Source organism: Triturus cristatus, chromosome 8 (genome assembly GCF_964204655.1).
Source record: "Triturus cristatus chromosome 8, aTriCri1.1, whole genome shotgun sequence".
Taxonomy (NCBI): domain Eukaryota; kingdom Metazoa; phylum Chordata; class Amphibia; order Caudata; family Salamandridae; genus Triturus; species Triturus cristatus.
Window position 1 is genome coordinate 1369545615 of NC_140591.1, and position 144179 is coordinate 1369689793.

Consider the following 144179-nt stretch of genomic DNA (forward strand, 5'->3'; position numbering starts at 1 on the left):
CAGAGGATAGGTCAAGCAGAATGAGGGCAGCTGTTTCTCCTCGGTCAGAGATGGTCCTGACATCGTTGGTGGCTGCAATGAGCGCGGTTTCTGTGTTGTGGTTCTCAATCCTGATTTTTTTTTGTCCAGTAGATGGTGGAGCTCGAGTTGTCCTTTGAGTTGTGTTTTGATTGCCTTTTCGATTACTTTCACTGGTTAGGGAAGCAGGCAGATAGGCCAGACGGTGGCCAGTAGGCTTGGGTCAGCCGAAGGTTTCTTAAGGAGGGCGTTGACTGCTGTCTGTTTATAGGCTTTCATGAAGGTGGTGGTGGGAAGGGAGGTGCTCATTATGTGGATGAGTGCTGTGCTGATTGGAGATGCATCAAGGTTATAGATGTTGTGATGACACAGGCCCAGTGGGAACCCAGAGTGCATGTTCTGCATGATTGAGGCTGTTATTTTGATGCTGAAGGTCTTCCATCTGATCAATGATTGGCAAGTTGGTGATGAGTTCAAAGGGATCTGATTGATGCACAAAGTTGCTGTAGATATTTGTGATTTTGCTGTGGAAGAAGTTGACTAGGTCATCGCAAGGTTCTTGAAAGAGGGTGATTCTATTGACAGAGGCCATGGGTGAGGTGAAATCTTTGATTGATCGAGAAGATTTCTTTGCAGCTGCTGGATCTCTCTTTGATGCGTTCAGCTAGTGCTCTTTTCTTGGTTTCTCTTAGTTGCTGGTGGAATGATCTCAGTGCAGCTTTAAATTGAGCTATGTTTTTTTTTTATAAATCTTATTATTTAAACATACATCGGTTCAATTTAGACATTACAGAGGAATCCACACATCTGTGCACAGCCAAAACATAGGGTAGGAATTGGTACATCATTACATGGAAAAGGAATGCTATGGGGAAAGGGGGTCGTCATGTTCAATACAACGAGGCGGTGAACATATTTCTCCACGGTAGGTGTTCCAAGGTCCCCATATGTGAGACCACCTTTTGGGGCAGCCCCTGGCCAAGTAAACCGTCTTCTCCCTATACATACATGAGTCAAGGTCTTTCTCCCATGCATCTATTGTGGGTGGGTGAGAGGCACCCCATAGCTGTGCAATGTTCCTTTTCGCGATCATGAGCCCTAATTTGGTCCATTGTGTCTGGTGAGTGTTGAGGTCAGTAGACTCCCAGATGTTTAGGAAACACCTTTGCGCCTCTGGTTGGAGATTGACTGTAAGTACTATGTTGATAATGTCGTGGACCTTGCGCCAGAATGAGCTTATAGCAGCACACTCCCAGATTATGTGAATAAATGTACCCATGTGTCCACATCTACTCCTGCAGTCCCCTCCATCAGCTCTCCCAATAGACATCAGACGGGGCCCCGTAATGTATACCCTGTGGAGAATTTTGAGCTGTACTAATCTAAGTCGTGCTGGAATGGCGACTACTCTGGGAGAGGACACCGCTTCCCGCCAGTCCTCATCATCCAGTTCCACTCCGTCCCCCACCCATTTCACCCGCAATTTCTGGAGGGGGTCTTCCACGTTATTTATAAGTTTCTTATATATTAGGGAAATATTTTTTTCTGGAAGGTGACCGTTCAATATTCTATCTTCCAGCGGTGAAGAGTCAGGAGGAGTAGTGCCCCGCAGTATATGAGATTGAAGGGAATGTCGCACCTGTGCATACCGGAAATACTCTGAGTCTGCCAACTCATATTCCCTTTGGAGCTCGGCAAAGGACTTAACCCCACCCTCTCTCCAAATATCTTTGATACGGGAAATCCCGATGAGGTTCCATCTGTCAAACCCTTTTGATCTCGACAAATTGCCTAGCTTCTCGGAGCACCAAAGAGGAGTCGCTAGTGTCAATCTCTGACCCCACCCAAGCGAATTAGTAGCGTCATGCTAAATTTGAACAGTGTGTCTGGTGGGGCCTGTTGGTGTGTATCGGTTAAGCCGTGAGTATAACACCCTGTCATAATTCCCTCCAGGGAGGAGACATTTATCCATGGCGTAGCCAGGATCATCAGGGCGACCATAGGTGCCATGATTGACAGCTGCTAGATGAGAAGCCCAGTAATATTTTTTGATATCAGGGAGACTAATGCCTCCATCATTCCAGTTTAACGTTAATTTATTAAGGGCAATGCGTGGTCTTCCTTCCCATAGCAGGTCTCTCTGGAGGCTCTCAACTTCCTCAAAGTATTGCACCGGGACAAGATCTAGAGTGATCTGAAGAGCAAATAGGAATCTAGGAAGGGACATCATTTTAAACAGGGTGGCCCTACCCAATAGTGAAAGGGGGAGTATTTTCCAGCTGGTAATGTCCCTTTTCAGCCTATGCAAAGGCGGAAGAAGATTTTGGGCATACCGGAGTAAGGGGTCGAGGGAGATAAGGATCCCTAAACGCTTGAATCCCACACTTTTGATCTGTATTGGGCGGTTCTTTGGGGGGGATGGGAGGGTCCCCACAGAGGACATACAAAAGGGACTTACCTAAGTTGACGGTAAAGCCAAAAATCCTACCAAATATAGCCAGGATATCTAGAACTACAATCAGGGATTTCCTGGGGAAGGCCAGATACAGTAGTATATTGTCCGCATAGAGTGAGATACGGCCTTCCCACTTGGGGGACTATCTCAGCCCCTGCATCAGTGGGTCTCTACGGATCCAGGCCGCTAGAGGTTCAAGGGCAAGGGCAAAAAGTAATGGCGAGAGTGGGCACCCCTGACTTGTTCCACGACATAGTAGGAACGTGGCGGATAGCTTATTGTTAACCACCACCTGAGCAAAAGGCTCACTGTACAAGAGACGGACTCACTGGATGTATTTGGGGCCAAAGCCCATCTTAGCCAACACAGCCCAAAGGTAGGGCCACTTGATAGTATCGAACGCCATGGTCGCATCCACGGACACGATTACAGCCGGCTCTTGAATGGTAGATGCTCTACTCACAACTCCGTGAACGCTGCACAAATTTAAGGCCGTGTTTCTGCGAGGCATATAGCCAGATTGGTCCGGATGGACCAGAGTATTGACTATTTTGACCAGGCGAGTAGCCAAGAGTTTGGCCAAGATTTTGGGTTCAGCATTAAGGAGGGAAATGGGTCTGTATGAGGCACCTTACCTTCTTTATGTATAGTGATTATGGTGGCGGTTCTCTGCTCCCTGGGCAGTGTCCCACTCTCCCTAGATTCCTCAAACATGACTTTCAGGTAGGGTGCCAATTTGTCAGGCCGGAGTTTGTACAGTTCGATGGGAAGTCCATTAGGACCAAGGGTCTTCCCAGAGTTTAGGGAGAGGATTGCTTGTGCTATCTCATCTGTCGTCAAATCACTGTCCATATATGTACGGTCAGCTAAGGTGAGCTGGGGGAGCTTGATGTCTCGTAACAACTCCTGAGAGTCCTCTTCGGAGTGTGATGTTACGGTCGTATACACTTTGCCAAAATGGTTAGCGAATCTATCCACTATGTCCTGCGGCTCTGTGAGGGAGATATCTCCATCAACTTTAAGTTCCAGAACTAGCCTACTTGCCCATTCCTTTTTGTCGAGCCACGCTATAAGTTTCCCTGCTTTGTCTCCCAAGTCGTATATACTGCCAAGTCGTATATACTGCCTTATATTCATGCTGCTTCAGCTTCAGCAAATGAAGCTTCTCCGGTGTCACACCCGCTTCAAGGTCGCCCTCTAACCTGAGAATTTCAGCCTCTATATTTAGGACTTCTTTGTGTTTTTCTTTCTTGGCTCCAGAAATCAAAGACAAGGCCTGGCCCCGAATGACAGTCTTAAAGGCTTCCCATAACGACTGGGATGAGCCCACTGACCCCTCATTATCCAGGAAGTAATTATCTATGGCTTTAACAAGGTCTTTACGGATCTTCGGATCCCGAATATACCATGGGTTAATGGGGGCTATTCGTCCCACTGTAATGTGATTGAGGACAACATGTATCCACACCGGTGACTGGTCAGATATTTCCCTAGCCAAGTGTTTGATTTCGTGTATGTGTGTGACTTGCGCTGCGGGAACAAGGCAGTAATCTAAATGGCAGAGGCTGTGGTGAGCTCCAGAATGAAAGGTGTATTGCATCTGATCTGGATGATATGTTCTCCATCCATCTGCTAAACCCATTGTATCGAGAAAGTCAGGTAGCCAGCGAGAAGAGGGACCCACCTCCCTCGCAGGGAATCGATCTAATGTTCCCGAGACCACTGCATTAAAGTCGCCTCCAAGGAGCAGCAGGCCATCTGGAAGGGTGAGTAGGATAGAGCCCAGGTTCGCAAAGGTGGCACCCTGCAGTCCTGGTGGAACGTATATAGACATAAGTGTAATGGAGCGTCCCTCCCACGTACCCGAAACCCCAATGTATCTGCCCCGATCATATATCCACGTGGAGCTCACCGCAAGGGGGAAAGAGTTCTTAGTCATGATACCCACGCCCCACGAACCGGAGGTAAATCCTGCATGTGCCACCACTGTGTACCCACACCTGTGCATCGCCCTACATGAATTGCCAATCAGATGTGTCTCTTGTGGCATCGTTGGCACCGCCTGGGATTGGTTGAAATCCTTTCTGGAAGAGTGCACTCAGCAGGTCTGGATGCCATCTTTTTCATTGGCTGCCAGGAAAATGTCTACCGGAGTCCCACGGTATTCTACCTTGAGCCCTTTGCTCTTTAATATCTATCTGACTCCTTTGATTTTTCTGGCAGAGGAGCTGGGAGCAAAAATAATAGCCTATGCCGATGACACCCAGCTCCTATTTACCTGGAAGGACTCCGAACTGTCGACAGAAACTGCCCAGAAATGTCTCTCGTTTGTGTTTAAGTGGCTTACACATGCCCAACTGAAATGCAACGAGGACAAGTCGGAGGTCCTTCTGTATGGTCAATTTATGCCTGCCTTTAGAGAAACCTTGTGGCCACCAGACTTCCCTCGACCCAACTCAGTGGGCGATCCAGCAAAGAACTTGGGGTCTGGTTTGGAGAAGACCTTCGGTTTTCGGTGCAAATCAAAAAACTCACCAGAGTTTGCTTTGGCACCCTTAAATCATTAAGAAGGTTCTTCCCCATGCTTCCAAGGCCAGCCAAAGAAATGGTTGCCCGTGCACTCATTCTCTCCCGCATTGACTATGTCAATGCTTTGTACATTGGCGTCCCTGGATATCTGTTAAATAAACTGCAGACCATACAGAATGCCACGGCTAGACTTCTGTTTAATGTCTCTGGAAGATCAAGCGTAAGACAGCATTTACGGGATCTGCATTGGCTTCCTGTGGCCCACAGAGTGCAATTTAAACCCTCACTCTGGCTCATAGAGCCCTGCACGGTCTTGGACCAATGTATATCAGGAAGCGTTTTGCTTTCTATGTCCCCAGCAGATCTTTGCGCTCAGCCACCCAACGACGGATGGCGATCCCCGATTCCGCAGGATGCGGCTGGGGGGACAGTCCCTCTCTGTTAAAGCAGCTATGGCATGGAACTCCCTTCCCTTGGAATTACGTTATATCCAGGACTTCAGACTCTTTAAAAAACAACTTAAAACCTTCATTTTTAATCAGTCAATCTAATTCTTCACTCCACTGGGTCACGGTTACTTTGCGCACCAGGACACTCTTGAGTATTTGTGCGCGGTATAAATCCACTATAACATAACATAAGTTAACATAACAACATCTGGGGCCAGCCGCTTAATATATTGGAGCACCACGCTACGTTTAATCTTGTCCCCCAAGCAGTTAACATTCCAACTCAAAATCTTAACATTTTTGTCTCCCTGTGTACCCATTTGTCAAAGCAAAGACTGCAGCATCCCCTTCTTGAAAGTCAAGGTCAATTGCCAATGTGAAAAATCATAAACTCCCATTCCAACAACCCCCCACCCTGCTGCCCTGCACTCCGGGTGTGAAACTGCCCATCACAAACTATGCAGAGTGCCTGTCGCCCTGTTACTGAACTAAAAGTAGAAAATGTAAGGACGTGACCCACCGTGTCCCTGTCCCCCCACCCTCAGAATACTATAAAGTTCCCCAAGAAAGTCCAGCACAGTAGATCTTGGAGGTGGTCCTCAACAGGGGGAAACCCCCAAAAGGGTTGGCCACCATGCTGCCCGTTACCTGTCCCGGCCCGCCACCGGGATGCGCCCCTCCAGTGGAGCCATTTCGTCTATTCGGACTCCTGTGACCGGGAGACAGTGTCCCCTCCAGCAGAGCAATCAGGTGCGACTCGGTCCGCGTGTTGCTCAAGCCAGTCAGCCTCATCCTCAGGCTGCTCGAAAAACCAGGTTCTTCCCTCTGCTTCTACATGAAGACGTGCAGGGAATAACATGGAGTGCTTAAGTCCCTTTTCTCTGAGAGTCTGTTTTACAGCCATGAATGACCGTCTCTGCTTCTGCACTCGTTGTGTGAAGTCCGGAAAAAAGGAGATGTCAGCATTCTCGTAGCGGAGGGCGGCCCCCGTCCTAGCATTCTGGAGGATAACATCCCTATCCCGGAAGTTGAGCACTCTGGCCAGTATCGGGCATGGGGGGCCCCAGCTTGGGGTGACCCCCGGGGACACCATGCGCCCTCTCGATGATGAAGAACTTGCTGAGACCCCTAGGCTGTAAGTGTTTAAGGATAAGGTCCTCCACGAAGAGATCAGGGGACCGCTCCTCCGCCTTCTCCGGTACCCCCAAGATGCGTAGGTTATTACGACACAGGCGCCCTTCATATTCATCTAGTTTGAGTTCGGCAAAGTTACAAAAAGAGCGCATTTCCCCTTAAAGCTGAGCTACATCTCCCACAAGGCTAGACGTGGTAAGTTCCACTTGTTTGACTTTTTCGTTGAGCTTGGTGAGGTCTGCCTGTATCAAGGTGACGTCAATAGCCATTGTGTCTATTTTGTGTTCCAAGGAAGTCTTGAAGCTGGCTATCGCATCCATGACGTCCTTAAGGGACAGCTCCTGATCTTCTCCTCCAAGCTCACTAGTAGACCTACCCCTGGACTGGCGGCTCTGGAGCACGTCTTTTGGGAGGGATAGCGGTCCAGCCTATTAGATTGCACCATCTTGGGTCCCTTCGCTCCTGCTGACTTGCCCTTCTACATTGCTGCCACAAATTGCCTATGGGTCCCACTTATTCACCTTCTGCCAATTCCGGTCCCTGCTACAGTTCACTCCAGCACAGTGTCAGCCCTCAGCACCCATCTGCCAGATAGCAGGGGGATCAAGTCAGGAAGGCGAGGAGAGACAGTGTTACCGCAACGCGGGTTAGTAGCTTGCAACCTTACCCATGGCCTGTGAACCCGGAGTTGAGCGCCAATCAGTTGCCGTCTTATGGAGTTCTGCTCGCCACCCTCTGGTGCACCGCTATTCTGTAGGCTATAAAAGTCTTGAGCCAGCTATACAAGGAGCTCCAGCTCCTCACGAAGCGATTGCATTGGCGAGGCCCCGTGTGCGGCCTCCGCCGCTCGTCACAATGCCCCTGTGCCTCGGACGAGCCCCGTACTGCTGATCTGTCCTTTTAACTTGATGATCTTTTGCTTAGCTATAGAATTGGAGATGCTTGGCAGTAGAGATTGGGATTCTTAGCTGTAGCAACAAGTGTGCATATTATCAACATGAGTGGCTTGCTTGACAGAAGACTTGCATTTCACATGAACTGCTTGAAAATGGAGATCCTGGACCGCGGTCAGCGGCTAACTGTAGATTACACAAGACAGGAGGAAAATGGAGCAATGTGGTGGGCCCTGGGAGGTGGGGAGGGACCCGCAACTCTACCACCACCGTGCTGGCCCCCGGTCACCACACCTCACTCCCGATGTAGATGGTGGTGCTGAGCGTCAGTCACGCCACTCAGGCCGATTGCCGAGTTGCCTGAGGTGTGTGGGCAGCCAACAGCCCACTGCAACTCCAGGCGATCCCTCACAAAGCAAGTGGTTGCATGCTAAACATGTGGCACCGTATGGGGGGCGAGGGGGAGAATTCCGCAGCCCCTCCTCACCTCGCCTCCAATGTGCTGCGTGCAGTAGTGAGAGGCCGCAGCTGGTTGCGCCCCCGACTCCGAGCACCGATCCCAGCTGTGTGCACAGATTACTCCCGGCCTCCCACTTCACTGACGAAGGGCCTCAGGACCCGAAAGGAAATCTGGAGCTCTCCTCCGGGCCGCGATCCAGGCTGCAACAAAGTGCAGGCATGTCCCCGAGCACTTAAGCAGCCGATGCCGTCGCCGAGGGTCCCACATCGGCAGGGTGTCGAACTTGAGTTCCCGGCTTCACAGTGGCCACGGGCCGCAACTCTGCAAAGCTTGCGGGCGACCGTGCCGGACGATTTCAGCTGCAGGTGGCAATGCCAGCCATTGTGCCCGCCTTCCTGGGCGTTTACCCACCTCGGGGAACCGGATTTATGTAACGGATCGACTAGGGACGAACAGAAATTACGGAGCCAGTGGCTTAAGCAACCATCTCGCTCCAGGTCTTAGCCACGCCCCCTAAAGGTAGCTATGTTGGTGTTTTTATGGATGGCTCTTCACTTTCTCTCTAGCTGTTTGCAGTGTCTTTTGGCATTCGGGAGGTCCTTTGTGTACCAACTGGCTTGCTTATTGGATCTTCTCTTTTTGTTGAGTTTGATGGGTGCAAAGGAGTCTGCACAGTTCGTGATCCATTTGTTAAAGTTGCTGATGACTTTTTTGATATTGTCTGCAGGGGGGTAGATTTGTGTGAAGCACGTTTTGGGCATTCTGATTCTGAGATTTTGCTCCAGCTCTGGCTGGGTAGGCTGATGTTGGTAGATGTGTTGGTATGCTGTGTGTTGATTTGGAAGTTGATTATGGAGTGGTTGGTCCATGTGAGGGGTGAGGTTAAGTTGTACTTGATGTTGTTGAAGGTGAAAAAGATGGGGTCCAGTGTGTGTCAGGGGATTTGTGTGGTTTCTGCAATGAGCTGGGTCTGCTTGTTGTTAAGGTTTTCTAGGAGTGCTGTGGAGCAGGGGTCTGTTCTGTCTTCCAGGTGAAAGCTGAGGTCTCCAAGGAATATGAAGAATTTGAAATCAATGGTGAGGGGGCGATGAAGTCTATGATGAGATTGGTGATGGTGGCACATTGTTCCAGCAGTTGGTAGATGAGGGTTCCGTTTGGGGTGAAATTTTTAGAGATTTCAATCTTGCATGTCCTGATGTTCCTTTAATGGAGTGCAATTCTCCATGGGTGTTGAGCAGATTATGGTATCTTTATAGATGATTGCAAGTCCCCCTCTTGACTTTTGAGGGATGTCCATTATGCAATTTTGTAGCCTGCTGGGATTGCAGTTGCATAGTCGAGTGACAATGATGGGTTGATCCAGGTTTCAGTAAGGAAGAGGAGGTCAGGTGCATCGCTGCACAGCAGGTCCCAGATTTCGTTTGCGTGTTTGCTGAGCGAGCAGGTTGAGTAACTTACATGTGAGTGATTTGTGGGATGCTGGTTCGCTGTGATTGCTGTTGCGTTAAGTGCTGTGTGGGAGAGTTGTTGTGGTGGCTTGTGTTTGCATGGGGGATGTGGGTAGGCATTGTTTGGGAAAGCAACAGTGGCTGCAGGTGAAGGCTATCACTGTGGTGTGTGGTGTGGCGTGGCAGAAGTGGGGGAGGGGTGTGCTGGGTCGAGCGATCAGAGGAACATCACTGTGAATTGCTGCAGCTGCTGGACCAGGGTTTGTGGTTCTGGGTGTGGTCCAGGTGCAGATGTTCTCAGATAGGCTTTCCTTGGATGCATCTCGGGTGTTCCAGTAGCGCGGACTCACAATGTCCACCATTAGTTAAGTAGGTCCAGAGAAGGGAAAGGGGTGTGGGGGTGGTGGGCAGAGCTGTGCGGCACAGCGGGAAGAAGATTCAGGAGAGAAGAAACAGGTAAGGAGCAGGGGAGGTCGGAAAAAAGGCACTGGAGGGCACGGGGCCAAGAGCACATAAAGGAGGAGATCTAAAGAGCAAAAAGGGGCAAGAGCAGAAAAGAGCTTAAGAAAAGAGCAAAAATGCAGGAAACTGCGGGAAAGAGCAAAAGAGCAAAATGGCTGAAAAAGGCTAAAGCAAAGAAGCAGAAAATGGGGTAAAACATAGGGGGCTAGGAAAAAGAGGAAATCATTAAAAAAGAGCTAAATCAAAGATGCAGAAAATGGGGTGAAAGCAGAAGAGCTAAAGTAAAAGGGGAAAACGGGCTGGCACTGAGGGAGCTGGGCAAGAGAGCGAAAAATGGCTGTACAGAACTAATGCAAAGGCAGAAACTGGTTAAGAGCCAAAATGAAATGAAGTGAAAAAGCTCAGAATCAGAAAAGAGCTTGAGAAGAGCGAAACAGCATAGCTGACCAAGAGATGAGTGAGAGAGAAAGGCGATGCGAAAGTGAGAGATAATGAGAGAGAGAGAAAGAGAGAGAGAGAGAAAGAGAGAAAGAGAGAGAGAGAGAGAGAGAGAGAGAGACATTAGAGTAGATGTGAACCTCAATTCAGGGAAGATGGTTCCAAAAGGGCATTGGTCTGGTCGGAAGACCGTTCACTGATAAGTGGGGGAGGGGTGCTTGGCTTGGGCACCTGCTCATTGGCATTGTACATCGACTACAGTTAAGTAGGTCCTAGGAGGGGGGAAGGGGTGCAGGGGCGGTGGGCGGTCTGTACGGTAGAGTGGGAAGAAGATACGGGAGAGAAGGAGTAGGTAAGGAGCGGGGAGGCAGGAAAAAGGGGTGAGAGTGTGTGGGGGAATCAAGAGTGCACAGAGGATGAGATCTAAATGGCAAGAAGGAATGAGAGCAGGAAAGATCTAAATAAAAGAGCAAAATGGGCAGGAAACAGGAGGAAAACCAAAACAGCAAAACAGCTGAAAAGAAAGGAGATGACGAGGAAGCCTCGAGGTAGAGAATCCAGGTCAGAAAGGGGCTTGAACTGGTCGGAGGACTCGTCACAGGCAACTGTGGAGGCTGGGTCTAGACTAGAGTGATATAATATATTTAGAGAAAGAGTCAGGAAAGGTATGGTGGTGAAAGAGGCCTGATGCTGAAACAATAGTAGGTAGCCTTGGTAGTCAGCAATCTGAAAAGCATTGGTCTCCTACACTTCTTACAAATTAATCACTGCATATTCTTCGAAAATTTGGCCCTCATGACATCTAAGAAGTAGGCCTTCATTGTCCATAAATTCCAATGAGCCCACGAGCAGGAGTTGCAGGGGCCCACATCAGACTTTCCACACAGTGATATCGGCACCTGAAAATAGCTAAAATGCGCGTTTGAAAGGCTGAAGGAAAACATGCAGAAATTGAGGTGAAAACACAATTTTCTACTTTTTTATTCCCCTAAAACTTGTAATTCTCATTCTTTCTGCACCCTGGAATTATCCTGAGCCCAAGCAACAGTAATTCTGGGTGGGGAAATAATAGGAATTTTTCAGAGGCACTTATACTCGAGGCCTAAGAGTTTTATCTGAGTTGGTTTGCCAGACCTTTCATTGCCATTATTCACATGGTACAGAGCATGTAAAGATTGGGGTGCATTATATGGAATATTTGACTTCCAAATAGGGCTAAAACGTCTTGGGTAGTTTTGCAATGATTCAGGGATACAATTATATCATAATGGGAAAAAAAACCATCTAACCCTTTCATTCGCTAAATGGTCCTGGCAAGGTACATTAAATGCAAAAGACAGATGCTCAATATGTTCTCTAGTTAGCAGATGCCAACAGCACATTAGTCACTCTCAAAGGCTTGACCCTCGTTGACCTGGAACATCTCGGGTCACATGGATGAGGAGACATCCTAAACGTACAACTGACACTTTAAATGTGATCTTTTGGGACTGTGGACAGGAGGAGGGCGAGAGGAGATATATAAAAGGGTTTCAAATGGCCCAGAGCTCCGGGGCACATGGCAATAAAACACAAACCCATACAGCAGGAAAACAAATTAACATTGTCTATTCTCCATAATGTCAGACTGCTTGACCAGAAATCGATAAACTTGAAAATAATAAAAGATAATTATCTGCCGTTTGAAAGCAAGCACATGAATCTGCCTTTTCAGTTGGGATACAGAAAAACCGCCAAAGACCTTTCTCAGATTCGATATCTATCTTTTGGTAGAAGTATAAAGTGACCCGTAGAAACGAAAACTATAGTAATTCAAGTATAAACCTGGGCATCTGATGGACGCTATTATCTGCAGGGGTCAGAACAAAATGCAAGCTTCATTCTTCTACATCTGCATTAGTGAAACCCTGAGATAAACCCATCAGTGCAGTGGTGCACTGTGCAACAGCAGATGCGTGTGCACAGCACGGGGTACAGTGCTGTACGTCACAATAAGGTACACAGAAATATTCCCAGACATAAATATCATGTTCTAATTATCATTTAAAGAAATATTGTTCTATTGGGGTGTGGATTTTCTGTTATTAACTTCAATGAGATTATATTTTTGTAAACAATATCTAGGATATTATATCATCAGACGATAATCTGACAACAGTATGGTGGTACCTTACCACAAAGGTGCCACATGTCATGCTTCTGTCGGCAGTGTGGTGATAGAGATCAGGGTGCATATAATATCCCTACTTCCACAGATAGAGTAATCTCGCAGTTACACGCACATACATTCTTCATACACTAGGGCCCATTTCACTAACATACGCTCAAATACTCTACCAGCAATAACCTGTGGAAACACCCTGCATCTATATCGGGGTCGATAAGATCTGGTTATTGAGACTGCCCTTAAACATAATCTAAACAATCTATACAATAATAATCAAAATAGGATACTCAATAATTGACAAGAAATAATAACCAACACCATATTCAAAATTATATTGCTTTATCTAAAATTAGTCAAAGAAAATCAATCAGAATAAATCATTTTTCTCATAGTTACCTATTCTAGCTAAATGTCAGAACGGGTCAGGACAAGTCTCTCGGTAAAGTCTCTCAAGACGAAGTCCTCTCAGCAACGATCCACACCAACGCAGATTCGGAACGCGGCAAAAGGCAAATGGCAAGTGGCAAAGCCCTCTCTAGGCTAACAATTCTTATAGCAAATCGAACAAAGAAAAACATAATTTGTATTAACTTCTTCCGTCAAACCTCTGAGCAAAGCGAGAAGGAAAGGATGTAGCATCGCTACATTTGAAAATCTCCGCTCAGGAAAAATCACAAAATAAACATAACGGAACAGGAACCAAAAAAATACATTTGTATCTTGTAACTTCCACGTCTCCTCGGCAATGAGATCACAGTTCAGAGTCTTTCTTTAAAGCTCCTTTGTTTCCCAAAGCTGCCAAGGACGCTTCATTTCATTTGGAGATCGCCCAAAACTGCTGCTGTCCTCACGGAAAATTTCAATCAGGCAAAGCAAGGACTGTGGTCAGCTGACTTCAGGACCATATTCAGCAAGGCTCTCTCTCTCGTCACAAATTCTACTCGAGGCCAGGCTTTACGTATCGGCCATCTTTGTTTAGGCCACAATAGGCCACAATAGACCATCTTAATTAAAAGAGACAAAAACAACGTTACCACAGCATAGTGATTGAACAGTGTTAACCCCACTAATACCCTTATGTGTATGCAATTATCTAGCTCTTGCAACATAGAAAAGCATTAATTCGAAAAGCGTTTCGTGCTTAAAAATAAACAGCACTCAGCAACGTTTAAACATGAAAACATGCACATTATTGTTAAATAGCACACTCATGCATTCCCACGTGTAATTCTCTCTTGTTAAAACAAACGAGTTGATTAGTAAGTATAAACACTTACACAAGACAAATTAATAATTAATCATTAGTAAATTAATATAACAAATAGACATGCCAGAGCTTCAAAACCCAGTTATTTTCAAACTAAAAACTCTGCTCTAGCAGTGGCACCCCCTAACTCACGCACCCATGGTGGTTGACATGTAAAGCAAAACACACAAGATGATGGGCGGAATGTTGCACATTGACAAAACATTCACCCCCAGTCACAGATCTGTTTTTAACCCATCGTTATTTTGCTCACCACGCCACCCCAGTTCAGACATGGCCATATGCAAATCAGTCTTGACATGTAAAGACATCAAAACCAACAGCCCTCAACACATGTAAATCTGCACTTGGCTATTTCAGGGTGTAGACTGGCTTTTCGCCTACTTTTTAAGTGGTTTTCATCTCCCATCACATTTGCAGTCTTAGTGGGATCTGAGCAGAGGTTTGAATTAAGTATTCAACTACTGTCCTGAATATCTCTGTGCCTGCTACCCCACTTGTGAATTGCCACTCTTTAGAGGCACGCATCACGGCCAGAACCTATCAACCTGGAGATGATCTAACCAGCACCATTTCCATATGACACATCGTTGTGCCCGCACTATTTAGAAACATCACATGATTGCTTTGCAAATATGCTAGCTGTTAGACATTATTGTTCAACAGCACTGAACATAGAAAACAAGCTGGTTATGTCCAAAGAAGTTCAACCTATCAATATGTCACAGTGACGGGATTACCATTTGCGAAGACCTCTGCTGACAAAAGAAACTTTGAGTACAATAATAATAATATCCACATTTGTAAAGCGCGAACACTCACCCATAAGGGTCTCTAGGCGCTGGGGCCGTCGGGAAGATTAAGCAAGCTATTGCTCAAAGTCACATGGTGCTGGGCTAATCTGCCTACGGCGCCGGGGATCGAACCGTGATCCCCAGATTCCGGAGTCAGTCACCCTGGTCACTGGCGCCACACCTAAAAGACTTGCTCTAACACACCTGACCCTTGTCAACAACACTTTGTGCCAGTAAAACAGTATCATGGGTCTAACCCTAAGCGTCCAACCAGACTAGGGCTTAAACTGGCCATTAAGGAAAGGCTACTTTTTTCAAAAGAGGGTCGTGTTAGTTGCTAATAATTTGGAAACAGTTTAAATTATAAATCCATGTGCTGCTTCCTAATGTGGGTCTCGATGTAGAGATGTTGTGGATGGCCTTTTGCGGAGAGAAGCATGGATGCAACTTTAGAAATGGGCGTTTTTATAGAAAGTATACCGTGAGTAATAAAACTGCCAGGAATATGAGGCTTCGCCTCTAGGGCTTTTGGCCACAATCCACAGATCAGCAGGCAGCCTGTTTTCTCAGACAATATATCCAAATGATTTCTTGAACAAACCAGGGCATTTTCTGTTTCATCTGGATCCGTTCCCATCCAGTTTTGATGCATCCAGTTGCCACATCAGGCAGACATTCAGAAAGTGCATCTACAGCAAAATCCGCATTTCAGAAGAGGGGAAACTGGATTTAAAGGTCATCAGCTCACTATTAAAGTGAGAGAGGAAGCTCACAGCTGCTGGCTGGTCTACCCTTTTAATATATTTTTAAATCTTCTAATCCTCAAATAAGTTTGTACAGACACTGTTACTTGTGGAATTCACATTGTAGAAACAAATATATTTCTTGTGTGTGAGAAAATAGTGTATGGGAAACTATGCAGTGCCACAGAAGAGTAGCTGGAACTTTAAGGTAGTCACATTCCTTCTAAATTTGCAATTTCTGGCTCAAGCTCTAGAAAGCAGCATTTTTCATTCCAAGTCTGCTTAGAAACTGCATGTACATGTAAAATACCTCTTCTCACAGAGGTATTATTAATCTTTACATTAATGCATTCATATTTTCCAATGTTTAAAAACGCATTAAAGAAAAGCCCACTAATGAGTGTCCCTCTTTTCATTATGTGGAAAAACTGGCTTAATATCAATAAAACATATTGTTCCTCACAGAACGTTCAGCAGATTCTTCTTGTATGGAATGTGCAAATATGGTCACGTGGCTGCTTTGGGGGAGCAGGAAAGGCTTTCATTGTCACTGTCACTTTAAATCTCTTGGTGGACAAGAACACTGCTATTGACAGCTACCCTTCTATATTACCATATATCTTATGGATGGCTTGGAAGCCATTAATGTGAAAAACTGGATTAGAATTCTGTTATTCAGTGCTATGAGGTAACAACAGTAGGAAGCACATTATTTCACACATGTGTTATTTCAACAGGGGAAGCTCTTGCTTCACTTGTGCTCCCCATGCTTGTCTATGGAGACCCAAGCGCAGTGGTGGTATTGAGAATGGCAGTCTCACCTGTCTCTTCTGCCTCTCTTGGCTCTCTACATATCAGGGGAGGCAGGAGAACATAGATCTTATTGTGCCTGCACCAACAAGCACATTCCACTGACAGGGCAGGTCTCTGACAGGAGAAAAAAGCTACGCTGATTGTTGTCGGCTCTCAGCTCATGTAATAGTGGAGTACTCTGCTTTGGCAAGGAGGGATAGGGAAGGCACAGAGAGTGATGGGGTGAGTAGGAGGGTGCCAAGTATGTTTTTATGCATGGTAAGGTGCATGGGCAGGTGGAAGTAGGTAGCAGGAGGGCAAGTATTTTTTTGATTTGTATGGGGAGGGTAAATGTAGATGGTGGTGGAGGTGGGTGCAGACAGCAAAGCGTCATAAGGGGAGGTGATGGAGAAGGCACAGAGGTTTGTGGTAGTGGGTGGCAGGAGACCTTTTTAGGTTTTGCCTACTAGACTGCACATGTGCTGCCAGCGGTGAGTCATATTTCTAGCTTACATTGAGCTTAGAGCCTGCCTGTTATTTACCATTGGTTGACTTCATGGTCACTCTCATTTGCTTGCTTCGTATTCATCAGCTACGTGGGGTTTTCTTCCTCTTCTTTTCTTTTTCCCTCTCTTGGAGCATAGACACATTGCTGTATCCCTTTACTGCTTGTTTTTTCAGGTGCTACTTTTTCATTTTGGTAAAGCACTCCATGAGAGTATATGTGTTTTCCGGCTGTCCCTCTCATGTGCTTCTCACCCATCTCCATCACACTCCGTGCTTCTCTCTCTCGCTAGTGTGCTTCTCCCCCATTCCTCCAATGTTCCTTTTTCACCCTAGTGCATTCTCCCTGCCATCTCCACATTACTGTCTTTTGGCCTTTTGTTCACCCCACCAGTGCCCCAGTGTTGTTACTCCCCACCTTTGCCCCCATTTTACTCCCGGCTCCCACTTGCGCCCCCCCAACAGTCCAGATTTTCTCATTCCAGTCCTGGTTTTCCGATTGTCCATTCCCACTTGCAGTGCTGCGCTGACAGAGAGGAAGCCAGGAGACTTCTTCCAGCCCGTTTCAGGCCCCTGCGCTTTATCCCCCGCATCTCTCCATCTCCCAGCGGGGTGGCGGTGAAGCTTGCCGTGAGCGCCGCGGCCCGCGAGTGCCAAGCGCTGTGAGTGCCGCGGGTGGCTTCAAATGGCTCGCAGCAGCCTTGTCCCTCGGTTCGCGGTGAGGCGTGGCGGCGAGGTGGCGCCGTGGGAGGCTTCAACCAACCAGCCTATAGCCCCCGCTTGGCCCCGCTTGGCCCTCTTTAGCCCTCATTGGCCCCCTCTGGCCCCTCCAGCTCGCAGTGTGGCACTCCAAGGGATCTGCGTTGAGCTGTGTCCTTCTTTCTCTCTGACCCGTGGGCCAGACGCTGGACTTCTTGCCTCAGAGTCACAGAGCCTCAGAGCCTCAGAGCCACGTGAGGCACTGTGAGAGCGGTGAGGTTGGAGGAGAGAGGAGCGGTGAGCTGCGGCGGGGGAGGCCCCAAGGAGGTCCCAAGTCTTGAGGAAGGAGCGCCGGTGGAGTCTGAGGGGCTGTTGATGGTACGTGGAGAGAGAGCGTGACAACAGCAGTTCAGTGGTGGCCACTGAGTGAAGTGCCATGTGAGCCCGTGACCTGGTTGGGTGCCCTGCTTCTGTGCCTTCTGTGCCTCTCTCTCCCCTCTGTCCCACCCATTCTGCCCCTGTCCCTGCCCCGATTATCTCATCAAGGCCTGGTAACTGCAGTCACTCCCACCAGTGCAGCCCTCACCAGCCTTACCATTGAAAATCATTACCTGCATCCTATTTGTACCCCATCTGTATCCTATCACACTCTGCCACACACCGCCTGGAGCAGCCTGATGCTGTCATAACATACTTGGACCACGGTGCTAATACAGTCATGAGGTCGGGCCGAGTAAGGAAGACTCCCTTAAGGCCAAAACCCAAACCAAAAAAAGAAAAAGTAAGCACAGAGGCTTCAAGTATCCCTGGATTAGGGCCAGTATCTAATAAAACAATTATAGAAAGCAACCTAGCCATGGGCAACACCAGCATTTGCTCCGGCATAAACTCTTCTACCAATGGCGAAGGTGTCAGTGGAGTGCGAAGAATGGGAAAAATATCTTCTCGTCAAATAGCTGACTTGACGCAGCTACCAGGAACCCAAAGATCTTATAAGTATTGACGGGGCACCCAAAGGAAAAACCCCTGTACTTTCCAATCAAAAATCTACACAAATGTTCTTTCTTGAAAGAACCTGGAACAGTAATTTACTCCAAAAGTGAGAATGTAAAAGGGCTGCAAACGCCTTTGCAGCCAGAGAAGTTCGGATTAACTCATCAGCCTCTTACCGCATCCCCTGAACCCCTATCCCACCACCATGTTAAAAACCATCAAAGGAACACGTTTACGGTGGGTGACCAGGTTCTATTAAAAAAATACCACCGACACCAGGCAGGCAGGCGGAGATTCCGAAGAGACAATAGGGGTAAGAGTCAATAGGGATGACAGTGTGCCAACCCAGGCGGTAGCTACCAATAAGTTAGGCAGTCTTAAAAACTATCTAAGGCCTGGGAAACTCCAACAAGTGGATACAAAAGGTCTACAAAATATAAGCATTCCAGTGGCTTTGGAGAATCCGGAAATTGAAATCGATTTACGAGGGGTTATGAGGGACCCTCAGGTTTACTCCTTGGTCCCAAGCTAGTCGGCAGAACACTTGGGAACGGTCCCCCCTTTGCAGCCAAAAAACAGCTCCCCACTACAGCTGCAAGAATTACAAGCAGGTGCTCCAGCAGATCCGGCAGCTTTCAACAGCCCACTGGACAGCAAGCCATCTGAGCGCTATATGATGTCTCCCTGTGAAGACCCTCACGCAACATATCCGGACATGTCTTTCCTGGCCTCACAGGAATGGGAGGAGCTCATTGCTTCTTATAATTTAAAACCTGTTAAAAATCATATCTCTCCTGAAACAACTAACACACCGTAGTTGGAAACATGCAACCTCAGCAATTCCATGCCCGCAGAATCTATCTGGGTGGCAATTTTAAATACAATGCAATATTCAACTACAGCCCTACAACATCAATCGCATAAAATGGATTTACAGCTCACGGTCCTTCAGACCTTGGCCGACTTTACGTCAGGGGTTGCCAAAAAGTTATCAGAGCTCAATAGCTTAATTAAGCGGGGACAAGAAGCGCTAAACGGAAGCCAAACCGCCCATCTTTAATGCACTTGCGCCCAAATAATTGATAAGCTAATAACATTACCATATATGTTAGGGAATTTCTTATCAGACATAAAAGGCAGCGCTTCAAAGTCCTTCAAATCCATAGATGGACTGCATAAACCAGGGACAGCGCAATCCGAACCCCAAAAAATGGATCCAACTTCAACCAACTTATCCAACACTCCTATAGGTAGTGATGCAACACCAATAATGGCCCCAACACAAACGAGTCCTGCCAAAAAAAAAAACCACACCTCGGAAGACACGTCGCAAACAAAAAAGGAAGCGACGAAATAAGAAGCCACAAGCCTTTGCTCTTAGTGCTTCGAGCAAACCATATGTCACTGTGGTTGCACCAGATTCTGATGTTGAAGAAATTGGGCCCGACCCCTTCTCCACCTTGTCAGGCAGGTTGGATCACTCCATTGCAGGGGCGCCCATAACCACGGCTGCCACTTTGGGGCTACCCTTGAGATCATCAAGACGGAACATCTCAAAAGCGGACAACAGACAGCAGTCAACCCTATCAGTAAAAGAGCCAGTAACTCCAAAGCAAGAACTTCCTTACAACATTAAGGAAGAACAAACCTTAAGGTCGTCCTCCAATGAAGTCCATCTGTCCGAAAATGAAGACCGTGCACAACAGTTGGTGGGGGTCTCCGCAAAACAAAGCTGCTCACCTAGCAAAACCAAGTCTCTATCTGTCCTCCTGCCAATCTCCCGTACTTATGCCAACCAAGGAGCGGGACAGAACAACCTTTTGCAATCAAGGCCTCATCCTCAGGAGGAAACTTCTACTCACTGAACGAAGGAGAGTATTACTGAAGAACCGGTCAGCATCATTTTAATTCCTGAATATGAATCCCGGGGAAGAGTTGACATATTAAACAGAGGGAATGTTCTACGACTTTTAAATTCCATCCTGAGCCTTGGAAACATAAGCTCATCGGACCTACTCTCCATAGAATTCCTTCTAAGTAATAATCGTCTGTGGCCTGAGGCGACCAGGACAAGATGGGGCTCCAGTGGAATTGCGAACAAAATCAAGGAAGAAGAAAGCAAGCATAAGCTCTGGGGTATAAAGCTGGAAGCCGAATTGAAATCCCCCTATCCAACTCCGTTCCTAAATGCTCGGATCAACGCCCCAGATAAAATAACCACCTCAGCATTAAGAGGGGCAAGAAGCAGAACTCCTGGTGAATTAACTGCTTGCATGAAGGTTTACAATCCAAGCACAAGCTTTGGGCCACCAATTCCAATTTTGACACCGGGAACACAGGCTCGGAAGCAAATAACACGCACAATAATAACAGAGCGTCCAAATTTACAAGAGAGCCTTACAGATAGTCCCAGCAGAGCGAGGGAAAATTAAACTGTGTATTTGGAATATCAATGACCTGGCAGGCTAAATTGACGATCATGAGACAGTTAAGTACTTAAAGTCATTTGACATGATACTCCTCCAGGAAACATGGGAAGATAAGGCCTTAGAGCTCCAGGGGTACACCTCCTACTTTGTTCCAGCCACAAAGGGCTCCAATTTTAGTCGCCGTTCGGGGAGGTTAATGATGTTGGTTTCAATAACTACAATAGGCAAAACACAGACCATAGAGGCGAAAATCACACCACCAAATGCAGTTCAAGCAGTAATGATAACGCTCAAGTTCAACAATATACCCCAAGAAGTTATAATAATTAACACCTATGTGCATCCCCAACAAAAACAAAAAGCTGTAAAGGAGCTGACAAAAGGAATAAAAAGGATTATGGACGAGCAAGATACCAAACACATAATTCTTGCTGGTGATTTCAATTTACACCTTTTTGGGTCAGGCCAAGATGACAGCCCTGCACACAAACTCACAGCAATATCGGGGATACCGAATCAGGGCCAAGCAAAAATTAATAAACTGACGAGATGGTCTAAATATCTGCTACAGGAATTAGAACATTTAAATTTGAGAGCACTGAACGGCCGCTTCCTGGAGGATAATCCACCAGCCGCCACATTCCACTTCCACTCTTCAAAAACTTCCTCTTACCTAGATTTTACGTTGACAACATTAGCTATGTTCAACAAAATAGCAACCTTTAGAATAGGTAACAAAGCACACAGCGATCACCTACCACAGGATTGATGTTGAATGCGAGACCGGCTGTTGTACTAGACGCTTGGAATCCCATTGTAACTGAAGAGATCTCTAACGAAAAGCGTATACGGTGCAATCCCAACAATATTGAAGCACTAGGTGCAATCCCAACAATATTGAAGCACTATCAGCCTCTGCCAAAATCCTACACGAGAGAGAAAAAGAATCCGCCGTCCCAACGGTAATAGCATGGGAAAACTTTATTACGATCTTCAGTGGGAAATTTGCGATTAGGATTGGGACAAAACCAAGACAATCGGAAGATGAACTAACAAAAGTGAAATGCAGCCCAGAATCTAAGAGTCTAAAATGCACCATAAATCAAACACTGAGACAACTTCGAAAAACACCAGGGAACTTGGACTTGCAGTCGACCCTTCGGCAAATGAAGACATTACTGAAAAGGAGGAAGTGGAGGAAAATAAGACTAAAGAATGATGATATGTGGGCCAAGTTACTGCATGATGCCAAGCAAAAAAACAGCGCTAAGGTTTGGCAAACAATCCACAAGCTAGAGCGACCGAACTATCCAGGAATAAGTTCCAATGTAACAGAGGCCGCTTGGGAAGATTATCTCTCCGCCTATTTCAACAACAATAGGCAAAAGGGAGGGGAATCGAATAAGGAAACGGGTCTTGCGACATCGGATAGTGAATCCCCCAACAGGGTAGAAGCGACACAAAATCGCACTATCAAAGATCAATCGGCCGATAGTTATAATACCCATAAAAAACAGGGGATCCTCTTGGCCGCCGATTTAGACTCATTAGCCTCCATTAAAGAGGAATGGTATGCACCCACGGAAAAACAGATAAAATGTCCGAGAGCCAGGGGTAGAGCTATGGGTGCCCCTGGCCCCAATGGCATCCCTCCGATGTTGTACAAACATGACGCCGACTTTTGGAGCAATGCTTTATTACCAGTCTTCAAGGGCTTAAACTCTACAGCCACCATCCCGGAATCTTGGAAAGGATCAATTATCAGTCCAATTTTTAAACAAGACAATAGAAATGATCCAAACAACTATCAACTAATCGCACATATCGATGTAGATGCAAAATAATACACAGGAACAATCTTGGGTGAGTTAACTTCTTGGGCCTCAGAAAACTCCATCATTCCCACCAATCAAACCGGGTTTTGCAGTGGCCAAGGAACAACAACTAACATCTTGGCCCTAACATTGTTAATGGATGCAGCCAAGGGCTCAAAAACCCCTCTCTTCCTTTGTTTTATTGACTACCATGTTGACTGTGCCAAACTCTGGGGAAAACTTGAAAGATGGGGTTTACCAAATTCACTCTTGGATTGGCTAAAACAGTTGCACAAGAATACCTGGATCAGGATTAAATTAGGCGCAGGGACACATATCTCAAAACAAATTATGACCTTGAAAGGCCTCAAGCAGGGGTGTGTCCTTGCCCCGCTTCTTTTTAACCACTTTTTAGCTGATCTGCCAGGGGAGCTGGATAGCTGCGTATCCCATGCTCCAAAATTGGAAAACAAGTTATTGTCAAACCTGCTATATGCTGACGACCTAGTTTTGATTAGTCGGACTCCCATTGGTCTTCAGCATCTTTTGAATACGACATGTAGTTTCTCACATCGGAACGCCCTCCAAATAAATCTCAAGAAAACTAAAATGATGACAGTTAACTTTCATAAAAAGAAGAATAACAGCTGGTTCCTAGATGACCATTAGAATTAATGGGGTAACCCAGTAACCCTCAGAACCTGGGTAAGTACATGAAGCAGAAATATTGGTTCTGTTGGGAATAAACTTAGTTTAGACGACACTACATGTGTTCAAAGACTATTGAAAAAAGTGTACTTAATCACAATTATACACACACATATAAACATTAATTTGAAAAACACAAAAAGATGATTTTCTTTTTCGCTGTATTTGAATACACATAGATATTATTACAATACAGGACTGACCAAAAGACCAATAAAATAAATCACAACATATTCAGTGACCAACAGTGCATAATGACATAACAATCAACACAAAATTGACATCAAAAACTACATATATATACATTGGACAAATATATACTTTAAACATGGATGATCCAAAATCAATAGCATATGACACCACAACATATATCCTTCAATATTTCAATGGTGGAATTGCATGGATCAATCAGACAGGTAACATTGACGTTTCGACCCTGAGATAACGTGTAGATTTATACGCATCGATGACGGGTCTTCATCAGGACAATAATATATATGTCAGCCTGCAATTACAAAACGTATAATCAAAAACTATGTGTGTGTATTTATACTTTTGCTAAAGTGAGTGTAGGGCTAATGCTCACCTGAGGACTAGGAAAAGATTATTTATCCTTGTGTCACATACGGTGAAGTCAATCAAGTTCTCACTCCGTCAGTTCAATATATATTCTGTAATAAATAATGGAAATTCACCCTCGTGTATGATCTACAATGTATTCATTGCCAGTATTGTGAATCAACAATATCAATCACATACATTAAGATGTATTTACTCCCTGCACGGGGGACGGTGCCGTCAAGACGATCACAGAAATCTATAAACGGAACAGACCATAAAGGGTCATATTGAATCTCTATATTCATAAATGACCTGACAAGCAAGAAATAACCAACAGTTAAATTGATTAATGTAGGTGTCACTTTCGCGAAGGCTTAACCCAATCTCTGAATAATGTCTTGGGACGGACATCCATACCGAATTCCTGCTTATTTATAGTAAAAATCCCACGGACGGGCTAGTGCAAACGTCTATATAGCCCCTTGTATATCGATATATGTGCCATTGTCATTAATACTGATGGTACTATCAAATTTAAACTTACTGAGCAAATCATAGCAGTGCGGAGAAATTCATACCGCTATTTTATATATAGTAGGCATACAAACAAAGAAACTATTCAAGAACTAATCTGGATTCAATTGCCTCGTGCTTACGAGACCCGAACTACGAGCACATCTGAAGTTATCTAAACAAACAGCTTGAACCACCCCAATTAGTCCGAAGCGTACATTTAAGGCCTACACACAAGTCCACATGGTCCATTACTTACTTGGAGCGCAATGAATGTGCTTCCGATTCCACACAAGCCGGACAAACAATACCCAACCGCGGGAAACGCAATCAGCTGCTTTTATGCACACGCGCGAGAATTAGACGACAGCTACTAAGAAAGTCACCACTCGAATTTTGAGATCCTGCAGTTATGATATCGAATCCAGCTCGGGGTTTACAAGTAGTTCCTGTCGGTTACGTGCGTACTGACTACAATCCATGTCTTGCTTTCTTAGTAGCTGTATATATATGTAGTTTTTGATGTCAATTTTGTGTTGATTGTTATGTCATTATGCACTGTTGGTCACTGAATATGTTGTGATTTAATTTATTGGTCTTTTGGCCAGTCCTGTATTGTAATAATATCTATGTGTATTCAAATACAGCGAAAAAGAAAATCATCTTTTTGTGTTTTTCAAATTAATGTTTATATGTGTGTGTATAATTGTGATTAAGTACACTTTTTTCAATAGTCTTTGAACACATGTAGTGTCGTCTAAACTAAGTTTATTCCCAACAGAACCAATATTTCTGCTTCCGGTTCCTAGATGGCCAACGTCTGGATCAGGTAACGAGTTATAAATATCTGGGAATACTAATGGACCATAAAAGCTCCTTTAAACTTCAGCTAGAGTCCATGCGGAGAAAGAGATTTACAACGTATTTAGCACTGAAGTCACTGAAGAGATGGCTTCCCGACCTTACGCTTGATCCCTTCCTACAGGTCTTGAGGGCCAAACTGTTGCCGACACTAACATACGGGAGTGAGGTTCTAAAAGGCAAAGACGCGGCAGTCCTAGACATAGTAATAGCCAATTCTTATAGAGCAATATTCCATCTTCCAAAATATGTCTCCCAGGCTCAAATACGGCTGGAATTTGGGATCCAAAGACAAACGGTGGAAAAAAGGAGTGCTTATGTAAAAAGTTGGCATAAAATCTGAAGTGCAGAGGCAGGATCTCTAGACTTCCACCTCTGGAACGCCTTACTTCGTCAAGGAAAATGCTCAGCCAGGGATTATTTGTTTGACTCCATTGAGCTACTGGGTCTGACCGAACTCTGGGCCATACCAACAGATAATCTTTTCTTCAAAAAAGCAGTGAAAAAGAGAACGTCCATGTTATCTGTTTTAGAAGACAAAGCAATTCTTACTAAAAAGGCACCCAGCTGGATAGTGCTCGGTGATTACGCAAGGCTCAAACCCCCAGCCTACTTGAGTACAGGAGTCAAAATAAGAACGAAGGAAAATGTTCGAAGGCTGCGGGTAATTGCGATTAAACTCCACCTCCCACCATGGGAAAGGAGAGGAGGTACACCGACTTGCCGTTTATGAGGAAGCGGGAAGGAGGACATTATTCATGCAATCTGTAACTGCCCCAACTTAAAGGACATAAGATGCACCTTATTACGTCACTTCTTCAGGTATTACTGCACCCGGTCCTGTAGGCAGGCAGTGAAGCTTTTCTTCAACCCTGTTGACGTTCAGCTTAACTGTCGGCTAACAAAATTCTTTGAGACGGTAACCAAGAGACTAAAAAATTTGTCGTTATTTGAAGTATGTTAAAAATAAGAGTACAAGGGCATCAGAAGGGAGTCGGCAATAATGAAAAATGAATAATAACATTCTACAGTTGTACCAGTACTTTTATTTATTGCCTAAAGGTTAAGAAAATGCTTTTTATTTGTAAAATGAGCTTAATACCTTCCTTTATCTGCACTAGCATTTTAAATTATTAATGCCCACTAGTTTGAACACTGGACTCAGTTATGCTGTGTCATGCGGCATGTAAATCAATGGTAGTTATTGCCAGCTCAGCACTATTTGAAGTATAAGATTTCATGTGTATTGTCTTTCAGAACAGCCAATTGCACAAACTGGGCATAATTTATTGATGATCCTTTTAATGTTGTTTTTAAGCTTAATAATTTGTGTACAATGGGAATCTTTTTTGTTATGTATTTGCAAAGATTTTAATTAATCAAGCAAAAATAAATATTACCATACCTTACCTTACTTGCGCCCCCCTGTGTTGCTTCCACCCCAAGTTGCTTTCCTGCACCCTTTTTTTTTTTTTAAATGTTGCTTGTTTTTCTCTCTTTTTAGCTATCAATCCTATTTGGAGTAGTAATTATAAAAAAAAAAAAGGTGTCCGTGTCATATGTTGCGGCACACAAATGCTTGTTATTTGAGCCTAGAAAATGATGCAGCTGTCTGGGTGAAATAAAAACTTCAATTCTTTAGCCATCCTGCACAACATCAAGAATACTGTGTTGTATGACTAAAATAATCGAAAACATTCTGTTTAACTGTATCAAACAAGTTAAAAAATCAATATATATATTTTTTTTTAAAATAATAATAATTGAAAACATTCTCAAAGCCAATAGGTCTCAAAGGCAAGACGTGATGGATGGCTTTGTCAATGCTTGATTTTTTTACATTTGGTACAGAGAACAGATGTCATGTTATGCATTGAGTGTTAGTCCACTGCCCCTGTGCAACAGTTGAAAGCAAAAACGGACGATTTTCACTGTTGCCCATCTACAACTCTACATGTTTTCAACTTGCAGTTATATAGCCACGTCCAAAAGAACGTTTCCTCACATCATATCCAGTCGTTTGAAAATACATAAACCCTGTAGAGTTTTACTGGCTTGTAAAATAGTTTTTGGCACGTCTCCTGAAGCAAAAATTGTATGCAGGCATTTCTGTCTTCATGGGTGGCGCGCAACAGCCCAGCTCGTGCGTAGATCCCACCGGTCAAAATTACACTCTAGCCCTACAGCGCCATAAAACGAGAATCCTATATCTAAATAGACTTCCCCGCGGAATTTTATTGTGGTTCTCGGCAGTGAAAGGTCCGATACGGGTGACTCTTTATTTGATGAAAGCATGAATATTAAAGTGTTTTTAGAGCGGGAGGCTGCCGCACCGAACCATTAGGAAAACGCATTAGAAACCAGAGCCATATGGGCAAAAGATTTGTACGGGGGGAAGGCCTTCTTGACATTAAAGCCCTGGGCAACAAATGCAAGAACTGATTAATACGAGGCTGAATGTGACCCTTGCTTCGAACACATGTTGGGTGGGGCCGGAGAGCCAGCAGGGTGGATCTGGCGTGGTCCCACTATTATTTGTCTTTCTTCGAGTCGCAGCAGAGAAATATAAAAAAAGGATAAAGTGTTCCTTCCTTCTGCGAAGAGCTGACGTCTGTTCCGAGAAAGTTTATGCGGATTTCAGGATTAAACGTACTGTAGAGCTGGTCTCAAAGCCATGCCCAGCAAAGACCAGAGCAGATGGTTCAAATGTTAGATAGACGTAATGTGTTTTTCAGGACAGCAGCAGTTAGAACTCTCTCGAATCTGCTTCTTTGGCCGTGATTTTTCTGTGGCTTTTATGAAGCACAAACACGGCTTCGGGGAATTAGAGCTCATTACATGAGCAAAAATATTTTGCACTTTTTTAGGCACAGGGAGATTAAGTGATTTGCCCAGAATCACAGGATGTGGAGGCGAGGACGGGATTCGAACGTGGATCCAAAGTTCCAAAGTTGGCACATCTAGCCGCAAAGCCAGATCGCCTCATTTTTGCCCACAGTTTGTGCGGTCTCCCAGGTGCACATTCCCCAAATAACAGTGGAGCGAATGTGTCTATTTAGCCGGTGTTCGATTTGTGCTCCATTTCACCGTGCAGAACATGGAATAAGTTATATGTAAAAAAATACTAATAGAAAAAACAGTGAACAAGCTTGTTTACAGCCTACCTGATTTTTGGAAGGTTTTATCTGGCAAAAATGAGGCATTCAAAAACCCTAGGTGTGCACAATGTGCTCCCATTTTGTTATACAGAGGTCGATGCAAACAGAAGTTTGCTTACAATTCAGTTTTACTGCACCGATGACAAAAACATCAGGGCTTCAGGGTAACATTGACCTAATAAAAGTGCTCTATTGCATGACTGCACTTACGAAGCATCAGGGTACTTTACAAAGATCGAGGAGGACCGATGTGTTTGTAGAGCATTAATTCATCTTGGGATGGTACCAAGACACTAATAATTGAAAACAGATGTTTATTGTTATCACATTCAAATATGCTCATTTAATTGTCCCCAGAAGGATGAAACCTCAGAGGGCCCACTTGGATTCAGACCTATAATCAACAAAGGCCATAGAGTCAGCAGCAGACTTGTGCAGTGGCCTTGTTAGTCCAGTCGAACACATGACTCAACAATGTGACCATTGAACATTTCCATGTGGCGAGAAGAGAATCCGGTTCAGAAAATCCAAAATTTGAACCCACAGGCACAAACAATAGTGCACACTGGGTTGACCATCAGTCCAGTGCTCGCCCTTTCACATCTACATTCACACATTCTCAATTTTCTGATTAGAAATGTATAGCATGGGTCACTTTGTTTTGCGAACTTAAGTCGCAGGTTATTCAAAAGTTTGACTACAAAGTCACAAAACGTGCAGTGAATGAGAATATTTTAAGTGTAGTTTACAGCAACTTTTGCTGTATCACTAGACTTAGGTAATCAAAAAAATGAACAATAAAAATGCATACATGAACACATACATAGAGGGTAAACCCTCTTTATCCATTGGTCAACTCAACTGTCATTCGTATTTTGCTTCCACCTACCACAGTAAACAGAAAGTGGCAAAGGGTCAGATTACTTCAGCCATTGTAACTCTTGCACTGTGAGTTACTGCATTTTGCCTGATCACGTGCACACGGCAGAGTCAGATTTCATCAACATCGTTTCTTACTCATGACTTTCCTGGCTCCTTTCTCAACAGTAGTGGTAGCTACCGGACCCAGAAGGTGGGGGTCGAAAATTGATTCCAAAAAACACTTTCCTATGACGGCCGGCTGCAGGAAGCAGGAGGAAGCACCCGGGCTCCCAGGCTCCCCTGATCCAATCACAACGCTGCAATGCAGCATTGTGGTTGGTCTGAGCACCGTGGATCGGCGCTCAGACAGGGACAGGGAAGCCTATGCATGTTCCTCACCAGGCTGTGTAATGCATCCTGGTGGGGAAGATGCGAGGTGTGCAGGAATGTTTGGCTGGCCCAAGTAGTCCTGCACACGTAAGGAGTGAAAACCACTCCTCTCGCTGCTCCAGTCAGCCCCGCCCGAGAGTCACTGAAAAGTAAAATGATAATAATGATGGGCTATTATCATTTTAGTTTTCCTTTTGAGTAGTGGGCGATGCTCCTCCGCCTTAGCGGAGGAGCCGTCACTGTTTCTCAATGTCACTGCAACTGAAGAGCAGCAGATGAGAGTCTTGCAGAGCCCAGGGACTTGCAAACCTAAGCAGCCTCAAAGACAAAGAGCTAGGGAGAGGGCACTCCTTTCATTGTGACAAAATGTTGTTTGGCATCAGCAGGAGCAAGAGTTGTGTATGGCTGCCTGCTCTTCCTCTTCATCATGATCTTCAGTATCTCAGTCAACCCCACTCACCCACTCAAAGGACTCAAAACATTCAGTGTTGGAACAGGAATGTCCCCTGCATGACAAACAGGTGTGTACTCTTGCCATGAGTGCCCGACTCCATGTGAAACTAATATACTGACTTTTTATTTGGCGCTGGCATCACTCTAATCTATTGTATGTACAGACGTCTATGCCTGTCCCTAGTACTGAAAGGTATAGAACCTGTTCTGTGACTTGGATGGCCACACAAAGCATACATGTTAGACCTGCGATCTCTGGTTGGCTGAGGTAGGTACCTTACGCCAAATAGGGTCCCCCGTTTCCACGTCAGGGAAAGGAAGGACACCTTCTGAGATAGCCCCTGCTCACCCCCTTGGTAGCCTGGCATGAGCAGCCAGGCCTATCTTCAAGGCAAATGTGTAAAGTATTTGCAAACACGCTCACAGCAACCCAATGATGACACCACCAATGGACTCCACACAAGTTTTATAAAAACGAGTAGAAATGTTATATAAAAAGATATACGACAAGACCACACAATATAAATCAAACTTATGAGTATTTGTAATATTCTTCCTGGCAGATTGTTAGGCCAGCCATCCTTTGAAAGTGCTGGCGATTCCACTGTAGTCCTAATACAATGTTATGCAATTCGTAATGCTAGAATCAGGCACTTTGCAATGGAAAAGTAATGCAATGCGTAACGCAACAATCAGGCGCTGTGCAATGTAAAAATAATGCAATGCGTAACGCAACCATCAGGCACCTTGCAATGTAGAAATAATGCGTAACACAACAACCAGGTACTTCGTTATGCAGAAATAATGCGATGCGTAATACACTAATCAGGTAGTTTGTTATGCAGGAATAATGCAATGTGTAATAAACTAATCAGGTAGTTCGTTATGCAGAAACAATGCAATGAGCCATACGACAATCAGGTAGTTCGTTATGCAGAAATAATGCCATGCGTAGTACACTAATCAGGTAGTGCAGGAATAATGAAATGTGTAATACGACAATCAGGTTCTCCTTTATGCAGAAAAAAGGTAATGCGTAATACACTCCAGCACCGATCACTGTGCCTTAGGTGGTCTCTCTGCCACTCTTGCTGACTCGCAGTCAGCCTCTTTCAACAGTTGCCCCCAACACAGGTATGGTATAGCAAAAAGTGCAGCTCCGCACTCCGGCCCCGGTACTGCCAGTCCCTTGGCCAGTAGGGGCCGTCATACGAGCCGAAGCAGAGGCTTGCGTTGACGGAATGAGAGAGAAGCCGAGAGCGCCTCCCTCCGAGCCCGCACCCCGCCACAGGCGTCGACACACGTTACCTGGGGGGTACGACCTCACTCTCCTCTCCTCTTCCAGCGACTTGGGCCTCCGATGCAATCTTTGTGAATTGGCAACGGCGGGCTCAGGTCGGCGGCTCAGCTCCTCCAGGGCAGCCGGCCTGGGCCGCTACTGCTAAGAAGATCTCAGGCTGCCACAGGGCACACGCACACAGTGTCGCTGAGACTCCCTTGAGCTTCGGGTGCTTGATCACCGGGCACTCCTCACGAAGGTCTCAGGCTGCACCAAGCACACGCACACAGCGTCGCTGAGACTCACTTGGATTCCGGGTGCACGATAACAAGGAAATCCTCACAAAGGTCTCAGGCTGCACAAAGCACACGCACACAGCGTCGCTGAGACTCACTTGGATTCCGGGTGCCTGATAACAAGGCAATCCTCACGAAGGTCTCAGGCTGCACCAAGCACACGCACACAATGTCGCTGAGACTCACTTGGATTCCAGTGCACACGATAACAGGACGATTCTCACGAAGGGCTCAGGCTGCAAAAAGCACACGCGCACAGCGTCGCTGAGACTCGCTTGGACTCCAGGTGCCCACGATCACAGGGCACTCATTACGAGGGTCTCAGGCTGAAAAAAGCACACACACACAGCGTTGCTGAGACTCTCCTGGGAACTTTTGTGTTCCTGAGTTTCCGCAACATGGAGCCAGCTCACCTAGGGCCCTTGGGGATAAGTTACTTCAGGACACAGCACAGCAAAGTCCTTTCAAGCAGGGCGACACAGCACACAGCAAAGTCCCTTTAGCCTTTCCTTGGTTAAAACAGCAAACTGCTGGCCAGCCCCAGAACACACAGCAAGGGTCAGTCATTTCCTTCAGTCTCTTCAGTTGTTTTTTCCTTGGCAAAGGTTCATCTTGACCATGAAGTAGCTCCAGTCTTGTTCAATCTTGATCAAGCCATTCTCCAAAGTTCAGGGGCTTCAGCTCTCATAGTTATACCCCTCAATGGCTTTGAAGTCTTTGTATTCAGGGGGGCACTGGCCCCTGTTCAAACCAGTTTTGCGTGCCTCCATGCCAGTGACACCTTCTTCCTTTGATTAGTGGAGGTCTGGATTCTCAATCACTCAGCAGGAGATTTGACCATTGCTTTATGGCTGCAACCCAGGCCTCTTCACCTCTAAGGGCTACTCCTCTCCCTACACTCCAGATGCAGGTCAGATTGTTGCTGTCTCACCTCCTCCCCTGGGTCAAGGCATTTCACAGATCCTATCACTTTCAAATCCAGACAGTCAATCCACAACCAGGCAGAGACACACAGAAATGTTAGAGCAAAAAAATCCCAGCCACTTTCTAAAAGAGTGGCTTTTAAACACACAATGCAAAAACTACCTTCATAAAAAGATGTGTTATAACATTGTGAGTTCAGGCATACTAAACTTCACCTCTCCATCTTAAGCCTTTGGGAAGATAGGCTGGAAAACATATTACATAGCCTCCCCATTCTGTCCTATGGGCAAGATGGCCTTTCAACAGTGAAAAACTAAATGGAGATTATTTCACTGTCAGGACATGGTACACACCTTAGTACATGTCCTACCTTTCACATGGACTGCACCCTGCCCAGGGGGTACTTTGGACCTACCATAGGGGTGTCTGATGTGCATAGAAAGGGAAGGGTAATGTCTGGCAAGTGGGTAGACTTGTCAGAACAACATGGCAGTTTAACAAACTGCATGCAGCCACTGCAATGGCAGGCCTACGTTCCCTTTTTAAGGCTTCTGGTGTGGGTGGCACAATTAGTGCTGCAGGCCCACTAGTAGCATTTGCATTACCAAACCTGGCACGCATAGTATACTAGGGACTTTACTAGTAAGGCAAACTTACCAATCATGGACTACCAATTACCATTATACTTTATACAGGGAGCACTTGCACTTTGACACTTATCAGCAGTGGCAAAGGGCCCAAAGCATCTAAGTGTGCAACACCATGCCAGAAAAAAGGTCTAGGGGGAAAGCAGAAAGTTTAGGGAACTTTAGCCAAAAAGGGCCAAGTACTACAATACACCATTGCATGGTGGAGTTAAGTCACATAAATGGTGGTTGCAGATAGGTTTTGTGAATCATTAGTGTGACCTGACCTTTTTGTCTTTGTCAAGAAGAGCATGGTTCAGTGGTTCCTAATCTGTGGTCCGTGGACCCCTGGGGCTCTGCGAAGCTTACTTGGGTGGCCCGCGACTGCTTAGAAAAGTCAATATTAACAGATTAATAAAGTGTTTATAAATAAAGATCAAAATGTAAATTGTTAACTTTTCTGCAAATGAATTTGAAATTGGAAGCTAAAAATTAAGTTAGTGCCCTCAGATTGATACATGGGAGCAGTGTAAGTATATCAGACAGAATACAGTATGGATAATCAGTGCCAACCCGCCCATTAAAATTTACATATTGATTTAAAAAAAATATTTGGATGAGAATTCAATAAAATATTTAATAATTTATGTATTTGTTTGATGAATGCTTGTTTCTGTATTGGAGTTCTAACCAATGAAAATGCTTAGGCCGGAGTCCCCAGCTTCCATTAATGACTAAGTGGGGGTCCCTGCATTCCAATAATGATTCATTGGGGGTTCATGGGTTCCAGTAATGATTAAATGGGGTCCACAGAAGTCAAAAGGTTAAGAACAACTGGTTTGGTCTACTGGTCCTTCCTGTCAAAAGTTTTGCTTTTATGTGAGCCCTAGAGCCTTATGCTGACACTCTGTGTGTGTGTTGTGTGCATGTTTGTGCAATGAATGTATGGTGGTAGGACTCTGTGCATGGTGGGAGTCTGAGTACTGAGATCAGCAGGAACCATTTTCAATGGTTCCTGCTTGGTATGGCACAAAATGGAGGGTGGATACAACTTCCTCAGACAGTGAAAGTGTATTAAGCACATCCATGTGGCTGGAGGGTGGATATCTACACATTGAAGTGACGAATATGGAGCTACTCTTTGAAATTCAATGAGGTACTGGTTGGCAGAGGGCTACTAGTTAGCTCTTCCTGAACACTGTCATTTGGAAGATGGTAGGGGTGAGGTGTGAAACCAGTGCTTAATCTGTAAAAGATTGAGTGTCACTGCCAAAAGCTCTGCCCAGAAGCCTGCGGCCAGTACAATTAAATGTCGGCACCTCCAGTAACAAGGCTGTGTAGTTCTGAATCCACCTCATGCCTCTTTAATCTACTACCAGACACATCCCGCCTCTTTATATCACTCCTGCAGATTCTGTTTTTTCTCTTCATGACATTTTTTCTTCCTTTCTCTTCTTCTGTCTTTCCGCTACATTTGTTTTTCATTCTCTTGCACTCGATAAATACCTAATGCTAAAAATTCAGTGTTGTCCCTCAAAAAAGAGTGCTGGTGTCCCCCACTGGCAACCACCAGCTCTCATTAAGCAATGGGTGAAATGTCAACTTCTGTTGAAGAAGGTGAGGATGTTTCTAGTCATAGCCTGCTCTTTTTTCTGTCCCTGATGAACACTTCAAGAAGGATGATGACACCCAAGTGCATCTTTCTAGCCACGGCCTGCCCTATTGTCTGTACCTGATTAACACTTCAAGAAGGCTGATAACACCGAGATCTATTACAGTTCATTGTGCCCCTGCAATGGCTACTCCTGCTTTACTCCAGCATCATTGCTATTTGCTGTGAGAGCTATCACCTTGCACAAAGTCCTTCTGAGAAGCAGTTAGAAAATTAAATTTGAAATAAAAGCACCCCACATTGGTTCTGAAACCTGGGGCTGAGGATTCATATCCCCTGGAAAATGAGTATAAAATTTAAATCCAAACCACCCCACATTGTTCGAGCCTCAAGGAGGTAAAGGGGCATCCTGTGGAGTCTGCCTTTTCTGCTGCAGATACAGAGGGTCTTCTAGAACCTAGAAGTCTGCCTGCCTGGTGGGAAAGGGAAGGAGTGCTTCTGAGCCTGCAGGAGGATTGCCCAGCAGAAGAATACTAGCATGTTCCTGGTGGGAGGGGCAACCCGAGGAAGCAAGCAACCAAAAGAGAGCAAAGCAAGAAGTGAGCCGTGCTGTGAAGGGGTTCCACAGTCAGTCTCCCAGTAGGATTCTAGCTGTAAACTGCATTTAGCCTTTGATGTGCCATTCACATGTGGTATGGCAACCTACCGTGTGCCCAAGAAGCACTGCCTGACTCAGAGGCTCAAACTGCTAAAGACACACACCGCTGACAACTGGCGTGAAGGCTGCACCACTCAGTCTGAATGCCCATCTGGATTCAGCGTGGAGGCTGCTAATGATCAAGATGATTGGCATCATGTAAACCTGCTGCGCTGATTCTGGCCAGTTAGGCTTCAGTAAAGGAGCCACCACTGCAGGAGCAGGAACACTGATCACGGCGGCCCGCATCAACAGAACTGCACCTACAATGACACCGATAACTGTGCTGCTTGATTGTGAGTAGAACGAGAGACTGAGAAGGAAGAAGAACTCTGCCGAACAGACTTAAGACTTTTGCCAGGTAAACTCGAATTGCGCAAAACTATCTGAACTGATTTACACATCTAGACATTGCTGTATTTTTGAGTAAACTTTGCCTGTGGCCCCCACTAGCAAACACCAGCTCAAATTAAGCACTGAAATGTCAGCATCTGTTGTAGAACGTGAGGACGTTTCTAACCATGGTCTGCCCTTTTGTCTGTCCCTGATTAACACTTCAAGAAGGCTGATGACACCCAGGTGCATCACAGTCCAATGTGCCCTTGCTGTGGATATTCCTGCTTGAATCCAGCATTATTACTATTTGCTGTGAGAGCCATCACCTTGCACAAAGTCTGTGTGAGAAGCAGCTAGAAAATTACATATGAAAGAGAACCACCACACACTGGTTCTGAAACCTTGGGCTGAGGATCCATATCCCGTGGGAAATTAGTATAAAAGTGAAATCCAAACCATACCAAATTCATGCCTTTACCTGCGCTATTATACACTGGAGACAATAAGGAATTTCATTAGGTGAAGAGGGATACTGAAGGGGTGTAGCACCTCACTGAAGATCACAAAGAGAATTGCATATATATATACTTAGCTTCCCAACTTTTTGATGGTCAATATTTTCACTACAACATAATTGTAGGACAATATTTGATGTTCTTGCTCAATACCTATGCATATAATCACCAGCAAACATCCCTTTTCAAGCTTCTTCAAGTAAAAGTCCGAAATAATATTGCACCCTATGGTGGATGGAAAGGGGGAAGTAAAGAATGACTTGCCAAACTCCTACATTGCACAGTTCCACCATAGAACCTATTCATCTACCTCAGCAGGGAAGGGCACGTGGCGGTCCTGTTCAGTGTATTTTGTGGTGCTCTCTGTCAAGCCCTATCAGTGAAGCACATTCAGAAGCACTAACGCCCAAGCACCTATAAATAAGACAGCTTATTATGTGTACATTATAATAAGTATTCCCTTGCGTTTGTATTAAATATCCTTTCATGCTCTAGAGTATTGTGACATCTCTGTATGGTACTAATAACATAAAAACCGAGTAAAATTAATCAACCTTTTTTTTCAAAGCAATGCCACCATTTTTTCTCATTAGTGGTGCCTAAGTTTAAGCGTTGCTGGCGCAAATACGTCTATGGCTCAGTGAAAGTTTGTCTTTTTCTGACCTGCAGTAGTTTCTACAACAAGCGCCGGGTTTGAGGATAAATTGAAAAGTTTAAAAATAGATGAAGATTCATTCTTCTGTGAAACTTTTGATTCAAAAATTCCTTAGCACCAAGAACATCCTTGTGGTCTGGGGGGACTTTCTACTGCTCTATAATTTGACATCCGATAAGCTCTCACTAATGAAAGAGAAGTCTTGCATTAGCATCTTTATTTCCATCTGTACTGAAAATCATGTGTTTCTTATGAGCAGGAATTTAAAGATATCTATGCGGTCAATGCTGTCATATAAGGTGCTCTGATTATAAGTATATCAGATGTTATATTGCTGCAGAATGCGGTCTATGGGTTTCTTTGAAACAGTCATAAATGCAGACCAGTGGGTATCGGTCTTGATTCATAATAAGAAATCTGGGAAATTTGTGTTGGAAGAGTACACAGCTACTGAGGCGTGTATGGTTCTGAAGATACAGCGTTCAAAAAGATTCATAGAGAATACACACAGATTTCCTTCTGAGTTTAGCATTGACTCATTCGCAGATAATTATGCATGAATGGCTGGTCTGGGATTGGGACCAAAAATATGCTAGGTCATCCCCAAAAAACGATCCTACATGACCTATGACGTAACATTGCTAGGTTAGTATCAAGGGGGTACACTTTGGGAAAACATTTCATGAATGAAGCATTTGAAATCCAATAGGATCAATAACATTGGTCAAAACAGTGGTTATTAAGTGTTCCCTGCTCCTTCACTCAGGGTAGTAGGCGGTAGACAAAACACAACTTGGGTGCTTAGATGATGGACATGTAGCTGGGCTTCTGTGATTCTGAATTGGTGAGTAGGTGGCGATTGAGGGTGGCCTTGAGGGTGCTGAAGGGTGGATGGACCAATGAAGTGCTAGGCTTTTTGTTCTCTCGAGCAAGATGGGAGTTTGGAAACTTGTTGAGGCCTTTGTGGTGTGAGCTGCAGTCCATTGGACTCTTGTTGTTGGGGCTCACCTGGCCATTCTGCATCTTATAGGTCACAAATGATGGCTGATATGCTGGTAATGTGCGAAGAGTTACTCAAATGGAGAGCTGCTTTTGTGCATCCTGAAATGTATCTTTCCCCACCTCACCTCTCTTGCACTAGTGAATGGGCCTGAGTGTGTGACCATTATGAGTCAGGAAAAATGATGAATGAGTGGATTACTACACATTCATCATTAGCATTACTGGTTTAACATAGAATACTGTCATGGCTATGATTCTATTACATCACAGCCATCCCAAGCCATTCTACACATTTCCACATATCTTCCCCCTTATATGAATAAAAGAAAACATTTGAAAACATTTGAAAAGTGAAGAACAATTAAACACTTGAAGAAAATTTACACAATAACATAACTACAGATTCGTAGATGCGTCATAACATTTTGTAGTTTTTTGTTTTGTTTATTTTTCCCGATATTAAATCACATACTCTCATAACGTCTTATAGATGAGATACCTTACACAGATCTCCAACACTCCACCTCTTACCATCATCCAATAAAGCTACTGTACCATTCACAGATATCACTTTATGTGGTTGAGTGAACTTGCTCTCTCCTTTCTTCACAAATCCAAACCTTCTTATTACAACCCAGTCACCTTCCTGAAATACAATCTCCTTAACAGCTTTCCTTTGATCAAACTCTAACTTACCACGGAACTGACTCTCCTGTACTCTTGACTTCATTCCATCGTCTTTTCTCTATCCACCCAAACTTGATTTTTCTCTCTCAACCACATCGGAGACTCCTTAGTACCTGGCTCCCTTCCTTTCAAAGCAATGAAAGGAGAAATGCCTGTCACCGAATGAGGCGTAATCCTATGACCCCACATCATCCTTCTCAACTCATCCTTCCATGACAATCCATTAGCTAGTGAAAGCTGGATGCTTCCCATCACAATGCGGTTCACCCTCCCCACAAGTCCATTAGCCTGTGGATGTAATAAGGCAACTCTAGTGTGAGATACCCCAAGACTTCTCAAGAAACTGCTCATTTCTGACGATACCAATTGTACACCGTTATCTGTCACAAGAGTCTTAGGCACCCCTTCTTCCATAAAAACTTCTTTCAAAAATGTGATCACATTGGTAGTGGTGACCTCACCCATAGACTTGCACGTGAACCACTTGCTGTGGTAATCCACCAACACCACCAAATAACGATTACTAGTACCTAATTTCTCAATCGGACCTAAAACATCCAACGCTAACTTTTCCCGTGGTCTTTCTGGTAACCCAACACATTTCAAAGGTGCTTTTCTCACAATTCTCGTTTTATCACTATTGCCACACGCATGACATTCTTTCACCAACTCCTCAACATCCTTATCAATCTCCGGCCACCAAAAAGACTCCCGTAATGTCCGTTTAGTCAAACTCCTGCCCAAATGCCCTTCATGCACAATTCTCAACATTCTCGCCCTCAACAGTGTCGGTGGAATAATCTTGTTCCTTCTCAAAACCTTATCCCCTTGTAGACTAAGTTCTTCTTTTACTGACAAATAGTTCTTATGTACTGCTGTCCCCTCAGAATTATCCCAACAATTAACAATGAATTCCTTCAACTGTTTGTATTCAAAATCCGACTCCATCGCCTCCTTCCACTCACTTTTACTAATAGCAAATTCAGCTTCCACTTCTACAACCAAATCATCCAAAACTTCCATGCACAAATCATCTTCAACTGGCATCCTAGAAAGACAGTCAGCAATAACATTTTTGTTCCCACGCACATACTCTACGACAAAATTGTACTCCAAAAAAGATAACAACCATCTTGATATTCGAGGAGTGACACTACCATCTAAACCTCACCCACCTTTGAATATGTGAACCAATGGCTTATGGTCAGTCTTCACAACAAAGGGTATCCCCCACAAATAGAACCTAAAATGCGCTATGCCCCAACAACATGCAAGCGCCTCTTTCTCTATAGTCGAATAAGACTTCTCCGCGCCTTGTAACCTACGAGAAGCAAATCCAATTATTCTTTCATTCCCATCTGACACCTGCAACAAAACAGCTCCAATTCCAACATTGCTTGCATCACTAATTAAAATCGACTTCTTCTTAGGATCAAAATGTCCCAACGATGGTGCACTAGAAAGACGAGTTTTCACACCATCAAACGCCCTTTCACACTCCAAATTCCACTCATATATAACTCCCTTCTTCAACAAAAGCCTCATGGGTTCCACCAAATCTGCGAACTTTGGAATAAATTTCGAGCAATACTCAGCAAGGCCCAGAAAAGATTTCAACTGCTCCTTGTTAGTGGGACACGGAGCTTCCCTCACAGCCTTTACTATACTACTCTTTGGTTTTATTCCCTCAGCAGAAATTTGGTGACCAAGATAATTCACCATTCCCAACCTTATTTGACACTTTTCCCTTTTTATCGTAAGGCCACACTTAGAAATCCTTTGTAAAACTTCTTCCATGATTTCATCATGCTCCTGAAACGACCTCCCAACTATCATTATATCATCTTGGAAGCAAAGTACCCTCTCCATACCTTTGAATATGTTTTGCATTATCCGCTGAAAAACAGCAGAAGCTGATGCCAACCCAAATGGCATCCTACAATATCGAAATGCTCCCAAAGGTGTCACAAATGAAGTTAGTGGACGAGTGTCAGGATGCAGGTTCACCTGATGATATGCTGAAGACATGTCTAACACACTAAAAACATGCCCCCCACCCATCATGCTTAACATCTCCCCAATGTTTGGTAAGGGCTGTCGGTCTACCCAAATGTTCCTGTTAAGGTCCCTCAAGTCAATGCATAGCCCAATTTTGTTACCATCCTTCGGTGCGACAACTATTGGAGACAACCATTCTGATGATTCAATGGGTTCGATCACTTTTGCATCTAACAGCTTCTCTAATTCTTCTTGAAGAGGTTCCTTCATCATGTGAGGTATTGTCCTTACCTTATGCACGATCGGTCTCGCATTACTCTTCAAAATAATACGATGTGTGAACCCTTTCAGCATACCTAAATCATTAGAAAATACATGAGAATACTTTTCCATCAGCATTTTTCCCCATTCGTTACTCGTTTTAACACCAGAAAGTACATTCCCTGCATTAGCCTCAATAACCATTACAGGTTCAACAGCGTTTGGATCCAATTTAATATTTAAGTCTCTTTGATGCCTCCATCCCAACAAATTCGATCCTTCATCAGTAACATAGACTCTCCCATAAACACCATTTTTTTTTAAGACGATACTCATCCACTGCATTCCTAGAATGTTGATCTTTGAACCTCCATAGCCCACAGCCTTTACATCAGAAGGTTGAAGTTCATCCATTTTTCCATTCAACTTCTCTTGAAATGCTTCTTTTGACACCAGAGTGAAAAGACTGCCAGAGTCAGCCAACAATCTTACCGTTCCATTTCCTATAATGATCTCACAATGCGGTTTCTCAATTTTTTCAGTACTTTCCCTCCTCAATTTCATACAGTTATTATCAATGTTCAAGATGACCTCTGAACCAACCTTATTTATTCCTTCTATTTCCTGGTGTTCATCTAATTCTATTCCATCTATAGTAAGAAATATTTCTTCATTCTCATCTTTCCTTTCTCTCTACTTCCTTTACGCTTGTTATTTGTACACCTCCTTTTGATATGCACGCTTTCGCCAAATGACCCCTTTTTCCACAAACTCTGCATGTAGCATTTCTTGCCCCGCATGCAAAGCTGGAGCTTACATGCCCTGGACAACCACACCTGTAACAAATTATGGGCCTTCTTTCTCCTGTTTTAATTGCAACATTTCCATATGTTTTACTTGTCGTTTTTTTGAAATCTTTCTTAGCATCTTTTACCTCTGCAGAAACTTCTTTTTCACTTACCACCGCTGTATTTTCTGCAATACTTTTTCCTTTATCAATTTCTTTCATCCAGTGATCAGTATCCGCCATACTCCTAGCAATTTGGATAGCTTGCTCCAAAGTAGGGTTCTTTGATAATAATTTTTCTTTCACTCTCTTGTTATTTGTACACCTGACTATCTGGTCTCTTATTAATGAATCACAAAGAGCTTGGAACTCACACGTTACAGCTAAGCCACGCAAAGATGCCACATACGATACAATACTTTCATCTGCTTTCTGTACTCTACAAAAAAATTTGTGTCTTTCAAAAACGACGTTAATTTTTGGTGTGAAATGTTTTTCCAACATTTGAAGAGACATCTCATAAATGTTTACAGGTTGACCATCTCCCATGCCCAAGGATATCTCTGGTAAATCATCGTATATTCTTCTACCTTCCACACCCAAATGGTGTAAGAGAATTGCTTGTCTCCTCACAGGACCGTACTTGTCTCCCCCAATTGCCAATAAATATGTGAAAAAAATGTTCTTCCATCTTTTCCACGGTATAGCAGGTTCTCCTGGAACCGGTAAAAATTTTGGAGGCGCTGACATGGAGTCATCTGACATATTGTTATTTATGTGAAGGATTAAATAATATTCTAAAATAACAATGTAACACAACAGACTAAAATAATTAACTAATATAATTAATTAATACAATTAATTAAAATAATCAACTAAAACAATTGACTAAAATAATTCATTTTGCTGTAGTGTAGATTTTCGTTTCTCTTGCCAGATAGTTCTTCCTTTCTTTTCTCTAAGAATTAGGTTAGTCCCTTCTTTGTTTCAGCTTTCCTTTATCCAAAGGTAAGGATAGTCCTTTGTTTGTTTCAGCTGCCTTTTTCATCCAAAGGTTATGGTAGTCCTTTCTTTGTTTCACAGCTTTATTGATCTCTCCAAAACACAACGTCTAGGCAAAGACTGCTACTCAAGGTATGTTCCAGTAATTCAATCTTCTACTTTAAATTCCTTCGTAGTGTTTAGAATAGTTACACAAGCTGTTAAATGTTAACTGCGCGCGTACTCAATTTCAAGTACACGCGTCTATCTCACACGCGAGCATCAAATTTCAACTGCATGTGTCTATTTCACACACGCGCACTTTAAATTCTTTCGTAGTGTTTAGAATAGTTACACAAGCTTGATAAATGTTAACTGCGCGTGTTCTCAATTTCAACTGAATGTGTTTATTTCACACACGCGCATCAGATTCTAGCTGCACGCGTCTATTTCATATGCGCGCATCAACTTTCAAGGACACGCGTCTATTTCACACGCGCACCGTTCCTCGCGCTATGGCCATTCAGCACGAGTGTTTACACGCGCAGCTTGTAGACGTTGAACTTTTAGCCAGCTTGTTTACTTTTAAGAAATGTAACTTGAAGCAGGATATACGCTCTATCCAATTCTATAAGAAAAAGTCACTTTTTGTAAGGTTTCCCAGATCAACTACGCAGCTATTCAATTGTAGCAGGTATTAAATAAACACCAAAACGATCTCTTGGCGAAACTTGTTTACAGCATTAGCATTAGCATTATATAGAAGTACAGTTGAGTTTCAGATATTGCTTTACTTTGATGGTTTCTTAGTCTATTTATCCAAGAGAATTGTTTTAAAGGAATTTTCATAAATAGCAGACTTACAGTTGAATGAAATGAGGATGAAATTAAGGAATCCTTCAATAGCACTAATTTCCAATTAGTGGCGTTCCAGGGGTGAAGGTTTGGCTTCTTGTCCCCTGCACAAGATCGCTCGTCGCCAAATTTGTAGTAATCCACTCACTTCAGCAGGTGTTAAAGTTGATTTATTTAAGAGCAGATAAATACACAGCCACCTTCAGCTTCCATTAGCATTACTGGTTTAACTTAGAATACTGTCATGGCTATGATTCTATTACATCACAGCCATCTCAAGCCATTCTACACATTTCCACAGAATGCCTCACTGGCACCCTCAGCAAACTGTTAAATTATTTTGTAATAGGGCCCAAGCAGCTTCAACTTTCCCAGTGAGACAGTAAGCTCCACAAGCTATTCTAATCACGGCCAACGCCACTCTAACCCCACAATGTTCGAACTTGAATGCCTCACTGGAAGAATTCTCAATGTTCAAGATTTAATAATGGGATAGAAAGGACTATCAGTCCTAAAATGTGAAGGGAAATCCTGAACAGGAGGAGCTACTAACAGTATTTACTGGTGGACCACTTTGTCCTCCACTTCTGTGGCATGGGATTTATTGGCATAGGAAGGGTGCAATGGACTTTGGTGTAGGCAAGACAAAAATGTCCCTCAGCCTCTAATTTTATAGCAACAGACAGCAATTACCATGGTTCAGAGGAGTCCTCAACCCCTGTGCCCCAGTGCTATTGCACCATTGATTGGTATGCACCAGTGTGGGAAATTGTTTTGAGGCAGGGCTCTCAAACTCCCTCTGTCCATATATGAGTCATTCATCAAGACTAGGTTTTTGCTATGCATTACAGAACTTGTAGTCTTGTTTATCCCATTATAAAATCAGGACGATAAATTCCACACACAAAAACATCTTGACTGGATGATCCATTCAGCGCACTGGCTTGGGGCTTCCTGCTGAAGACAATCCTGAGGGGCACTCGGCCGCGGAGTCCATTGTTCCCCTGCTCTTTGCCATTCATATGTTACCATTGGCTGAACAAATACGTCACAACCCACACATTTCACGAATATAATTTGGTAATACCGAACACAAACTAGCTCTGTACGCTGATGATATTATGGTCCTGCTAGCTAATCCATGCACATCTCTTCTTCCACTATTTCACAAACTGAAGGACTTTGGGAGGGTCTCCGGTTTTAGGTTACATATCTCAAAGTTCCAGGCTCTCAGTCTCAACATATCACACATGGAAAGGGAGGACTTGCAAAAGGTATTCCCCTTGAATTGGAACACAAGGCCGATACAGTACTGTGAATTCAAATTGGCCCCACAATTGATCTGAGAACTTTCCACAATGATAATGATCTTCTCAAGAACACCTGTGATGACCTGCAGAGTTGGCAGATGAAGGGACTCTCATGAATGGTTCACAGTGACACCAAGAAAATGACACTATTAACCAAAATACTTTACATAATGCAAACCATACCACTCCAGCCTCCCGTAGGGATAGTTGACAAATTGCAGACGTTGCTGGAGAGGTTTACATGGGGGGAAGTGACTCTGGCTGTTCAAATTACAGGCAAATCATTCTCCAAGAGAGGATGGGCTGGGAATACTGCATTTACTCCAATATTTCACTGCAGCACACCTCTTTTATATTGTAGACTGGCATAGAACCACATCCAAGAATGCTGTGAAGCAGAGCACATTTACTGAACATAAGCGGTTCGGTTCTTGTTAGCAGAAAGCATCTTTTTTCCTAGAGACCGCCTTGTTCTTTTAATAACCTTGCTACCTTGCACAACTTTTTAAAATTGTTTTAAAATTGCATTTCTTACTTGACAACGCTGCACATCGCTCTTTGGGGGAAAGGAGCTGTGTTCAATGCTCCGGGTGGGGGTCTTTTAGCGCCGGCACCGCAAACCCAGATTAGCGGTCTAGCTGCGACGGCTTCCGCGTTCGTCACAGCTCATAAGAGGCGGATGACATGGCCGCGCATTGAAGCAGAGCACATTTACCGAACATAGGCGGTTCGGTTCTTGTTAGCAGAAAGCATCTTTTTTCCTAGAGACCGCCTTATTCTTTTAATAACCTTGCTACTTTGCACAACTTTTTAAAATTGTTTTAAAATTGCATTTCTTACTTGACAATGCTGCACATCGCTGTTTGGGGGGAAGAAGCTGTGTTCAATTCTCCGGGTAGGGGTCTTTTAGCGCCGGCACCACAGACCCAGGTTAGCGGTCTAGCTGCGACTGCTTCCGCGTTCGTCACAGCTCATAAGGGGTGGATGACGCAGCCACGCAGCGGGCACACGTAACAGGCGCACCGCTGGCGCCCCGAAGGCACGCCGCTGGCACCCCTAAGGCACGCCTAAGGCAAACCCGTCTGGCCTGCCTGAGCCCGACCGGGTTCAGGTGCCAGAACCCCTCGATCTCCTTTAAGAGGTAAGCTCTCTTACACTGCAGATCAACTGCATGACCTTAGAGAGATAGCGCGATATAATTGTAGTCATCCAATCGCGCCGACAAACATCAGGAAAAAATGTCCTCAATGCCCTTTTGTATTAGGCCCCTTGACCTCATCCCCAGCTGTTAAGACCCCTACGTTACAAACTGTTTTCAAAATGTGCTTATTGAACTGTCGTTCGTTGCCTAAGAACGCAATTGAACTCCGGATTCTGCTGGAAGAGCATGACCCAGATGCCCTGTTTCTTACCGAAACATGGCTCATCAACACATCACATCCGGTGCTGGTCCAAGCACCCCCACCCCCCGGATATCTGATTCAGAGGCAAGATCGCAAATTAAGTCGAGGAGGGGGTCTGGCTATTATTTTTAAAGACACAATTAATTGCCGTATTGCAGCCTGCTTGATCCCTGACTGTGAAAGTCTTTCCTTTGCACTTGGCCTCTCTCATACTTGTACTTTTTCTGGGGCCCTAATATATCAGCCTCCTGGAGCCATCGGCCATTTTAGCAGAGACTTACCAGAAGTTATAGCAAAATCAGTGAGTTCCCTCCCCAATTTCTCTGTACTAGGCGATCTTAACATCCACTTTGACGATAGGTCCTCACATGCTGCAGTTGAAATAACCGATAGCCTCGGTGCTCTGTCACTTAATTTGAAAGGGACGGACCCCACCCACCAGAAAGGACATCTTCTTGACCCTTTTCTCCAACATTGACAACCTTGCTGTCGGAATACCTATCCCTATACCTTGGTCAGACCATCACCTAATTTCCTTCGCTTGGTCCCCTCCGGTCAGCAGTCAGCCACTGGAAACAGTAAAAAAATGGAGTCGGAACTGGTCCAAACTCCCCACTGAGTCCCTGGGCACTAATTCTTGATAATACCAGACCCGTGTTAGAGGGTGACAGCGAAACCACCGACAAGTTTAATAACTGGCTTGACTCCTCCTTAGATCTGCAGGTCCCCAAAAAATAGATGACCACTAAAAAAGGTCCTGAGAAAATTGCCTGGTATTTTCCCCAGCTCAGAGAGATGAAGCAAAAATGTAAACGCTTAGAGAGAAGCTGGAGGTAAGACTTCTCCTCCTTTAAGAAAACTAAATATAGAGTGGCCTACAAAACAGAAATTAGAAAGGCCCAATTCCTGTACTATGAAAAAAGGATCATGTCAGCATCCAACTCCCCTCGCGAAATTTTCAAGATTGTGAAATCTCTCCTTAATCCCCCCGCTCTCCCCTTGCCCTCTGTTGACACCCTAGGATGGTGTAACAATCTGGCAGAGTACTTCTCCCAAAAAATTGCAGATATTTATGCGACTTTCCCCCCTATCCCAGCACTTTTAAACACCTCCCTTCTGGAGGAGCAAACTCGATCGTCCGATCCCCTTCTTGAAATATTTCCACCCCTGTATATGAAATCCCTAAAAACCTATCTCAACCAACTGAAATCTGGCTCCCCCACTGATGTGGTCTCTCCCTCTATTTTGAGTCAGGTCACTGATTCGGTTGCCACTACCATATTGGACCTTATTAACATTTCACTCTCCTCGGGATCCGTTCCTTCTCTTTGGAAACGGGCCATGGTCAAAGCCCTTCTCAAAAAACCGAGTCTGGACCCAGAAGTATTTGCAAACTACCGGTCAATCTCGCTTCCGCCTGGGATCTCAAAAATTGGTGAAAAGTATATTAACTACGTTCCCTCCGCCTTTCTGGAGAAGAACGAACGCTTTCACCCTTCACAAACCGGTTTTAGACCCCAACAGGGCACGGGAAGCTGCACTGTTGGTTGTTGTTGAAGAAACTAAGAAAATTCTGGATATTGGCGGCTCCGTGGCAATTGTTTTGCTCAACCTCAGTGCTGCTTTCGACACAGTTAACCACCAACTACTGGTCTCGAGACTGAGAGAGGTAGGAGGGAATGGAACTGCACTCAAGTGCCTTGAGTCTTTCTTGGACAACAGATCATTCTAAGTTTATGAGGATAACTCTATTTCCGAAAGTATGCCTCGGAGATGCGGGGTGCCTCAGGGCTCTTCCCTGAGCCACACACTTTTTAATGTATATATGAGCCCCCTCGCCGAGGTTGTTAAGCCCTTCGGCATTCAGAATGTCACATATGCTGACGACACCCAGTTGATTGTGTCTCTTAACCAATCTGATAATGTGCAGACTAATCTGGCCATCTGTTTGGAAAGGGTCTCCGCATGGATGGACGGCTCATTTTTTAAACTTAATGGGGCAAAAACTGAGCTGATGTTCTTGGGCAAAACCTCCTCCCTGGATGCCAGCCGACTCTGGACCAGTTGCTTAGGCGTCATGCCTCCCCCCAAAGATAGCCTTGGTGTTTGGCTGGACCACAACCTAAACTTCAAGGAGCAAGCACGGAGGGTGGCAGCTACCTCTTATGGGATCCTGAAGATGATCAGGAAAATTCTCCCTCTGCTGCCTTTTAATGCACGGAGACTGTTGGTTCAAGCCCTAATCTTTTCTAGACTTGACTATGCCAATGTGCTCTATTTAGGTTCCCCGTGCTCAACCATAAAAAAACTACAAACTGTACAAAATTGTGCAGCACGTCTCCTTATGCGAGTCCATAATCGAGAATCCGCAAGACCGCACATCGCCCCCCTTCACTGGCTTCCAGTTGCGGAACAAATTCTGTTTAAGGCACTGTGCATTGTCCACAGGACTCTTTCGGTTAAGGGTCCACCGATCCTTCGATCTATCATCTCTCCCTATCATCCTAAAAGATCTTTGTGCTCCGAGAATAAACTTCTGGTAGGTGTTTCAAGGATAAACTGATTTCGGACTGGTGGACGTATGTTGGCATATACCGCAGCTAAATGCTGGAACCAGCTCCCTAATAACATTCGTCTGGAGGACAACTATCTGACCTTTCGCAAACTCGTGAAAACGTTTCTGTTTCCATGACACCTGACTGTACTTCGTTGATGACTCTGCTTCTAGCGCTGGGAGGCCTACTGGTAGCCATGTGCTTTAGAAATGCATATTCATTCATTCATTCATTCAAGAATCACTGGTTGCAGGACCAGTTGGTTGCAAGCATACCTGTCTGGACGGTGCCCTGGCTTCATAGGTGTGACAGACCCAGAGGGATTTAGGTATCCTGTTGCTAAGAGCAAAGATGGAGGCATAGGCAGGGTGGCAATCTCAAAAGGCATAACCACTTGGCCAACCACCATGACACCCAGTATGGACAACCCAGACTTCTCACAGGACTAGTGAGTCCAGGTTATATATCTCATGGCAACTCGCAAACTGCAAGCGGCTGGGTGATTTTTATGATTTCAATCCTTTGACCAGCTTAAGTAGGGCTATGGCATTCCCAAAACCAAACCTTGGCACTATCTACAGCTCAGACACTGGTTGACCCAACCATCAATAAGGAGCGACGCCAGTCGGAAGTTGACTTCCATTGAAAAATGGGCCGTAACCAAAGCTGACAAAAAGCATTTGATATCAGACCGGTACAAAATACTGTGTGGACCATCCCCTGCACTCCTCTGCCAGGAGACACTGAGAGGGGGAACTGGACCGACCATTATCGGACAAAGATTGGGTAGAGATATTTAATCACATGTGCAGCTCTGCGATGAGCAGTGCAGAAAGGGTAACTTAAACCAAAATAACACGCTATTGGTATTTCACGCCCATTCAACTGCAGGCCTGGTCCCCAATGAAATCGCCTGACTGTTGGGGAGAGTTGTGGGCAGTGGGGGACCTTGATTCATCTATTATGGTGATACCGAAACCTACAGCAATACTGGGCTATAGTCCTCTCTTGTATATATAAAATTATCCACACAAACATCCTGCAATTTCCTGCCTATATTACACTGGGGCTGCCCAACCCCATCAAATACCCCTTACACATTGCCCGAGGTAGAATAATCACATTGTTGCTCTGCACAGCCAACAAACTATCACTGCTCACTGGGGAACAGATGCAGCACTGACATATCAGGCCTGGCTTACGGGCATTTAGGAACTATTGAGGATGGAAATTGTGTGCATCCCTAGAAGGAAGGGAGGCTCTCTTTAGGAAAAGATGGGCCTTATTTTACACAATTTCCCTCTGAGGAGTTTTGGGAACATACTTTCCTAAAATACCTCCGGGTCCTCTGCTTAATATGACCCACGTAGGCAAACAGGGCACCTTCCGGCAATGCCGTATGGGGGGCCAGGAATAGTTTTGTCCAAACCTGAGCCCATTACTGTTAATCTACCTACCGCAGCCCACTGTCGATGGCTTATACTTATCATCAACATTAGTGCACTGGAGTAGGGTGTGGAGGGGGGTGAATTGAAGTATAAGTGGATATTGTTATTTTCCTTTTTAACTACATGTGATTGACTTATTGCATCCCACTGGCCAGTGGTTGTAGGTGGACTTATGTGTAGTTAACAACATTTTTCAATAACATAGACTTAAAACATAAAAACCTGTAAATATTATCAGGTCCGTATATAGGAAGTTCTTTCAGTTCAGTATTTTTCTTTACATTTTGTGACTTGTAGTTATGGTTAAATAATGTATAATAAGAACTCCATATTCCAGCCTGTAAAGAAAAAATCCTGAAATTGATTTTCTACCCAGGCACCAACATGGAAAACGTGAAACTTCTACATCGGATAAGCTCTCCTGCCACCCCCACTCTGTATGAGTGCAGGGTGTGTGTATGGATCAGGATTATATGCCTGTGAAAATCCTGCTTTATTAATGAACCTGAGTGCAGCATTTCAGTGTGCATTTTGTGGGCAATGTGAGATGATAGTCCCTCTTGTGAGAGCAGGGGAGGTGTGGGTTTGTTTGAGTGTACAGTGAGGTACTCCTGAGTGAATGCAGTGTAAGCTGTGTATCTGTTTGAGTGAGGATATGCAACTTGCATTTCTGAGCGCACATTAAGTAACGTGCACAGTGTTTTTGTGTATATGAGTGCAGGGTTAAATGAAGTGCTAATATAAAAAGGGGCATACTGTTAAGTTCAGATGAAAGAATACAGACTTCGATCCTAGTAAGTCCTGGTACTTTATTAGAACATATCCCAATAACCGACAGGACCAGTCCCTATCTCTCAGGGTCCACTTCGAACTGCACACCTTAGAGTCTTTCCACCCACCTCATTCTCCACCTTAGCGTGCACTTCAAGAAGGTTGGATTACATTACCACTTGGATGATATAGAAGATCACAACACATCCTTCTCTTACTGACCATAACCACAATAGGATAGACATGCATGAAATTACTAAGAAAATTGATCCTCCAAACGTACAATAAATAAGATAATACAAAACAGTGAGTAATAAAAAACAATAAGTTAACAAGGCTATAGTTGATGAAGTTAATTTGCGTTGTTGCGCTCACAAACACACAGAAGGGCAACACAAAATGTACAAGATGTATGTGTTCTGAGTAATACTATGAAAATAACTAGATACCTTCATTCAATATTTCCCAATGTAATAATCCTTCCACCACCCAGATCTGTGTGCAGCTTTAACACCGCATCCACACCCCACTGAAACTCTGTCGTCATTGTACAATAGTGGAATATGGTCAGAGCTTCCGCTGGCCAGTGAAGGATCACCACTGGGATTTTTCCACTTAAGCAATCTGGACATACTTCAAATATGACAATTCTCAAACTCCACCACATTTTTCTACACTCTTCTTTTTTCTTTTCACAACAAATGTTATTGTTGACAGACACAATATGCCCAGGTTGTACCGGGGCAGCATGTGTGTACATCATGGCAATGGTATAAATGTCAACATTTACGATATCCAATTGTCGTGTTCTGAGTAATACTGTGAAAATAACTAGATACCTTCATTCAGTATTTCCCAATGTAATAATCCTTCCACCACCCAGATCTGTGTGCAGCTTTAACACTGCATCCACACCCCACTGAAAGTCTGTCGTCATTGTACAATAGTGGAATATGGTCAGAGCTTCCGCTGGCCAGTGAAGGATCACCACTGGGAATTTTCCTTTTAATCAATCTGGACATACTTCAAATATCACAATTCTCAAACTCCACCACATTTATCTACACTCTTGTTTTTTTTCACAACAACTTTTATTGTTGACAGACACAATATGCCCAGGTGGTACCGGGGCAGCATGTGTGTACATCATGGCAATGGTATAGATGTCAACATTTATGATATACAATTGTCGCAGTACGTAATAGGCTATACATTGAATTAAACGCATATAAACATTATTAACTAGAAACATCAGTGTCACAAAGTCCATATGTAATTTGTCGTACAAAGTCACCAATCGTAGCATGTGCATACAGATATCATTATTCACAAAATAAATACCCAACATTTGATCATTATGGCAGATCTTCATTATGTATCGTAGTTTCTACACTTTTTTGATCACAAAAGGTTCCATGAAATTTGAAATTCCTTTCCTCACAAACTCTGTTTTTTCCACCAAGAGTAACTACCTTTGGTAAAAATAAAAAAACACAGAGTTTGGACCAACAGTCCAAAGGAACCTTTCTCCATATAGGTTTAGGTGAATCTTCCTCCGGACCTTACCTTGTGCTCTGCAACTACTTAAATATGCTTCATCATACAGTTGTTCTTTATCATGAATTCCACAATTCATCCAAGCAGGATTCAACTTAATGTTCCCCACCCCTCACCTCATCCAGAAGAAGGGAGATTTGAAAGTTACTAAATTGGGAGCATTTTGATGAGCCCACCACAACTCATCCAAACCTTTGTATAGACATCCTGCAATCCACTGTCTTTTGCACACTTGTTCTAACCAACTTGTTCATCCATTCTGCTAGGCCATTGGCTTATATTGAATATAATGCCATTTTGAGATGCACAATGAAAAGTCCCTTAAAAAATTATTGCATCTCTTGTGGTGTCATTTGGATCCCATTTTCAGTTACTAAGTAACTGGGTATTCCTTCCCTTGTGAACTCTGCCTTCAAAAACTCTATCAACGCCTAGTATCTAATGCTTTCACATACTTTGTGACCACCCATTTGGACATGTAGACAACCAACAGCATGACATATCGTTCATTCTGCGGTATAATATGAAAAGGACCAGCAAAGTCTAATCCATGTCTTTTCAAGGGTTCATTTGGAACAGCAAATGGGGACAATGGTGCACTAACAACTGCTTACTCTTGTCGTATCATATCGTTTATTGATATTTTGAAATATTGATTCATAATCAAAATAGTATATATCAGTTAAGAACATCTTAAAACAAAAATAAAACACACATTAAAAGAACAATAAATAACATTAAATATCCATAAAATCAATCAAGGGGGTGTAAAATCACAAGGGGCATTTACAACCTGACTTTGTGACACTTTTAACGCTTTACTTCTAATTATCCAAGCTACATACAAGAATTTAGAGACGGCCACCACCACAATCAAGGTCATGTCACTTTTGTATATTCTATATGCCTCTCCTTTCGACAATAAACAGAGGGATCTACACATTTGGGCAATCCATTTGGACCTCGGTTTTGCATAGAGGGGACAAAAAAACAACACATGTTCGTCACTTTCGCGGGGAATTTGGCAGCATGGACAACACTCAGATTTCTGGTTCACCTCCCTCCATTTTGCCGTAAAGCCTGCTACAGGTAAGCACCCATATATAAATTCCAGGAACACCTTGCCCTCACACACCTACTTGTGGCAGAGAAATGCACCTGGCGGACTCCCTAGTGATGCAATGTGATCTCTAAGACTGCTGGCTTTCTCCAGCACCATCATCTTTACTGCAACAACATCCCCTGTGATTCACTCCAGAATTTCCCAAGGTCCACATCCCTCAGGCCCTCCTTTAGGTGACACAGTTCATCAGTACTCCACACTTGAATCCAATACAACAAGGGTTTAAACAGAAGCACTGTCGCTAACTCATGCAATTCCAGGTCTAAACGAAGACACATGAGTCACAATCCTTTACCACCTCCTCGATTTGTCAGACTAAACCTGGCCACCAATATAGTTCCCTTAGCCTGGCGTTGGTGAGAATTCTTTCTAGGCGACTGTCATATGCAAAATTTACAACCTTCTCTCTCAGAGTCCTAGGAGGAATAACCATTTCACCCCAGAAAATCTCATTCCCAGTCCAATTTAATTCCTCTCTGATATTCCAGTAACCCAAAATAATTTCTGGAATTGATCTATATCCAGGCCACCCTCTCACAATGAATCTTGTGAGACAATAGGCTTCTGTGTCTCCTTCTCTTGCCTCACCCCACACCACCTTCTGAATGGCATCTTCACAGACTCAATTCACATGACTCATTTCCAGACAATCCTGAACATCGATCCGACTATCAATGGGAAGTCCGGATAAGCAGTTGGCAATACTGTTTTTTTGCCAGAACTTTGTTCAACATAGACTTTAAAGTCACTCACACCTTCCACCCATACCTTAATCCTATGGATAAATAAATCATCCTTCCTTGTAGCAAACAATTGTGTCAAGGGCCTGTGATCAGTACTAATTATAAAAAGTAGATCCAAAAGATAAAACTTGAAATGTTTTATCGCCCAAGCACATGCCAAAACCTCTCTTTCTACTACATGCAACCACACTCTCTCAACTGCCAATTAACTTGCAACACCACTGCCCTCAAACCTTCGAGGATGGCATCAGTAGTCAACAAGGTTTTCCTCCTTACATCAAAGTGCCCTAAAGTGGGCATTTTACTGATACTTTCTGTGATAACCTTGAAGGCCAACTGGATGTTTTATTTCTTGTTCTTATTGTGCTTTTATGTTCCACCATTCTTATCTTAATCTTCCTTTCCATTTTTCCCCCATATGCCTTGCCACATGGACATTTAATGCAGTATATAAAATTGTTCTTGTTACAGTCAGATATGTGTCTTAATTTTACAATTCCTCTTGTGCTCGGATGAGTTAAAGCCCTCCGGTAATCACATTATTGCAATGTGTGCACTTCAAAAACGCTTTTGTGCTTTCCCATCCAACAACTTGCATTTTCTCAGATGTTGCCAGTGGTTCTCTTAGGTTTTTTTCCCCTTGTGTAAGCATGCAACAATTTCTCCTTGAACAAGTTGTTAAAATCTGGTTCATTTGTGCAGCAGTTCCCACCCGGTATTAATGATTATTTTAATTATTGTCGAACTAGTTGAGTATCTCGAAACAAAATCAATGAGTTGTCTTTGGGTTTGATCTTTTTTATCAACAAATCTGATCTCTCCATCCGGTTCACCTTTTGAATGCACTCTATTAACATATCCTCTGGATAACCCCTTTCAACGTATTTTTGTTTGTGTGCTTAAATGCTCTGTTTCCTTATGGCTTGATCAGACCAAATCCTCTTGATCCTTACAAATTGAGAAAATGGTAAATTGCGAATGAAACTCCTTAGGTGGCAAATTGTGAACAACAATGCATTGTTCCTGTCTGTTGGTTTAGCAACAATCTGAGTATGCAATCCAGAGTCTGTTTTGATAACTAATACAACCAGAAAAGGTATGTTTGTCCGATCAATAGCATGAGTAAACTTGATTCTAGGATTTTGTGTATTTAATGAATTAATCATGATCTCCAATTCACTTGTTGTGTCAGTCCAAATGAGAAATATATCATCAATAAACCTGCAGTACAATGTAATTTTTGTATGCCACTGCTGTGTACGAAAAATGTGCTCATCCTCAAACTTTTCCATAAATATATTTGCATATGCAGGTGCCCCATAAAACCCATTGATGTTCCATTCAGTTGTACAAAGAATTTATCCTGCCATTGGAAATGACTATGGTGTAAACAAAAGTGTAACAGTTCCAGTAAAAAAACCTTGTCTGCAAATTATGTTGGAAGATTGTAACAGCGCCCATTCAACCGCATCCATCCCTTCTGCGTGAGGTATTGAGGTGTAAAGTGCCGAAACGGCTATGGTGCATAATAACCATTGTTCTTGAATGGATGCCTCCACAGTCTGAAGTTTCTATAGAAAATCCGTGGCGTCTTTAATGGAAGAGTGCCATGATTGTACGTACGTCTGCAAAAAATAATCCAGATACTTCCCCAAGGGTTCAAATAGTGATCCACTACCTGAGACGATAGGTCGATACGGCGGTTCCTTCAAGTCTTTATGTATCTTTGAGATCATGTATAGTCTGGGTCTTTGCGTGTTGGTTGTTCTTAGAAATGATGTGATCTTCACATCTATCCAACCCATATCTTCAGCTTTGTCCAGAGTCTAATGTCCCAATCAATTGTGTGGTTGGATCGCAGTCTGAAGGCATGTATGTTGATTCATCTGACACTTGTTGGTTTACTTTAATTTGATAATAAAAAGTGTCCATTACAACCAATGCTTCCCCTTTGTCTGCTGGTTGAAATGTAAGCTTAGGGTCATTTGCTAAAGAGTTAACCTTTGTATGTTAAGTTTTGTCCTCTGTGTTTTTTGAATTTCAATTTCCTGATATCGTTCTTCACCATGATCTAAAAAGTGTCCAACATTTTATGGGAGACGGGAGCTTGAAATTTACTCTTCGATTTAAATTATATCACTTCTCGATCTGGAGTATCTGTTACCATGTTAGTGGCGAAATGTTTTAATCGCAATGTTCGCATGAATTTAAAAACCGCCGTCTAAAGGGGTCATTATGACAGCGGAAGGACCGCCACCACCGACTCGCCATCTGACGCCCATTTCCCCCCGCCACATTAGGATGGCGGGGGGAATCTCTTTGTGACTGCGGCGGTCGCAAAGTCCGCCCTCCACGTTTCCACCACAGGTAATCGTCACGATTGCCTGGCGGAGTGGTCAGCATGGTTAAAATGTCAGCAGTGCCTAGCAGGCACGCCTGCTAGATTACAATGCTGGCGTCAGCCAGCCTTTCAAAGGCTGGCGGGGATTGGGTTTGGGGGTCCGTTGCGGGCCCCCTCTGTGTGGGGGGAGGGGGGTTGTGCACTGGGGGCTGCATTTCCCTGCACATGGCATTTTCGCATTGCCAACGGTGCTGCAGCCAGCAGCTCCATCCGCAATGATCAGGACCCTGGATGTGCCCACCATAGTGGCGGGCACATCCTAATTCACTTAGCGGGACTGCCGCCTTACCGGCGGGCGGTCCCAGCACCGCAACGATGGCGGACGAACTGATGTCCGCCCACCATCGTAATGAGCCCCTTAGTCTCTAATTCATTTGTCTTTAGTAGGTACAAAGGACATACATTTATTCAGAACCTGTACTTGTTAACTTGTCAATTTAATGGATGATATATTGACTATTAAGTTTTGTTTTGACTTCTCAAGCTCTTTCAGCCCTTTTCTTTTTCATCTGCTGGTTTGCGACTGATCCCTGAGTACCTTGTCCTAATTGTAATGGAGGTTGCCCTTGATGCGGTATTTGGGACAAAAAAAGACACTGAAGTAGCTGGATGAACTGTTTCTCCCAATTCTATTGATGGGCCTGATTGAACTGGGTCAGTTGATGCTAACTGAATTGATTCCCTGTTGGCCTATATGTCCTTTTCAGACACTATACTTTCTTCCGATGACATTGTTGTCTTTTTGACATTAAATTGCCTCTGTGCGTAAACCTCTGCCCAGGTATACACCTCATTAGCAGGGCTATGGAATTCATATTTAAGGGAATGGGATATCCGTCAGCGTTGTGACAGAGTAAGCTGTCCACCAAGATCTAAATTAGGCCCCAAGTCTGTAGCTAAAAATAAGACCTAATCTGATGCCTAGCAGCATCCAATTGATGTTGACGGATTAGCAGCATCCAATTGATGTTGACGGATTCTTGGGCGCAAATTCTTTGCTTTTCTCACTCTGAGTTTTTCCTGCTTTTATTGATGACCTCACCAAAACCTCTTCTTTCAGCACCCCCATTGTTGAAAACCCTGTCTTCGAATCCAGCCTGCTGACTTGCCCTGCTAGGGCACTGCCTTCTCAGAAATTTAAAGTCAGAAGGTAACTCTTTGACAGGAACCTGCCTGCTAAATGTATCCAATCCCACATGGACTTAAAAATTACCTTTGTCATGGTCTAGTGCAATAAGTTTCCCATGGTTGGCACTTTGTACTTTTTGGCTCTATTTTCATTTAACACTTTACAAATCCATATCTCCGGCTCCCCTTATTGGATTTCTGTCATTTTGGTTTCATTTTGATCTGTTCATGAACATATTCTCGCTAACTATTATAAATTGTAGTAGGATTTTTATTGTGTTATGTATTTCACTTTTTAAGTGTTCTGGTACTCCTAAATACTTTGCGCCATTATGCCTGTGCACCCGGTGCCATTGCTACCAGGGGTTGAGCTCAGGTTTAAATTACTGAAACCTTTACAGGATCTAACAATAATAGTGCCATTATTACTCGAGGTCGACTACCATCCACCTCAACTAACAATCCACTTTCTCACAATGATCATTAATGCTGGGTCCAATAGGCCATATGAAATATCCAGGAAATTCCTCCTTCCTATGTTGGATTGCTGGAGTAATTGGACTTGAAGTAGAGAGAACTGCTCTGACACATTGATGGCAGAGGAAGCATATGATGATAGGCGATGGTCTACTTAGGCACAATGGGGTGGTGGACCTGAAGTCAGTGTGCACTTTCGACAATTCTGTGACTGTAATGTCCAGCAGGCCAGGTAAAGGGTTGTTGACAAGTGTGATCATGTTTGAGCCATCCAATTCCTCTGGGAAGCCACAGAATTGGGCATTATCTCACTAGAAAAATCCTCCAGGTTGGTGACCTTGCAGCACAGCACCCACACGTGCTGGCCCAAGTCCTGTGTCAAGTCCAATCAATGCATAAAATCTCCAAGACATTTTTCTACCATGTCCAAATATTGGTTGAAAGCAGTAAAATCAATGACCTGCACCATGAAATTATGCTGATGTCTGACATTTTAATGCACATTTTCACCTCCATTGTTCCAATAATAAAGAGTCTCTTCATGTCACCTCTGGCATTTTTGCAGAGTCTTGTATATTCCACAACCCAGAGAGTACTTCCCGAGGACAGCAGCAGGTATGCTGAGTATGCCAATGACATGAAAGAAGTACACGGAGAGGGAATAGTGCAATTATACCATCAGTAATCAGCTTTTCCACAATAAGGACTCATGCTGGCAGCAGGCTATTCCAAGCTATCAAGGCTGTACAATTTAACTGGACGTTATGGACATTGTATAAGAGAAATACAGCAGGAGCACCTCGCCAACTGTACCACAGCCTTAGTGAGTAGATCTCAATACAGGAGAGCCATGAGATGATATATGCTAAAGTCTCTTAGTTCATTCACTTCGCTGAAACGCACAGACTCAAGACAATTCATGAGAAAGAAGACATCCCCACATTGCCTGGAAAGTATCTACAACAGCATCAGTGTGAACCACGTATTGGAGCTGGAGGGGTGAATGCCAAATGATAGATGACAGAAAGCATGAGTGGCAGTTACCAATCGGATCCATTACATTATCATTCAGCCCTCCTACACTCTCCTAGAATGACTATGAACTATAAACAGCATCAGAAGACAATCGGTCCAAAGTGTAGAAAAGGGAGCAGTCTCACAGTGACAATGGTACATTTTGATGAGGCATGATGACCCCAATATCCAGACAGATTCACTGCAACAGCTGTGCCCCTCCCTTTCCATACAGCTGTTGGAATTGCTTCTCTCTCTAGTATATATTTTCAGTGACTCCCAGAGACAGTGCCCATTTGTATTTTCAGCGAGAGGGCATGTATCATATCAGGAAACACTCCAGCTGGGTTTGAAAGGCCTAAAGCGATGACCTACATACCAGCAGCGATAAGAGCTAGTCCTGCTGCAAGGCTACATGTCCTATGAGCCCTCATGACTTGTTGCGAGGTTCCCCACACTCCTCCATCTCTGCCCTCAAATCGAGCCTGGCTCACCTCTCACCATTTCTGCAACGTCTTTCTTCCAGGGTGTTGCGGGAGCATCATGTGCAGGAGCATCGTGGGCAGTGCTGCCTCTCAACCAGAATTAGGGAAAGGAGTGGGACAAACTTTCATCTGCAGTCTATCACATGCATGTCAGCTATTGTGGAACACTCAAAATACCAGCAGATTCAATCTGCAACCATCCAAGAACAGTCTAACCTTCAATGAGCAGCAATGGTTCAACATTGCTGCAGTCTGGGTGCCGGTGAAGTCTGGGTGAAGGTGCCTACTGTTAAAGCTCACTCATAGTGTAGCTATCTTTGGTGTGGCCTAGTTCTGCCTCTATCTTTTCATTTCTTTCTAAAGCTTGTGTAGTAGGTTCAGAATCTCTTTGTTGTTCATGTGGATGGGTTTACTGGCCATCAAAAGATTTCCTCTGGGTGAAAGAAGCCTGGATGCTGAGCTTGAACTATATGTGACCTGTGGGAGTTCCTTGCTGTGAATCAAAGTTGGAGTGGGTCATGTGAGAAGCAGGTAGGGATTTGTTCAGGGGAAAGTATCAATGACATACTAAGTCATCCTCTTTGAAATCCCATGTTGGACACCCTAGCAATCTGTTGAAGCCTGACAAAGAGGGACGCTAGATAGAAGAATGTCGTCTTAGAGGGCAGTAAAATGTCTCTTGATATTTACTCAAATCTCTACCTTAAATGATATGTTACATGTAGTGCCATCAGTGTGAAGTCTCTAGTGTGCTTCAGTCTGCATTACATGACTTTATACTTGGAGTGCCATCACAGCAGATTCTCTGGTTTGCGTTGGCCTTCAGTCTGCATCTAAAAATGGAAATACCTGAACTTTGAAGGTAAAATTCCTTCTACCTGCTTGTCTGACTAGAGGTGAGGGCCACTTGAAGCACTTTAAGATGAACCAGTGCTTCAACATGCGGTGACAGACTTCAACTTTGTGTAAGTAGACTTTAGTTACTGGGTCCAGCCTTGAACAACTGTAAGAAAGCTCCAGGAATCTTTTATGGAAAGACTCAACTTAAAACAAAACATCTGAGATTCATCTCTACCATAGAAATGTACTTTCTCTCTGCAGCAGCTTTTTTGTTCAACCATGCCTGGTTCCCTGCTTTTCAAGTCTACTCAACCTAGAAGCTGCCCTGCAATATCTAGCCTTCTGAGTTGGCCTGCTTAACCCAATTTTATATCCAACCATGCAAAATTGTAGCTGAGCCAAAGTAGGTCCTTAGTGGCTGCTGAATCCCTGTTATGGGATTTTGTCTGTCCTCAGGATTTATTTTACCTTGAATATTGACTTTCATTGAAATCGCATTTGCCGTTGTTCCTTATGGAACTAGTAGTTTATTTTGAATACTCTATCACTCGCATTACAATTTAAACATTTTAATTTTTATCACTTTCATATTAATATATATTTTTTATTTGATTTGTAGTCCACAGACATGTCACAGAGGTCATTTCACAGCATAAATAGGAAAGTAGAAAAAGTGAACATTATAGAAACCAGAGATTATCGTGAAGATATACATCGAGAACTAGGGATAAGCTAATCCAAGGTGAGCTAGTTGAAGATGACGAGCCTTGTCACAACTACTGCGGATGGGGTGATCACAGGGAAAATTGGTTTAGTCATGTGGGTCCATCTTTTTAGTTAGACTCGAAACTCAGTCAAAGCTCACATCAAGCTTGTAGCCTCTGTCTCAGATTGTCTGCAACCCATATTCCTTGCACATAACAAATATTTGACCATGTTACTTACAGTACACCAATAATGTAATAGTGCAAAAAATTAAGCCAACAGCCCATTTGTAGATTGGCCTGTCCCAATCAATTTTCTGATAATAGTTTTGCCAATAGCTTCTGATTTATATGTGCCCCATATTGCATGAGTCAGAGACATTGATATAGTCATACCACTATAAGCACACTATATCACCACACACATCGACAGCATATTTCGCGTAAGCCCTCTGAAATGCAACGCATATCTAATGAGTACTTTTGACTGGGCCTGTAAGGAAGTCTGCTCCTAAGGAGGAATCGTTGAAATCTAAGCAAGTGACCATATTGTGATGAATGGAGTAGATGGCTCAATTGCCCCCTCTGTTTTCACTCTCCATAACAGAGTGTGAGTCATTGTGCAGGCAGAAACTACTGATCATGGTGCCATCTGACGTCTCATGATGAGGAGAACTGAGGAGAGAAAGACTTGAAAGTGGCACTTTCCACTTTCTGAAGGGGCGGCTTTCCGAGGGAAATCTGTAATATGCATGGACATGTTCAGTTCCAGGGAAATCTTCTCTATGGCTACGATGCTAGCAGTGGCAATTCCATTTCAGTAGGTTCCTGCCCCTGGAGACATGCCTGATAACAAGCCCAGAATGATGCCATAAACTTGGTTGTGATTCCTATGGTGGGAACTCATTGGCTTGGTCTTAGCAGTCATTACATTTGCCCAATTATGAGGATAGGAAGACAGTGAATATCTCAGTGACAGCGGACAGGTTGTTGCAATCTACCAGAGGTGAGGGAGAGGAGTATAACGCGGAATAATTCCCTGACAGAACTGTGAGCAGCCAAGTAGAGTAGATGATTATATGAAGTAAGAAGTGAAGGATTGAAGTTGGTGGTGGCTATACTGAGGTCAGGCACATCCAAAAGAGAGAAAATGATTATCACAAATAGGGGCTGCAAAGTGTAAAGAGGATGTGCCCCCCTTTTTAGATTGATGAGTGCATTTTTAGGCAAATGAATGAAGCTTGGCATCAGAGTTGTATATACCCAAATTGTAATTTAAGCGTTGTATTCACTGGCTCAGACAGAATGAGTCTCCATACTGGAAAATGACCACACTGAAATAATCTTTTTACTCCTAACTCCTGAATGGATCACCAGATGTCATTGTATTTTTTAACTAGTTCAGCAGTCAATTCTGTAATAATTTCAGAAAATTAAAACCAGTTAGCTATGGAAAATTGAGTTTAATTCTCTTCCTTTTAATTGTTTCGGTTCCGGTAAACTTTATTTTTGTGTAAAGTATTGAAACTGATCAGGTTTAACAACTTTGTACTAAACTTAGCATTTTTTCTCTGAAGGCATGTTCATGAAATAAAAAATCATCACACTTGCAAACATAACATAAATAAAAAACACTGTAGAGTATATTAGTTTTACTAAAGTTGCACAATGAAGCCAATCCATTTATAAACATACAACTGATCAAGTCTTACGCTTGGGGCCTGTAGACTGCTGTGGGGTCGATTGTGTTTGTCAAGACAAATCAAATTAATATGGAGAGGGACCCCTTTGCCTTACCAAAGGAATAGGGTACTGTTGACAAGTAAAAATCAAGTTTTTCCTTTGGTTCCTGTAAGCTCAACAACATGCACCTCTACTCTCTCACACGCATCATCTCAATTACACCAGATAAGAATATTTCAAAAGACCCAAACAGTGAACCAAAAATACATCAGGAGTAGAAATTTGTACAATTGTTTATTAAAAAAATATGTTTTTTAAAAAAAAAACTGTTAGAAACAATTCAAAGTTCTTACTAGTATAAGACACTTCATTAAAAAAACTTAACAACAAGAAAATCAGTTCATAAACACTCTACCCTTATACTAATAAGCGTCCTACGAGCTCTCTTGGCTAAACAGAACATTTGGAACCGTTTAGCCAAGAGAGCTCATAGGATCCTTCGGAAGTATCATTACAGGCCCAATTTATGAAGGGCAACTACGGAAGCTTATGAAAAGCTAATAGCTTATCACTGACTTTGGATGATTGAAACAAGTGTCCATCTACAGCAAGTCACATAAAGATCTTGTCATAAGTGTTTTCCACGAAGTGGGTGGGTAATTTACGGATGTAGTTGCATCCTGGAAGATAGATAAACTACTATCTTTGGACATCTTGCCGATGAGATACTCTATCTGGGCATGAATTATTAGATGAAAATCCCCAACAAGGCAGATTGATGCCACAAATTATAATAAGCTTTGTATGAATTAACAGGACTATGCTTAGGATCATCTATATGTTTAATAATGAGAGTAATATTAATGTCTTGAGAAAGATGGTATAAAGTGAGACAACACCATCGAAACGTGTTGACCCATCCACTACACAATTTACACAAGCTGGCTAGACCTATAGATACTAAACGAGTGTCAACGTGTTGGGTTTCAGTTAGCATATTGCCTTTTACGAATGTGTACTCCTGAATGACAAAGTGTACTATATTTTCTTCTCTCTCTTATTATTTGTGTTATTAATATTTATAATTTTTTTCCTTATTAGTATAAGTTCAAAGTGTTTATAAATTGTTTTTCTTGTTATGATTATTTTTTTAGGAAGTGTCTTATACTAGTACGAACTTTTAATTGTTTCTAACAGTTTAAAAAAAACATTTTTTCAATAAACAATTGTACAAATTTCTACTCCTGATGTATTTTTCATTTACTGTTTTCGCCTTTTGAAATATTCTTATCTGGTGTAATTGAGATGATACGTGTGAGAGAGTAGAGGTGCATGTTGCTGAGCTTGAAGGAACAAAAGGAAAAACTATTTTTTTATTTGTCATGACAAAGACTGTCTGTCTTGGATCCAACCAAAAATATTTTCATCCAGGATCTGAGGGAAAAAATGGTGTGTCTGACCCACATTATATCCTGCCTACTGGCTATTTTGAGGACATTCCACTGAGAGGCATCCAGAGTTGGAGGGATATTATCTAAATCCCTACTTTACTGTGCCTTATTTGCTTGTTTCTTGGTAGCAGCGGTCAAACAGCTTCTCAGGATCTCACCTGTTTGAGGCCACTGGTTTCCTGGTACAACTCACTTTCCTGATGCACTAGGCCCTTCAATAGGATCAGTTTCTCTTGTAGTCAACTCTATTTGCTGAGATTCTTTGGTACCTACAACAGTTGACTGCCTTGGACCCCGCTCAGGCCAAACAAGTGCAGTCCCAGCACATTTCTGGTCCCCAACAGCTTGCCTGATCCCTCTGTCTCACTCTAACCACCGGTACATCGGGAACAGGTGCTATTGTATCATCAAGGAGACATGGGACTGTGGGCGTGTACCCAAGTCGGAGGACCTCTGCACTTCACAGTGGTGTTGGTAAACAGGATCACCTGGTATAGGCCTCTCTAACAGGGTTGCAAGCATGATTTTCGCAAGTTCTTCTTCACCATTACCCAGTCACCAGGATTTCGATTATGGCAGTTTTTTCAGCCTGGTGAGACACAGGACGTACCACATCAACCAAACATTTACAGTAGTCCAAGATCAAGTTTTCAGTGATATTTGCAAGAGCATTGGCAGGAACTGCTTGCTATCTCATCACTAATCCCATTATCACTTTGTCAGGCGACAATCCAGTCCTCCTGTCTTGTGTTACATAGAAACCGGTCCCAGGATGCTTGTTTCCGGTCTTGGTCTGGCAGTTTGGGCTGGACTGTTCCTATGGGGAACAGGGTCAAGACTGATTTGCATATGGCTGGGCTCAAACTGGAATGGCATGCGGATAAAAAAACATGGATTTAGGTACAGATCTCTGTACTGGGGTGAATGTTTGACATTGTTAACCATTCTGTCTATAAAGTGTTCTTTTTGCATTTGTCACCCAGAGTGGGACGAATATGCACAGATGTGGGCCCCGTGCTCTCCATGCCACTGTAGTCAAGCTAGCCTGGCTGATGAGAGGTGTTACACCAAAACCGGTCCCAGGATGCTTGTTTCTGGTCCAGGGAAGACCTGGTCTGGCAGTTCAGGCTGGACTGTTCCCATGGAGAATGAATAAATGAATATTAATCTTATAAAGCGCCATCTATACCCCAAGGCACGAAGGTGCTGTGGAAGGGGACAGCAGTCGAGGTATGTCGAAGGCTCATAATGGTTAGATGGTAAAGAGCCAAGTCTTCAAGGCCTTGCGGAAGAGAGAGTGAGACTCTTGTCCAGAGATTGAGAGAGGGGGAGAATTCCAGAACATAGCAGCAGCAACATAGAAAGCTCTTGCCCCCATCTGGCTTTCCTAAACCTAGGAACTACCAACCCGTTTTTACAGGCAGATCTCAACTGCCTGGTGGGAAGATATTGTTGAAAGAGCCTTCTGAGCCTAGTTTATAAAATGCCTTGTGGGTGAGGCAAAGGGCTTTAAATAGAATTCTCCGGCTTAGAGGAAGCCAATGCAGCTTACTAATAGACACCGAGACTGTGTCGGATTTAGGAAGGCCCATCACCAGCTTGGCCTCTGCGTCAGGGTTAAGACTGATTTACATATGGCTGGGTTAAAACTGGAATGGCATGGGGAGCTAAGAAAATGGACATAGGCCCAGATCTCTGTACTGGCGGGAATGTTTGACATTGTCCAAAATTCTGTCACTCAATTGTTCTTTTAGCATTCGTCTCAAACCCAAAAGGCAATGCATCAGGCTACTTCAATACATTGATGCACACTCCTTCTCCAATCTGTTCTTTAATGTACCATTGACTTGTTTGACAAGTCTACTTGTTACTGCCATGGAGCTTCTGCTCAGCCTGTAGTGCTGCAAATAACAATTTCAGAACCTCAATATTAAAGTGAGTTCCTCGATCTGACTCAAGAGAAGTCTGGAATAAAAAACACAGAATTAACTCTCTTAACAACAATGTTGCCACAGTTAGACTATCATTTCACCTTGTTGGAGAGGCTTAAATCCATTTTGTAAAAAATGCATACAATGGCAAGTAAATATCTCAGACCGTTGCAAAGGGGCATCTCCATGAAATCCAATTGCATTGGGTTGAAAGGACCTGAAGATTTTTCAATATAACTCATAACAACTTATGTTTTTCTTTCTCCATTCTGTTGTTGGCCTACCACACAATTGTGGCACAATGTTTTGGCAGTTAATCTGAATCTAGGATTAAACCACACCTGTTGAAGCAGGCCCATCTATTCATCTCTTCTTTCATGTGCAGGACCATGCTAATGTCTAGTCATAGTTGATAACAAAATATCAGGTAATACTAGTCTGCCATCAGTGTAAACCCAAACTTCGTCTTCCCTTTTTGTACATCCTGCTCACAGCCAACTTTTTGTTCTGCTTCTCTCACTTCCTCTTGTAACTTCCTGACCTCATCCCAAGTGTCTAATGCTGGTAATTACATATAATAATTTGTGACATCTGATGTTTTATTCTGTAAGTCTTCATTAAAAGTATGCGCATTTAATGCACAATACTTCGCAATCTCCTCATTATATTTATTGCGAATGCTAGTCAGTCCCATGTCCGCGTGCCACACACTTGACTACTGCAATTTGGGCAGGCAATTTTTGGGCCCACAATAGGTTCTTTACTCTTTCCCCATTTTATATTGGCGATCCAGAGGAATCCACGAAACCACATTTTGACCACAATTGCCCGAAGTCATGCACAACTCCAAAGCCGTACTGACTATCTGTTAATATTGTAACTCTAAGCTGTTCAGAAACACTGCAGACTCGCATTTGCACGATCAGCTCTGCCACTTGTGCAGAATACACTCCTTGCAATCAGGATGCTTTCACAACATAAGCAACAGTGCAAACAGCTGAAGCAGCTCTCAAATTCCGGTCACTGTGTCTCAAACAAGAACCGACAACAAACAACACATGATTAGATTCAGGCAATGGTTCATCCTGGATATCAGGACGGGGCTTGGTACATAGTTTAGTCACATCCGAACAATCATGTTCAGCTTTATCGATCACAGTTTAATTTCCAGGCAGTGGCAAAAGAGTGGATTGATTCAAATCTGTGCATCTTTTAGGAGTCACGTTCTCTGTGCCCAAAAGAATTTCCTCATATTTTGTAAGATTACTATTCATCAAATACTGTGTTTGAGTATGAATTAACAGTATCTCCGCTGAATGGGGTACAAATAGAGTTAATGGATGTCCCATTACTAAACGTTCACACTGTTCAAGACTCACACATGTAGATGCAACTGATTTAAAACATCCAGGTAATGCCGCAGTTACAGGATCAAGAGTCGCTGAAAAACAGGCTATGGGCCTGCGACTACTTCCATATATTTGTTTCAACAATGAAAGAGCACAGCCTTCTCTTTCAGTACAGAATAACACAAAGCACTTGTTGTAATCAGGTATTCCCATAGCTGGTGCCCTGCAAAGGCATTTTCACAGCTCAGTGAAGGCAATCATACAACTGTCATGCCAGGGTACCAGATCAGACACAACTTTGTGTGTCAACCTCTGAAGAGGTTTCATGGTCAGTTGGAAATTTTTAATCCACTGGTGACAGTCGCCCCCATTCCTAAGAACATGCAGACTTCCTTTTGGGTAGTTGGTGGACTCATGTTAAGAATCATTGTGAGTCTTTCCTGTGACACTTTCCTTGCTCCTTTCTCAATGTGGTGTCCTAAGTACAGGACTTCTATTGGGCAAAACTGTATTTTAGTCTGGAATACTTTCCGTCTGCTTTCTGCAAGATGGATCAAAAAGGGCGATAGTGTCAATTCTACAAGACTCCTTAGTATTTGACACCACCAATAGGTCATCAATAAACTGCACTCTCACTGAATGATATAGCATTACCAAAGACTCAAGATTCTTTTTAAGGATCTGATTGAAAATTTGAGGGGCTTTCCAAATACCCTTGTGAGACTCGGCACCAAGCCAAAACACGATTGGCGAAATAGAAAGTTAAAAGAAACTGAATATCCTCATGAAGAGGAATAGAATAGAAAGGCTTGACACAGATTGAAGAGTGAAAACCATTCAGCTTCACATGGAATTTGAAATAATATCACAGCTGGATTCGGTACCATAGAACAACAAAGGACAACAATGGTGTTTATTCTCCTTAAATCCTGCACAATGCAATACTTGCCATTTGGCTTCTGCAAGTCCATAATTGGAGAATTACATGGACTTCCCATCTCCTTCAAAATCCCTTGGTCAATCGTTGAGTTAATCACAGGAGTAATTCGGGCAATAGTATCTGGAGTCAAATTGTATTGTGGGATTTTCGAATACTCAGCATTTGGCTTTCTGGTGATTTGGACTGGTTTAACACCTTTGACTAGTCTGATATATTTGCCTGTAAAGTCACAGACTTTAGGTAATACAGTGTCTCTTAGTTCAATGGGTAGATCTTGTTTCGTCATGAGAGGGAACATTCCCATTTCAGATTTTTGTTGTGACAATTTAAAAACAACATCTTCATCATTGGTATGACTTTAGTTTACATAGCAAATCATGTCCAAGCAGATTCACTGGACTTGAATCACACACAACAAACCAATGTCAATCCTCAAACGACCCTATTTTAAGAGGAACTGCTTGAGAAATTAGGGTGGACAACTTTTTATTTGTAACTCCTACAAATTGGATACTTTCTCCAGAGAGGGGTAGGTTGGGAACCTCTGCTGTTTTTATAGTAGAGCGGGTACCACTAGTGTCAGCAAGGAATGAGACATGATTCCCATTCACTTCTCCATCCACAAAGGAACCACTTTGGTCTACCTCTAAGGCTGCGCCAAGCATGCAGTCCCCCTCACCACTCAGGGTCTGGATCAAAACCATTTGCCTAATGTAAGTACTGTTGAGTTGCATTCTGATTTTGGAAAGACGTTTTAGTCATTTGCTGATTATGATTCTTATGGTATCTTTGTTCCTGGACATTCTGCTGGGGCATCGAGCTTGTGGTATCTGCATTGATTCGGAAGCATTAGGATTTTGTGTTATCTGTCTTTGTGTCTGTTGTGTCTGATCCATATTATCTCTCAGAAACTGTGCATTTCCTCTATTCTGTATCTGATTTACAGGATTAAACTTACACTGGTGTTTCCAATGTCCAAATTTTCTGCACATGTGACATGGGTTTGTTTTCTTCAAAGGTGACACATCAACACCTGTTCTAATATCTACCGGAACACTACAACATCTACCTCGAGACTTGAAATTCTGCTGTTGAAAACCATTAACACCCTGTATCATTGGACCTTGAGTATGTCCTCCCTGTACTGGAAATGCATTTTTAAAACTTGACTGATTCTGGCCTTTCTGCATCTCAATTGAGCAGCCGTTAACTTTTCCTTCAACTTTTCATGTTTCCTGTCAATCTCATCACCACAGTATTTGGCGTATCAAAAAATCTCATCAAGTGGCTTGTTCTACCAACAGATTAATTGATGGCGAATCATAGATGCAATTGCAGGTCTCATATCTTTGTCTGCTTAATTTTCCATTCCACTGTATTATTTGAAAGCATGTACCAATCTCTCTTAATAAGCACAAACTGACTATTTAAGCTCTTGAGTTGCTCTGTCTATTTGCTGCCAATCTCTTTAGGAGAAACTTTAGTTTTCAAGTTATATACTGCCTGTTGGTATTTCTTTGATACCGCTGGTGCACCTATTCTAGGATCTCTTTCTGGTCAGCTTCAGGCGAACACAAAATGCAACACAAAAAGATGATGGACGGAATGTTGAAAACTGTCAAACATTCACCCCCAGTCACAGATATGGGTTTAATCCATTGTTATTTTGCTCGCCACACCATTCCAGTTTGGACTCAGCCATGTGCAAATGAGCCATGACCCTTTTCCTCACGGGAAGAATCCTGCCAGAACTGCCAGGCCAGGTCCTCCCTGGACCGAAAAACAAGTATCCTGGGACAGGTTTCGGGCTGCTTCGGCCCAATCTACAGAAACTTTACCATCAGCCTATAAATCTCCAGGAACCACAATGTCAAAAACGTGTATTGAAGTCAATTCCCCAAACCTGTCTGTACTATTCCACTGGATTCTCTCTCAGTTTTAGAAATGCTTTTGGAAATGACAAAATATCAGGTCTTGTCCAAGGCACATGTACAGAACTTCCACCTGGTACTTCTCTCATAGGAAGCATCTGTATTTCTCTACTCCTTCCATTAATCAACATTGAAGGTGTCTGCTCCCTGATGGTCTTCACTTCCTTCTTTATCAACCATCTTCCATCCCAATTCTCTCTCTCATTCCATTTCTTAATCATTGTCATTAATTCCTTTGGGGCATCAACATAGACAATAGCGATTCTTTAATTGCGATTATTAAGGAATCACAATTAAAGAATCGCTATTGCCTATGCATAAAATTTTGCGATTCCTACAAATTCCTTAATTGCGAGTCGCAAATTGCGAGTCGCAATTAGGGAATTGATTTCCATTCATTCCTATGGACCTAGAGGCCCATAGGAATGAATGGGAATTGCATGCGCAATTTGCGAGTACCCAATAGGTACTTGCAAATTGCGCATGCAATTTCAAGGGTGCAAGGGTTCCGAAAGGATACCCTGTTGCACCCCTGAAATTACAGTTTAACCACATGTTGTGGACACACATGCCCCAAGGGCATGTGTGTGTGTAAGATGTGACTTTGAAAAATGCACTTTAGGTCATTTTTCAAAGAAATCGAAAATTACCATCAACTTTAGATTGGTAATGCAATCGTAATTTAATTAATCGCAAATTTAGCGATTCCTTAAAGAGCGACTTTTGCATTTGGGCTGATGCATCCCAAATGCAAATATACTGGTCGCAAAGGGGCAGATTCTGTTAATCTGCCTGTTTGTGACCGGTTTTTAGGTTGATGCATGGGGCCCCTAACCTGCAATTTCTTTCCATCCGGCCTCATGTTTGCAAAATCTTAATCCTTAAAAATCTATTCTGTAATTTCTTTGTAAAACCTTGGATTTCTGAATGTCAATTTTTGTATTTCGGAGCAAATTCAATCAATCTCCCATGTGTCAATCTAGCTCGTCAGGTAATATCTTTGTGAGTAACAATAGTTCCTCCTCCTGGTAGGTGTCTAATAGTGATGGACTAAGATTTACCTGAATCATTTCTTCTAATTCTACCTTTAGCCTACTTATATCTAATACATTTTCCCTTCTTGGAATTGTAACTGGAGCTGAATCTGGCACTGAAATTAAAGCAGGAACTGGATTCGAATTTGGAACTGGAGCTGAAACTGAAATGGTTTATGCACTCTGCTTATTCTCTGGTGAACTATATCCTTTAAGGCACTCATCAAATTCCCCAGGAGTAAATCCTGATTGTCCCCCGTCATATTTAAAATCATATCTTCATTGGCCAAATTTCTAATAGTTCCTGGTTGCACATTTACTTTGCACATATCAGCAGCTGTACTTCCCCTTGGTACACTCATTTCAGGAAGATGATAACTCATCTCAGGAGGTCAGCTCATTCCATTGGAGTAGAAAGCCGGAAACATCTCAATCATTCCATTTTTCGGGTTAAATTGTGTCATATTTGCAATAGAACCTGTACCTTTAGTACATGTAGTGGTACTTTGAGTTAGGACTATAGATGTCTGAAGCACAGATCTCATTGTCACTTCTAATGGATTACTATATACAGTATTTATTCCAGCAGGTACAGTCAAATTGTGTATAGTATTTACCTGTAACTCGGATTTATAAAGTGGTACAACAGGTCCAATAGTGAAACGAACAGGCAACGCATCTGGAGTATTGCATTCAACCAGATTCACTGGATCCAATAATTCTGTTGACCCTCTTACACGAGTAACAAGTGTTGGCTCATTTGGTATTTCAGACATTACAGGAGCATTTGGATTTTCAGCTGTAGTCCTACTTGACACATCTGCATTCTGAAATTCATTATATGGTGGTGGACGAAAAGTTCATCATCTATGTCACTCGCTTCTCCTTCCTGTACAAGATCAATCTTTTCTGTCTCCATGTGTTTCTTCTTTTCCTTTCTTTTTCCCTTAACATCCCCTGCAAGTGATAAGATTGGAAACAATCTAGTTCCTGTTATGACATCTGCTCTCCATGCTTTCTGTTGTACATCCCATCTAGCTTCTGCATAATGATCTAGTGTTCTTCTATATCTCCCTTGGTATTTTTCTTTCTCTTTCTGATGTGCTATATGATGTGCTATATGTTCTCCTTAAGTTCTCAATGATTCTCAAATTAAATGTCCCAGAACGACGAAACTGTAGTGCCTAATATTCTCCTGTTAACTTGTGCGAATATTCAATCCAAAGACATGGATGTTATCCTTTGTCCATCATTACAATGCATCCTGGTGCCCTCAGGTGAGGCCTCCACTCCTACTCTGCATTGTTTCATCTCTCTTGATTAATTTTCATAAGGCTTTGAAAAATTTCATTTTTATTCAATTTCACATTTCACAAATGAACTTCTGCAAAATCCAGGAAATACATTTCTCCCACAATCCTCTAATTCGACAATCTCAACCAATGATAGGGCAATCTTCTATGACATTATTAAACAGTCTCAGCGCAGTTTTACATCAACTGACCAAATCACAGCGTGACACACTGTGACGCCAATCTCACTCCACACAGCAGCTCGCCCTCTTTTAAAATTTTCCTTGGCATGTTTTCTCTATGTAAATAAACAATACAATGAAAGCAACAATTAAACCTGTCTGCTCCACTAGAGGGAGTCCACTTTCACAAGGAAACTAAACTTTTCTATAATCATTCACTTCAAATGAAATCTCGACCAGTGGGATTTCATCCTAATTTATACAGTTATTCCCTGTGCACCTGAGATCCACTTTACCAACTGTTTACAGCTAACACACATTAGAGATCCCTTTACCATAAGATGTTGCAGATGACGTCTCATGACAAACACCACAAACAGCACACAACTTACTCAGTGTCTTCTACACTGAGACTACCATGCAGGTAAATATATCAAGATCTTAGGCCATGGTAGACCTATTTACAACTTCAGCTTCTTTGCATTAAGCACTGCAATCATACACAGAATTTAACCATATGGGCTGTAACCATTTCTCACTCCGCTGAACAACACTCACCTATTTCAAAAACTACAGTCTTTAAGCCAAAGCAATTGCAACGCATATCCCTATTAACACTCACACTCCTTTGCTGCTACTCGTCGTCGAGATTCTGTCAGTGCTCCATCATTCCTTTTGCCGAACCATGAACTCTTGAACGTTTTAGACTTGGACAGGGATATCTGTTTTGGCACCCTAAACCCTCACTTCACTCGACCTAACTATACCTCTGCTACCAAAGTTTTGATGCAGTACAAACATTTATCTACTTCAGTTTCCGCACTGGCCCATAAGTCTACTTTCTTGCGAATTTCTGCTGTATGCAGATTTTACACTATATTCATATAGACATTGGCCCCTGATAAATCTTTTTGGGTCGAGGTGTGGGCTGAGACTTCAGGATGGCCAAACCCACTGAGGACCATTAAGTAGTGACCAACACACATGCACAAAATGAGATTCAAATAAAACACTCTCAGAACCATACTGTAAATATAAAGTACTCCTTTTGGAAGACCCAACCTCTTGAAAAACTTTAGTATGACCAAAATGATACAAACCAATAACCCTGCTGTTGCTATGCAAAATAAAAGCATCAGGACTTGATATTCTGAAAACAATCTATGACTATCACTATTACATGTTTAGAATCAAATTCTTAACACAGTTGAAAGAAAAGAACATCAGGACACAATAACTGACACTGGAAATTTAGACAATTTAGTTATTATATTAACAACTCGAAAATCAATGCATACAAGCAACATTTTAATTAGCCCAGTTAAAAGGTCAATAATTTTCAAAGAGGACAGCTTTAGCATTATAGATTCCCACAATCAATGAAGCCAGGAGCTTGGTTAAAAGGAAGAAAAATCGAATTCAGAAAAGGGACAAGTAAAGTACTCTAGGGAAATGTTCATGAACATGGGGAAAGAGCAAATATCGGGAAAGTTCAGAATCAGTATCTCACCAAATCAGTCCAAAAGAGTTCAGTAAGCAAGCTCATTGGGAAAGAAAAATCTAAGTATTGAGTTCAGGTTGTCGGCAAGGAAAGAAGTCCCAATTCATTAGCAATTACAGCAGCAACTACAAAAGCATCCCAAATCATTGAGCAAAATGCGCCAAAAAGTAGGAGAGCTCTTGGATCTGTGTCTCCAATCTAATCCTCCACATCTTCTCCTTTGAGGAGATTGACTTTATAGTATAGATGCAGTTTTTACATCAGAAATTGGACCACAGCGGTCTGTCCATTGTGCTGTCATCTTCTGTATGTCAGGTACCATTTGCTACTACAGCATTGTTTCCCAAGCTCGTCATGAGAAACCACAGTCTTAGGCATCCTCAAAGGTTGGTTACAAAAGAAAAATGTATTTGTAGCTCTGTCATGGGACCAGTCTACGGATCGGTTCCCACCAATTCACACGCACAAGGAATAAGGTTGCATTCATAGTCAAATTGTTACAGTAGACAGGAACAGTTAAAGCAACATTTGAAAGAAACATGTCAAAGTTCAATTCACCAGACCATGAAATAATAAAGCCTAAGCAAGAGGTCAATGCATTAAAATCATCATCTTTTAGTGAATCAACTAATTAATAACAATTCAAAACAAAATAAAATACATCAAACATTTCATATTTAGAAATAATAATAGTTTTATAAGTGATTATTATAGTAAAAATGAACGATCCAAAAAAATGGCCTACTCATATGAAATTCAACATGTAAACTAATACTAAAACTCATTACAATTAAATATTTTTATTAACATATTCTTTACGATGTTAGGTACTTATTCTAAAAGTTTCAAACATCCAATCCTTATCCACATTGATTTGCACCAATGTCGAGTTTGTGAGAAACACTCTGCAATTGAAATCAGTAGAAATGCTAAACTTCTCATTAGTCTTCATACCATCTTGTTATTATTGTATGATTGATCCTACTGTATCTAATGAAGCATGCTTTTACGGTGTTGTAGGGATTCTGCGTATGCTCAGAACTATGCGCAGGAAACCAGAACCTTAGAGAATTGTGGTGTACCAGAAACTCCCCTCAGAACTAAGAGCCCCTTATCCGACTAGCTTAGTGTCACATTCGTTATCCGAGATTTAGCTCGGCGGTCCCAATGTATAGACAACCCAGAACAAGCGACTTAGTTATTCTCAGGAATGGTGGGAACCCGAAATACCCGTTTGCACATATATATCAGTCCACAACAGAATAACTAAGACACAGTAAAGTTTAAAGAATTTATTCATAAACCTCGAGTCCTGTTATACAATACTTTGGCTAACATAAGTAGACAAATGGTTAAGATCATTACCATTAACATTGTTACAATACCATAGAATATAAAAGGAGCGATCATATTATAATGACAGTGGAAAATAACCACCCTCCTTTCTCTAGTTACTAATAAAATATTATTAGACTATTAGAAGGTCTCATAGGCTTGCATAGGGGACCCCATACGGTATAGATCAGCTCAGGTGTATCACATCACAGGATCAGCTCAGTGTTCTCTGCAACAGCTCTTCTATCGAATGCCCTAACAATATGCTGCGCTGTGTTATTAAAGCCCTCGACTTTCTGGTATTTGCAGCTGCGTGCATGTTGTGACTAAACAGTGGTACGATCACCCTGAACATAATCAGCAGGCACCGTCTAGTGTCCTAGAACAGTTCTTTACTCGATGTACAGACCAAGGGCACTAGCAACTGTTAAGGATGTATAAATAACATTCACTTGAGACAAGAGCGAGTCTGCATTTCTCAAAGTAATAACATGTAACAACAGTGTCGGGTGCAAAGGCAGCGAAAGCAACAAGATGGTCCTCCAACAGCTAACGTGATTAAGCTAACTTAGCACTGTAAATAGGGAGTGGCCTAAAACCAAGTGACAACGGTGCTGATAATTCAACATTTTCTCTCTGTTTCTGTCATGTTTTCGTCAACATGTGTAAAGTACATGTTATAGTTTCAGTGTAAAATCTAGTGTATATGTTGATGTAAAGAATAATTGATATCTACGCTGTTACACTTGTGTCAGCTTCCTCTTGGGTGGAGACTTTCAGTTGCACTGTTGTAGTTACACTACCTGAGTGTAAACCTCTTAGTCTATTCTTTGTATTAAAACAACTTTGCCATGATATGTTGTTGCTGCTGTCTGGGTAGGTATTATGTCAAAACCCTTTTGTTTATTTTGACCATCTTGTAGTAATTCAGGCAATTTCTGAGTCACTGCTTTTTCCTGCCCAATTTATTGAAGATGTCTTTTACCCCATTTATGTCACACAACGGAGTTCAAGCTTTTTGCTTGCTTTATGAGCATTAATAATGATATGTACTCAGAGCAGATTGGGTTTACTGATCAATTCGTATGTAGGCAATGAATTTCCTGGAGTAATTCAGAAAGGCATTGATCTTTTCCGGTGTAGTAGTATAGGCAGTGGCATGCTGAAATCAAGTTCTCAAGAAACTTAAGTAAATCAGTCATCCCTACAGTTTAATGATGCAAGGTCTAACAAAGATGGTAAATGAATCTTGATTTTATTTTCATTGCAGAACAACTCCTCTGCATTCCATGACAAATCTGACAAACTATGTACAATTTGAGAAACATAGTTCTGTCTTGCTTGAGCAATTTTGCTATTAGAGATAAATAGCCAGATTTTGATGTTTGCGATTTATGGGTGAAGAAAGGGAACCTGTCCCTATTGTCTTTTCACATTTTACAAGTATTTAATTAAATAATTTTTTTATCAAACTTTTCCTCAATCGATTTTTTACTTTATGGAATCAGCAACTGTCTCAGCCGTATTAAAAACCAATAGATTATTTTGCACTAGTGAGGTTCCCCTCATAAACTCATACACAATCCTGGTTACTCCTGGTCTATGTCTGTCTACACAATATCTATCCTAAACAAAGATGGAAGGTGCACCAGTCAGGAGAAGTCCAAAACAAATCGGTATCTTTAGTTATATCCTTTATTTTCTTACAGATACTCAGCCAACGCGTTTCGTTCCACACTGGAACTTCTTCAAGGCTGCAAATGATTGACATGACAACATAGAAAAACATTTATAATCTATGGACAACAAACATATATGACTTTAGACAACACTGTCATATAATACAAACAGTTTTACCAATATTTAAAAGCTTTCACAGACACAGAAATCAAAAAAGACATAAAAACCAATCATAAAGAATAATAAACATGTACAATCTGAGACAATGAGCAAATGGAACATGGATGACAGAACATGGATATTTAGATAATACATCCGAGCAGATTTATAAAAAACAGTGTAACAATATCACTGTGAATAAAAGGTGTGTATAGATTTCATTAATTATCTAGTCCTAAAGAATCTTTTTAGCAAGCGCATTAGAAATATACGGACCTACGGCAAGAAAGGTCCATTGTGTCTTGTGGTGTTAATACAAGATACAAGTTGATAGAAACAACAAGGAAAATCGGGTGACGAGTACAGAAAGAAACAAAAAAAGAAGAGAAAGGTAATCCAAAACTCACCAAATGTAAGTCTTGGGACCAAACGAACAAGGCAATGAAATGTGTCTTAGTTCCACATTCATCAATAGAATTCAAAGCAAAGCAGATGATCTGGTAAAAAGATAAATACAAATATATAAATATATTTAAATTTAAAAAACAACCCTGAAAATTGCTATATATCAGAACTCAAAGGAAAAAGTGCTCCGAACAGATATCTGACCACTATTCCTGAGATAGTAAATGTCCTATGTAAATCCTGTGTCAATAAACCCACATGGTAAATGTGAAAATATAAAAATATTCAAACTAGTAATCTTCTAAATATAATAGATGTGCAAGGGCATGTTCCTCTTGAAAAACATTGGATGGTAATAATGAGAATGCAAACTTACCCTCCAAAGTAGATGACATATAACATATAGTAAGGTGCTCTTGGGTTGCCAGCGCTGTAAGCATAAATTTAACTTGCGCTTCCACACAAAGAACCAAAATTAGATGGGTTCCAATGATCTAAGGAATATTAAAAGAACATATAACCCACTAGGTATAGAAGTGACCTCAGAGGTACATAGCAACAAACATGGATAAAAAAATTTGTATGGACGTATGATATTAAGACGCAAAGATGACATGGCTTGATCTCTAGGTTTCATGGAAGCGTATCTTAAGGAATCACGGCGATGTGTATATGAGAAATCGCCATGGGGGAGTGCACGGCTGTATATATGGCAGTGCAGCCACGAATGGGTACAAATTGTACCACATCAACAGTATGTTAGAAAGAAGACCACATACTACAAATAAAATAATATTTCCATTGCTGGTAATCGGTAGGAAAGTTAAATAATCAAGGGCGGACAAACTACCAGATCGAAACCGCTGTGGACAGCACCGCAATCTAGTTTCAAGTCCAAACAATGTCAACCACAAGTACAGCGCTGTTAGTGATACTTAGCAATGATTCTTTTCCCAGGTATCACACCCATTAATATGGTCGACCACGAGCATATAAAGTACGGATACCAGCGTATTATAAACCAAAAAAATAAATAAACAACAGGAGCACGGACAAAGCGATCCATAAATAAGTAATCGTTGTGAATAATACGAATACAATATATGTACATATATATAAGGTGGATCGCCACCAGGTATGCGGGGGGGTAACCAACACACAAAAAGTACATACCTAGGAAGTCCCATAATACGGAAGGCAAAAGTGTGCTGCCAATCGGTCCTAGGTGCAACCCAAACATGTTTTAAAGACTTCCGGGAATTGCGCGCAAATCGAAATAGGGGTCACGTGGTGCAATGACCCCGAGGCAAACAGAAAGATGGGAAGAGAAAGAGGACAACAACTATAGTCGCCATGATAGAAAGGTATAGACCACCAACCTGGTCAGTCCTCATCAAATCATGAGGGGCTGGGGGATATACCCAACGTCACCTTTTATGCAATAAGGTTCGAGTGATGAAAATCATACGCATTAAATAAGAATAAATACATTAACCTGTAATCAGAGTGATCGTCGTATTTACATAGCGTGCGAGTTACATGAAACTCCCTATGTGTCAGACAGGATAACTTGACATTCCCACAGCACGAAATTAGATGTTGAAAAAAACGTGCAATGTGGGAACAAACACCTGACCATCCAAAAACCAAATATATATAAGATGGAAAGATGTAGAGACACATCATCTATCTATCTAGACTTGGTAGCGAAAATATGTTAGGCTAAGCACGAGGCATACGATATAGGAAAGCTCTACTTCACCATTTTATGTAGTTGAGTGAGATCTGTGTCCAATAGAATTGATAACGCTAAGACTGTAACTCTAAGGGTGAAACATATATCCACCACATGGCATACACAACGTGTGTCACCAAAACGCAAAACATAAGTGTAGAGAATATATATAACTACAATATGGATTTAACGGATATCCTGACTACGTTATATATACACAGTATGTAAAAATAACACAGAAAAAGCAATCAATATTAGTTACAGGTACATGTTACCACAGAGAAAGGTATGCAGATAGGCAAAAATGTGTATTACAGGAAATAATGCATCTCTGAATCAGAATTGTGGCCTAGTGTGGTAGCCCGAAGGCGACATATCCATTTAGATTCTAATTTCCTGAGTAGTAAATCCCGGTTGGAACCTCTCTTGCCTGAAGGGACATGATCAATACCATGAAACCAGAAATTATTACTGCCAATGTGTTTGTTGTTATAATGGTCCGTAATAGGGTATCTGGTATCTCTGTTAAGTATGGCTCTTCTATGTTCCTGTATGCGTATTTTTAAGCATCTTGTAGTGCTTCCTACATAGATAATGTTACATTCACATCCAAGGATGTATACTACATGGGTGGTATTACAATTCATGAAATAGTTCAAGTGATAGGTACGAGGACTATTATGGGAAAAAGATTTAATTTTGTTTTTTCCATTATTACAGATATTGCACGAGCCGCAAGTAAAAAAACCCTTGGGTTTTTTGGCGAGCCAATTTGCAGAACTTTGAGGAGTCACAATATAGCTGGGACAAAGCTGTTTTCTTAAGGGCGTGCCTCTCCTATATGTAATGGCTGGCTTATTGGTAATACTGTCCTTGAGTCCTGAAACGGCAGTGAGGAGGTGCCAATTTTTGCGTAGAGCATTGAAAATGCTATTGCTATGAGTTGTGTATTGTGTAATGAACCTAAGTTTCTTTTCATTTTGGTGGTTGCCTCGTTCAGTGGTTTTATCAGCTAATGTGGAGATCCTATTTGTACATATGATTCTCCCTTCTGCCTTATCTAGTATTGAATCATTGTAGCCTCTGTTTTCAAATCTTTTCCTAGTCGTCTTAATGTTAGAACGAAAAATATCCTCTGTACTACAATTCCTCCTGATGCGAATCATTTCGCCAAATGGGATATTATTAATGACTGACCTGGCATGGGCACTTGAGGCATGCAAGACAGCATTGCATGCTGTCTCCTTTCTGTACAATTGACTCTGTATTTCCCCATCCTCAATGAAAAAATTAATATCAAGGAAATTGATATTGTCTTTATGAAATGACATTGTCAGTCTGACATTAAAAGCATTATCGTTAAGGTACTCAAAGTATTGCTGTAACATCTCCACAGACCCTGACCAAAGGCAAATGATGTCATCGATGTACCTCCCCCAAAAGACTGACAATGTCATTTCATAAAGACAATATCAATTTCCTTGATATTAATTTTTTCATTGAGGATGGGGAAATACAGAGTCAATTGTACAGAAAGGAGACAGCATGCAATGCTGTCTTGCATGCCTCAAGTGCCCATGCCAGGTCAGTCATTAATAATATCCCATTTGGCGAAATGATTCGCATCAGGAGGAATTGTAGTACAGAGGATATTTTTCGTTCTAACATTAAGACGACTAGGAAAAGATTTGAAAACAGAGGCTACAATGATTCAATACTAGATAAGGCAGAAGGGAGAATCATATGTACAAATAGGATCTCCACATTAGCTGATAAAACCACTGAACGAGGCAACCACCAAAATGAAAAGAAACTTAGGTTCATTACACAATACACAACTCATAGCAATAGCATTTTCAATGCTCTACGCAAAAATTGGCACCTCCTCACTGCCGTTTCAGGACTCAAGGACAGTATTACCAATAAGCCAGCCATTACATATAGGAGAGGCACGCCCTTAAGAAAACAGCTTTGTCCCAGCTATATTGTGACTCCTCAAAGTTCTGCAAATTGGCTCGCCAAAAAACCCAAGGGTTTACTTGGATGTGAATGTAACATTATCTATGTAGGAAGCACTACAAGATGCTTAAAAATACGCATACAGGAACATAGAAGAGCCATACTTAACAGAGATACCAGATACCCTATTACGGACCATTATAACAACAAACACATTGGCAGTAATAATTTCTGGTTTCATGGTATTGATCATGTCCCTTCAGGCAAGAGAGGTTCCAACCGGGATTTACTACTCAGGAAATTAGAATCTAAATGGATATGTCGCCTTCGGGCTACCACACTAGGCCACAATTCTGATTCAGAGATGCATTATTTCCTGTAATACACATTTTTGCCTATCTGCATACCTTTCTCTGTGGTAACATGTACCTGTAACTAATATTGATTGCTTTTTCTGTGTTATTTTTACATACTGTGTATATATAACGTAGTCAGGATATCCGTTAAATCCATATTGTAGTTATATATATTCTCTACACTTATGTTTTGCGTTTTGGTGACACACGTTGTGTATGCCATGTGGTGGATATATGTTTCACCCTTAGAGTTACAGTCTTAGCGTTATCAATTCTATTGGACACAGATCTCACTCAACTACATAAAATGGTGAAGTAGAGCTTTCCTATATCGTATGCCTCGTGCTTAGCCTAACATATTTTCGCTACCAAGTCTAGATAGATAGATGATGTGTCTCTACATCTTTCCATCTTATATATATTTGGTTTTTGGATGGTCAGGTGTTTGTTCCCACATTGCACGTTTTTTTCAACATCTAATTTCGTGCTGTGGGAATGTCAAGTTATCCTGTCTGACACATAGGGAGTTTCATGTAACTCGCACGCTATGTAAATACGACGATCACTCTGATTACAGGTTAATGTATTTATTCTTATTTAATGCGTATGATTTTCATCACTCGAACCTTATTGCATAAAAGGTGACGTTGGGTATATCCCCCAGCCCCTCATGATTTGATGAGGACTGACCAGGTTGGTGGTCTATACCTTTCTATCATGGCGACTATAGTTGTTGTCCTCTTTCTCTTCCCATCTTTCTGTTTGCCTCGGGGTCATTGCACCACGTGACCCCTATTTCGATTTGCGCGCAATTCCCGGAAGTCTTTAAAACATGTTTGGGTTGCACCTAGGACCGATTGGCAGCACACTTTTGCCTTCCGTATTATGGGACTTCCTAGGTATGTACTTTTTGTGTGTTGGTTACCCCCCCGCATACCTGGTGGCGATCCACCTTATATATATGTACATATATTGTATTCGTATTATTCACAACGATTACTTATTTATGGATCGCTTTGTCCGTGCTCCTGTTGTTTATTTATTTTTTTGGTTTATAATACGCTGGTATCCGTACTTTATATGCTCGTGGTCGACCATATTAATGGGTGTGATACCTGGGAAAAGAATCATTGCTAAGTATCACTAACAGCGCTGTACTTGTGGTTGACATTGTTTGGACTTGAAACTAGATTGCGGTGCTGTCCACAGCGGTTTCGATCTGGTAGTTTGTCCGCCCTTGATTATTTAACTTTCCTACCGATTACCAGCAATGGAAATATTATTTTATTTGTAGTATGTGGTCTTCTTTCTAACATACTGTTGATGTGGTACAATTTGTACCCATTCGTGGCTGCACTGCCATATATACAGCCGTGCACTCCCCCATGGCGATTTCTCATATACACATCGCCGTGATTCCTTAAGATACGCTTCCATGAAACCTAGAGATCAAGCCATGTCATCTTTGCGTCTTAATATCATACGTCCATACAAATTTTTTTATCCATGTTTGTTGCTATGTACCTCTGAGGTCACTTCTATACCTAGTGGGTTATATGTTCTTTTAATATTCCTTAGATCATTGGAACCCATCTAATTTTGGTTCTTTGTGTGGAAGCGCAAGTTAAATTTATGCTTACAGCGCTGGCAACCCAAGAGCACCTTACTATATGTTATATGTCATCTACTTTGGAGGGTAAGTTTGCATTCTCATTATTACCATCCAATGTTTTTCAAGAGGAACATGCCCTTGCACATCTATTATATTTAGAAGATTACTAGTTTGAATATTTTTATATTTTCACATTTACCATGTGGGTTTATTGACACAGGATTTACATAGGACATTTACTATCTCAGGAATAGTGGTCAGATATCTGTTCGGAGCACTTTTTCCTTTGAGTTCTGATATATAGCAATTTTCAGGGTTGTTTTTTAAATTTAAATATATTTATATATTTGTATTTATCTTTTTACCAGATCATCTGCTTTGCTTTGAATTCTATTGATGAATGTGGAACTAAGACACATTTCATTGCCTTGTTCGTTTGGTCCCAAGACTTACATTTGGTGAGTTTTGGATTACCTTTCTCTTCTTTTTTTGTTTCTTTCTGTACTCGTCACCCGATTTTCCTTGTTGTTTCTATCAACTTGTATCTTGTATTAACACCACAAGACACAATGGACCTTTCTTGCCGTAGGTCCGTATATTTCTAATGCGCTTGCTAAAAAGATTCTTTAGGACTAGATAATTAATGAAATCTATACACACCTTTTATTCACAGTGATATTGTTACACTGTTTTTTATAAATCTGCTCGGATGTATTATCTAAATATCCATGTTCTGTCATCCATGTTCCATTTGCTCATTGTCTCAGATTGTACATGTTTATTATTCTTTATGATTGGTTTTTATGTCTTTTTTGATTTCTGTGTCTGTGAAAGCTTTTAAATATTGGTAAAACTGTTTGTATTATATGACAGTGTTGTCTAAAGTCATATATGTTTGTTGTCCATAGATTATAAATGTTTTTCTATGTTGTCATGTCAATCATTTGCAGCCTTGAAGAAGTTCCAGTGTGGAACGAAACGCGTTGGCTGAGTATCTGTAAGAAAATAAAGGATATAACTAAAGATACCGATTTGTTTTGGACTTCTCCTGACTGGTGCACCTTCCATCTTTGTTTATCTTATCTGTTACTGATTGTCAGTGGGGTTGCTCTACGACGCACTCCGGAAGTATTGTGCACAGGATCCAAATACTAATTGTGAGACTTTGGGATATGAAGTGCTAAACTAGTAGTCAGTCGTAGTTCTTATTTTGTTTAACAATATCTATCCTATCCACACTATCCACCGTAGTGGTAAATCAGCATTATTTTGACCATGTCCTTCATCAAGAGGCATGAAAATCAGCAACCTTGTTTATTAACAGTAAACTTTATTTTTATAATGAGAGGATGTGGCCTAATGGCTAGGGTGCTCAATCTCGAATCTGGGGAACCGCTTTCAAGTCTCGGCAAATACGCGCAACATCATGTGGTTCTGGGCAAATCACTTAATCTTCCTGTGCCTATCATAAATTAATGTGTGTTCATGTAACCCAACTGGTGCTCGTGTAAAGCGCTCTAATACCTGATACTTTCGGGTCAAGTTCACGCTATATAAAACTCCGGAAAAAATCTCCCTCATGTAGCACTCTAGCCCAACTGAATACTTCCATGTGTATGATGAGTATAAGGTTCTGAATAAGAAACTAAGGGTATTGTTCCTCTTGAGACTTCCACCAGTCTTAAGATGCCAGTTTGCCCTCCATTCACAATGTAGGATTCCTGGTAAACTCCCAGCCTAAGTCTGTACACAGCACTTGCAGCCACATGATGTACTTGTAAGGTCTTTTTAACATGAGTGGCTTGTTCAGTGGTTGCAATCCAGCCACTGCCTCAGTGGTACTGTGACTGATATCCTTTTCTTGTGCCCATCTGGCTCAACACTTCTTTTCTGGACTGATGGAATGTTCTTTCATTATAAACACAGAAGGTTCACAGCTGGGGGCGTTACTCAATGCTCAGCTTTCCTCTATTATTTATACTTATTGTTTTATATAGCATATACAAGACCCAGTTTATTGTCAGATTGCTTTACATCGAAACTAAGTCAGTTACATATGTAAACAAGTTCAATTTCATTTCACAGCCTTTCAAGTAACATACAGAATATTCAGTTTGGTTACAACAATTAGCAGAATTTTAGAATCCTTTTGCATAAAACCATTTCTAATTTGCAATATTGATGGTTTACCAGGGTTCTCAGGGTTAAAATCCAGTTGTTATGTCTGTCTTGGGTAGCAGACCTGCGTGACCACGCTTACCGTGCCTGTGAAGTTTTCCAGTCATGACCGGAGGAGAAAGGTGGCCGCTTCTTATGGGGTTTTATGGTTTGATTTATGGCCCCATCGTGGAGCCTCAGTTTTACCCAGCCCTGTCACTTCACAATGACCAATTCCCATGACAAAAGGTAAAGTAGAGGAAGATGGTAAACAGCAGTTCCCATCCAGTAACCAAAAGAAATCCCTAAAACCCTAAAGAAGATCTCAGCAGAAAACAACACTCTTTAAAACATTAAATAGAACTTCAGTAAGAAACCTGAGGGGCTGAATAAATACATAAATAAACATTCTTTGAGTTCCAGCAGATAGATTTGATACATAGTGTCTTTTTGAGTGCAGGTGCATTGAATTAGGGACAAACTGATGTGAGCTCCACACTTTGTTAAAGGAGCATATCACACTAGTGTCAAAGCCCCTGGTTGTGAAAGGGTGTTCCTTTCACCACATACCTGAAGAGCACCAGCACGAAAACAATTGCAAAGCACAAACAATTTGAGAGACATCATCATAGGAACGGGAGATTTGCCCATTCCCACAATGCGGGCTCCATTGGTTCTACAGACGTGGCTGTATAATTCTTATATGGAGGTAAGCATTGATCACAATGACGATTTACCACAGCTTCAACACCAAAATGTGACATTAGAAATCAGTGCCTGGTCTCTAGTCCCTACTGACCTCCACCTACCTCACATCTGGTAAACAGTTATCAATTAAGTAAAAGGCCAAAACGCTGGTGGAAGGGAGAAGCGCAGTATGATGGAGAAAGCAAGGGATATCAGCACTGACACTGTGCAGTAAATGGGGCATTCAGGAGGAAGATACATCTAGCAACATGCTTGGTGACCATGGAACCATGCCATACAAATATGGAATCAACTGAGCGGAAGAGACAGATGAAGGTGAAGACCTCCACCCCCCTCTAAGCTAGGGTTGCCACCATTCCGAGAGAACAATACCAGCCATTTGCTTACAATTTTTCTGTAACGACTCAGACTTGATTCTTAAGTGAATTGTATATATACCGTTTGTATTCATTTATAGAATTCTTTATGTCTTTGTTTACTTTAATTATCAGTCAGGGATCATTTTAAAATGTTTTCTAAGTACATATGGGGCCAGATGTACGACCTGTTTTTGCATGCACAAACGGGTTTGCGACCCGTTTGCACATGCAAAAACCTACAAGGCCATGTACAAAGCCTATTTAGCGAGTCACAATTTATTTGCGACTCGCTGAATAGGTTTTGCGACTTGCTATTAGGAAGGGGTGTTACCTTCCTAATAGCGACCGCAAAGCCATGTACTAATGTTTTGCAACCGCAATTGTAGTCGCAAAGCACTCGCAAATTACAACCCTTTTCAAGAGGGTGGTAATGAACTCGCAAATGGGGACCCCTTCCCCTTTGTGACTGGCTCTGAAAATATTTTTTAAGGGCAGGCCATTAGGAAAAACGGGCTGCTTTTGAAAAACAGTCCCAGACATGGAGGTCTGCTGAGCCCAGCAGGCCACCATCCCTGGGAGGGCTAGTCTTTCCCAATGGGGTCGCAAATTGCGAGTGGCTCATTAATATTCATGAGAATCGCATTTTGAGACCCCATTGGGAATCACAATAAGTGTCTCTGACACTTGTACATAGCATTTTGCGAGTCGCAAATTGCGAGTCGCAAATTGCGAGTCGCACTTTGCGACTCGCAAAATGCTTGGTAGTACATCTGGCCCTTACTGTTTAAAGTATGTACTGATGAGGGGAGAAAATACTGGCTTTAGGGGATTTTTCTAATATTTGTACCAGCACAAACATACCGGTCAGGCCAATATAAAACCAGGTATGTGGCAATCCTAACCTCCTCCTGGTAGTGCAATTCAGGAAACAGCTGCCTGGGAAAAAAAAAAACCAACCAAACACCAAGTGTGAAATCTCTAGAGAAACAAGATCTCACAAGGTGGTCCTCTCTAAAGTCAGGCAGGGTCCTTCAAAAAGAATAGGAAAGCCTTCTTAGAAGCAAAACCATTGAGTCCCAAAACAGACACCAACAGATAGAACAAAATGTTGCAGCAGGCAGATACATGACCCTATTAAAGTGATATAGAGGGAAGACATAGCTCTACAAAAAAAAAAGACAGGGAACAAAACAGCAGTTGCTTACAAACACAAAATGAGGGGCAATCTTGGAAGGGGCTCATTCTAGTAAAAAAGAAAGACAAACTAAAAATAGCGGTGGCCATTTTGGATAGGACCAGGGATGGATTCTCCATTAGGGTTCTGGGGCTGTGCCCCCCTGATATTCCTTCTCAATCCTGTACAAATATTAAATAGATCGATTTATTTTGAGATAAGATAGTTACTATCTTTAAATAAATTGATGTAATTAAGTCTGGACTATGTGTCCCAGGCTGCCTGCTCTGCCTCGCTCTGAAGCAGGAGACGGAAGCCAGGCAGTAAATCAACTTTCTGCACTCACTGTGACGCACAACGCAGGGCTTACTGTTCTAAAGCCCTTCATAATGAATCAATGCCATTGTAGTCTATGGTAGTATCCACTATAGGCCAGTGATGCTTTCAGATTCATAGTTTCGGAAGTTTAAGTCTCCAATCCTGTGTGAGAGCAGCCATCCATCATTCACAGACATAGATCCCACGCTTTACCATTCGTCATAGTAGGAGTTGATGCAAGCACCACGCATGTGTGTTTTAGTGCCTTGTTTTCCATAATGATAGGTGTTAGAATGCTCATTTTCTGTTATGCATATTGTGCTGAGATTCCTCACCACTCTAACCTCCCTCACTGGACAACCCAAGCCCTAGCTACATGTGGATGGACCGTTAGAAGTGGAGCTTCTGTATTTGTTCCCTTGCGAAATTGATCTAAAAGACAAGCAGGCCAGGGTTCTTGTACCCTTATGAAGTTGATGCAAATATCAGAGCCAAAAGCAAAGCAAGAACAATGTGCTTCCAGTAGGCAGTTATCTGGCGTATGACATTAAATCTGGCCGAGTACAGCGTCCTGCAGACAATTACATGCAGTGCACCTTAAAGTCTCTCCACTCCAGCTGAGCTATGTTGGCTCATTTGATATAAATGCATTGCAGTTCACATGCAGTCTGCAGCAGGGTGTCTTTAGTTTAAATCAGCTGCATGCCTCACTGCAAGTACTACATCCCTGCAGGTGCATACCAAACTACTTAGTATCCAGACCGAGAGCATGCAATGCAGACTTTAACAATAACATGGTATTAATGGCACAGTTTTATGTTCCAAAGGTTTGATGAAATAATATTCTGAAAAGAAAAGCATTGTGTGTAGTTTTTTTTAAATTTGATTTACAAGATAAAGATGGACATTAGTGATCATAGTAGTCCAAATCATGGCACTCCAGCCTGCATACCCACAGTCTTGCATGCCTTAAAAACATTAATACCAAAAACATGGATTGATTTACGAACAAGGAGTGTTAAAAAGGTTATGGCAGTGCATGTCACCTTATTTAGTTCCTCTCTTATTTAAAGTTGTACTTAATCTTGCCTCCCTCAGAGATAGCTATTTAATCAAGTTGTGTTTCTTTCTGTATTTTATTTCCATGCATATTTTGAGCTGTGCCGGGGTTTATGAGGGGCTTTGATTGAGAGCTCTGACGTTGACACTGAAGCCAAAGCAAAGTGCCTGTCAGTGGGTTGGCCCCTCTGCAGAGCACACATAAAAATGATCATGTATTCCAGTTGTAATTGCAATTTTGTGAATATGTGTGTGAAGGGGGTGCACAGATGACAAAATATTTACAGGGCAAAAGTAAATAAATTGCTTAAATGTGAGTGAGTGCAGTGTATGTTTGGAAGTGATGAAGTGAGGGAGACGCAAGGCCTCAATACTAGAAATTTTGAAATTGTAACATTTTAAAGGTAAATTATTTATAACAAATCCTTGTTGCTACTCATTTATGTCAAACAGCTAACAACTATTGACAAAGCCAATCGTACTGACAGGTGTTAGGTGTAGGTCAGTTGTTATGTTATATATCTGGATGCAATTACATCTCAGAGAGAAAACAAAATACCGGTCAAGTAGTACACTATAAAAATCACAGAAATGCATTTTCCGTGTTCCCTTTTAGAGAGTCAACACATTTTTCATCCACTTAAAAACCTGTCTTCACATATTTCTATATGACTTATTGCAATCAGCAGCTGTGTGTCCTTCCCAAAGCCTGGTTAAAGCATTTTCTTCTAAAGTTGTTGCCCCATGCAGAGCTAGACACTGGGCAAGCACACAGTTCAAATGGCTGAAGTTGTCACCTTGTACAATTTGCGCTTTACAGTAACTGTTGAACATATTAATACAGTAAGATATAGGGCAGTTTTTTATGTCTGTAATATTTCAAAACAATATGTTCACACTGCTTTATAAGCCTTGTTTTATCACCAAATTAATTTGCTTTAAAATGCACCATTTGCCAATCTTTTTTTCATTTTTATTTCTCTTGAAGAGGATCCAGCCTGGACCCCACGTTTGTCCATTAAGCTTGCCCGCGTCACTCACTACATAAAAGTCATACCAAACTTTTAAGCCCCACCACTTTCAAATGTCACCAGCTGCTACTGGATTGGACTGGACTTGAGGACACAGTCTAAGCAGCATGAATGCAACCAAAAAAAGACAATAAACACAAGGAATAAAGGACAAGAATTAACAAATGAAACTAGCGATCATTAAACACTGATAAAATAATAAGAAGCACAATATCTTGGCAACGTCTGGAAACAGAAGTAAAAAATTCTGAGAACGAGAAAGAAAATGAAGAAAAATATCCAGTATTTAAGTGAAGTAATTTACCAAGAAGGAGACCAGATTTTAATAATCCAGAGGGAAGCCTTCATGATTACATACAAAATACAGTATAGTGGTGTGCCAAAGAGAAATTATTTGACTCGCGCTACATTTCATCAAACAAATGAACAAGTTCAAACAGCAATTAAGCCACATAATCTATGTCAATGTGCATGAAAGGGAAACGTCACTAGAGAAAGCTCTTTACTAATCAGAAGTGGGCGAGTAGCAAATTTATTAAATTGTTCACTACTGAGAATTACAAGCTGCCAGTCAAATGTTCAAATCTTAGCAGGGCCAACTCAGGTGGTTATCCTCCTGAGATCATTAGATTTGAGCATTGAGCAGTTTGAGGTTATTGCTTGTTGTTGCATTGTTGGGAAATGGCAAGAAGCCTTGAAGTACTACAAGTGAACTTCACACACTGACCAAGAAATAAAAGGTAGATCTACAAAGAAATGCCCAAGGAATTCTGAAGAAGGAATTTAGTGTATTCCCGCCACCACAAATAAACAATCAACAAGGGTGGGCAAGGGAAGTCCCAACATTGAACCAATTGAAACCCAAGGATAATACACAAGGAAACTAGCAAAAGTAAAAAAATAAAAAAAGTGATATAACTGCACCAAACATTTCAATCAGTGTGCCTAAACAACACACCACTGTGGCTGAAGAAAGAAATTCTCAGACCTTGACTACCTATCTCATAGTGCCGCTCACAGTCCGAGAGGATAATACAGGGAGTTTGGGGCCATGGTGGAAGAGATGGATGAAGCCAGACAAATTTCTTGAAGCAGCAGGAGAATCATGGGACAAGCAACGGGTGCAGGTTCTGACTGATCTAGTGGGGCAGGGTGTCTGGTGTCTGGTTAGGACATTTCAATAAAGTAGTCATAAATATAAGAAGAGCTCAAATTTGGACTGTGTTCACACTTTAATCATAAAAGGAATGTGGATAATGGTAGTCACATTTTCAACTCGGACTGCCAGGAGCTGGGTGAATCCTTAGCAGCTTTTATCATAAGGGTAGACAACCTGGTACAGCATTTTTCTTTTCATATGATTAACAATGAGGCCACATTTTAATTGGGGGCTGCTTTTCACCAACCAAGCATTGTAGGCTTCTCAAAATGCCACTCTCAGGAAAGGAAATTCATTAGAGGGCCGAAGTTGCTGACACGTCTAAGGGCAAAACATCACTTTCCAGTGTAGGGACGGACAGCAAGAAAGAAGGGACATCTCATCTACCAGCAAAGACAGCACAAGATTCTGAAAGAGAAGCTAGCAGTAAGAGCAAGGAAGGGTCTCAAGCTGGCAAAGTATATCAACATGCAAACATCACAACCTAAGACATGGCACAGAAAGTAATTATCTAATGCCACCCATACTGCAAGAAAAGAGTAAAGCACACATCTAATCATCTAGAGACACGGTCAGTCAAGCAGTGAACAGATCAAGGAGCTGAATGCCTCATGGCGTGTCAAGCCACACAGTTGGGTCTAAAGAATTGTCAAATGCTGTTCACAAAAGTGTCATGAAAAGCTGTGGACCCAGGAGGACTGTGAAAACAAAACAGCTGCAGAAGGTCTGTTAAAGCATTCAGAATGGAAATTCACCTAGAAAAAACACAAAAGGGAGAGAACCGAGAGCCAGCAGTCAATTATCACAAGAGAGAGACAAAGACAGAATCCACACAATCCAAAGAAAGAAAGCAAGAGACAACCCTGGACAGTATTCACAAATACTGTCAGATCCAGATGAAGAAGAACACAAGTCTGCCAAGTCTGAGTGAAAGACCCCAGCTCCAAGCATCACACCTTGGGGAAGAGCATGTCAACTTAGTCAAGGTTTTAGCACCAGAAAATACCTTCCATCATATTCTATTGAATCAACTTATTTCTCACCTGAAGATGTGTCAGACTCAGAGACCGTTTTGTCTCAAACTGTGGGATCAAGCCAGTCATCAGTCATATCAAGAAAACTTCCCTGTGGCCAAATACCAAGGTCAAGAAATCTGCCCTGCAGACAATCATCAGTGAACATATCCGACTCAGCAAATTTACACCATTCTGAGAGCAGCACACCACATTCTGATCACTCCACACACTCATCAGATACAGTCTCCAATGTTCCACATGAGCTGGAACAACACAAAAACATTACTATCATGCCATCCCATGCACCAAGAGCAGGATAACTGACTCATCAAGCTACAAGCTCAAAGGACCAGATGCATGGAAAGACACCAAGGGATTTTCTTCTCAAGTAGGGACAAAATGTTTTATCATCTTTCTTCAGGAAAGAGAATTATGTCATGTCACATATGTATCATTGTTCTGTAAGGGCCTGATTACAATTAAAGGTGCTATTTATCACACCGGGTAAATAACAATACCCTGGGTTTCATTATTTATTGGGTGTGATAAATAGCACTTATTATGAGTTATTGGGAAATAATATGCAGACTGTGGTGTTAAACACAACAAAATGTGTGTGATACAGTACATACCATACACACTTCCCCAGTTCCATTTTTGCTGGTTTGACCTGCCGAAGTTTAATGAATGTTGGGTTATTTAACGCATCCCATAATTATCGGATGCATTAAATAAAACCAAGTTCGTATTTACGTTTTGTTTACGCATGAGTTGGAATTAGCGACCCAACTTGTAATCAGGGACTGAGTAGGGGGGAGATGTGATGAAGACACTAGGACCCGGAGGTACCTGATTCTCTGAGGATACTAGTCATCACTTCCTATCCCAGCAATTGGACAGGAAGTTTGGGGAGGGACCAAGGCATGGGACATTCAACATACGAAATCACGGGTAAAGCATGGGTGGAGGTCGTAGACAAAATGTAATTGTGAGGACAAGTATAATAAAGCTTAACTTAGCACTATACCAGTGTCTATATGATCTGTTGCCCATCACTCAGGACATTATAGACAGTACCCCTGTCTCCTTATGGCATGGGCCCCACACCACCAAACTCTGATTGCAGCTCCAAGAATGTATTCCATCCTCTTTATCTAGTAAAATGATTACTTCCCTTGCTAAATTATTCACAAAATAAGCTTGGTACTTTAAGCTTTAATGTCTAATTGGGCTTTGCCACAATGTTATATATCTGCCGTTTGAATAGTTCTCTTCACCATTATTGGAAGCTTATCACATTATCTATCTGGGCACCAATTCATGCTAACTGGTAATGCCATCAACCAACTTGGTCTGTTGATCGGTTGTGTGTGGTTAGTAGAGACTTTATTTATTGTTTAGTTTAAAAGTGATTTCTATAGACTAGTGTGCAGGTAAAATAAGTTTAATATCGGAAGAGCAGTGTAGTGTTTTTCTTTGAACTGGGTGAGTGATTGTTCATAGTTCGACCTTATAAAGAATTTTCTATATATACAACTCAATCCAGTGATATAATAATGACGCAATGTTGTGCGCATGAAAATGTGGTATATTTCTTAGGTGCTTTCTGGTGTGGTTTCATTGGTCAGTTGGCTCAACAGGACTTTGCTAACGCAATTGCCTTTTAGTGCAATGCTGTGCAAATGAAGTTAGAAAGGTTCTGTCTAGCATGTACCATCTGAGGATGAACATTTGTAGGTTGTCATGAATGATGGGGGTGCTGATGTTACTGCTAAATGTAAACTGCTGTAGTATATCTGTTGAAACCCTTTTTATGGAAACTTGGAAGTGTGGCGGGTGTATATGGTAAAGAATTCCTAAAATGTGCTGATTCAGAAGATGTGAAGTGCATCCTGGGTTTGGGTAGTATGAGTATCCAATAAACAGCTATCCTCTAAATGATAGCTTCTCTAAATACATGTTGATGAGTCATGGATGATCTACATAGAGGATCTACTGAGATTGGGCCAGTCTTGAGAGAAAAAACACACCCAGAGGAAATGCAAGCCATGAAGTAAGATAAAGAGATCAAAATGGCACCCCTCCAACTAGATACTAGATCGTATGCAATACCAACAATGTGTATCTCACATTGTTGATATGTCATGTTAATTTTGTCATGAGTGCACACCACCTTGTGTAATTATTGGATTTCTCAAATTCAGGGACTGAGATGCCATGCTTCAGGAAGCAAGACAGAGGAGCCGCATGCCACATGAGGGCAAAAAGTTTGTCTATTTCTAGACTTTAAAAAAGCTGCCCAAAGACTATGCTGGAGTTTTGATGAAGTACAGTAATGTCTCAGAGAAAGTAACATTAAATATTTGATTTTCTTTCTGGATAACCGAAAGGTAAGGGCAGAGGGAAAGTCCTGGCATTTCATGTGAGCAGGGGACGCTTCGGACTGGGTTGATGGCTGATAAACAGAAAGACAGAGGGTCAGACAACGAATTTGTGAAAAGAATCGAGCTGACAAAGCAAAGAAAGAATGCAAGGAAATGGAACAAGAGGATTAAAGACTGGACCTAAGGCAGTTCAATCTGGAGGCATGAACAGATTCAGAGAGGATGGTACTGCAGACACCAAAGAGATTGACCAAAAGAAACAGATGGAGGAGAGCCAATCCAAAGACGATAACGCTGATGGAGCAGAACAGTGGCCTCTGAGGCGTCCAGCCAATGATCTGTCTGCAGGGTGAAGGATGGGGGGGCTAGAACAAGGCTGATAGGCCCATGCACACTTGCTTTACATTTAGATATAAATATTGACCTATCGGGGAAATGGTAGAAAGTAGGTTAAAACCTCATTGGTTTGTTCAGAGGGCAAATCAAGAAATATGCTTTAATAGTTGGGATACAGGTGGAATATTTATTTTGTTAATTATTTCCATTGTTGTAACTGCACTAAAGTATGTTATAGTAGAGCAACCAGCACAATGTGCCTTAGGGCAGTAGGTAGTTTGGAACCTTCCATGGGTTTGTGTAGGGCAGGGGAGGACAGCGAAACATATGGTAAAACGCCACTGAAGAGAGCAGTAGAGGCTTTGATTACATATTACTCAACAAAAAGTACAAAAAACGCCTTTATCTCCTCAAAAGAAAAGGCTAGAAGCACAGACGGTTTATTACTGTTAACATGGAATGAAAATGGTTTAGTTTGGAAGAAAAAAATGTTTAAATATTTAAGTATAAATACTTAAGTATTTATTTAAAAAGCTTATGAGACATAAACTGGATATCATTCTACTGCTGGACATGCACCTGGCGGGGAATAAATGTCATTCATAGGCAGAGGGTATTACAAACTGGTGGCCCAGGCCAGGTGTACAATAGGCAAGGGAGAAGTGGCGATATTGGTCAGAAATGTTACAGTATTGTGGCTAACAAAACATGGTTAGGAAAACAGAGATGTTATTTTGGAGTAGAAGGAGCATGGGATGGCAAATAATTATGATAATGTCAAACAGTTGTACATAAAACAAGTGAGATCATGGTTAAGTAGGCAGGAGGTGTGGTCATTTTATGAGAAGACTTCAAGAGAGTTTTGCCGCATATTTAGAGGAATTCTTTGTAACCAGTTAACTAGATATGGGGGAAGAACTGGAAATATTTCTCACAGACCTGCCATACCCCGTGCTGTCAATAGATGAAAGGGAAACATCCTTTTCGGCAGATGAAGTATTCAATACGTTTACTGAACTACAGGGGAGAGGATGTAGCCTGACGACTAGGGCGGTCGATCTCAGGTCTGGGGAAGCGGGTTCGAGTCTCTACAATGACGCCTAACATCCTGTGATTCTGGGCAAATCACTTAATCTTCTTGTGCCTAACAAAAATGAATGTGTCCCTGTGTAATGCAACTGGTGGTCATGTAAAGCGCTCTGATACCTTCGGGTCAAGCTTGGCTATATGAAACTAGGAGAAAAAAAATCAGGGAAAACACCTGCACAGAAAGGCTTGCCTGGAGAAATCTTGAAAAGTAAGGCAGAAAGGTGCTCCCACACTTGGGTAACTACGTAGCAGCAACATTAATTGGAATAAAATGAATAAACAATTAGGCCTTCTATAGGAATGGATATGTTAGACCTGGCATCCTTGGCGTGGTTTCCCCTGACATTTTGCCTACTGAACTTCTATTTTGCTGACTTTATTTTTTGCTTGCTTTATGATTCTGGGCACTTTACCACTGCTAATCAGTGCTAAAATGCATATGCTCTGTAATCAAAACATGATACCATTGCCTTATCCACAATTGGCATATTCAATTTACTTATAAGTCCTTAGTAGAGTGCGCCGTATGAGCCCAGGGCCTGTAAATTAAATGCTACTAATGGGTCTGCAGCACTGACTGTGCCACCCACTCAGTATCCCTTTAAACATGGCCCAGACCTGCCGCTACAGAGACGGTGTGGGCAGTTCTAACTGCAATTTCGACCAGACAAGTTAATCTACTTGCCAGGCACAAACCATCCCTTTTATTACACATAAGTCACTCCTAAGGTAGGCCCTAGGAAGCCCTATGGGTATGGTGCAGCGTATTTAAAACATAGGACATGTACTTTTGAGCTTTACTTGTCCTGGTAGTGAACAATTGCTAAATTCATTTTTCACTACTTCAAGGCCTATCTCTCAAATATGTTAAGATTGGGATTGACTTAAAACATTTTTTAATTGGGAAAACATAGAGATTTGGAGTTTGGTGTCTGTGGACTCACAATTTAAAATCCCAATTTAAGGTGAAGTCGGATTTTAAATTTAGAAAGTTGCCATTTTCTTACTTTAACCATTCTGTGCCTCTATCTGTCTCTGAATACACGCCTAGGTTGGGTGATAGCTTGGCTTTGTACATTCCTTCAAGACCGTCACACAAAGGGAGCTGGGGTGAGACATTTGCATCCTAATGGCCCATCACCAGGCTGATGTACCTCATTGAGGTAGATTGGGAGGGAGGAGCTGACACTTGAACCTGAACTGGGTTGTGCTTGTCCACACACAAAGAGCTGCGTACTCACAGTAGTGAGCCTGAAGCCAGGGCAGGAACGGCAGAGGCATGGTAAACTTCAAAAGATGCTTTGAGGTCTCCCCCACTTCAAAGGCATATTTTGGTATAAGTGCTGGACCCCTGACACCACCAAATCAAAGCTTTTCTGGACCAATGACATTCTGTCTGGAAGAAGAGCTGCTGTGCTATAGGAGGAACTGACACTTTGCTACCTGCATTGCTGTGTTCGCCTGCTGCCTGCTGATTGCCATGCTGTAGGAGGGACTGCCACTTTGCTACCTACCCTGCTGTGTTGGCCTGCTGCTTCTGTTGCTTCTGTCGTGGGAGTGAGAAGGACTGGACCTGTTCTCTACATTCTTGAAACTAAGTTTCTGCAAGGGTTTCCTGGCTAGCCTCCTGTTCTCTAAGTCTCAGGGTCACAAAAGATTTCTTGAAACTCTGCTGGTGCTGCTGGATGATGCATTCTGGGAGTCCTACCCTAACCTCAGGTGCCCCCCTCCAGTCCTGGGCATCAGAAGTGGGTTCTACAGCTGCTTCTGCAAAAATCGACACATTGTCACCACTGAGGTGATCGAAATTGATGCAGTGCACTCCGACGCCGACACAGTGCTGAGCTAAGGATTTTCCTGTGTGGCTCGATGATGATGCTTTGTTCTGACTACATGGTTCGATGATTACGCAGCATCGATCCGAGGTCCCGACTATGAGGCTCAACAACGACCCGACTGTATAACTGGAACCAACGCTTCGATCATTGCAAAGGCCTTTTTTTAGCGGGCCCTGCATGGGTCCTGAAGGTTCTTGCCCTCCATTGCGGTCGGCCTAGTACTTTGGATTTACTCTGGTCTAGAGCAACCTCAAGTAATCTTTTAGCGCTATTGACTTGTAAGCATGGTTTTTAGATTTAATATTTAAAAAATCATATTTTGACTTTGTCGTTTTGGTCTTGTTTTACCCAGATACATATTCTCTATTCGTCTAAGCCTGGTGTGGAGTCTTTTTGTGGTGTTTTCACTGTGTTGTTGTAATTTGAGTGTACACAAATACTTTACACATTGCCTCTTAAATTAAGCCTGACTGTTCTGTGCCAAGCTAACAGAGAGTGAGCACAGGTTAATTTAGGTTGTGTATCTAACTTACCCTGACTAGAAATATGGCTTCTGCTTTGACTATCAACCAGAAACCTCAATTTTGAACAGGACACCCATAAGAGGGGGTGCTGGGTATATTGAATTTCATAGACACATGAAGGGACAGCCTGAGATTACCTGTCTTCCCCTATCACAGTGCTTATTCAAGCATGGAGAGTAGTGATATCAGAGAATTAGGGTGGAAAGGGAAACTTTCAAAAGATACTTACCTCTGGGCTGCTTAGGCTGCTACAGCCTCGAAAGAGGCAAATTACCTGTTTAACACAGGTGAGAGATGTATTGGGGGTAAAGATGATATTTTCATTTGTCCATCTGGAAAGGATTGTGAACTAGCACAGAGCACGTTTTTATGAGCCCCTCAAAGGTTATTGGCAAGTCATTCACAACTTAAAATAGACTGCTCACAGATTACATGAGGGAGCATGGGATAGACTTGACTTACAAAACCTTAGTCAGTAATCCCACACATACACTAGTAAGTTGGGTGAGCTGATGGAAGCAGACAGGCAAAAAATGTTAAAGTATCCCAGAGAAGGGCAAGAAGGGCTGGGTTTTGCCTGAGCAGCTTAAGGTGTTATATAGAGTACACTATTCTAGGACACAGATGCTGACATCAGAGCGTGCTTCCTCAGCAGCATGCATGGGAGGGTGACCCAGGATGGCTTGTTCTAATAGATCATTTGGTTGTGTTGGAAAATACAGACTTTCTGGAGTGATGTAGTTGCTATCATTCATAGAATTGCAGATACACCCACAATATTGTCCCATGACTGATACTTTTTGGATTATGGAAGTATGCTGCAGTTAATAAATACAATAAAATATTTGTTAATTTAGCATTGGCAGTGACAAGATCGAATATAGAATTGTAATGGGCTAGCAGTTGACGAATAATGTAGAGACTTATGGCCTGACTGACGAAGACAACTTCCATGTAGTAAAGCAATGACTGTAGAGTCCCCACACTCAGGGTGGGGTCTCCACCCTTGGAGCATAATCTCCCCACTGTAGGGCGTGCGCAGTGAGGAGATTCCACCCTGAGTACGGAGACGCCACAGTCATAACATTACTACACCCCTGTATGAATTGAACATGGGAAGGGTCCTCGATGGACTGCGGGCATCAATAACGTTTTGGAAAAGGTTACCACTGGCGGTTATGGGGAGAGTAGCGGTATCAAAAATTGTACTATTGCCTCGCTGCCTCAATGTAAATCCCTAAGTCTACGTTCGACACGTTGAACGGTCTCCTGACTTCCCTGGTCTGGGCTGGAAGGCAGAGCAAAGTCAAGCTGGAAACACTTAAACTATACATGGAAGGGGGGGCTAGGGTTGCCAGACCTAAGGCTATACTATTTGGCTGGCCTGCTGCAATACGCCGCACAATGGTGCATGGGAGAGCGCACAATTGAGACAGACCTACTAGGACGATGGACTGAGAAGACGCAACAACAGCAGTTTCTAATGTTTGGCTCTAGGGTCCCTAAAGATTGCCCGCACCTAATTCAGCGGGTTATGGAAGTCTGGGACCAGGCAGTGACCCTGGTGGTCCGAAAAGCCCCATATGCTAGTGCACTGGGGTGGTTGAAGGGTTTCCAGAATACTCAGGAGGTCATGGATATATTCCGAAGTGGTAGGAGGGGGGTTGTGAGTTCGTGGGAAATCTATACCAGAACGGTACATTCATGACCTTTCAGGAAGCTCAGGACTGGTATCAGGTGCCACCAGGGCAATTTGTACAGTATGCCAAAATATCACATACTGTGCTAGAGATGTGGACAACATTTCCTGATAAACCTAAAGAGTCGTGTACATTGGTAACATTGCTTGATCCATGTTCTAGTCGAGGGCTCATCTCACTCATATATAAGACATTAAAGGAGTACCGGGGATCAAATCGTGAAATGATCAGGGCGAGATGGGATGACGACCTACATGTCCCACTGACAGATGGAGAGTGGAGGAGAGCTTTGGCACAGGTAGCAAAGGCTACAAGTAATGTGCGGTTCAAGCTAATACAGTTTTATTACCTACACAGTACATAACTAACCCCACAGCCACGAGCGCGGTTCACCCCAGGGGTGTCCTCTGCGTGTCCGCGATGTGGCATGGACCCGCCACGTTCCTGCATATGACCTAGAATTGTCCGCGCCTACAACGGTTCTGGAACCAGGTGGTGATGTCCCTTAGTACAGCAACGGCGGTGCGAATCGACATCTCCATAAAATGCTGTATCCTGGGCGTGCTTCTGACACCCAATAAGGGGAATAGGATGCGCTATAAGTTTGCATTAATAGGACTGCTCCTGGCAAAATGGCGGATAGCGATCCACTGCATACACCTAGCACCACCCAAATGGGAAAAATGGAGGGATGATTTGCGGTAGTGGGGGGTAGCTGAGGAATGCGGCCTCAGAGCAGTATGTTCCAATGAGAATGCGGAGAGTGATCTCTTGGAATAGGGGACAAAGGTTGACTGAAGTGTCCATGGCAACGAATGAGAGTAAAAAAGAGAGCATGCATAGTTTACCAAGCTCTGGGCCCATTTCATCACCAGCTAATGCAACACCACCACACGCGCCCTCTCGCACCATGAACACATGAACCATAAACAAGTCAGGAGTGCACCGCTAGACCTTCTATATTAGAGGTACTGCACCGCCTGCCTGTCGCTGCCAAGGGGGTGGGGGTTAGATAAGGGGGAATCAAGATTCCCTATTTTGGTTATCATGTTACTATATTGCTTTTTAGGATGCAGACCCTACTGCTGCTCAAAATGAGAGTAACTCGGCACACGGGTAGTGAGATCAATCGAAAAGGTGGGTGTCATGTTCAAAGTTTTGGATGTACGATGGCTACAGATGTTGAAAATGTACATGCAAGTCCTTGTTAGGGATGAGCTGGAAGTAGTGATTAATAAAAACGAGTTAAAAAAAAACTTTACTTCACATAAGTACCTTAGATTGGTGCATGGAGGCAGAGTGAGTAAAATAGAAGAGTAGACTTTTCCTCGAGAAAGTATGGAGTGATGGTAGATATATTTGAGCAACCCCTTCTGAGGAATGGGTGCAAGAGGACAATCAGGAATGTGGTATTGAAAGCGAGGTTGAGTGATACATTTAATGCATGCACTATAAGTGGTTTCCTATAATAGTTGAATCCAGAGTTTAAGAATACAAACCAGTGGTGAAACCAAGACGGGATATGTATTGCACTGTAGTCAACTAAAGTAGAAAATTAATAAAAATACATTAAAAAAAGGAATTACTCCCATCTGGAATTTACATTGTGATGTTGCTGCCTTTTACAGCTCTCAGTATTGCTGAATTTTAGAATCCACAGCAAAACCCTGACTCTCTTGTCTAATAAGCATAGCCATTGCTACATTAAAGCCACTGCATGCTGCTACTTTATGGCACTAACACAAATGAGACTCACACTGCATCAAACAGTCAGTGGTGTAACGAAACGTGAGGCGGCCCCCCTGCAAAGTACATGGAGGGTCCCTGCCAGACCCAGTCAGGAGCTCTCAGCAAGGGGCCTGCCATCCTTTCATGGTGCCGGAGGGGGCCCCATGGAGCTTGGGTCCCCCACCGCTCCTCGGAGACTGCGAGAGCTAATGTTATTTCACTGCAAACAATGTAGGCAGGGATTTCGTCTGTGTCAAAGGGGGATTACACTGGGTGCCCCGAGGCTCTTTTCTTTGTCTGGTTAAGGGCCTCTGCCCTTCTTCAAGTGGCATTAGGTCTCTCCCCTCAGTGTTCCTGTTTGTTCTTAATCGCATCCTATCATGGGGGTTAGGATGGCTGGGCATTCAGTGTCCTGGGGATGATCCCAGGAATCGGCGTTGAGGGACCTGTAACTTGACACAGTCACTAGTCCTCCCTCTCCTTGTCATTAGCAAGTGCTAATGGCAATTTCCCACCCAGCTGTCCCTGTAGGTAGTTCTTCAAACGGGTGTAAGTGGGTCATTATAAAAACCAAATAAGAAACACAATCATTTTGACCCCTGCTAAGGATTCCAACTTTTAAATGAACTTTGATGAGGGTTTGAAGGCAGGTTGGATCTGATGGCTGACCTGATGGTGGCATTAGCCTTCTAGCACTACCCCGGCATTGCTCACATTTGCTGTGAGAGTTGTGATCATGCTCGATAAACCTGAAAATGTCACAAAATAAGAGTTGAAAACCTGCTAAATATGATTTTTCTAATTTGTTGATGTTAAATGAGCTTTTCTCATATTGTCCATGATGTTTGTCATTTGTCAATATGTTTTTTTTTCTGTTTACAATTACTAATTTGTGAACTGCACACATCCATATTTCTTAGGCACCAGTAATATGTGTCATTGGTTTGCCTGTTATTTCTAAAATTCATGTTTCTGGAAATACAATAAGTTACATCACTTCATGAGCCAATAGTGGCCCTGTGGTCATGTGTGTGGTGTAATCACTGGGGTATGAGAGCCGGACCCTTTTTTCCAAGCGGCACAGTAAATAGCGATATCTGCTATAAAGGTGGTTACTGCACATATTGCTGTTGTGAGTTCTGTGATAAATATCAGCAGGTCATCTGCGGAAAAATGCCGGGTACTTGCCAGAACATACAGATTTTGGTGTGGTAAAATTGGCATGTTATTCCCTAAAAACTCATAATTGGGTGATATGTACTGCATCAGATACATTCTGACTCAGGGGAATCGTATTTTATCATGTACAATGAATACCATAAAATCGTGATGAGAGCCTATCATACCATATTGAAAGTAAACGCCTTTGTTGTTAGAGGTTGAAAAATCCTTAGCACTAAAGCTGTTTCTGAGTTATTACTTTGGTCTCTGCTCTCTAGCTGGTGTTCATTCAGTGTTCTGTTTGAAAATTACTCAGATGTACATATACAAAGACATGACAAATGATAGACTAGATGGAAATGGAGAGGAAAGAGGAGGAAGAATCTAGGTGGACATTTCATTTGCCATAGATTAGATGCAATGATGGAAAAAACTGGGTAGGGGCGAGAGACTGAAAGAAAGACAGAATGAGAGATTTACAGAAATGAGTGAAAAAGCGCAAACTCGAGAGTGAATGACAAAGAGAAGCCGATAACCAAAGGACTGTAAAGTAGGGCCCACCTAGCAAGAAGGCCCATTCTGGACAGTGACAGTAAAAATTCCAGACATAAATTAAGGACAAAAGATTATTTCTACAGACGCATCTGAGGAGGTTGCACAATTATGAAATAAATAGCGGCCAAAAGTACAAATCTAAATAGGTTTATATTTTATAGATTGTATTACACATTGAAGTATTGAGCAAATATTCACATATAGCTGGACTTATTTAAAGATGAAAAAACTAGCAAACATGTACACTCCAAGCACAATTTGGCAACTGACATAAGGAGCATTTCAATTCTACTTGGGACACAAAAAAGGCCGAGTTGACGGAACAGAAAAAAAGCATGTGGGGTAGTAAGAGAGGCAGAGACGAATGACAAGGTAGGAGTTTGGAGGGAATAGAAAGAAAAAAGGAAACTGAGAGAGGAAGAGATTCATATTCAATTTCTTCCTCTCTGTTTCCTTTTTCTCCATCTGTTCCCTCCCCTCTCCTACTGTGCCATTCATCTCTGCCTCACTACTTTCTAGAACATTCACTCCCTATAACAAAAAGATTATATGAGGGTTCCCTCTGTAACTTGGCTGTCAGAGCTTTCAATCCCAATAGTATACTTTGCCAGTGCAGCTGAGAGGGATAGTGCACATGTTGCTGATATCTGTGCAGAACTCTTCTTGTGGGTCCTGCACTGAGCTCCAAGTGGACGCTATTTACTGGGACCGACATTTCCAAACTTGAATTATGCAAAAACACATCCCATACTTTTTTTTTAAAAGCAACTACTTCAGAACGGTTCACACTGATCTCGAGTTGCCTCAGGCTTAAAAGGAAAGAGAGGTTCTCCTATGCGGTGAGGCGAGAGGAGAGACAGAGAGCTAAAAAAGAAACAACCCTTCTCTCCTGGGTGCATGTTACCTGAAACAAATGTAAATGTATGCAATTAGTTAATCAGCAAACCTAAAAGCTGCCGAGGAAGATACTGTGTGCAATATATGTGTAGGTCATCCCTACCAGAAAGTTCAAGGGGCCGATTCACAGAATTAACTTAAGACAAAATCCTAAACTTACTACTTTTGGTATTCACAGAAGTTAGGATTTAGTCTTAAATTTGTCTTAAGACAAACTTAAGACAGACTTAAGACAGACTTAAGATACACTTAAGACAGACTTAAGACAAACTTAAGTTTGTCTTAAGTCTGTCCTTAGTCTGTCTTAAGTTTGTCTTAAGACAAACTTAAGACTAAATCCTAACTTCTGTGAATACCAAAAGTAGTAAGTTTAGGATTTTGTCTTAAGTTAGTTCTGTGAATCGGGCCCCAAGAATTTACAGCCCACCATTGCTTACCATTGTTTGGGTTTATTGTAAATCTCATTTGCTTGCTTCTTATCCAATGGCTTTCCTTGTTCCAGTTTGTCCATCTTGCGCCTGTCCCTCTCTTGCTGCATAGCCTTCCTACCACCTCTCTTCTTGGCTGGCTTCTATCCTTCCACTGATTACTTTTATTGAGTTAAGCCCTCCATGAGAGTTCATGTGTTTTTCAGCTCGCTCCTTCTTGTCCCTGTGTGCTTTCCCTGAATGCCCACCCTTTTGGATTGTTTCTCTCTTGAATACTTTTCACCCACCCTCCCCGCGCTCATTGATATTCTTGCCCCCATGTACTCGTGTGTGTACCCTGCTTGTGTGTTAAGCATGGTTGGATTGGGATCGAAAACGGGCCGGGCACACCAAAGAAAAGTGGCCCACATTTGCGTATTGCCTTTCTGCAAAACACTGCTTCAGCAAAGTTTTATGAAAAGAAAGGGGGTTGGGAGCATGTTCTATTAACTCCACTTAGATTAAAAAACAAATGCACAGATTAGTTGACACTGCTGAGCCACACATGAATGCAAGTGAGAGCACTTCTGCTCAGGCCCCCTGCCCCCGCTCAATCAGCATACATTAATGGGCCGGCCCAGCGAGAGAAAGGGAGTGACCCCTCTGCCCATCTGCCTCTAGAAAGGCCACTCACCGCCCAAAAAGCAGCCTACAGCTAGAACTCGGCTACCGGCCCTTTGGCCATTTCCCGGTGCCGGTGTTACTAATCCGACCCTGGTGGGAAGCTGTCGCCTTTGAATGCTACTTGCTCTCTTGTTTGGCATGCAAAAAGGCAGGGTGTGCTCTCAGCCAGTGCAGAGGCGGTGCTAGTCATGCATGTTCCTGAAGAAACCGCTGTGCTTTACTATTTCCTTCCCACATTTGGTTGTCTTCAGAATCAAACGTCAGGAAGGGAATATAATACGAATGCTTGCCCTCAGAAGCAGCTGTATGTCATGCTCAAACTGAACTTCCTTTGTAGCCGTATTAATTGCCTGGGTGGTACGAGGAGATTTAATGTGACAGAAAACCATGCTTGACGCAAGGATAGGAAAGCAATACGCTGGAACAAATTGTAATGTAATTACATGCAGTCCAGAGACGAGGGCGGGAGAGTGGTTGACAATGAGCAATAGAAACAAAGGATGCTTTTCTATCTCATGCATTAGTTATGGGGGATCACACCCCACGGAGATTTGACACTTTGACGAAATGAGGGCTTTAAAAATAGTCAGATATGATCTCTGAATTTTCAGCACTACTTGACTAACAGAGAAATAAACCCTAACATTTACAGCTGGATTACTTTGAAACTCAGACATAATCAGGATGTTAAAACTTTGAAATCCTTAATTAGATTAAAGTCAAAATTACAGATAATGTCATGCTTTCCTGACTCCTAATCTCTAACAATAACAAAGATGTGCAGGTTGGCGAACAGTTTGCAGTGGAATAAAATAATATCAGTGAATGGGAGAATATTCGAGCATCATAACTCGGTATTATGTATCCTTCCTTTAGAAATTGAAACTGGTTATAACCAAGATGGTAGCAAATTCTTGAATTTTTAAGTTTGAGGTTAATTAATGATTCTTACCTCATTAATATACCAAAGTTTAATGAAGGCAACATGGCTGTCATACCTCTGGACTAGTTTTGCTTGTGCACAAGGCTGCCCAAATCTCCAAAAGTGTGAACACTTAAAAAACAGCATTGAAAACAATTCATTAGATGCTGATAGAAGAGAGGATCAGGTTTCAGTTCTAATATAGATTACAAACAGGCCCCATCTTACTCCCCATTACATCTCCACCAGGAATCTCAGACCAGCTGCATTGCATCGGATTAATTATTACACTTTCAAAAGACCAAAACATTGTGGTAAATCTTTGGGGATTCAAGGTCCACAAGCACTCTCATGGATGTCTTAACTAAAAAGAAAAAATAAAGGGCCCGATTCACAGAACTAACTTAAGACAAAATCCTAAACTTACTACCATTTTGGTATTCACAGAAGGCACTTACTCATTTTGGTATTCACAGAAGTTAGGAGTCCTAACTTTAGGACTCCTAAATGCCTTCTGTGAACACAGAAAGTCTTAAAATTAGGAATTTTCTCAGTTTAGGAGTAGTAAAGTTAGGACTCCTAACTTTACTACTCCTAAATTGAGAAAATTCCTAACTTTACGACTTTAGGTATTCACAGAAGGCATTTATAAGAAATAAAGTTAGGAGTCCTAACTTTACTACTACTAAACTGAGAAAAATCCTAATTTTAAGACTTTTGGTATTCACAGAAGGCATTTAGGAGTCCTAAAGTTAGGACTCCTAACTTCTGTGAATACCGAAATGAGTAAGTGCCTTCTGTGAATACCAAAATGAGTAAGTGCCTTCTGTGAATACCAAAATGGTAGTAAGTTTAGGATTTTGTCTTAAGTTAGTTCTGCGAATCAGGCCCAAAGAGAGCATTGTAAGGATAGAAGCCAGCCAGTCAGAAAGATGGAACAGAGGCTATGCTCCAGGGTGGGGACAAAAACAGGATGGACAAATTGGTACAAGGAAAGTCATTGAATAAGGAGCAGCATTTGAGATTTACAGTAAAGACAACCAGTAGTAAGAGAAGGGCGGTCTGTAAGCCCTGTAAGTTCTTGATAAGCCCACAATAGGTCTTTTGCAACCTGTCAACGTCCGCTGTCTGGAAGGCTTAACCTAACACAGGTATTCAGGCAAGCCTTTGACTATGTCACAGATCTTATGGTTTCAAGTGAGGAATATTGGCCAGGAGATCATGCCCTTCTGATGGAAGGACTCCTGTTTATCTACCCTTCAACTGTACAGTGTGCCGAAGTAACTATTAGGTGACTAACAACACGAAAAAAAGATCCTGAATAAGTAGATAAATGTGTTCTGCTAGCATCATCCACTAGCGTCATTGTTTCTCAGTCACTAGAAAGTATGCAACATTTTGGAAATAAGGACTCTGAGGCCAGATCTAAGAAATTGGGTTTGTTCGTGCAACAACCACAATTCTTGTCAGGATGAACCACAAAAGTCACTAAATTAATCTGTGCTTAACCCTCTAGCAGCTTGGTATAAAAACAGTCACGCTTAATTTAGAGGCAATGTGTAAAGTATTAATGTAGCACTCAAACAGTAAAAAAGGAAAAACACAACATGAAAATTTCCACACCAATTTAGGAAAAATATAGTAAAACATAATAAATAAAATGAGACCAGGAAAACGCAACATCTAATCAGTAGAACTGGAGATATGCAATTTTAAAGGTTTAAGTATAAATAGCACCAAGAAGCAGAATGCGCTAAATGTGGATATCTGGCCACTGGACAAAGTTACTAGTTCATGCCATCTGCAAGTGCGGGCTGGATACAGGAGCCAGGTTAGTCCCACTGAAAAAAGGTATCTTCTCAAAGTCTGGGGAGCAGAGTTCAAAAATTCAGGATTTCACGGGAGGAGCTCAACTGATTCTAGTCAAGAGTCCAGGACCAGAAGAGGCACATCTCGGGGATCAGGAACTCACTCCAGCAGAGGCCAGTAGGGCTCAGGCAACTCCAGTTGCATGGAGGCCTTTGGAGATTGTTGTGTCCCTATAGCTTAGAACAGTAGGTCAGCCAACTGGCCATTGCAGTCACTCAGGTTAGTCAGGGATGGAGAGAGCAGGTCCAGACTTACTTCCGAGAGGGCAGGACAGGCCTCAAGCAGTAGAACAGTCCTCTGAAAAACAAGGCAGGCCTCAAGCAGCAGGGCAGTCCTCTGGTGGCCACACAGCAGTCCTCTGAAGAACAAGGAAGGCCTCAAGCAGCAAGGCAGTGTTCTAGGGAAGAAGGCAGGACTTAAGCTGCAGGTCAGTCCTCAGGGAAAGAAGGCAGGCCTCACGCAGCAAGGCAGCCTCTGGGGAACATGGCAGTCCTTCTTCTATAATGTCCATAGGTCCAGATGTGTATTGAAGAGTTGGTCAACATTTATACCTGGTGCCACCCTTTGAAGCGGGAGAAATGTCTAGGACTTCCTACATCTGGTTTTGAGAATACCCAACCTTCCCCAGCCCAGGCACCAAGAGGTCTGAGGTGATAAAAGGCTGGTGTCAAGTTCTTTGTGAGTGTGCTAGAGGCAGCTTATTGAAATGTAAGTGGGGCAGGGAACCACTCTGCTCCTCCAATTCCTGTCGAATTTGGTGCAATTCTGTTGAGCTGTTTTTGCGGTAGCACTTCTTAAAGAAGTCTATGGAAAATGGATGGGTGTTTTGCATTTTTGATTCCACCTTTTTTCTTATCCCCCACCTCACCCCACTTCACCACCATCAGGTAAAACATAATTTCCACATGTATTATCCATGGGGATATTTGAACAGTGCTTTTGCCTAAACGGCTAATGCAAATTTCACCAAATTTGGCAGAAAGGTAGATCTTTACCAAGAAAATGCACTTGTTCTAATTTGGTATAAATCCGTTTAAAAGTTCAGCATGTTTGTATATCAGGGCTGTTGGTCACGCAGGACTCTCACAGGAGTCCCGCAAGCACACAACTTCAAATAATAGATCAATCTGAGTGGCCAATATGGTCTCTTCTCCCGTCAACCGTCTCACTCCAAAAGGAGCCAAAAGCTTGTATTCTGATTGGCTGGCTGGAACATTAGGAGAAATTTTGTGGACGTACTTTCAGGGCATGGGGAATCAGTCTTTGTGTCCTGAATATTATTATTTGTTTAAGTATAAGGGTGCAGGGGAGGTGTACCTACCATCTAGACCTTGTTGGGAGGGGTCCCAGGGGACCAGCTCTGCAGCCAAATTAGAAATAGATTTTTAGGGTTTGCCAGAATCCCATGGGACTCTCACAGGAGCCAACAGGAATCCCCTGCTTTCCCAAGAGTCAATTGGGAGTGCAGAGCCTGCGCTAGCTGGGGGATCAGAAACTATAACTCATTCCCTCACCATGCACTGTTTCTGACCTCATATATTACATCACTCATGGCATGTTCTATAACATCATTGTTAATATTAATGATGTCATCTGAAAAAAACATCATTGATGACAACACTGTACAAGTGGGTGTGCCAGTCATAGTTACTTGAAATTACTATGACTGGTGAATTTCAGTGTTTTTTTAATTTTAAAATGTTACATTTAAACTGACATGTTCACCTAACTATAATGTCACTTTAACATTTGTTGGATTTGTTCAGTGAATTTCTGAGTTTTTTTAATGCAAAGTAAGTCATTAATACATTTTTAACTATAGGCAAACCTACAGCTTTTGAAGCGATCATAGACTTTTATTTCTCTGATTTAATTTAGATATGGGGAGTCAAAGGACGCCACGTCCTCATAGCACCCTGCTTGTGAGAGTCCATTCAACACAAACACATGTTTCTGTTTCCGAATTTGGACTAATAAATAAAAAAGTAAGAGTTGAACCGAAAGGATAGTTGGAAATGACATGAAAAGGTAGAATGTTTCATTTCAAATTTGTGAGATTGGCTGAGTAACTCTGTTTATCCACATCCATATTTTCTTTAATTTCACGTTGGATGAGATTTCTTAAGATTCAGGAAATATTTGTGTATAATTACATTTATTTTTGTAATTGCATGTATTTATACAAGTACATACTGTGTTTCTAGTTTGTGTAACCATCTTGAAGAGTTGCCAAGCATTTTGGATGAACCTCTTCATGGGGACACGGCCTCTAAGCATTTCCAAAATCAAAATAGAAAAACATACATAAGTAGATAATTAGTCAAAAAAAAGTAATTCCTAAAGTGGAATCTAGCTTATTCTATTGAGTTCTACATTTATTTTTATAGCCATTGTACCTGTCACTATAGCGAAAAATAAATTTTCTGTGGAAATAATATAATGAATATTTGTATTATCTTTGTATTAAGAATGCAACATGCTAGTATGAGTGAAATAAAGTTAAATACATAACAGACATGAGGATAATTATAGTTCAGATTTCAGAAGTGAAAGAAGCAAAAGTGATAGATGGAAGTTGTTATTTTAAAAGAAGGATGAGAATTGATAATAATACAATACAAATCACGGTTCACAGTGGCACAATAATTGCTATGAAAGTACAATACCACCCAATAATAGTCTATGTAGGCAAAAGGGACCACACATTCAAAAGGTTAGAAATTGAAGGCATGATTGAAATAAGTGATAAATAAATTGGTGTATAAAGTAAAGAGAAAGGTAATTGTAAGAGGTAATTCAGGAAGTATAACTGAAGGGTGTGGGCGAGGGCACTATTTTCGAGCATAAAGTTTCTTCCATTTTCCTATTCAGAAATAGAATGCTACATTGAATTTGAGGTGCAAAAGGAAAGGATAATAGGAAAACTGTCATAGGTGACACAGCATTTACCAGCAAACCGGGTATTAGCATTGAGGATACAAGTATTCTATATTGACTACTATAGGAAGGAACATCTTAGGTCCATCCTGGTGGAGAGGTGATGCCCGAAAGCATATAGACATTATGGGGTTTGTCGCTCTGACTGATATCAAAGGGAAGTCCTCCTGACACTGTGAGGCCACCCTCTTGTTTTTCAGCTCTTCTGCCTAACTCTGTGCAGGGACCTTCAATTCTCTCTCATCATGATATGTAGTTATACAGTGCATGGCACGTATGGAGACCATGCACTATTTGGATGGTGCCCTCTATAGGGACACTACACATATAGATGGAGAGACCATTCATTAGTGTTACATCAACACCGCATGTACCCCACAGTAGATTGTCTGGGTCCTGAACAAGCTGCTGCTCTGCGTTGCACAAATGGGAGAGAGATAAAAAGCACCCTATCTTCAGCTCACTCGCTGCACTGGCACACTTGAAGCTGCCTAGCCCCAACGTAGACACCCTTGCACCATGGTCCAAGGGTGGCTGTGTTACAGGCATGATTGTTTTGTGCAGGAAAGGATATCTTTCTGGACCAAAACAATACTTAGAGGCAATTCCTCCATCTCTGTGTGCTGCAGAATGCAGCACACAGGTAAAGAGTATGTAACAAGGAGAAATAAACATATTCCTCTTTGTTACGCCTCATTGAGGAAGGCATAACATTTTGATGCATTCCAAGTTTACTAGCTTTAGTGGAAAGCCTATGCTGGACCCATTTAACATCTTCCCAACACATTGTAATGCAATGCAGAGCTATGAGCTGCCTTGAATTAATTTGTATTTACTAAACCACGCAACGTGGCTTTGCATGGCTTAGTAAATGCCAAAAATGGATTTGCGTTGAGATACGCAACTAAAGTCATTCAGCACTGATGCAAAACCTTAATAAATCTGCCCCCAGGTCTGAGGGGGATGGACAGAACAGCTGCCTTGCTGATCAGAGAGGATGCTGGACATTCTGATAAGATCTGCAACCCAACTGATTTAGATCCATAATGAGAGGACAGAGGACATGTCACAGAAATTGGAGGACTGACTTTGTTGGTGAGCCTGCAATGCCCGATTAGCATGTGTCTTCCTTTACACCTGCCCTTTAGCCCAGACGAGTGCAATAGTGATACACATGGACTGTTGCCTGGAACATCTGTGACTATGTTGGTATCTTTGTTTCCTCTTTTTGAGTGCCTGAGGAAAACTAGGAATCCCCATTCCATATAAGTTACCCTGAGTGTTTCATATTACGTGGGCCTGGTCACAAAAATCTCTGAAACACTTACTGTTCTCAAGGTATTGCAATTACAAGCTTCAGTGTCACCCTAAATCTAATTAAGGTGCTCCCTTCCATGGGTTGCTACTTTGTGCATTGGACTTTCCTAGTTCCCTGGTTACACCTTGACAGCCAAAATCTTGACCATGCCAGTCTTTTTCTGATGTACAGGCCACTAATATTTGTGAACTTATAAGTGCGAGGTACCATCAAATTTTATGGCACTCAATGACATCCTGATCAACACAGAGTTATACATGAGCTACATTGGGCCCGATGAATAATGTCAAGTGGCTCAAATTACAGATATTGGAAATTTTTAAGGCCCAGTACATTGAACACCTCATTGACTTGTAACTCTACAGAACTCCAAAGGAGTGCTAAAGCCAAACCAAAAAACTTGTTCTTTAAAAGTGAGCAGATGATGGATAGAAGCAAGCAAGTCAGAGAGATGGTAAAAAAAACTATGCTCCAGAAGAGTGACACAAATAAGATGGAATAACTGGAACAAGGAAAGCCATTGAATAAAAAGCACTAAAAAATGAGTATGACAATAAAGCCAAACAGTGATAAACACTGGATGGGCTGTAAGCCCCTGTAATATCTTGTTAAGCCTACAATAGGTCTTCAGCTTGCACTATCTGGTAGGCTCAAATGAAAAATAGGCAAAAGTTCAGACTTCCTCTGTCTTCGGTTGTTGTATCATTCAGATATGGCTCAGGACTGGTCTATGAGTAATTGGTTGATTATAATTCATATTATAATGTATGGAACATTGCCATTGCACTAGAAAAGCTATTACATTAGTAAAGCAGTGTGATAACTCTGACTAGATGAAGATGTGCACTTTTGTCCCTCCATGTTGTGACACTGGCAGCTGGGGACACCAGCAAGCAGTTGATGAATTATCCCCCCACCCTTCATAGGTATAATCCTCCTGCTCATGAATTGTGTGTTGTGACTTTATGGCAGACTATTCAGAACAAAGCAAACACAAGGAGATGATGGATGGAGTGCTGAAACTTTTTAAACACTCACCCCCAGTCACAGATCAGGGTTGAATCTATCATCATTCTTTAGCTTACTTTGCCACCCCAGTTCAGACACAGCTATATGCAAATCAGTCTTAACCCTGTGCCTCATGGGAACAGTCCAGCCTGAACTGCCAAGCCATGTCTTCCCTGGACCAGAAACAAGCATCCTGGGACCAGAACACCATGTTACAGAACATAACTTTGCTATATAACAACATGATATATCCAAAAGGTTGTAGAAACCACAAAAATGTGATGCAGTCATTGAGAAAGCAACAGTATGGATGCCGTTGAGGAGTTCATCGCATAACGACGCACAACATAGAAATATTTAAATTATTCTGATTTACACCAATCATAATAGTTCAAAACAACCCAGTGCATTTATCTCAATATGTTTGTGACATTGTGTTTTTTGCAAGTCATACTTTTTTTAGTTATTTCTATTCAAACCAATGTTATTGATTTTCATCATGGTGGTACAATACAACATACTTCAATGTGCTGAACCCTACGTGGGTTCTTTACAAATATGGCAAGGTCAGCAGTTTGGCAAGAATAATTGGTTCATAACATGCCGCTTCTCTTGCAGGAACACTTTTATTTCAGGCTGTTGGTGAGTCTTAAGCATCCAGACATTGGCTAAATAAAATGGCACTGTCACTTGCATCCTCATATGTCAGCACCCTGTTGGTGTCAGCTGTATGCCCTGCCATGATGGACCATTGCATTGGAAAGTATGCATGCATCCAGCTTCCTTTTCCCTTCTGTTCACCTCTGGTTCACCATAGGACAGGTTGTCTCCTCAGTCTTCTCTGTTCCTTTATTTTCCAGCCCCATGTGCTTCCACTCTTTTGTCCCCTGGCCCATTAAACTGCAGCCACTGTTATGTCTACTTCACAGACTCGGTCTGCCTTTACTTCTCAATTCTGGCAGCTCATATACACCCACAGGTCTTCTGTACATCCATTCTGCTGTCATCCCTGTGTCCCTACTCCCTCGTCCATTTAGTTCTCAAAGCCTTTATTCCGAGATCAATCTATGTCCCTACCCTAAAGTTTCCCCTTCCCCCTCTGTCCCTAGTATGCCTCTCTGCCTCTACTCCCCCAGGTTTAAGCCTTTAACCCTGAGCTCATCTTCTAACTCTACTCTGCTGTCCTTTTGTGCCTCTGCTCAACAGAACATGCTTTATCTTTCCTAACCCACATGTGCCTCTACTCTCTGGAACCCCTGCCACCCTTTCCTATCCTTTGCCTCTGGTCCCCAGACTAATTGTGCTTTCTATTGTAATGTAGCACATCTCTGGGGTGCCACTAACCATGAAAAGCAACAACTCAAGATATGCCTCAATGCTGCACACACTAAGTCTCATCTGCCTTGTGTGTCAGATTATCAATTACAAGAATATTATTCTACAAAAATATCATAGCGAAGATTTCGACAAAAAAATATATATATGAAGTATTTTTAAGCCCAGTAACTAACTATAACTCAGCCCCCAGCCCTGCAAAGTGTTGTCATCAATTATGTAATTTCAGCTGTTGCAGTGATGTTATCAATGATGCCAGAGAAAGTGTTATGAGTGATGTAATATGGGAGGCAATTAGCAGTGCATGGGGAGGGTGTGAGTTATAGTTTCTTTAGGGCACAAGTTATAGTTAAAACACTGACTGCCAGCAACGTAGATACACAACGTTTGGCAGGGCTAAGGTGGACCACAAAGGTCAGAAACCCTCATGCCTTCCCGCCAGGAGGGAAACTGGAGAAGCCCACTCGGGGCATATAAACAGCCCGGACTTTCTGCAGTACTGGATGTCAGTTTGGCAGGGCATAGGCAAACCACAAAGCCCAGAAGCCTCACATACCTTCCCTCCAGGAGATGACACTGGAGAAGCCCATGCAGGGCTTAAAAACAACCTGGACTTCACTCAGCTTGGGACGTGTAGTTTGGCAGGGCTAAGGCAGACCACAAAGCCCAGAAGCCCTTGTACCTTCGTGACACCAGAAAAGCCGCTTGAGGCTTAAAAACAGCCTGGACTTCCCAAAACACCAGACGCACCTGGGCCAAGGACGAGCCCAACCACGCTTGTCAGAGCCCAGAGAAGGCTGGACTGGGCAATCGCTCTAACATTTTCATAAAGTTACTCCTATTGCTCTTGTGCCTAATTTCGTAGCGCCCTTTGCACTTCATACGGTCCCATGGATTGAATGACTAGAAGACTCACTCACTTCATCTAATTAGTTTTTTTACTACCTATTGGGTTTCTTTTTAGTTTTTGAGGATGAATTGGTTTTATTGGTTTTAATGTTGTTGAGAAGTGGGAGTGGATAGTTGGTTTTAAAAAGTGGAATTGGAGTGCTTGACTTAATTTTTGGCATGGGCCCACAATGTAATGTGGATAGGGTAGCCCTTTTATGTATTTGATGTGGGTAGGATAGTTTTTTTAAAGTGTATATACAATATTCAAGATGAGGAAAGTTGATGCCTGAAGTTGCCGCGGTGTCGACTGTAGCAAAAAAAGCCTGCAGTCTACGGGGTCAACTGTGTGATGAAGAGGATAGATGACTTACAAGATCATAAATCCATTGGTTCTAGCAGCCCCCACTGTTTAATCGACTGCTCTCCTTTGCTTTGCCCAGAGCAGAGAAAATAAGCGTATTCCCAAAATGTTCGAGAAGTAAAAGTTATCGGCTCAAGTTATACAACCGGCCAAGACAGGAAACTCGGAGAAAGCACCCACTCCCGACTCAGTGGTTGGGGGGCAATTTCTTTAGCATTTCAGCCCAGTTATTCAGTGTTAGAATAGATTCTCTGCCCTACATGTAGACAAAGTGGCGAGGGAGGGTTTGAAGGAGGGAATGAAAGATATTTCATTCAATGAGAGACCTAGTGAGAAACTGAATAATCCATAGGCCTTGACATGTTTCGTGGATATTATACTTGCTTCAAGGGACGAAGTCCATGATCTAAAAAGATTACAAAGGCTTTGGAGTGAATAATTTGATAAAGCATTGGGATCAAACAAGGATTGGGATGATGGGCTGACCACAAGGGGCTCAGTGGTTCCTGTAGAAAGGGGTCTAAGGAAAATTCTGACCTAAGGCTTCAATGCAACACAACCCCTTGCCTATGAGAGAAATCATATTCCAAATAACAACAAGCGGATAGAGTCATTTTCAAATCAGAATGGTGGAACAAGGTGGAACCCAAGGATCGGTTTTCCAAGGGGGTTGGAAACTCCGAGTACAATAGGTAGGGATATTGGACTTGCCTCCGAACAACTCTACCCTCCTTATCCTCAATCATCAAAAGGGAGGATGCACAGGGGAATTATACTCTAATTTCAGATCACCCAAACTCACATACACCAAATACTTAGGGGCTGCGGGGGAAGCCCCCAAATACCGCTGCAGCCCATGCAAGCTCCCAAGCAAGCACCCATTGTGGTGCTGGCAGGAGCCGGCAAAGTATATTTAAACTATAATTACATGTTTAACCTTGCAACATCGGATATTTTGGACATCAATATTTTTGCAACAATATTTTTGCAGTAACATATTAAGTAACCAATGTTCTTGCACCACACTGCTTAGCTGTAAATCAATCCAAGGCAAAATGAATCATAGACAGCACAAACATCTTACATCGATCCATGTCTCCTTGAGTATTGTGGCCCATCATACAGCAGGTCACTGGGAGAAAGGGGGTTTACCAATTAACATAGCCTGGAAGAGGAATTCATTGTCAATTTGCTCAATCCCATCATCAATTCATCGGATTTCATCAGCCCCCTTAGTGCCATGGGGTTAAGGGGCTTTAGGTGTAATGTGTTTATTACTTTTCGAATTGCACAGCACATGTATTTAGTGAGTGCATTGAATTCTGTGTGCACATTTGTACTTTTAAAGATGCCTGTGTGTTCATTCATGTAAGTTGCCTATGTGTATTGTTACCTGTGTGTTCTTGTTTGTCTGTATTTTTTGCCCATCTGTGCAGTATCCCGGAATGTATGTTCTCTGTATAGTTTTGCTACCAGTTTGCCTGTTTTATGCTTTTGTTCATACAGTATATGAAAACCCGACTTACCGGCTTTGTCAATGCAAGCTGTAATTGCTTTACCCTTGTGAACATTCACAAATTAATTAATTAAATCAGTAATAATATCCAACCACGTTTGGGGTCAGATTACATAAAATCCTGAAGCGTAGCTGGTGTTTGCGCCTACATTTTGTGTTCTTGCAGCATTTATGTATGACAGAAGTGGTCCCAGACACTTGCACAGCCATGTCTGTGATAATCAATGCATGAGTGTACATTTCAGTTACAAACAATGTGAATTTACTGTTGCCTTAATTGCAATGGTTATGGCTCTTTGCAAATGAGGAAACATATTTGCCTTTGCACCTGCGCCATATTCCAGCCACAGGATAACAGGCGAAGAGGCACGCTAAAGGCACACTGTGGGTGCAGCACCTAAAACCAGCACACATGCGAATCCAGTGGGTGCCCCTTGGGGGTGAATGGGAGCGAGAGAAAGCTACAAGATATCCTGTAGACTCCCATACAGGCAGGGTTATCACAGTGAGGAAACAGTGGCGAATACTGGGCCCATGTTCTGTAATCAAGTGCCTCATGTTCAACCTTGTATTGTGTTTGCGAGAAGAGCTTGCCATAGGATCTGTTGTCCTTAGTTGATGCTTGCTATCAATGTATGATTAACATTGGCATTCTTCTTTATGTACAACCCTACCCATACTCTGACTACGTATCATAACACAATTGCTCCTTTGCATGCCACTTGGCTTATTGTTGGACCTGAGGGCCATATTAGAGTATCTTCAAGACCTCTTGCAAGGAGGGTGTCTTCAAGACCCCTTGCAAGGAGGGTGTCTTCAAGACCTCGTCAATTTCTCTTGCATGGAGAAAATATGATCTATTGGGCTACAGGTCAAAGAGCTGCTGATCTTGCGCCTGGGGACCCAGGTTTGAGGCCTGGGGACCCAGGTTTGAGTTCTGGCCTTGGCACTAGGCTCAGCATCATATGATTCTCAGCAAAACATGTAATCTCCTTGTACCTAACAAAATGTAATGTGTGAAATATATTTGTGTAATTCACACTTTATGTATCTCATCTCAGATGGTATGTTAACTCCCCCATGTATCGTCCAGTGCTCCATTGATGCTAGCTAAGTTTGCGCGATATAAATACCAATGCTTGCTTTTAATCTAGTCTGGGTTACATGTTTTTTTTAAGTTCAGAACATTTTATTAATAAAACACAAAGTGTCACAACATAGTTCACATTGTTAAATACATTTCAGAAAAACGAAAACGCTGCAATAACAATAGGCATTTATACAAATCGGACTCAAAGCTAAAACTAGTAGTAGTAGAATAATACAAATGAGGCATATAATAGTAATGAAATAGCAGAATGTTTAGGAACAATTAGGGGATTCAAGGGGGTTTAGAAACTTCCTGACGTATAGGTTGCAAGTGGAAAAACCTATGAGCACAAGCATCCAAGTATGTTGTAACGGGTGACCATAAGTCCAACCGCTTTGCTGCTAAGTGTGTAGGATACACAAAAGAAGTATCTAACGTATGATTATGACATATACCATACTACCATGCTCTGTAGGAGATTTTTGAAAAATCTTTCCAATTTGTCGTAATTTGCTGAAATGCAACCGCTAATAGCAAATCAATGATTTTGATATTTAACGTAACATTCACCCAACAGTTTGAGAGACTGCCTAAGAAGATATGAGTATAGGAGAAAGGAAACAGTACCAAAAATCAAATAGTCTTGGATCCAGAATTGCTTCCAAAAATAATTAATAGTAGGACACAAGAATAACATATGGAATAAGTCAGCGTTTGGGGAGGAGCATGACCAACAGACATCAGGTACAGTCATAAATGGTTTACTTAAAACAGTCGGTGTAAACAAAAGTCTGTTATAAACAAAAAACAATGTTTGCGTTATGATAGCAGCTCTAGATGATTTACGAATTTTGGACCATAATTTGTCCCATAGACACACTGGCCAAGAAGATGCAAAATCTCGTTTCCACACCTCTTCAGTTTTGGATTTCTGCCTGACAGTATCAGTACTATGTAAGAAACTGTATATGGTGGAAGCTCTCGGTGTGGTTCTTAACAATGTGTGAAGACGCAAGGGGGGGCTGAAGTGGTGCATCGAGCATGTGTGTCCATCACAGCTTTTCTAAGTAAAGTGTATTTATGAATAAATGAAGCCGGTAAATTGAATGATCGACTGAGTGAAGAGAAAGATATAAAATCCGATTGTGAAAATAGTTGATGAATCCAAATTAATCCCTTCTGACTTCATGACTTCCAATAAAATGGTTTGTTCCGAATAAGCAAGTATTTGTTATGCCAAATAGTGGAATCTAAGATAGAATCTATTGTGGCCGGAGGTGGGTTGATAACAAAGGGAGCAAAAGTTTAGAGGTTAATTTAATAATGGGAGTCGATAGGGCTTGCGGTGTGCGCGAAAAGGATAGGTACTCATCAAATGAGAAGGGAAATAATAAAAGACGTTCAACTGTTATCCACAAGGGTCAATTTTCTGTGAAATCTCGTAACCAAAAAGAAGCTTGACGTAAGAGGAATGCTATGTTGGAAAGTCGGGAAAGTTTACTCCTCCATCTGATTTAGGACGAATCAGTTTAGCAAGAGACATGCGGGATTTCTTGTTATTCCAAAGGAATGAAGAAAGGGTGGAATTAATCTTCTTAAAAAATTTAGTGGGGATAGAGATCGGCAAATTAGCAATAGTATAAATGATTATTGGTGATAGCATCATCTTAATAGTGTCTAACCAACCCCACCATGATAAATAAAGGGGATGCCATTTAGAGGTTAAGTCAGAGATTTTTTGTATACATTTAGTCATGCATAGTGCTACCGTGTCCGAAATGGAAGACGTTACATATAGTCCTAAATACTTAATGTGATGAGTACTCCATGTAAAATTAGAAGCAAGAAATCTGATTTGAATGTATATTTTGTTAAAGGTAAAATCTCACATTTATCATTATTCAGTTTATACCCAGAGATGCTAGAATAAGCTTGTACCTCTGCCAGAAAAGCAGGGATTGACTCATTTGGTTTAGACACAAATAGCAGAACATCGTCTGCATACGCTGCCAATTTGATGTGAGAATTTGATGTTTGAAAGCCGTGTAAGTTTGGATTTTGACGCAGCTTAGAGAGAAAAGGTTCCAATGCCAAATTAAAAAGAAAAGGAGAGAGAGGACAACCTTGACGAACAGCTCTTCCTAGATCAAAAAATAAGGATATCAAACCATTAGCACAAACAGCCGCACGGGGATTAGAATAAAGGAGAGAAATTAAAGAAATGAATTTAGGGCCAAAACCAAACCATTTGAGAGTATAAAACAAATAGGTCCATTCAACTCTATCAAATGCTTTTTCAGCATCTAATGCTATCACTGCAAGGGAATGCTTAAAATGTGAGGATTTATATAAAACGTTGAAAAGAAGTCGCGTATTATCCGTTATGAAACGGCCCTTAACAAAACCAGATTGTTCTTTCCCCAAAATATCTGGCAAGTAGGGATCTAATCTTATGGCCAATGCTTTAGAGAAGATTTTATAATCAATATTAACCAAAGATATGTGCCTATAATTCTTGCAGTAATGAGGGTCTTTACCATCTTTGGGGATAAGACAGATGTGTGCTTTCGAGAAAGAACCTGAAGACCCACCTAGAACATCAAATGAAGTTATTAGAGAGTATAATTTAGGCAATAGAAGTTTAGAAAAATGCAAATAAAATTCAACAGTGAAGCCATCAGGTCCCGGCGCTTTGTCTTTTTTGAGAAGGTGAAGGGTGTCAAAGAGTTTTTGCTGTATTAGATCTAATTCCAGTGAAGATAAATCTAGGGGAGTGTTTTGAGGTGTTGGAATAGTGGAGAAGAAGTGCAATGAGGAGTGATCGGTAGCCTGTGTTTCAGAAGTGTACAATGATTTATAAAAACAAGAAAATTCATTTAAAATGTCAATATCCTTAAACTTTAAATCTAAGTTTGCATCGTATATAGAATCAATGTTCGGCTTATTTTGCCTAACTTTCAAGTAATTGGCCAAAATTTTCCCGGCTTTGTTTTTTCCCCCATAAAATTTGGCACTAGACTTTAACAAATATAAAGAAGCATCTTCCGTGGATTTCTTATTAAACTGCAACTTGATGTTTATAAGAGCATTCAAGCAATCTTTTGAATGTGAGGTGTAATAAGAGTGCTCCAGTCTCTTAATTTCTTGAAAGAGAGCTTTAGTTGATTGACAAGTGATGTTTCGTTTTTTCGCAACAAAGCCAATTATGAAGTCTCGTGCAGAAGCCTTAAATGCATCCCACAGGGTAGAGAAGGGCAAGGAGTGAGTTTGATTTACCGTCAAAAATTCATCAGAAAAAGTAATAAAAGAGGCAGTGAAATTCGTATCTAAAAGGAGTGCATTGTTAAAACACCACCGTCTAGGACCTGTAGTTTTGGGTAAAATGTCGAGGCTTATTAAAACAGGGGCATGATCTGACCGTAAAATGGGACCAATTTCAGCATGTGCAAGAGACTGCGAAATGTTATGGGATACAAAAATATAATCAATCCTTGATTGGGAATGGTGTGATGGGGAATAAAAAGTGAATTCTCTGGTGGTCGGATGACATAAGTGCCAAGTATCAAGGAGTTTGTGTAGGGTGATGGCATGAACAAAGCTTTATGGGGTTTATATGGTATAAAGTAGACTGTAGAATTCCTATCCACGAAAGGATCAAAAGGCTGATTACAGTCACCAGCTAAAATAAAGTTATCTTCCAGACAATGAGTGATTTGCTTGGCGAATGCAGGCCAAAAAGCAGGTTCACCACAAGTGGGAGCATAAACATTCAGAGGAGAGACTGGAACACCCTTTAGAGAAAGTTTAACATTTAACCATCTACCAGAGATATCTGATTCTTGAGATAAAACAGAGACCGAGAGGGCTTTGCGACAAAGTATCATTACTCCGTTACGCTTACCATCTCCCGGAGAGGAGAACATTTCTCCTACCCAACCTTTTTTTAGCTTTAAGGATTCAGTATCTGAAAGATTAGTCTCTTGCAGAAAAACAATATCTGCACCTAACTTAGCTAAATGAGACAAGACTCTTTGTCGTTTAATAGGAGAGCTTAAACCCCTAACATTCCAAGTAACTAGTTTCAATGACATGAGTTAGAAATAACGGTTTGAACTACAAAAAAGAAGTAAGAGCCCAATTTAGTGCAAAGCAATAAGAAATGAGAAAGCAGAGCAGAGTTGGAGAGATAAGTAAGAAAATACCAAAGTCAGAAAATATGTGAAACTGAGGTAACAAAAAATAATGAAGAACTCGGAAGCCAATAAGAGGACACAAAGTAGCAGCAAAGTAAAAAATGAATGAAACATAGAAGGCAGGATAAAGATAAGAGATGATAGGAAGTGAACCTATGATAAAAAGTAAAAAGATAAGATAGGTCAAAGAGTGTTAGAAAAAGAAATTAAAAACACAAAATGGACAATTCGTTTTTGGATACAGAAGAATCATGTATAACAAAAATATTGTGACATAAAGGACAAAAAACTTAACAAAACTTAACAAGAAACATACCTACAAAAGAGAAAATGTGGATGGGGGGGGTGGTGAAACCACATGAAGAGACGGAACACGGAGAACCAAGGGAAGCCACGCCGTAAGAGAAGAAGGATCTGTAAAAGCGAAGATCAACAGTTGATTAGGTGAAAGAATAGAACAAAATATACACAAGATAAACAATAGAACATAACGATCATCTAAAACGTAAACAAGGTACAAAGTAAAACCAAAAACTGATCGATGATCAAGGAATAACATCTTAAAACGAGTAAGTATCACCAAAAACAACCGTGAGAAACCTGTAAAACATAATACAACATTAAGCATTAAATGAAGCTGAAGAAGTTGAGTACTCCATGTTGGCTGGTTTGCATGAATTTATGAAACTCTGTAGCCTTGTCGGGTCTTCATATGTAGTTGTCCTGTTATTATACGTAACTTTAAAAAGACAATGGTGGAAAAGTCCATATCTAGCTCCCATTGAGCGAAGATCAGATCTCATATTGAGGAAAGCTTTATGCCTGTTAGCAGTAGCCTTAGCGTAATCCTGTGCGAAAAATAAGGTGGATCCTGACCATGTGATCTGTTGAGCAGATTTGACCGCTTTCAGAACTTTTAGCAAGTCCGTGTATTCTAGGAAATATAAGATAACACCTCTTGGTCGTTGTGAAGATGAAACGTTGGAAGGAGCTCGACCCAATCTGTGTGCTTGCTGAATATTGAGCGTAGTACCATCTGGCATATGGAGTAGCTTGGGAAGGAAGGACCTTAAAAAGGCGATGGCATCAGATCCTTCAAGTCCTTCCCCAGGCCGTAAATGCAAAGGTTGTTCCGCCTATTACGATTTTCAAGGTCCTCAACTTGTCTTTGGAGCACAGAGATTTGAGAGTGTAGATGAGACACACTGGCACATGTATCCTTTAATGATGAAACATTTTGTTCAACAGCCGAGACCCGTGCGTCTAGTTGAGACCAATTATCTGTAAGGACTTGCAACTTGACATTAGTCTCTTCCATAAACGGTCTGAGGGCTCTGATTTCTTCTAAAATGAGCTCCAGAGAGACCGGCGAAGCCGGCTTGGGCGGAGAAGGGGGATCCTTTTTTAAGTGCTTGGTGATAGACTTTCCGGAAGTGGTCGAAGAAGTCTCCATGGTAGCCTCCAAAGTATGGGGGATGGACGATGAGGAGGCCTCAAATTTTGCAAACTCTGTGAAAAATTTTGGGTTCTTGACAAAAATATGCTTATTTTTTTAACCCCTAGAGGAGTGTGTCTTAATTCTTCCCATTAAGCATAGTATCAAGGGAAGATAAAAATATAACGTGCAGATAGTAGGAAAAGAGGGGGAAATTTAAAGTTGCAAGTAAAATTAAGTCCCCCTTTTTTTAAGAACTTGAAAAAGGACTACCAGAACCCTCAATAAAAGAAGGTGAGCCCGGTGAAGAAAGTCAGTATAGCCGGTGGCAATGCATTATAAAGGAATCCTCAAAAAGACTGTCAAAAGAATTACTCCGCAAATGAAGGATCTTGTCTGATGTAAAACAGCATAAATCTGAATGTTCTCAAAAATCAAATGGCGTTAGGAATATTTTATAGGATTAGGCTGACTGAAAGACTCAAAAGGGGTCTCATTAATCAGAATAGAAGTGTGACACCAATACGTAATGGTATCAGGAAACCAAACCGTGAGTTTCACAGTAACAGACTATCTCCAGCCTCACCTCAGAAGAGGAACGTTGCATTCCTGAGGAAAATCACAGTTGCAGCGTGACAGGAAAGGTCTGCACTTCGCTTTCCTTGCAGACCTCAGAGTAGGATACAGGCATCTTCTTATAAAAGGAGGCAAAAAGTTGTAAAGAATTACCCTTTCATCGTCACATTAATGAAGGGAAGCGGTAATGCGCGAGACTGCCTCATTACCATAGAGCTCCGTTCCCGCGCTGAGGAGATTTAGAAAATGGTGGCCGCCAAAACGGAGCGTCATAGGGAAGATCTTCAAATGCGAAAATAAGCAGCATTCAGGGTGCGGACAGCAACAACGAAGCTCGCGTCTCCCTCCGCATACCTTCCGACATGTTCTTCTTGAGAGAACTTCGCGGAGGACTGCAGACAGACGCAGCTTCACCCAGGTGCACCAAGGACCGCTACACGGGCGCCGCCATACTTCGTGGGTGTCAAGCCACGCCCCCGTCTGGGTTACAGTTCAAGAAATCAACTTGCAACAAAAGTTATGTCTCTATTAGAAACAAGGTAATTTCAGGGGGCTGTTGGACCAGGCATGAGGAGTTTATAGCACAGTCTGCTCAGTGTGCGGACTGTACATAAATCCCAATTCCTCCAGAGACCTAAGTCCAACACACAAGCGCTATTAGGTGGGCAAGCCCGTAATATGCACAATCAGGGCTGAATGCACACACTGTGCATTCACCCCACATCCTCCGGAAACCTAAACCCCATTTGGAGGGCAAGCATCTACTACACATAGTCTGCACACAGTGTGCACATTGTGAGTAGAGCCCACTCTCTCCAGACATGCAAGAGCTCAAGGTAGTCAATCAGCTTCTACTTGCAGTCAGCGCTGAGGGTGCAGACTGTGTAGAGCCCACTCCCTCCAGAGACCCAAACATCATCAGGTGGCCAAGCTCCTCCCATGCACAAAAAGAAATCAGTGTGTAAACTGTGCATAGAGCCCATTCCCTCCAGAGCCCTAAGCCTCTATGGGTGAACAAGCACCTGCTACACATAGTCTGTGCTTAGTGTGCATTGAGCTCACTCTTTCCAGAACAAAAAGCCCCTTCCGGTGGGCAGACCCATACTACACAGTCAGCGCTTAGGATACCGACTGGATATATAACCCACTTCTCTTCCTACAGAGAGCCAAGCCTCAATCTCTTGGTACACTCCTACTATGCACAGTGTGCACTCATTGCACAGACTGTGATAGAGCTCACTCCCTTTAGAGACCTAAGCCCCATTAGGAGAGCAAGCCCACAACTATGCACAGTCTGCGCTCAGTGCACGGACCGTGTCTAGATACTACTCTCTCAAGGAAATTCAAGCACTATTTGGTGGTCAGGCTCCTACTGTGTACAGTAAGAGCTGAGAGAGCAGACTGATCGTAGAGCCCACTCCCTCTAAAAACTCAAGCACCATTAGGTGGGCAAGCCACAAGTATGCACACTCAGCGATCAATGAGTACACTGTGAGTGGAACCCACTCCCTTTAAAGTCCCAAGTCTCATTAGGTGGAGAAGCACCTACTACACGTAGTCTATGATCAGTGTGTAGGCTGTGTGTAGAGCCTACTGTCTCTAGAGACCCCACCCCATTAGGTGGGCAAGCCCCTACTACGCACTGTCAGTGCTCAGTGTGGAGACTGTGCATTGAGATCATTCGCTCCAGACATACAAACCCTATTGGGCGAAGAGGCCTGTACAATAGAAGTCAGTGCTCAGGATGCAGACTGTACATAGAGCCATCTTCCCCCAGAGACCTAAGCTCCATTAGGAGGGCAAGCCACTACTATGCACAGTCAGTGTGCAGACTGTGTGTAGAGACCACTTCCTACAGACATGCAAGCACTAGTTGGTGGTCAAACCCCTACTACAAACATTCAGGGCGCAGGGTGTGTATAGCCCACTCCATCTTGAGACCCGAAGACCCATAAGGTGTGCAAGGCCTGACTATGCACAGTCAGCTATCAGTGCTTAGACTATGCATACAGTCCATTCCCTCCAAAGACCTAAGCACTATTAGGAAAACAAGCCACTAATACTCACAGTCTGCGCTGAGTGCAAAGAGCCCACTCCCTCCAAAGGACCATGCCACATTAGGTGGACAAGCACCTACTACACACAGTCTGTGCTCAGTGTGTAGACTGTGTATTGAGCTCAATCCTTTCTGACACTCATATGGGCAGGCCCGTACTACACATAGTCAACGCTCAAGATACAAACTGTACATACACCTTACTTTCTCCAGAGAACCAGGTTTCATTACCTGTACAACCTCGTGCTTTATGCAGTATGCGCTCATTACATAGACTGTGTGTAGAGCCCACTCCCTTCAGAGACCTAAGCCCCATTAGGTAGAGGAGCACCAACTAAATGCATTCTGCACTCAATGTGTAGACCGTGTGAAGAGCTCAGTCCCTCCAGAGTCCCAACCCTATTAGGTGGACAAGCCCCAACCTACTATGCACAGTCAGTGCTCAGTGAACAGACTGTTGGTTGAATTCACTCCCTTCATACATGCAAGCCCTATTAGGTATAGAGGTCCATACAGAATTTAGTGAGCACTCAAGATGCAGGCTGTGTGTAGACACACTCCCTCCAGAGAGCCAAGCCTCATTAGCTGGGCAAGCTTCTAGTTCTCACACTCTTTGCTTGGTGCACAGACCACGCGTAAGAGCCTCCTCCCTCCGAAGACCCTCGTAGGGCAGGCTACTACTACGCACAGTCTGCTTTCAGTTCACAGACAGTGTCTAGAGATCATTCGCTCCAGAAATCCAAGGTCCATTCAGTGGGCAAGCCCCTGCGCCACACAACCTGCTTTCTATGTTCCACCCTTCATGGAGAGTCCACTCCCTCCAGACACCAAAGTCCAGTTGGGTGAGCGAGCCACTATTACGCAGAGTCTGCGCTCTCTGTGCAGCTCTTTATGGAGAGCTCACTCCTTTCACATACTCAAGACTTCTTGAATAGCCAAGGGTCTATTACGTTCAGTTAGAGGGGTTAATAATAGTTTACTTTCCGTTAAAAAAAAAACTACAACTTCACTTAAATATCCAGAGTTTAAAGTGATGTGATAGTTAAGGGTGGAAATAATTTGTTAAACCCTAGAAATTAACTGAAAAGTGACGTTACAGGTAAGTCTACTAATAATGTCTTACTTTACATTAAAAAAGTACAAATTTAGCATGAGGTTAGAGTTAGGCTCTCCTGTTTTCTTGGTTTATTTTTTTTATATTTTAGTGTTGTTTATTCAGTGTTTCCAAACCTTGCTTATCAGTCTATTTTGAGCTGCCTAAACCCCCAAATAGAACAAAATTGTGTTTTTTCAAGTGTTTCCAAAACATGTATTTTGCAGTGATTGTTAAAAGACACATGTTTAATTTACAAGTAATTAGGGGCATGCAGTGTCTTCCCATTGGCAGTGTGTCCAATGGATTAATGTTAGACTGTTTTTAGCATTGATAGCCTGTGTATTGCACTCTCAATCACACACCCCCCTCCCTCATTATCTCTCACTCTGTGTCAAGAATCCATCTGGATTACTGGGATTATAAAAGTAAGAATGATATCTCCAAATGTTTTAATAAACACATTCCTGGACTTGGCCCAGAATCATTGACCTACTCCTATCTGAATATTATAACATTGTAGGGTTCGCCAACCATGCCAACAGCATATTACCGTGTGAAAACTAAATTCTGAATTACACCATATTTTTGCGCAGCCCTGTATTCTAAGGCACCTGAAACTTAGCATGCATGCCACTGCTTATCTACATTCTTTGCCTGACTATATGCCCTCACAGCAAAAGTCTCATTTTAATTCAATCCTGAACTTTTAATAGACATCACATTGCACTTTGGGACTTGAAATTTTGCTCTTAACATTGTAACTATGGACTCAAAAACCCTAAAATAAACTGCAGTTGTGTAAAAAGCCAGGATTAGCTAAAGCTATCACACATAACACAGGGACACCATGCAGCTATGAATTTCGTGGATATGTGGATCGTCTTGAACCATTTTTTAACCACTATCCCATGTGCATGGTAACAGCAAGCTTAATAGGTACATGCATTGGATTTTTTAAAGCCATGGGTGTTTGGCAGCTGACCTATTTATATGGACTTGTTAGGAAAGGGGACTGATTTATCAAAGGGTTTTTCCCATTCTGTGTCTGTGGATAAGCTTAGTAGTACATGTGATGTACTTATTTTGCCAAGACTCTCATTTGTGATGCCATCAGTGATGTTCATCAATGATGTCATTTAACATTTCATAAATGATGTAAGATGTGAGATCATTGACTGTGCAAGGAGGGGTGCAAGTTATAGTTAGCTCAGTAAACTATAACTGATGAATTTCAATGTTTTATTTTATTTTATAGAAGTTATTTATTTTCTCATTTCAAAACCTAACTATAACCTCATTTTAACTTTTGTTTTTTTCAGTGAATTTGTCGGGCTTTTCTAAACATAAAGGAAGATGATATTACCATATCTAATTATAACATAATTTCTGTGATTTTTGATTATATTTGGCCAACTTCACAGCTGTGTACTGCCCTTGGCCTGTGGCCAAGCCGTGCAGCAAAATCTGCATGGACTATCAATCTCCCGTTGAGTACACACTTCAGCCGTGCGCAGTGAGGGTTTGGCAGCAGGGCCTAACCCAACCCTCCCACCACGTACAGTCAACACCCAGCCAGTGGCCTTAAGCCATGCATAGTAGGAGGCCACAAGGCATGGCATCTGGTTATGCATGGTGTGCAACCCCTTAGGACTTCCCAGCCCTCAACTTCACATAGCTTTCAGCCAGGTGAACCACCCATGGATGCCCATTCACCCACAGACACTCAACTTCCATTTTGTTTTTATTTCCTTTTTTTTAAAAAAAAAAAACACCGTTATGATACCACAGTACTGGTGTGTCCAAGCTTCACCTCCTTTTGCCAGGTAGGGCTTGCATGGTGCCGTGGTCCCATAAAAGAGAAGTTTGTGTGGCAGATCTTATGGGACTACCACCATACCTCACAGGGTCCCATGGAAGTACAGTGATACTAGTAGCACAAATTTTAATTTTTTTATTTTACCCCCTGGGGTACTCCTCTGAACACCCCACTCACAAGTGTTATGGTCAGTGTGTTTATCTATAGGACACGTGGATCAACTGCCCAAGTTCTGTATTGGCAGACACAACATTTTTCTCTGGGCTGTATCCAGCCAATCAGATCACTCAGTAACACAGGACTTGTATCGGTTTGGCAGTACTGAAATAGCTGAAAAGTCTTCTCGGCCAATCAGAGGGTCCTATTTTGAACATTTTTAAGTACCACAGGAATCCCATGGGACAAACCTTTCCAATATACATATTTTTAACTGCCAGTCTATGACCACCGGGAGCGCCTATTCAAATGAAAATTCTCAAAAACAGAAAAATAGATTTATATAAAGCACTGGAAAACCTGCTTTCTGAGTAAAGTGTAATTCCATTCGGCCAATTTTTCTGTAGCTGTGACGAAAGTTTCCTATGGCAACTAAAATGGGAAATAAATGTTTTGGTATTCCTCAGCCCCACTTGTTCCTAGTCCCCACATGACGGACCGCCCCAAAACGTTCCAGGAAGTAGGTGAGGTGGATACACTTTTTGGGAACGTTTTGTGAAGATTTATCTAGCAGTGCCAAAGTTATTAGCAAAACAAAATAATGCTCTTCCTTTGGAAACTCTGACCAAACTATAACTACACAGTGGCAAACCAAGGTGCTGTAAGTATTTAGAAATGTGCAGAAGGTCAAACTTATTCCTGCACAGGTGCGGTTCTCATTACTGTGACAAAACTGGTATTGACATTTGAACTTTTATTATGTGACAACAAATGCATATACCTTTATGTATTTTACTGATGCTGACTTCAAAACATGTATGCCTCTCTTGGCTACCTTTAGACTGCAAAAGTGCACACGTATAAACCTCTAGCTTATTATTGCTCCAAACTAGTATATTCATTCCACTCACATACATTGTGCAACTCTTTTCTTCAGCTAATTGAACGTTTGATGTATAGCGCTCATTCTACACTCCATTGTTTGTCAGTGCTATATAAAAACGAATAAACAACATAAATACCTCTGCATGGCTAATCTTGCAGAGCTGAATGATGTATTACTTGCATACTTGGTATGACTGCCTCTTTTTTGTGCAAGAGAATTGCCAGGACTTATCTGCTTAAAATAGTTAAACTGATGGAAGTCAGTGATGTGTGAGCTGCAACGCTTTCACAGAGCTATAAAAAGAATTGTAACCTCGAAGGGGAGAAGGAGGCGGGAAATACTGTTTCGAACTTTCTCCCAGTAGCGAATGGTGTGAATAGGAAGATGTATTTTAAACAGAAACGAGAAAGGAAAGGGTTGGGGCAGGAGGCTATATAGTTCTATATGAAGAAAATTCAAGGCAGCTTGCATAGAGGCACACAACTTGAAATGTTTAGAGTCCCTTATGGAAATCTCCTATTGTTTCACAAACCTGCCAGATCTATGTTGTATGTCCACTTGAATCCCATAACTAGAACTATTTAGGATAAAGATTTTGGGGCATATTTATGATCCCCTTGTGCTGCTGTAGCATCACTTTTTTTAATGCTCCGGTGGGGCAAACCACAAAATGATATTTATGAGGCCACGCAAAGCCACTTTGCCTGGCTTTGAATGGCCTCATAGATATGGAGTAAGGCAAGGCAGCACAAATTGCTGTGTTGCCATAATCTGTGCTAGGACATATTGTTCCCTGGGCATTGCAGTGGGTGTTCCCACGCAACACCCATGGATTTTGATGCTTCTCCAGATTTACAAGACCATGTAAACCTGGGCTGCACCAAATCCTTACATTTAACCAGGGGAGGCACAACGGGAAGAAATAACCTTATTTCTCCTCGCTTTTTTCTCTCTCCATGTGTGCTGCAGAACGCAGCACACATGGAAAGAGGAAAAAGTCTTCCAGGATTGTTTTAGTGCAGGAAGGTGCCCCTTCCTGAACAAAAACAATCCTGCCGACAACACGGGCCCCCTTGCATGGTGCAAGGCTTCCTATGGTGGTGCTAGGCTGCCAAAAAAGGTCAAAAGTGCACCATATTAGATAAATATGGTGCATTCCTGCCTTTTCACTTTGACGTAGGGCAGAGGAGCAAAGTGACTTACTGCGAGGCCCTATGCCAAATCCCCATAGATCTGCCCTTTGTGTGTATAGGTATGGATGGCATTGATGTTTGAACCCTTTTGGAAAATGATTTACATGGTGCTGGCTTTCATCAAATAATGGCCCACATTATATGTTCAGATCACAGAAAAATAAAGGAGGCTGGTAATAATGCATAATTCTTCCCATTACAAGAAACTAAAATGATTTACAAATGATATGTACCCATGGTGGTCTATACCAGCACCGGGAATAGGCTTTTTACATTATTGGTACCGGAGGGATATATATGTGAATAAAGGATGAATTTCAATATCGACAGAACATATCGACTCTTTCTTGGGAAAACAATTGTGTTATAGATGTATTTTTGTGGACTGTCTGCATTCAATATTTACAAGTGTGCTGAGCTGTTTTGTTGTATGGTACTAGAGGAACCAGTTAGGTCTCTCCTGGTTTCTCTATATTGGGACCTAGGGGATTGTGTCCCAAGCTCTTTGCACCTTGTTTTGTGTTTATATTATAGGGACGTTAAGACTGGTGCGGGCATTTATGCTTTGATCCCCATTCTTTTGGGACCTATACTAGTGTGGGACAGAGCAGAGTGTGCTCGTTTTGCAGCATCTTCACTGGACCCTGTCCAATTATGCCCAGAGAAGACATTTACAAGGATTTGCTGAAGGCCTGCCTCGTTAATATTCATGAAGCTAGAGTCCTGCTGCTAAACATCGAGAAGGTGGCTTGCAAGCATCACCAATCATCCATTCCTTCATTTACTTTCAGAGTGTGCCAGCATTACATCAGGGGTAGGAACCCACTGTGCCATGTCGCAAAGTAACATAAGGGGTAAGCATGCAACTCTGCGTAGGACCACTGTCTGCACTGCCGCAGTGCTGGTCATTGTCCATCGCACAGCGGAAGCTTTCTTGGACAACTTGTACCATGTGTATGGTTACCTAATGCCCTTGTCGGCCGGTGACCAATGCAGGGATTGTGACAGAAGAAACAGTCACAAACTATTGATACATTTCTTTGTGAGTCTCGATGATTGGAAGATGCCCCTTTACCTCTCCCCTCACCCGGCAATGACAAATGTTGGACACAATGCATTTTTTTCTTGCAAAATATAATTTTTTATTCATAAAGACCACTGCAGTGCACATTGTCTTTACACACACAAAATATGAGTCCACATGGCTCCATGCATCATGAACTACCAGCTGGCTGCTGTGGGTACCAGCCCAACTCTGCTATACTTCTTACAGCAGTGACCCTTTTCCTCTGGATATCTTCTGACCTCTTCTGTGGGCGCCTTTCCACTTTGCACATTTGAGTGTGTTGCCTCTTTTCGGTGATGTCCACCTTGCTTGTGGATAGTGAATTTAAACTGCAATAGAGTTAATAAAGACATATACAAAACTTCTACCAACATATGCTTTCAGTAATACTGCAATTCATGAAACTTCAGTGAAAGAGCTTGGAAAGCTATTTTAAAGACTGTGAAAGGATACATTTAATGATCCGCCCTTCAGCTGTGAAATTACCACAACTCGACCGAAAGGAAGACATAAAATGTATGTTAAGCCTGGTTACCTCTTCTTCTTCGCACCTGTTAATAACTTCAAAGAACACAAAGCACATTAACTTGAACGTCTCAGGACCTGATGCCAACGAGCTGGAACCGACTGAGCAGCACAATTAGTACTTGTTTGAAATAATCCCTCATTGCGACGCCCCCCCTTCCCTGGCCCTCCAGTTCCCAAGCTGGTCTCTTTGAAGTCTGGTAACATGTCCCTACTAACGGCCTCCAGCGCCGCTGCCTGCCTCCTCGGACAGCAGGACATTGTAAAATAAAACGGGGCCCTCCTCTAATCCCGGGCTAGAGACCTCTCGGGGTCTTTCTTCCCTGAGCTTCCATTTGTTCCACCCGTAAAACATCCCGTCATGTTTACTCCTTCCCTAACTATCCCACCGTCCTGGCAGTATCACTTTTTATGCTCCAAATTTAATAGGCCAAAGTGATTTGCAATATGGGCCTAGCATGCTGAAAAATGGCCCATGTATTTCATAGCAATGCTGAAAAACAAAGGTAAATGTGTCGATTTCCCGGTATGACTTTTTGCCTCACAATAAGCCCGATGCTTTTACTTCAATTTACATGTGAAAAGTCACAGATCAAGCAGCAGAGCCAGGCGCTCAATTTTGCAAATTAATTGGTGTTTAACACTATGCGATTTGACAGTGCAGCTGGCACGCGGGCTCTTGTTTCAGCCTTTGTGGTGGAGACATTGTGCATGACTGGCTGTGTTGCTGTCGAATGATTTGCTATAAATTGCTTTGTTTAAGGAATCTGTCATTGCCAATACTGTTTAAGTGGTTTGATGTGCAAAGAAGTCTTTCTTCTGGATTGCCAGGGGTTCATCTAACTGTAAGGTGGGAATTATGGGCCCAGTCAACACTTCACTTTAAAAAAAAACAACCCTCTCGCCGTTCAATCGCACCTCTTCATGTGTGCCAGTGTAAAATTAGCTCTCCCCTGTGATGTATGCACAGGAAAGCACCACTAAGCTGTAAATTACTGCTCTCTCCTCCCAAACACATCCACTCTCACTCTCTCTCCCTGGGGGAGGTGGTGGTAGCTCAGACAGGAACTCGGGCTTAGATGTCACAGTTATGCACATTTTGCCAAATCCACTTTGCAAAATGAAATCAGTGACAGATTGACTGTGCAAACCACAAAGATACTATTTTGGGATCCCACCACGCAGCCATCGCATTCTTCGCCAGTGAGGCGTGACATTACAGAAGTGGATCCAGTCCAGTTTTAGGTTTCAGGATCCATGCAGTGTGGGAAGCCAGCTTATCTTGCCTTGACAAGGGAGCCTGATAGCTGGGCTTTTCCAGGGCCAGTTTTGAAAGTGCATTAATGGATTGCATGTTGTCTTAACTCATAGGGAATATTTGTGGCACAGCTGGATTGAACCCAGGGTAGATGGGAAAAACATCTACCTTTTCTGTTTGCCTCAAAACGTGCACCGCAGCAGTTCTCCCGTGAATTTATCTTAGGCAGTTGAATTGTTAGGAAGTTTGGAAATTCTTTTTACACTTTCCATTTTTCCACTGTTACTTTCAGATCAAAAACACTAATCTGTTTTATTATTTAAAAAGTTCAAAAGTACTTCTCACATCATTGTAGATGATATATTTAATGGGAATATACAGACCAAGGGGCAGATTTACAAGAAACTGATGCATCTCTGCCTTAGAGCAGAGATGCGCGCGTCAGTTTACATGCGCCTGCGTGCAAAACCCTTGCGCCACCATGGATGCGTCGCATTTACAATACGGTGCACCATGGCACAAACACTGACTGATGCGTCAGAAATTCTGACACATCTGTTGGCGCAAAAGTTACGCATCGGTGGAGTTGTGTTGCAAGCACAATGCAACTCCAGCAATGCAGGAGGAGGTCTATACTTACTGTGCTGCATCACCCCTTACGCCTGTTCCAAGCAGGCGAAAGGTTTTGATGCAGTGGCGTCCTAGAAGTGACGCCGTGAAATCTTGTGGATTTCACTGGGCACTTCTAAGAGGCTTTATTGCGTGGGAACACCCACTCTGCATACATTATACCTGACGCAGGTATAATGTGATGCAGGGCTTTACAACGTGATGCATCTCCCTGGATGTGTCACGTTTAAATGGGCTGCAACGTGGCACATTGTTTACGCCACTGCTGCGTCACAAAAAGTGATGCAACGGCAGCGCAAAAGTGAAGCAAGGGGCTTGTAAATCTGCCTCCAAGTATCTGAGGCACACATTCTACAATGACAGTGACCAAGGCGGAGCAAAATGTGACTATATAATCTGGGAAAATGTCAAAAATTCTTATGTTAAGGTATCCGCTGTACTTTAAATCAAGCATATCATTGGATCTATGGCACCTCCTTCTAAAATCAATAGAATATTCCTAATTTTAGGAATATTTCACCATTCGAAAGTAGGTCTGAATGTTGCACAAGGGTATTGAACTCTCTCTGTGACCCACTGTAAAGTGATAGAAATATGATGAAAGAAATCATAATCAAATGGAGAAATGGCCACATTGATAAAAAAGATTCAATTTCTTACTTTGTAATCTAAAACTCCAATGTTTAAGGGCTTCTGCATTTGAGATTGTCATAACCCCTTTCAGGCAGCCACGGTGCACGCAAGGGAATCTGGGGGTTGAGTCCTTTTACTCCTGATGTACCGGGGCCTGAAAAGTATGGATCCTGATTAACTGGGCCAAGTACTCCTTCTGCACTTGACTCTCAGGGCTGCGTGGCCCGAGCAGTCTAAGGCTCCCGCGGAGGAGAGGTGTGGACGCAGGTTCACAGCTCAAAATAAGCACAGCAGTACAACAAATCATTGCCCAGCCAAATACTCACTTTCATAACAAAAGAAAAATATTGTATTTCTAGTGCTACCCACACAAAGGAAGAATACAACATACGCACACAATTTACATAGTCCTCCCCTGAGATTGGGGATCTAGTGTCTCTGTGGCAGTTAATTGCCCCACTCAATCTTTGCGTTAGCGATCGTGATTATTCCCCATTCACTATTGGTAATATTCAGGGTATGCCCCACTAGTAGTCCAAGTCTCAAGAGTCCCCTATGACTCTGATTTAAAGTCAATAGTGATCCAGCACACAAACGCTCAGTTTTATCAGCAAGTACCACAGCGTTGACAGAAGTGAAGCTGGAGTGTGCCCCATCTGCAGCCACTCTCACCAGCTCCAGTCCAATTCAGGTAAGCCGCTCACATACAGATTCAGTGGCTGCACTCAGCAGGGGCAGGCTTCTCATGTGGGTTAAGTATTCTCGATGGGGGACCAAGGCTACAATGATCCTGTTCTTGGTCCACTTGGGTGTTTGTGCTCTCACCGCGTCCTCACTGATTCAACATGCTCCCAGTGTCAACGGGCTCCAGCCCTTTCAACATGGTAAAGTTATCCACGGTAGCTGTTCCTGATCTATGGGGGTGCCGCACTACTGCCACACATGGCTTAGGCCGTTGCTGCACAGCAGTTTTTTCACAGAGGTCCCTTCTGCATACCAGTTTGCCACTCCACTACAATAAAAGGCTTCAGCCCTTACCACACGGCAGCCTTTATCATAGCTTGATGTCAGACTCAGTGATATGTGCTTCAAAAGGTTAGCCAGTGGCTCCCAGCACAACTCTTTATGATTCTCTTATCAGCCCCATCTTCTTCCTGAGATGTGCCCTACCCCTTCATTGTGACTCCCACTAATTCAAAGAACACCCTTTGAAGTGTACAGTTTACACCTATCCTGCACATACTGCACATCACTAGATCCTTCAGGTACTGTGTCAGTCTTGGAAACATGCACATCAAGCACATGCATATACCATGCATGCCATGCTCAGTAATGCATTGTTCCTGATTTGCACTCTCCCCAGGCATACATACACTCAGCACAGATACACCTCTTATGAGCTACGCAGCACTTCACACCATTCTGATGTACCTAGGGTGAGTCAAGCACACAGGAGAGGAACTTTAAAAAGAGAGTGAGCCTATAGGCCTTATTACAGTGACACAGGTTAGAAAGGAACTGTTCACACCTGCTGATCACTAAACAGTATGCAGTCACTACACACTCATGCTGCTTAACCCTGTTGAAGGCAGTAGCCTTTCACTACTAAGGGTAGCACTGGGTGACCCTCTGGTCTAACACAACCACCATCTGTGAGTCAGGTCTATGTCATTGTGCACACGCATGATTCGTGTTTGCTTATGACAAGAACAATCATCATTAGGGATCCAGACATCAGTACAGTTGGGCGCTCCAGACAGAGCTACATGTCCACTACATTTCTGAGACTTTTCTGTCCCAACAGGGGTGAAGAAGCTCAGATTTCAACCAGTCATCAAAGTGCAGAAAAGAAAATACAGATTGGAGCCAAACCCAGGGAAAAGGGAACCAGTTAAGGGTTTGGCAAAGGGGGTGTCCCCACACACATGCATGCACTGGGAATAAAAGTGACCCCCTCAGAACCTCTCATCAAAAATCTCCTGGGCCTGGGGCGATTCAAAAGAAGGACTGCCCTGCTGTCTGAAGAAGGAAGACTGAACGTGTTTGCCTTGAACCTAGGACCCCAGAAGCGACTCCAAGGTTCAGCTTGCTGACCTTCCGTTTGAGCTAGTGGGGCCCAACCAGATTTCAGAGGCCCTTCCTGACACTGCCCAGCCACCCAGCACCAATTGGACATGTCTGGACCCTGCTGCTGGCCTCTGCTTAGTGAGTCCTGACTCCCAAAGAGGTGCCTCACTAGCTAGTGTCAGAGTGTACTCTTCCAACCTGCAAACTGTAAGAACTAGATTCCTGTTGAAAATCCAGCAATTCTGTGCTCTTTGTGTTGAAAAGAACCATCCCTGGTCTCTTCGTGGATGGGAGCAGACTTCACCGAGGCCAATGGCGGATCTGCATATGACTGGAGATAGGACCTTCTCGGCTACAGACTCCAGATTTCACTGAACACAGTGCTTTTTCCAACAACATCAATCGCCCCACATTTCGTGCCAATGCAAAGCTCCAGCAGGCATCCAGCTCTTCATGCCAACAACAACCACACCTCCATCGCGAAGCTCCAAATGAGGCTCCTCGCGAGGAGCGGGACTAAGTTAGAAGCTATACTATCTACCCGGACAAAACATGTCCCTGTGTCTGACCTGTGCCACATCACAATCAGCCTGAATACTTAACTTTGACCCAGCCCATTGTGACAAGATAACCATTATTGTCATTTTATTTATTAGATTTACTCTATTTTTCTAAATTGGTTTTGGGTTTTTTCTTGTGTTGTGTTTTCACTTTGTTACTGTTTGAGAACTGTGTACATACTTTACATATTGCCTCTATGTTAAGCTAGACAGTTTTTGTACCAAGCTACCAAAGGATTAATCACATGTTTATTTAGTGACTTTTATGGTTCACCCTTACAAGGATTGTGTTTAATACTTGAGTGGAGCTCTTACCCCTCTCAAGTAATAACCCAATTTCTTAGAGTGTGTTTTTTCTTTAGAAAGCTTAGCCAGTTCAGCTACATGCCTTGCTGTGCTCACTGATGACATCTCAAGGGGCAGGCAGGCTGTAGATGAACATCAGGAAGACACAACAGAGTCTGGGGCTGCCCGGCATGTTACCGAGTTTTGTGTTTATGGAGTGGATTAGCAATGAAATTCCAGCCTGAAACATATTTTTTAATAAAGGTGTAGGAACCGATCCTGCTGAATCAAACCAGTATGGGAACATCATTAAGTATTACTCACGACCACTTTGATCTCTGCTTTCTATGGTATTTAGGGTACAACTGGTGCAGACTACAGCAATTAAAACCTTTATTAGGGAGCTGCTAAAATATAAAAGGTGTGTTAAAACAATGTAGTTCTATACAAAGTCGTTAATTAATTATGAATTATCACCAATAAAGTTTAACATGACTCACTGCAATAGTCAGGATTAGTTAAGGTCCTCGAATAGTTTTATGATGAAAATAAAATACTTTAACCAGTAGAGGCATGTTCTTTTGTATGTGTTTTAGCTATAAGCATCCTAACGTCAACTTCTATTAAATACTATATTTTTCCATTTAAAAAAAATGATAAAAACCTGTGTCTGATGTAACTCTTCATGCAGAACATGTTGAGGTTTGGCAGCATTTTCCAAGTTCATATATGTACCTTTTACTTCATTTATGTCATGGAAATTCTCCCTCGCTAAGAGTGTCTCACCGGGCAGCCTTAATGTTATGATCTTTGGCAGAATCCACAGCCTCACATTTTACATAATTTTTCTTTTAACAAGGAGAGTTCAGCAAATGGACCATCCTTGGTACTCTGTGGTGTTTCTTTAACCTGTGAAAGATAATTACCAATTATTTCTTGTTCCTAGGCATCAAACTGGCAAATATATCCTTTAAAGTGGGGGTGATGACTCTCATTCACTCTCTTCCACTAAAGATGTTTCGCTGCTCTTCCCTCTTGGGTTGTATGTCACAATTTCAAGATCAATAATGTTGACCTGCATGTAGATAAACTCCACAACACTGAGTAACATCATAATGACTAGGTAAGTATATGTAGAGAAATTAAGATTTACTTAACTCCATTTGTACTTACTGTGACAATATGTTTACAGGCGTTTTTGTTTAGTACCATAAGTTAATCTCAATATTAAAACTTCAATATTGTGATAGGGCATCTTCTTCATCTAGTGGTCCCTGGCATCCAAAGTCAATTTGCCCATTGGCATGGGCTGCACCACATGTTTGTTCATTACTGGGTCTTTGCTCATTTCTTTGTGTAATGTTTATCCACCATTTTCACATCTGAGCGGTCAAAGATTTGTATCCTGCAGTCCCAAGACTAGTGTCATAGATTTTTCATTATTACTCTCCACCAAGGTTGCCCCATAGAAAGGCTGAGAGTGTTTGTGATGCATCTCCGACTGTCCTTCTTTCTAAAAACAAGAAATCTTACTTTTGCTATGCTGTTATTACTTCACACCTGTTTGAAAATTTAAACTTGAAAAATATTCAGGTAAAGACAGTCACAGAATGGCTTGCCTATTGAAAATTAATGAAGGAAGGTCACTATTTGCAACCACTTTAAATTGGCTACAAACACAAGGAATAGCAGATCAAAACTATGCTTGCATTAGAAAAAAAGTTTCCTATTTTGTAAATCATCAGAGGGTGTAGTCATTGGTCTCTAGGACCTACTTAACCGAACATCACCCATCATCATAGGAAGGGTGAAATGTGTCCCTGGGGCAACTTTCCCTTTGCAAATCCGTTACTACTTCCTTTGAGGTGTCGGAAACTAATCAATAATTACTAGCCGCAATTGTGCTCACAAACTAATGATAGATGTCATGATGAATCACAGTTACACAGTTAGGAGGGGATGCTCCTTTTACGTCTATTCCTAATTGTGATATATTATGGGTTGCTAAACTAATTTTGAGAGCCAGAAATGCTTTTCTGACTCATAAATATGTTTAATGCATATCTAAAAAACAAATTGTGGCTCCAAAGTCTGTGATTTAGGAATCTCAGGGTAGGCTATTCCAAAATGGCTTTGTACATCTGGCCCTATTTTGTTGACATGTAGCATTCTTACATTTTATAGAAGATTTGATCATTGTTATGACCTGCTTCACTTGTCAGAGTATCCCCTGCCTTGATCTCCCATAATACATCCCTAATTCTTAAGCAACCCATCATGCTGTCCTGACACCCGGTATAATTGTCACCTTAGCCCCTTAAGTAAAATCAATATGAATAGGGTAGCCATTCATCATTGTAATCTTATTCAATTGCCATTAATAAGGGATAATATTTCCATGATTTATCAAATTTGATTTTGGGTCAGTCACTTGTTTTAGCCATTAATTTGTGCCAGTGGTTTCCAGGGCTCAGCACCGGCACGACATTGTCAACAAAAGCTCTTATGGCTGCCTGCCACATGGTGGTGCTGTTTGTCTGATTTAGAGATGAGCACAGCAACAGCTGTTTATTCATTAACAATACGTTACAGGTGACTACTACCTTGCATTTAAGCTATTCTTATAGCATTACAGCCTGGAAGAGCCTGAATTATCACACTTGAGTGTGATTGTTAGAAGTTGTAATGGCACTGTCATTGGCAGCACCGGCAGGGGCAATGGGTAGTGCAAGCTGTCGTAGCCTCCTGACGAGGTCCCTAGCACTTACAGTTTTACAAATTAAGCACTGGCCTTAGTGGCTGTTTTGGGCACAGTACTATAAATATTCCGTGTGAGCCTTTATTTATTGCTTGGTTTATTGTCTCTTGATCAGAGACACGCTCATGTTGGGCATGAACAATTTGCCTGATTTCTTGATCTTGAACCTCTTCATTCTTCTGCTGCATTATTGAGGACCTCCTTTCATTGCTGCTCCAAGCTGGACACTGTGTCCTCAGGAGGCTACACCTGGAAGGAAAAAGGTAAAACAGAGATCAAGCCAAGCTACATATCTGCTCAGTAACGCATGCTTTTTAACAGAAGCATAAATTGCTCACCTGTATAAGGAAAGAATGCACCAGTGCATGGTAAGTGCACTCACCTAACTATACCCATACCTGTTTTTTATTATAATAATTTTGGTACAAAAGGATTTTGGCAGCTGGCAGTTAAAAGCCAAATGACACATTGTTGTGTGCAAAAATTTGTCTCTAGTAAATTTAAAAGGTAAGGTGCTCTGAGACAACATGCTTTATGAGAGGAATAGAGGGGAACATTTAAAACAGTACACTATTTAATACTAAGTAGGTTCGGGTGAAATATAAATGACACTATTGTGATCTGCGTAATTTTGAGAATTTCATGTTAAACATATTATGCGAAATTCTCAAAATTATGCCATCATGTCACTTTGTGCAATTAAAGGTTATCTGTGGGATGGATTTACAGATAACGCAAATTTGTGATCAAATTTTACCACAACTGCATCCGTACAACAAAACCTGAGTAGCTGTTCATGGTGCTTTTGTTTAAATCCATCCTCATTCCAAAAATTGATGCAAGGAAGCATGTCACGCTAAAGTATAATGCAAAAGGACAGGTTTACACTTCATGTAACTACATGTAATTTCCTGTAATTTTGCATAATTATGCAAAAGCAAATTATGCGAATTTTGCAAACCCCAAGGGTGAGATGAAGATTGTTGTTCAGATAAAGACAGAAGTCATGGTATAGAGAATGTTCTAAGGATTATGCACTACTTTCAGTTAATAAAGCAAATTGATTTTTTCATTACTCAATTGCACCCTATGAAGCTTGAATTTGGAGACCTATCCAATCCAGTGGTCGCAGTTGAGTTAGGAGGACAGACCCAATCCAATTGCCCAACTTAAATGTGTCAAGTATCCTAAGCCCCCCATCACTTTGGGAGCAGATGCTAATGCATGAACTGAGGCATGGTTGAGAGCTGTTCTCTGGGGGGTTTGATGGACAGTCTTCCCACCTGCAGGAGACCCGGTTTTCAGGTGAGATGGCTCTACACTCAAAAACCATGATCACCAATTGCGAAAGTGTTATGTATTGACTTTTCATCTATAGCAGGCTTACTTACAACTGAACCACTGTTTTCTTTATGCAATACTAAAACACATACATATTAGGTATACCTTTGCAGTAAGATC